We start from the raw sequence: 144,179 nt of genomic DNA, 5'->3' as shown, positions 1-144,179 counted from the left end.
TTTTGGAGGTATAGAACATAGAACAGTACGGCAGAAGACAGGCCCGTCTGCCCTCGATCGTTGTGCTGACCTTTTATCCCACGCAAAGGTAAAACTACCCTACGTAAGCTTCACTCCAATGTCATATATGTGCTTATCCAAGAGTCACTTAAATGTCCCTAATGTATTTGTCTCTACTACTACTGTTGACAATGCATTCCACACACCTGCCACACTCTCTGTAAATAACCTAAGTGGTATAACCCTTAAATCTCCCTTCAATCACTTTAAAATTATTCCCCCTTGTGAGAGCCATTTCTGACCTGGAAAACGTCTCTGAGTATTTCCTCAATCTCTGCTGCTTATCATCTTACCACCTCTTTCAAGTCAACTTTTCCCCTTAGTCATTCCAATAAGAAAAAAAGTCTCCCTGCATCTTTCTTCATAAGGCATTCCCTCCAGTCCAGGCAACATCTTGGTAAGTCTCCACTGAATATTCTCTAAACCTTCCACATATTTCTTATAATAAGGTGACCACAACTGAACACAATATTCCAAATGTGGTCGAACCGGGGCTTCACATTTCAGCAGCATAAACTCGTGGCTCTTAAAATCATTGCACCTGCTGACGAAGCCTCCAACCAGACGCCTTCTTCAACACCCAATCAACTTGGATGAAAAAATTGAGGGATCTCTGGACGCGGACACCGAGATCCCTCTGTTCCGCCACATTGCCAAGAATCGACATTCCAAAATAAATCAATTCACGCGTTTACAGGTCGAACTCCATCGGCCAATTATCAGCCGTGCTCGGCATTCTGTCAATGTCTCATTGCAACCGACAACAGTTTCCCAAATTGTCCACAACTCTACCAGACTTTGTGTTATCGACAAAATTACTGTCCCATCCTTCCACTTCTTCATCCAACTCATTGTGAAAAATCACAACGAGCAGAATTTCTGCAACAGATCGCTGCAGAATATCTCTGGTCACCGAGCTCCAGGTTGAATACTTTCCATCTACAAGCACTTTCTCTCTTCTGCGGGCCAGCCACATTTGTATCCAGATAGACAGATTTTCCTGCCTGCCATGCCTCCTTACGTTTTGAATAAGCTTACCTAGTGGAACATAATCAAACGCCTCCCAAAAATTCACAAATCCACTGCTTTATCATCATCAATGTGCTTTGACAAATCCTCAACGAATTCTCCTGTGAAGCATGACCTGTCCCTCACAAAGCCATGCAGACTATCTGTAATCACAATAGGCTTTTCAAAATTATGGTAATTCCACTCTCTCAGAATCATCTTCCAGAGTTTGTCCAGCACTGATGAAAGACTGATATGTGTAATTACTAGAGCTTTCCTTATTCCCTGTTTTTGAACAAGGAAATAACATGTGCGATATTCTAATCATCTGGTACAACTCCATGGCACAGTGATTATTCAACGATTATCATTAAATGCGCAGCAATCTCTTCTCTCACTTTCTGTAGTTACCAAGGGTACATCCCGTCTGGTCCAGGTGATTTATCTATTCATATGTCTTTCAAAATTTCCAGCACATCCTTTTTCTTAATAGAGATGTTTCGTGCAGATCAGCCTGTTTCACGCTGTCCTCACAAAAAACAAGATCCTCCGCAGTAGTGAATAATGAAGCAGCATAGTCATTAAGCACTTCCCCTATGACCTCCAAATCCAGGCACAAGTTCCTTCCACAATGCCTGATCGGCTATCACCTCACTCTGGTCATTTACTTGGTCTGCACATCAGTGTCGAATGCTTTGGGGTTTTCCTTAATTTTCACCTTTTTTCATGTGTTCTTCTAGCTCTCAGACATCAATTCATCAGGACCCTCGCGGCGACCTGATAACATTCTACACCCCTGTCTGATCATTGGTTCTGCATTCTTAAGAAATATTCCATCTTCCTCTTGACTAAATGTCCACATGTCAGATGACCGTTTTCAGATCTACGTCACGCAACAGCCCTCACAAAAGTCGCGGCCTATATTTGTCTCGAGGTGAGAATGAGCAGCAGAGGATTGCTGGGAAGGTGAGTAAATATGCCTAAAATACTAAACTCAGGCGTCGGGGCCTCCATTTGTCAAGAGGTGAGAGTGAGGAACGTTCTCTCCTTTCCAAGTAGCAGCAGAAGCCACAACGAGGTGCAGAGGACTGCTGGGTATATACTTTGGCATAGACTGAATCCCGAAGCAATATACATGTAGTGTCTCGTACCCGTCCTCCTCTCTAACCAAAAAATGGACTCTCGTATGTTGCTGAGGTAAAGCATTTCAGTTTATATTTCTTTTGCATCACGAGATCGATTAAAAGTTAGTTGATAACGACCATAGAGAAAAACGAGAAGTTATTTAACTCATAAATTTGCATACATTAACTAAATAAGTAGAAATGGCTGGGCACGTGATGTTCTGTAGCTGTATGATACGGGAATTGGTGAAACTCTTGTGAAAGTCCGTGACCACACTTGCGGAAAGTGTTGGTTGCTGGAAGAACTCCGGATCAGAATGGATGGTCATGAATCTGAACTTCAAACACTGTGGCACATCCAGGAAGGCGAGAGCTACCTGGACGCATCGTTTTAAGAGGCAGTCACAACCGGTAGATTAAGTCATTCAAACTCACTTAATGGTCAGGGACAACAGATTGAGACTGCAAGTGAGGCAGGCAGGATTCTGAGGTCAGGAGTGGAGGAGGCTCATCACTTGACCATGCCCATTAGTTATGAGAATGTTACCTGTCTGGATGGGGAAGAGGGCTGAGAACAGGATGAGCCAGCTGACCACAGCACCATTGTGCAGAAGGTCATTCAAGAGAGGGGAGAAAAAGGACAAATAGTTGTTATTGGGGATTCTGTAATTGGGGGTACAGATGCTATCCTTTGCGAGCCTGGTCAGGAGTCATCCATAGAGTGTTTCCTGCCTGGTGCCAGTGTGCAGAACATCTCCAACTGGTTTGAAAGAATATTGGAGCGAGAGGGGGAGGATCCACTTGATGGAGTCCACGTTGGCACTAACAAGATAGGCAAGACTAGGAAGGTGGACCTGTTTGGGGATTATCAAACACTGGGAAGGTAATTGAAGAACAGGTCCTCAAGGGTCATAATCTCTGGATTAATTCCAGAGCCACGTGTTAATTGGCATGGTGATACGAAAATTAGGGAAGTAAACACGTGGCTAAGAGACTGGTGTGCGAAAGAGGGATTCAATTTCATGAGATATTGACAACAGTTTTGGAACCGGAGGGATCTGTACTGATGCGATGGTCTCCACCTGAACCGATCTAGAACCAGTTCTGGCGAAAACAATAAATAGGGTTTTCACTAGGACATTACTGTAGAGAATCGGGGAGAAGTGAATGGGAAAGTAACAGGGAGTAAGGAGACAAGCAGAAAGATAGGAAGCAGGACAGCATTGTGCACGTTTTATGTTCAAGGCAGGCTACGAATGAAACAAAATAAAGGATAACTCAGGACATATGACTCGAGATGCTGGAAATCATGTAGATAAGAAAATTAGCACTATGGTGCTTTATCTGAATGCTCATCATATCCATAACAAAACATAAGAATTAATGGCACAAATCACCGTGAATGATTATGATGTGATAGGCATCACAGAGACGTGCTTGCAGTGAGTTCAGGACTGGCAATTAAACACTCAAGGATTTACAACCTATCGAAAAGAGTCGCTGGGTTTCTTTCTTAGTTAAGAATGAGATTAAAGCTATGGCACTGAATGACAGCGTCAGACGATGTGGAGTTTGTACGGGAGGAGTTGAGGAACCACAAAGGCAAAGAAAAAACCTAAATGGGAATTAAGTACAAACCTCCCAGCAGTGGTCAGTACCAGGTAAGCAAGATGCACCAGTAAATACATAGGGCATGTCAGAAAAGCATGGTCGCGGAGATTATGGGGGACTTTAATATGCAGGTGGACTGGGTGAATAATGTTGCTGGTGAATCCAAAGAAAATGAATTCACGGAATGCTTACAAGATGACGTTTTGAAACAGACTGCGATGGGGCCGACAAGGGAGCAGCCTATTTAAGACTTAGTTCTACTTAATGAACCAGACTTTATGAAAGATCTTAAAGTAAGGGAACACGCAAGAACCATCGATCATTTTGTGGTAGTGGTCAGTCTGCAGATTGAAAGGGACGGCAAAATTGGATGTAATGATGTTACAGTTAAATAAACGTAATTACAGGGGCATGACAGAGGAACTAAAGATGATCGACAGGAAGCAGAGCCCAGTGGGCAAGAGAGTAGAGCAACAATGGCAGGTCTTTCTAGGTATAATTGAAGAAACGGTACAGTGGTTCATCGTAAAGAAAAGAATGATTATCCAGACAGGGATTAGACAGCAATGGTTGATAAAGGAAGACAGGAAATGTGTCAAAGAAAAAGTGAGAGTCAATAAAGTGGCCAAGATCACGAGAAAATCAGTAGACTGGTAAAAGGATAATAACGAGACAAATAAGGAACCAGATATCAAATGTGAAGGTAAACTAGCCAGTAATATTAGAAATGATTGTGCATTTTTCTTTGAATAGGTGAGATAAAAACGAAAGGTAAAAGTAGAAATTGGGCCCCACCTAATTGATGTTGGAATGTAGTGCTGAGAGATAAGGAAATAGCTGACGATCTTAATAGGCACTCTGTGTAATTCTTCACAGTGGAAGACATAAATAATATCCCAACATTTAGAGTCAGTGAGCAGTGTTCTGTATTTAACCATTACAAAAGAGGTAGTGCTGGAAAAGCTAAAAGTCTAAAAATCGATAAATCTCCTGACCCTGATGGGCTACATCCTAGAGTCCTGAGAGAAGTATCTGAGGAAATAGAGGAGGTGCTGACTGTGATCTTTCAAACATCTCTGGAGTCATTCGAAAGTCCCAGATGATTGGAAAACCGCTGTTGCAACCCGCTTGTTCAAGAAAAGGTCAAGGAAAATGAAGGAAAAGAATGGAACATTATAGGCCTATTGACTAATCAGGGTTGTAAGTAAACTTCTAGCATCCCTCAATAAGGATGACATTTCTGAATTCTTAGAAGTCCAGTGTCGGATGAGAAATAGTCGGCATGGATTTGGTAAGAGGAGGGCGTGCCAGAAAAACCTGTTAGAATTCTTTGAACAGACACCAAGTAGGTTATACCGGGAAACCCAGTGGATGTTATCAGTTTGGATTTCCAAAAGGTTTTTGATAAGGTGCCTCACCGGAGGTTGCTGAGCAAGGTGAAGACCCATAGTGTTCGTGGTGAGCTAAAGGCATGAATTGGGGATTGGCTTTCTGACAGAAGGCAGAGAGTTGAGATCATTGATTTTTTTTCGCAATGGCAAGTGGTGACAAGTGGTGTCGCGTTGGGTTCAATGTTGGGGCCGCAGCTGTTCACTTTATATATTAATGATTAGAATGAACGGACTGGGGACATTCTGGCGAAGTTTGCCGTTGATACGAAGTTAGGAGGACAGGCAGGTAGTTCCGAGGAGGTGGGGAGGCTGCTGAAAGATTTAGACATTTCAGAATAGTGGTCCAGGAAATGGCTGATGAAACTACACGCGAGCAAGTGTGAGGTCTTGCACTTTGGAATAAAAAACAGGCGCACTCATGTAAAAAAAAATCAATGTGAACCTTTGGTGGACACACTCATAATACCAAAGTACAAAGGAAACTGGGAATTCAAGTCCCGTATTCTCCACTGGTTGGTTTGCAGGGTGAGTCAGTCATTAAGAAAGCCAATGTAATGTTGTAATTTATCTCAAGAAGGTTGAAATATAACAGCAGCGACGTGCTTCTGAGACATTATGAATTTCTGGTTAGGCCTCATTTAGAGTACTGTGCCCAATTTTGGGCTACACAGCTCAAGAAGGACATGCTGGCAATGGAGTGTGTCCAGCAAAGTTTCACATTGATGATCCCTGAAATGGTTGGCCGAACATGTGAAAAAAACGGCTGACTGTATTCATGAGAGTTTAGAAAGTTGAGGGCAATCCATTAGAAAGGGTGGACACTATGAAATTGTTTCCATTAGGCGGGAGGACTGGGACCCATGGACTCAGCCTGAAAATTATAGGGAGTGAATTTGGAATGGAAATGAAGAGACATTTCTTCAGCAAGAGACTGGTAGACCTATGGAATTCAGCGAAGTCCGGGATATTTGGTGAATTCAAAGCACAGATTCAAAAATTCTTGATCTCGCAAGGAATTAAGTGCTACGGGGAGACTGTGGTTGAGTAGAGTTGAAACGCCCATCAGTAAAAACTAAATGGCGGAGTGGACTTGATGGGACGAATGGCGTTGATTTCACTACCCAGTCTCATGGTTTTATGCACTCACCCCACTCCGGACACTTTCACATGCCACCGTAGGAAGTGCAAAACCTGTACCCACACCTACCCCTCACCTCTATCAAGGCCCTAAACGTTCCTTTCACGTCCGACGGATCTTTACCTGCACCACCACAAATGTCGTCTAGTGTATCTGAAGAACACAGTATGGTCTTTTCTACATCGAGGAGACAGGAGGGCAACTTGCAGATCGTTTCAGGAATTTTTCTGGGACAACCCCACACCAACCAATCCCACCACCCTTGCCTGAACACTTTAAGTTCCCATCCCACTGCACCAAGGGCAAGGGGTTTCCTTGGCATACGCCATCCCATAATTTAACCACATGAAGCCTCAAGGAATAGCTCATCATCTTCCGCCTGGAAACCTACCAGCACATGGGATGCATGTGGACTTCACCTGTTTCCTCTCCCCACCACCTTATCCCAGTTCCAAGCTTCCATCTTGACCTGTGCGTCATCTTTCACATCTAACCGCACCATCCCCCTCTCTGACCTGCCACCTTCTCTTTCACCTTTATCAACCTATTGCATTCTCAGCTACGTTCCCCCCAGCCTCCTAATTCCCATTTATCTCTCAGCCCCCTTGGTAGCAAGCCTTATTTCTAATGAAGATCTTATAGCTGAAATGTCGATTTTCTTGCTCCTCGGATGCTGACTGACCGGCTGTGCTTTTCCAGCACCACCCTCTCGATTCTAATCTCCAGCACCTGCAATCCTCGATTTGTCCGAGATGCCTGCATTTCTTGATGTTCAAGCTTCTTCTACCCTATCATCCCTCCTTGCATCAGTGGGACGTGCCTGTCCCCCTGCAGTATCAGCGAATGCTTCCCAGCAAGTTTCACATTTCTGTCTTGCATTTTACTGAGAATATCTGTTCAGAATTTATGCTCCACAGTTCATGCCTAATAGAATTTTAGCTCCCCGTCCCCAATTAAACACTTTCCCATGTTGTCTGCTTCTGTCCCTCTTTGTAATAATAGTAAAGGTTAGGGAATTTTGTTCACTGACACCGAAGTGATCTCGCACCGAGAGAGTTTACACCTGACGTGGTTCGCTGTGAAGTGCTAAATCCAATATGACCTTCCTTCGAGACGGCGTTCTACACATTGAGTCAGGAATCCTCCAGGCCACAACTGAAAAATTTGCTCCATCTATTTGCACTAAGGAGATTGCAATCAATCTCAGGGAAGTTGAAGACAACAACACTTGCCTCTGTTTCCGTGGGAGAGTCTGTAGAAAATTCCAAACAAAGTGACCGTTCCTTTCCTGTTTCTGACCTCCACCCATACTGACTTTGTAAACAAACCCACCAGGACAACTTCCCTTTCTTCATCTGTTATACTATCCCTGATGAGCAATGCCATTCCCCCACCTTTTAGTACCTCCATACCTTTTCCTTTTGAAATGTATAAAACCTGGAATATCGAATAACCATTCTTGTCCAGGAAATATCAAATTCTCCTTGATGCCTCCATCATCCATGCTCTAAGCTTAATGGCTCCACATTCATACTCTAAAATTATCCCGCTTATTCCTGATACCTCTTGCTTTGAAATAGACACATTTCAAACTATCACAATAGCTGCAATTTTGCTATGTCAAATATCTATCCCTCCTCACAGACGCCCTGCACGCTGTGTCCCCATCTTTTCATGATCTTCTCCTCCGTTTGACACATAACTCATTTTCCCCTCCCCTCCCAAACTACTTTAAATCCGACCGAAGAGGTTTCAAAAACTTCCCGCCCATACTATTGGTACCCATGCAGTTCAGGTGTAACCAGTGCTTCTTGCACAGTTCCCACCTTTCCCACAAAGAATCCAAAAGATGCATATGCCTGATATCCGCCCTCCTTCACCAGCCTTAAGACCACGTGTCCAGCTCGACTCAGTCTTTGTTCCTCGCCTCACTAGCACGTGACAACAGTAGCATTCATGAGATTCCTCCTCTGCTCGTCCTGCCTTTCATCTTCAAGCCGAACGCCCTGCATTCTCATTTCAGGCTCTCATTCCTTTCTATGCTTATGTCATTAATTCGCACGAGTGACGCTACAGCTTGCTGTTCTCCCTCACCCTTAAGAATCATTTCTCCTCGAATCGAGACATTTCTGACCCTGGCACCTGGGAGGCAAATACCCATTCAGAAGTCTTGATCGCGATCACAGAATTTCCTGCCCGTTCGTCTCACCATTGAGTCTCCTATCTCGAACACTTTCCTATTCTCCCCCTTCCCAAATATATGAGTTCACTTTTCGCGCAGTCTTCGTGTCCATTTCTGCCCCTGTTCAGCCTTCGCTGCGCTGACTCACAAGATAAGCATTTTCTATTCTAATTTACCATCCCGGCTGATCCCGGGCCGCGCTCTCTCCGCTCCCGCTGGTGAAATGGTGGCTGCAGATTCATGAGTAAATATTTTAGGATGCTGGGATACACAGGCAGGAGGATGTTTCAACAATAAAGTGGAGTTTAGGTACTCAGAGGGCATACAAAGATAGGGAGTAGTCAATGTGAGAGAGGAAGGTACATGGATAGGATAGATACAGATGTTTTAAGAGGTCACTGTGATAGGGCTTGAAATACACTGGAGGTGATGAGAAAGTTAGTGCGGAACGTCAGTGCTGGAGAAGGATATAGAACTACGAAGTTCTGTAAAGACGGGAGAATGTGACAGATATATGTACCGGCATATAAGCTGGTCGACATTACAGTAGATATGGGAGGAAGGTGCTGCAGCTGCTTGAGACATTTATAACGATATATAGGGGCTTAGATGCTGGAGTTGTTTCTCGAGCATGGAGAGATTTGAGTGCTGGTGGCGTCCGCAATGAAATTGTTGGATGAGCATGCTGGAGGAAGCTACAGAGGTTACAGTGATAAGGTGGTTTGGCCTAAGGGACTGGTGCAAGTTACAGAGATAAGGAAGGAAGTTGGAGCAGGAGTAATTTTGAGGGAGAGGAAAAGATGTAATCGCTGGAGGAGATGTTAACACTGAGAAAGGACTCTCACCATTGACGAGGGTTGCAGTGATAAAGAGGGAAAAGGGTAAGAGGAATGGTTAAGAGATAGAAGTGTTCTGCTGGGGAAGATTACACAGAATAGGAGGGCTGACAATAAGGGCTGATACAGAGTTAAGGAGGAAATTAAGAACTGGAGAAGATTACAGAGAATTAAAGCGATACATCTGCAGTAGATTACAGCCATGGGTAAGACTGCAATAGCTGCTCGATGTTCCAGGGAGAAGGAAGGTTTTCGGGGCTGGAGAAATTTCCCGAGACAGGGAGGGATATCAGGGCTGGAGGAGGTTACAGAAATAGGAAGGAGTGCAGAAATTCGAATGCACATGTAGGCTGGAGGAACTTATTGAAATATGAAGGGACGAAACCGACGAGATTACAGAGAAGGGAGGATTCGTAAGGGGCTGCAGGAGGGTTCAGAGAAGAGGATGTATGCAAGGGCAGGTGGATATTATGGAGATGGTGAGGATTGTAGAGGTTGGAGGTTACAGAGATAGTGCAGGATGTCTATGATGGTGGTGGGTACAGAGAAAGGAAGGGCGAAATATTTGATGGAGGTTACAGTGTTAAGGAGGGGTCAAGGTGTTGGAAGTGTTACATAAATAGGGATGTGTGTCTGGGTTAGGTGAATTGGTCATGCTAAATTGCCCGTAGTGTTATGTGAAGCGGTAAATGTAGGGGAATGGGTCTGGGTGGGTTGCGCTTCGGCGGGTCGGTGTGGAATTGTTGGGCTAAAGGGCCTGTTACCTCACTGTAAGTAATCGAATCGAATCTAATCTAAACAAACACTACAAAGTTAGGGAAGACTGTCGGAGTTGGAAGCGATTTTAGAAATCTGGACGATTACAGATGCCAGAGGAGGTTACAGAGTTGAGGAAGGGACGAATGGCTGGAGTTGCTACTGAGATAAGAATGTGTGCACATAATGGAGGACGAGACAAATATTGATTTGAATATTGTCCAGATGAGTTTGCAAAGACTGGGACGTGTGTGGGTTTGGAGATGTTCACAGTGATCAAGTGGGCGAGAATAGCTGATGCAGGTTACAAAGATTGTGAGTAGTTGGACAAGGTTATAGAGATTGGGAGAGTTGTCGTAGTTGGAGGATGTTGTAGGGACAGGGCTAGGGGCAGTAGCTGGAGCAGTCTGCAGAAATAAGGAGAGGTGCAGTAGCTGGAGAAGGTTACCGAGTTAGGTTGAGCTGCATAACATTGCAACGTTATACTAACAATTGCTTATGAGCTACTACCTAGCACTGTTCGGCCAACTACGTGAGTGGAGGTAGTGAGCGGACCGATTGCCCACTTACTCATTATGCTTCAGTTAACATTGAATTGTTAAATCTTTGTAACCAATATAAATGCACAGCTCTCTGAATCTCGTTGGAGTGACAAGCAATCATTACGTCGATCTGTCTCTCCCCGTGAGCTCACGAATAAATAGCCAATACTCAAGGTGTGTGTGGTGCAAGAGAGAGACAGAGAGAGAGAGAAAGAAAGAGAGAGAGAGACAGACAGACTCAACGAAGATTCCCTGCGGCTTGCAGACAGTTCAACCCGTTGTTATTCGGTTTGAATGCAGATTTGTTTGTTGATGATTGAATGTTTGTGTTCTGTTCCCAGGAGCTCGAGATGCAGGATTCTTTTGAATCTGATTTGCATTGTAGGAATTTAAGATGATTTCTTTGAAGATTAAAGATCCAGCATTGATTATGAAGTTAAATATTAACCCCTGTTTGTCTGCTGACTGCGCGACTGTCAATTTCTGACTCATCACTTTTATACTTACATTGAATCCAATGTTATTGAATTTCAAATCAGTTTAATATCGAGGAAGACGTCCTACAATCGCTTAAAAATGGTATCTCCTTCGATTCTGTACTAATTGACATCAGTATAGACTTAGTCTCAAATCTCCCATAATTTCATGCCAGTGCCAAAGATCATTTTCACCGCTCACACCCCTTTTACGTGTTGGACTAATTAAAGAATTGGCTAAAGGAAGTAACGCAGCAGCATTACATATGGTCCTCAGGTGCAGAATCTTCCTGTTCCAGGAAGAGAACAGATCTCTGCTCAATTTTAATTATAATCTAAACGTAACTTGAGGAAAATCACTTCAGATTTTAACATTTGCTCATTGAGTAAAGGAATTGCATGAACGTTATTTGACAGAGCTAAACTTTGAAAAACTGCAAGTATAAAAATAGATTCAAAATATCCTAAACATGATACTAGCAGATTTATTTTTTGTTTCAGACTCGTTTGTTTCCACTTATTTTACGTCATGTTGATTATGCTGTGACAGTCGTAGCTTTGTTCTATATCAATTTTCCTCCCTCAGTGAAAATTAAAGATTCAGTTCAACATTAATTTGTCGTAATCATGTAACAAAATTGATATCCTACTTTTAATAACTGTGTCTTCTCATTCCCCCATTACTTGTGAATTAGAAGGTATTTTTGTGACCATGCAAGTAGACCTGTGCTCTTTTAAGGCAGCCACAGTCATTTCAAGGTCGAGAGCAATTTAAATGAGCAATGACTGGTCGGGCCTCCAAAGGAACCTAATCTGGTATTTAAGTAAGGGATGAGAACCAAGTGATAAAGTTATTGAATCTTAGAGATGTACAGCATGAAAACAGACCCTTCGATTCAACTCGTCCAGATCTCCCAATCCAATCTACTCCCAACGACCATCACCCAACACATATCCCTCCAAATCATCCATCTTCATATACCAATCGAGATGCCTTTTAAATGTTGCAATAGTACTAGCCTCGACGATTTCCTCTGGCATTTCTTTCCATACATGTAAAAAAACTCTGCGAGAAAAAAAGTTACCTTTTATGTCTATTGTATGTCTTTCTCCTCTCACCCTAAACCTATTTCCTTTATTTCAGGACTCTCCCACCACAGACAGAAAATAAAAACGTTGTCTATTTATTCTATCCAAGCACCTCGTGATTTTATAAACCTCTACAATGTTATCCCTCAGCCTCGTACGCTACAGGGAAAACTACAGCCTCGCCTCTTCACCCTCTCCCTCTAGCTCATGTCCTCCATCCCTGGAAACTTTCTAAATAAATCTTTTCTGTACTCATTCAGATTTCACAACATCCTTCCGTTAGGCAAGTGACGAAATTTGCAAGCAATATTCAAAAATGGACTAACCAATGCCTTATACAGCCGCAATGTGACCCCTCAACTCTTCTACTCAGTACTCTGACCAATAAAGGGGAAAATACCAAACGCTTTCTTCACAACCCAATCTATCTCCGACTCCACTTTCAAGGAGCTATGAACCTGCACTCCAAGATCTCTTTGTTCAGCATCACTCCCCGGGACCTAACCATTAAGTGGATACGTCCTGCTAAGATTTGCTTTCCCAAAATTCAACACCACACATTTATCTAAATTAAATTCCTTCAGCCAATTCTCAGCTCATTTGACCATCACATAAAGGTCCCGTTGTAATCTGAGGTAACCTTCTTCACTGTCAACTACACTTCCAACTTTGGTGTTATCGGCGAACTTACGAATTATACCTCTTCTGCTCATATCCAAATCATTCATATGGATGACGAAAAGTAGTGGACCCAGCACCGATCCTTGTGGCATTCCACTGCTCACAGGCCTCCAGTTTGAAGAAGCATCCATCCAACACCGCCCTCTGTCTTCTACATTAAGCCAGCTCTGTACCCAAGTGGCTCGTTCTCGCTGTCATCCATGAGATTGTTGACCAGTCTCCCATGAGTAACCTTTTCGAGCGCCTTACTGAAGTCCAGATAGACCACACCCACCGCTCGGCCCACATCAATCATCTTTGTTACTTCTTCAAGAAACTCAATCGATTTTGTGAGATACGATTTCCGACGCATAACGCCATGTTGACTATCCCTAATCAGTCCTTGCCTTTCCAAATATATGTACATCCTGTCCCTCAGGACTCCCTCCAAAAACTTGCCCAACGACGTCAGTCTATAGTTCTGTGACTTAACCTTGCCACCCTTCTTAAACAGTGGCACTACGTTGACCAACATCCAGTATTCAGGCCGTCACCTGTGCTTATCAATGATACAAATATCTCAGCAAGGAGTACAGCAATCACTTCCTTAACTTCCCACAGATTTCGAGGTATACCTGATTGGGTCCTGGGCTTTTATCGACTTTTATGCATTTCACGTCATCCAGTACTTCCTCCGCTGTGATGTGGACTTTTTCCAAGACGTCACCATGTATTTCCCTACGATCTAATCCTTCCATGTCGTTTTCCACAGTAATCACGGAAGCAAAATATTCGTTTATTATCTCCACCATCTCCTGCATTTCCAAACAAACGTCGTGTTGCTGATAATTGAAGGACCCTAATCTCTCCTTAGTTACCCTTTTGTCCTTAAAGAATTTGTAAAACCCTGCCAAATCTATCTCATGTCCGCTTTTTGCCCTCCGGATTTCCCTCTTAAGTATACTACACTGCCGTAATATTCTTCTAAGGTTTATTAGATCTTTCTTATCTTTAATTGATATATGCTTCCGTATTTTCTTCCGTCATTTCCTCCACCTACCAGGCTTTCATTTCACCCTATCAGCAACATACTGTTTCTGGACTTATTATTTCATTTCTGAAGGCTTCCAATTTTCTAGCCGTCCCTCTACAAAGGAACATCTGCCCCCAATCAGCTTTCGAAAGTACTTGCCTAATACGATCGAAAGTTAGCATTCCTCCAGTTTAGAGCGTCAACTCTCAGATCTAGTCTATCCGGTTCCATCATTATTTGAAAATTAATATTAATCTTGCGCTGGCCCCTAAAATGCCCCCCCCCCCCCCGCCAACTGACACGTCAGTCATTTGTCCTACCATATTTCTCAAGATGCGTTCAAGTTTTGTATTTTATCTAGTAGGTGAATTCTCATATTGAATCAGAAAACGTTCTTGTGCATACTTCGCAATTTCTTCTCTAACTAAACCCTTTACACTGTGGCAGCCCCAGTCTATGTTTAGAAATTTAAATATCCCCCTTCCATACCCACCCTCTTATTGTTATACATAACTGAGATCTCCCTACAAATCTGCTTCTCAATTTCCCTTTTACTAGTTGGGGGCCTATAATATAACCCCGGTAAGGTGATCATTCCTTTCTTATTTCTCAGTTCAACTCAAATACCTTCCCTGGCTGTATTTCCAGAATATCATCCATAAGTGCAGCTGTAAAACGATCCTGAACCAAAAACGCCACTCCCTTGATTACTCACGGTGCTGCAGACTAGTATGTGTAGGAGTCGGAGTTAAAGCAGATGAGTGGATGGTTGAGGAGCTGGTATTGTAATTATAATGAATTTCAGAGTTGGAAGCTGTGCACATTTTACATGTATAACACTGAATAAATGAATTTGCAGTTTATATTGAAGACTTTTAAAATGTCGTTGTCACTTTTCAGCTTCCACCTCTGAATTACAGGTAATTATTATTTTATGTATATATATATTTTTAAAAATCAATTATATTTGCTCTGAATGAATAATTCAGTATTATTTGTTAGGATCGCTTGGTTTATCCCTTTTACACTTTGTCAGTGAAGAGTCTCATTGCCCCATGGTTAATTTGAAGCACAGCTGCACTAATTCATTGCTATGTAAAGAATGTAAAGGTACCTGACTGGCCAATTGAAGGAGCTTTGCATGTGATTGGGGAATAGAGGTATGTACAGCAGACGAAACTCCAAAAATGTGTGAGATGTTCACAGATGACTGTAAATGGCGAGATAAAAAAATATAAATGTGGCATTTGAAACAATGTAAGGTCACGAAGGGTGAGTATTATATAAACAGGATTAAGGCAACAACGCTGTAAAATAAAGAATTATATTCAACTCAGACTCCCGAGGTTATATCTGGCATAACAACTCTAAGTGAGGATGGGGATGACACTCATAGGGATGATGACGGGGATTTTATTCCAGGATAACATCTGAACACCTAACATCTCCTGATAGTTCCCAGCCCACACCCACTTTACAAATATTTCCTTTTTTTGAAAATGAAACTTCCAGCCTTCATTGCCGATATCATGGGGTGAGTGACCTGCGCCATCCGAAACTAGGGCCCATCCCCGGAATTACACTTATGTTAATGAAGCATTCCCCCGACAGCAAGAACAAACTGGCCCAGTTTGAACAAAATTATAAAGCATGATACAAATATCAACGCAGCAAAATTCCGGCAGTAGCCTGAATACGAATGCTTGTCTAATGAGACTGAAATAAGTGGCCATCTGTCCGACAGAAGAGGTCTGCAGTCCACAATTGAAAATAAACGGAAAGCTGATTCGCCTTTGTTTAACTCGCCTTTGCGATGTTTTTCCTCCTGGTCTCACCGAAATGATCGAGACAAACAATATATCTTAGTCCATGATATTCAGTCGCATATGAGGTGAGTGGTTTTCTATTGTGATGGTGAGGACCAGGCTGGAACGCGATGCAAGTTACAGGGAAAACAGATTATGTCCAGTGCCGTCGCGATCCTAAATGCCGTATTCCAGCCCTGACATGGTTGATTGTGAACATGGATATCCATTGGATGCGGAACCCACCTCATTTACTCACCTACCGACCACTTCTGAGCCACCCATTCCAGAGGGAACAGTGGAAATGCGGACAGGCAGGCCCCAGTATTACACCGTTGAATCTGGAAACAAAACGGTTGGCCTTTGCTTTAACTGTGGAAATGTGGCAACTGGAGATTGATGCGTCTTTAATGTTACCTTGGAGCTAACACATGCTTGCATTCGAGCAAAAGGAAAATTTGCTGATACACACTGACTCTTTAAGTTTTTGGTGTGACCCACGATTATGCAGACTTGTGGGAACACAGATGATGTTTAACCTCCACGGTGCAGTGTAATTGTAATCCTGTTTTATCTAATCAATCGAGCAATTATCAAGATGTTCGGCTCACACTGAGGTAACTGGCACAGTCTCCGAAGGAATGAGCAGACAGGTGCTGCTGTCAATCAGGCAGACTTACACCACAAACAACTGGTCCAATTTGGTCTCCAGCAAAACCTTGATAGAGACAGCATGTGTATAGGTATGCCAGACCTCGATAAGGTACAGAGAACACAGGGGAAGCCCCTGCTGAAGAGCACAAACTGTGGCCTCAATTATGGTACTTCCTCGATACTCAAACCAAAATGTTGGTGACCCCTACTGGACAAGTTTACGTTCCTTCTTTGCTGCTGCCTTTTTTAGCTGGTTATGTGAACTTTGTGCACACGTGGGCACGGAGGGAATGGTAAATACTGTATTACAAACTTGGTGTCACCGAGATTTTTAGAAAGCCGTTCGGAAAAGAGCTGAAGCGTTTCTAATTTGTAAACAAACGAGGCACATGTTGTAAGTGGGATTGCCCTGTGGTTGTTAACCATATCCTTCCCTGGGGGGCCTTTTTACGTGTCCACAACCTGCTTTTACGTAATCACCTCGTGCACATTATTATGAATATTGTATAATAATATGACTGTCAGTGTGGAGTTTGCACATTCTCCATGTGTCTGCGTGGGTTTCCTCCGGGTGCTCCGGTTTCGTCTCAGTCCAAAGATGTGCAGTTTAGACGAACTGCCGTGCCAAATTACCCATAGTGTTAGGTGCATTTGTCAGAGGGAAATGGGTCTGGGTGGTCTAATGTTCGGAGGGTCGGCGTGTTTGGGTCGAGGGGCCTGTTTCCGCACTGTAGGGAATATAGTATAAAAAGAAAGCAGATGCACAAAGGGGATGAATCAAAACTACACCAATGACTGATACAACTGCCACTATTGAGTTGGACAAGTGGAAGTACTGGCATAAGTTAACCAAAACTGTTCAAAGTTTTTGCTTACAGGTACGCCAAGCAAAAGGATTTGAAACGGGAATTGCGGCTGAGGTGGAAAGCCTCTTTGCTCGTCCGGCTGGTGACTCGTTCAGCAATCAATGTGAAGGGGAGGCTGCATGGATGTACGGGACACAGTGCATCAGAGAATGGCACTAAGAAGAAAGTCTATTGATTCCTGCTGCGTTACCTGCAAAGCAATGACCGCAGATATCTACTAAGGAAGAATTGCATTTTAATTCTTCTTTTGTATGACATATCTTAATGCACAGAAGATCAGTCACTCTGTCTCTTGGGTTTGTGCTCACAATCCTTTCCATTCTAAAGATAGGATTCTTTAAGGGCAGTTCATTTGTAATGAATCTGACACCGCTGTAGAGTGTTTACATCAGCTTGGTTCTGCTGCTGTCACGACTTTTCAATCCCTGCCACCTTCCTAAAAATGATCGGCGCCCCTTCCACTTCGGGGTGCAATACAATAGTGATAAGCGGGATATAGGATGGACACTTTTGAAGGCTGATTCTAGCCACGCTATAACCTATGAGGAACACACCCATCTCTGTTTCTCTAATATCATGACCACGACTACATACCTACCAAGCATTTGCATTAAAAGTAAATATCATTTCGGTTGGCGGTATGGGTTCAATAAATAACTTGACTCCATCCTCCCTTACCGAGTCTGATTTCTGATCTAGTATACATGACAGCATACTTATTCTCGCTGTTCCCAACAGGACTGCCATTAATTCCTCTTTCACCAATTTTGGATTGGAGTCCAAATTAATCAGTTATTCACTTTCAATGGCACTATTTTTCATTTGTGGCTACCACTGGCTGTCTGCGTCCTGTACTGGCAGCTGCTATCTAGGGTATGTAGTCCTTTTCCAGTACCACTCCCGAAATTCACCTTTTGATACTCTGATGCCTCGTAGGAAGAGAATTCTTACTACTTGTCATGATCTTTTAACTATTCTTTCCCCTCTTTATCCCAGTCTTCAACTTGAGGTTGAAGTTTGAAAGATTCCCACCACTCTTGAAGAGTTTGCAAATGCCACAACTTTGGCTTTTGGATTGCTAAATGCGGAGATCGTCTCTATCTGCGCCGTGGCCCTTCAGAATCATATCGCTCTCAACTCTGTTTTGCCAGAGAAATGGGGCACTTTATCATGTCCAAATGTTGAAGTGATATCCCTGACACTCGTCAAAACATGACAAACGTAGCAACAAATATTCACAAGTCGGATTCCTTTCTCCATGACGCTTGTCCACAATGTGATCTTTGGATTTGAGTAGGTCGTTTACTTGGCTTTCGTGTTCCCACACTTTTTCAGGTCTTGTGCTTCTCGTTGATATTTTTGTTCTGCTCTTGCTGGCCATTGTTTTCTTTGTGTCACTGCTGGTACCGACTTCAACTGTTTCTTCCTGGTTTGTACGTTTTTTGCTGTTTTGAATTTCCTGCGCCAGTTTTTGAATTCTCTAATTCTATTAGTTTTGATTCCTCTGCCTGTGATTTTTACCTGCACGACCATGAAGCTCCACCGCCTGACAACAATTTGGGTCCGGTTATGTCCGTCCTTTTTGCCAAATCTTCTGAACTGCCCCTCTGATTGGTTAAAAAATGAATTATGGGGAATTTGGTAGAACCCAAGCCGCCATTTTATCATATATTAAAGCCGGGAATACATTTTAATTTTCATATTACTGTCTGCTTGTGCGTTCCTAGGCTCAGTGAGGTGGCTGATCTTGCAGATGTTCTGGCACCTGATAGTGAATACTTTCCCAGCATGAGAATGAACTTCTTCCAACACTGTGATACAATGCAACGGATCTGGTGATTTGTCCAGTTTCATTAGTCAAACCCATTAATGGCTGTTCCATCGTATTTCAGTCTGCTCAAGAGCTTCATAGTCCATCTTGTTCACTGCTGTACCTCCATCCTCCTTTGTCCACTTTAAACAGATTTGAAGTGGTCATGTAACAAACTATTAAGTTCTACAGATTCATAAACGGGTTGTCCCCTTGGGTTCTCATGGGCGCTAATTGTTCCCTGGTTGTTCTGTTCCGCTTGACGTATGTGCAGAATACCTTGGCATTCTTGTGAACTTTGACTGCTTGCACTTGTCCATGCTCCTATGATCGTCAGTCGCCCCTGTGTGAATTTTCACTGGCATCGCCTCTGATATTTTTGAATCTCTAGAGAACAGAATTTCCACATTAGATAATCTTGACTGTATGAAGATAGACATGAAAGTGACTGTTGCATTTCGCTGAAATTTTGCAATTCTCTGCGAAAATAATGACGTAATCCGATATTCACTATTCCATATTTGCCCCGTCTTCACTTTCCTTTCAAATATCGATGGAAGCCTTTGGTCAACAAATTGTTTGTTGCTGGTTGAATTCTTCTTCCTTTTCTGTTCCAAATCAGAGCAATGGATGTCCTTTGCTGGGTCCGAAATGTCTTCAAATCCAGGATTTCCTCAAAACCTGGCATTTGTGTGAGCCACTTCCTTTGATCTAATGCAATCTTTAACTTTTATTGTTAAATATCGTTTAGAAATCTTACCATTTTGTTGTTTGCACTGATGTGGGTATATGTGTATTGTTCGTATTAGACTGTTTATTTTAAAAAGCCATTGTTTACCTGACATTAATTTTTGTAAATCCTTTCCATGTACTATTGCCATTTACCGAAGTCGATGTGCCTCACACAACATCATAGCTTGCATGACACGAGTTTATAACCGTAAATTCAAACAAAAAACAAATGTTTTGTTTTTAAAGTGTCTATTAAAAATCAATATGTTGTGATCGCTATTCCAAAAATGTATTTCAACCCAAAGGTTTTCAATTAGCTACTCTGAATGTGCAGCATCCAATTCCAAAATAGCCTGTTCTCTAAATAAGTGTCAACATCTTGTTAATTCAAAACAAAGCACCCACGCTCAAGAATTCCATTTCTCCCAGAACGAGCATTCGCTTGGATTAGCTCAGCTCAGCTGTAATTTTAAGCTGTCCGTTATTCGTGCAGTACCCACAAACCTGTTCATCTAATTTCCTGATTTATGACTTACTCAAAATTTGCATTGCATTTTTCAGTTTGATTTCTCACTTCAAACAATGGTTAATTCATTTTGTTGTTTCTCAGCAACACCTGAGTAGATTCTGTGGAATCGAGCAATGTGTGTTTTGGGTAGTTTAATGGAAGATTCAGGCGAGATGTTTGGCGAGGTCGGCGTTGACATTGACTTCATCTTATCACACCTTATTCTTTCTTCTCAAGCATCATTTTGTCATTTTCACCAGAAGTCCACATATGCAGATGGTGAAGTGAATCAAAATGAACATTTTTAACAATACTGTGCATTTCTACATACAGTTGGGACTGCTCGAAACTAGATGGGAACCTTACAGTAGGCTCGAAAATTGTTGCCACTGAGCTACAGTAACTTAATGAGATCATACCTCAAGTCGTGTGCACAGTTTAGTTTTCCTCACAGAGGAAAGGATATTGTAACATTGGAAGCAGCGCAGAGATGGTTCCCTCAACTGATTCCTGCAATGATGGCGTTCACCTATAAGGAAGAGATGATCAGGTTTATCCATTACCAATTCAAGGTTACTAGAGTGAAACATGGTCTTCGTTATCCCCATCAAACACCGAAAGGAGTTAGCAACAGATGCTAAATGTACAGGAAATGGAGGAATCCATTCCGCTTCTCCAGCCTGTTACAGGGAACAGCAGAAGTACATTCAGGCATTTACGCTATTATAACATAACAGGACGAAGCTATTGAGCCCCTCGAGCCCGAGTTACAGTTGCAGGAGGAGGACATTCAGCCACTTAAGCCAATAAAGACGGACCATAGGAGACAATGAAGCACCCGTATACTGTATCACGGCAACAGGAACAGCCCATTCAGCCTTCTCATGTCTGTAAAACAGGAACTGGAAGAGGCCGAACACTGACTGGAGATTGATACACTGGGACAACAGGAGGCCATTCAGCGCACCAAGCCTGTTGCACGGGAATTAGAGACGGCGAAAAATCTATGAGAATTTTTAGGGAAAGGTGAAGGTAAATCAGCTACGTGCCTATTGTATGGGAACCAATCACTCCCACAATTACATTTCAGGCATGCAGCATATGTCCGCTCAGTATCGCCAGCTGTGATGGATTGACAGGAGGAGACCGTTCATCCCCTGAAAACGTTACAAAGTAATTTTAAAAATGCATGAGCACTTGAAACTTATGCAATATAACAGGAGGCGAAGCAGATATTAGATCAACGACAGAGTGGAAACAGGCCTTTCGGCCCAATAAATCCACACCGACCCTTTGAAAAGAAACCCAACCTACCCATCTTCTCTCTGACTAATGCACCTTACACTACAGGTAATTTAGCACAGCCCATTCTCCTAACCTGCACATCTTCGGACTTTAGGAGAGAAACCCACGCAGACTCGGGGAGGATGTGCAAACTCCACGCGAGCAGTCGCTTGAGAGTCCAATCTTACATTGGACCCGGGTGTTGTAAGGCAGCAGTGCTGATCCCTTAGCCAACGGGCTCGTGTCTGCTAGTGAGGACATTCCTGCTATTTGGAGCATAATGCATGAACACCAGGCGGACATTCAACTTATCGAGTGTGTAAAACAGGAACAGAATGACGTCATTCAACCACTCATGCCTCTTGCACAGCAATCGAAGGAGATATGTTAAGGCCTTTTGCCTGTTACGCAGGAGTTCAAAGAGAAGTAAAATAAAGTGAAACTTGGGAGTAAAAGAAAGGGAAGGGCTTAGAATAATAATCTGCACTCATCAATAAAAAAGCGGTGAGCAATACGTGTGGATTTAAGCAAATTTGTCAGAATCTATTATTAATTAATTAATCAGAGGAAATCAGGTAAGTCAAATCACAATCCATCAGAGTAAGCATAGTTTATGAAGACTTTATTTGCTCAATTCTTTAAAATTGAGACAAGCAATATCGATAATGGGGATCTTAGAAATGAGAAGTGCCTGGCCTTGGAGAAAGTATTGTGTAAAATGGTACACACAATACTAAGCTGAAAAATAGCAGCACGTCGGTTTAACGAGGTATGTATTACCTTGGGAAATGTTGGTGAACCAACCAAATGCAGAGAAATGGAATACTTACGTCTCTTTTTTTTTGGCAATTTTTGGAATGCCATCGAGTTCAGTTCTCAGGCCCCCAATATTTGCCATCTATGGTATTTAATGGATGAGCGGATAGAAAACGCTACAGTTACGTTTTCAGCTGATACGGAAACAGGAGGAAAAGTAGTTTATTTCCCTGAAGATGTAAAAAAAAAATGCCAATGGACATGCATAGTTTAGATGAATGGGTCAAACTTTGATAGATAATATTTAACGTGGATAAGTATAGGGTTATCGATTTCGATCTGCGGAATACACAGGTAACTAGCTACGTAAATGCAGAGAAAGCCAGGGCGCTTATGTGCAGAAGGATCGGGGCGTTCTCTTGCCTATCACTAAATGTCACATGAAGCTCCAGCAGATAATGAGAAAATCAAGTGCAATTTCGACACTATCTTGTAAAAGAATCAAGTATGAATCGACGGAAGAAGGTCTTCATTTTTGCAAAGAATTAAACAAATCGAAACTGGAGTACTGTGCACATTTCTTTCGTACCATGACTGCAGGAAGGATGTAGTTGCAACGAAGGCAGTTCAGAAATGGTTCCCTAGATTGATACCAAAAATGAGGAGGTTGTCTTATGAAGAGAGATTGAGCAGTTCAGGTCTATACGTTCAGGAGTTTAGAATAATAAGAGGCGACTCATTGAGCTCTGTTGGATGTGATAGATGGCTGACAATATAGAGGTGGATTGGATATTTCCTCCTGGGCCAATCGACAAGAATAGATCACAGTTTTGGGATACAGTGGAGCAGTATGTAAAAAGGGATGACGAGAACGTACTTCTCGCAAAGGTTTGTGAATCTCTGTAATTCACTGTCCCAGAGTGCAGTGCACGCTGGGACACTAAGTAAATGAAGCGATATGGACAGTAGACTGGAAAGTGGAACTGAGACTGATATGACATCAGCCATGAGCATTTTAAATGTCGTAGCAGGGTCTAGAGGCTGAATTGTCGACGCATGTTACTTGTTCTTATTCAGCTCTTCGAATACATTACATTCTGTATCACGGGGGCACCACCCCCGTGTCAAGATTCTACTTAAACATTTGGATCAGTGGCTTTCCTTCCTTTTCTCCAAGAGCAGCCTCTTACACAGTTCATCCAGACCTGGCAATCATTCCATTTTGATGCCATCATAAACCCTCAACCCTGTTAGCATTTTGTTTCAATCTGTTCAGCAGCTTCAGTGTCCATCTTCTTGAATTTTCAACCTGTATCCCTCTTCTCCTTATTAAAATAGATGCGAAGCTCTCATGTAACAATCGATCAATGTCCTCCAGCTTCATATACAGATTGCCCCCTTGATTTCTAATGAGCCCTAACTGCTCCCTGGTTTCTTTCCGTTTGATGTATGAGACGAATATTTTGGGAACTCCCGAGCCTTACCTTCCAGCACTTCTCCACGTTCCTGTGATAGTTAATCCCCTCGGTGTGTATTTTATGACTTTCACTGCGATCACCTCTCCTTCTTTGAAACGTTACACAACACAAACTGCGTTCCTGCCTTCCGAGAATGCGCAGGAAAAAGAAACAATTATCATTCCCCAACGCAATTAATGAGACTATTACCCCTTTCTCTGAAAATCTATTCTGAAATACATGTGGCCCATCAGCCGTAAAAATGCTCAATCCAGGTATGATTTCAAATAATACCTGGTCACTGATAGGAATGATTTGTAAAAAATATATTTAGATACGCGAGTCACATTGTTCCATTGGTATTCCTTGGAGATATTATGGATCTTGCTCCATGAAGCCGGACAGAATGTAATTGTCTAGTTTTCCTGCAATTTCTCTGTTAATGGCAATGAATTATTCTGCCCATACACTCACTTTCACCTTTGTTCTTGACTGCATTTACTCTGACCAATATCTGGAAGCTTTTAGCAGTCTTTATGTTTCTATTTACTTTGCAATCTTCTTTCCTTTATGATTTGCTTATTAGCCTTTTGTTCCCTCTTTACTGGATCGTACGTTTCATTGCATCCATGGTTTCCCACAATATCTTCATTTTATCTCAGCTATTTTCTTTTGATCTCATGTCAGCTTTAACTTTTGGTAACCATCATTGAGTCACTTTTTGCTGCTTGTACTTTTGTGGAATAAATGTACATTGTACAGATTAGAGGGTTTCGATGGATATTACACATTATCAACCATCGAAAAAGTTTTTTCACTAACTTCTCCAATTCACTGAAGCCAACTTGCCCTCAAAACTTTATGGCTTGGATGATTCAGATCTAAAATCGGAATTTCAAAAAAAGTATTGTAATATGACAGCGTAAAAGAAAACCAATATGTTATTCTCACTTCACCCAAACCCTCCATTGCAGCAAGGTTTGCAATTAATTCCAAAACAGCATAATCTCTAACTCAGTGCTCAACATCCTGTGAATTCAAATCTTCTGAAATGTTATCAGGAAAATCATTTTCCCCTGCATTAGCATTCACATGGGTTAATGTGAATTTATGCTCGAACTTGAATTATTACTCCAATACCCAAAAGATTTGTACATCTAATTTACATCGTGCTGAAGCAGAACAGGACGAGGCTACTCAATCCCTTTGAGACTGATATACTCTTACAGAAGGGGGACAATCAGCCCCTCCAGCCTTCAACACTGTACCCAGAGTAGGCCATGCAACATCAATATTTTGTTACACAGGGAGAGATATTGTCCATTTAGTCTCAAGTCTGCAACAGAAGAAAACTGGAAGAGATTGGTACACGAGAATAACATGAGGCCCTTTAGCCCAATGAGCCTGCTGCATGGAAATTGGTAAATGTGACAAAACTATTTGAGAATTTTTACGGTGAAGGAAGAGGTAATTCAGCCATGTGTTCGTTTTATAGGAACAGCAATAGACCAATCACTCCCTCGATCCCTTTTCAGGAAATCTGGAAGAGACCATTCAGTAACCAGAGTCTTTGATGGAGGAATATTCGGAGACACTATAGCCCATCGAACTAGCACAGAGCAACAGGAAGATTCGATAAAACCTTGAAGCATTTAACATAGCATCAGGAGGAGAATCAGCCGGCCTTGAGTTTATTACTCAGGACTTTCCGCCGAAAGAGACTTGAATGCAGGTATCCCAGGCGGACATTCAGCACATCGAATGTGTAAACCTGGAATAGAGAGAGGACATACAGTCATTCTTGCCTTACATAGAAATTTGAGCAAATCTTTTAAAACCTTGTGCGTCTTACACAAAAGTTGGCAGGGACAAGGTATTTATAGATAGGGAAGTATGATCACTGGTGAACACAAAGAAGTGAGCAAACGATTGGGATTTAAGGCAGCTTGTTCGAATTCATTATTAATTTATTGATAACAGGATATTTGCGAACGTAAACCACGATTCATGAGATTCAACGGTTCATGAAGAATTTATTTACTCGAATTCCTTCAAGATAGGGGACTCCGTAGTGAGAGGAACTGACCGGCGTTTTTGTGGCAGCAGGTGGGACTTAAGGATGGTGTGTTGCCTTCCTGGTGCTAGGGTAAAAGACATCACAGACATAGTGCAGGAAATCCTCAGGGACGAAGGTGAAGAGCCAGAGGTGGTGGTACAGGTCGGCACAAATGATGTCGGGAAGAAGGGGAAGAACATACTACAGCGGGACTTTGGAGAACTAGGAAGAAGGCTGAAAAGGAGAACGTCCAGGGTGGTTATCTCCGGTTTGCTTCCAGAACCTCGGGGACATAAACAGGGACATAATGGACTTGAACATGTGGCTGGGGAAATGGTGCAGGAAGCAAGGATTTAAATTCTTGGATCACTTGAGTATGTTTTGTTGTAAGCATAAATTATATAAGAGAAACGGTTTGCACCTGAATAGGTTAGGGACCAGCATTCTGGCAGGCAGGTTTGCAACTGCAACACCGTTACGTTTAAACTAAGTAGCGGAGGGGGTTGGGGAGGGGACAAACTGGATGTTTAAGAAGGAAATTGAAGGGAATGTTACAACAAGGGAAGTCAAGAAAGACAACTGTATCAATGAGGCAGAAAACTCAGAAAGGGATCATGCTGTAAGGTTGAGTGAAATAGGAGTTGATGGGAAGGGTGAGGGTAGTAACAAATTAAAAAATACGATACATGAATGCACGAAACATTAGAAATAAGATGGATGAGCTTGAGGCATTTTTGGAAATTGGCAGATACGATATTGTGGGAATAACTGAGACGTGGCTTCAAGTGCACAGGGCCTGGGAAATGAACATTCAAGGCTACACGTGCTTTCCTCAGGACAGACTGACGGGCAGAGGGGGTGGGGTGGCCATGTTGGTAAGGAATGATATTCAGTCCCTTGCGTGGTGGGACCTAGAATCAGGGGATTCATAGTCAGTGTGGATAGAGCTGAGAAATTCTAAGGGTAAAAAGACCCTCTTGGGAGTTATCTACAGGCGCCCAAACAGTAGTCTGGATGTCGGATGTAAGTTGAATCAGGAGCTGAAATTGGCCTATCGCAATGATGTTACTGCAGTTGTTATGGGGGATTTCAACATTTAGGTAGACTGGGAGAATCAGGATGGTATTGGACCTCAAGAAAGAGACTTTGTGAAGTGCCTCCGAGATGCATATTTGGAACAGCTGGTGCTGGAGCCGACCAGGGAGAAGGCAATTCTGGATCTGGTATTGTGCAACGAACCAGAATTGATCAGGGACGTCGAAGTGAAGGAGCCATTGTGAAGTAGTGACCATAATACAATAAGCTTCAATCTCCAATTTGTGAGGGAGAGGGTACAATCAGAAGTGAAAATATTTCTGCTGAATAAAGGGAACTATGGAGCTATGAGGGAGGAGCTGGCCAAAGTTCAATGGTGCAATACCTTAGCAGGGATGACCGTGGAGGAACAATGGCGGATATTTCTGTGTATAATGCAGAAGATGCAGGATCAGTTCATTCTAAAAAGGAAGAAAGATCCTAGGAGGAGGCATGGAATGCCGTGACTGACGAGGGAAGTTAAGAAAAATATAAAGTTAAAAGAGAAAAAAGTATAACATAGCAAAGATAAGTGGGAAAACGGAGGACTGTGAAGCATTTAAAAAAAAAAACACAGGATTACTAAGAAGGAAATACGCAGAGGAAAAAATAAGGTACGAAGGTAAACTGGCCAAAAATCTAAAGGATTATAGTAAAAGCTTTTTTAGGTATGTGAAAGGCAAAAAAATGGTTAAGACTAAAATTGGGCCCTTGAAAACAGAAACGGGGAATATATTACGGGGAACGAAGAAATGGCAGAAGAATTGAATTGGTACTTCAGATCTGTGTTCACTGAGTAAGACACAAGCAATCTCCCTGAGGTAACAGTGGCTGAAGGACCTGCACTGAAGGGAATTCATATTTGCCAGGAATTTGGTGTTGGAGAGACTGTTAGATCTGAAGGTTGATAAATCCCCGGGGCCTGATGGTCTACATCCCAGGGTACTGAAGGAGGTGGCTTGAGAAAACGTGGATATGTTGGTGATTATTTTCCAGAGTTCGACAGATTCGGGATCAGTTCCTGCGGATTTGAGGGTGGCTAATGTTGTACCACCTTTTAAGAAAGGTGGGAGAGAGAAAGCAGGAAATTCTAGACCAATTAGTCTGACCTCAGTGGTGGGAAAGATGCTGAAGTCTATTATAAAGGATTAAATTACGACACATCTGGATCGTAGTAAAAGGATAGGTCAGAGCCAACAAAGATTTATGAAGGGGACATCATGCTTGACTAACCTGGATTTTTTTTAGAATGTAACTCTTAAGATGGACGAGGGAGATCCAGTAGATGTCATGTACCTGGACTTTCAGAAAGCATTTGATAAAGTCCCACATAGGAAGTTAGTGCGCAAACTTAGGGCGCATGGTATTGGAGGCAAAGTACTAACTTGGATTTAAAGTTGGTTGGCTGATAAGAAACAAAGAGTAGTGACAAACGGCTCCATTTCGGAATGGCACGCAGTGACCAGTGGGGTAGCGCAGGGATCAGTGCTGGGAACGCAGCTTTTTACAATATATATTAATCATATAGAAGATGGTATTAGTAATAACATTCGCAAATTTGCTGGTAATACTAAGCTGGGTGGCAGGGTGAAATTGTAATGAGGATGTTAGGAGATTACAGGGTGACCTGGACAAGTTAGGTGAGTGGTCAGATGCATGGCAGATGCAGTTTAATGTGGATAAATGTATGGTCATCCACTTTGGTGGCAAGAACAGGAAAGCGGATTACTACGTAAATGGAATTAATTTAGGAAAAGGGGCAGTACAGAGAGATCTGGGTGTTCTTGTACACCAGTCAATGAAGGCCAGCATGCAGGTACAGCAGGAAGTGAAGAAGGCTAATAGTATGCTGGCCTTCATAATAGGAGGGATTGAGTATAGAGGCAAATAGGTTCTTCTGCAGCTGTACAGGGCCCTGGTGAGACCACACCTGGAGTACTGTGTGCAGTTCTGGTATCCCAATTTGAGGAAAGACATTCTGGCTATTGAGGGAGTGCAGCGTAGTTTCACGATGTCAATTCCTGGAATGGCGGGACTACCTTACGCTGAAAGACTGGAGCGACTGGGCTTGTATACCCTTGAGTTTAGAAGACAGAGAGGGGATCTGATTGAGACATATAAGATTATTAAAGGATTGGACACTCTGTAGGCAGGAAACATGTTTCCGCTGATGGGTGAGTGCTGAACCAGAGGACACAACTTAAAAATACGCGTTCGACCATTTAGGACAGAGATGAGGAGAAACTTCTTCACCCAGAGAGTGATGGCTGTGTGGAATGCTCTGCCTCAGAGGGCAGTGGAGGCCCAGTCTCTGGATTCATTTAAGAAAGAGTTGGATAGAGCTCTTAAGGATGGTGGAATCAAGGGTTATGGAGATAAGGCAGGAACAGGATACTGATTAAGGATGATCAGCCATGATCATATTGAATGGTGGTGCAGGCTCGAAAGGCAGAATGGCCTACTCCTGCACCTATTGTCTCTTGTCTATTGTCCATTGTCTAAGATGCATCAAGCAAAGCAGAGAAATTGGATAATCGAAATGTAAAGTACCTGCGCTTCAAGAAGCATTGAATAAAGTTCTTCACAATTTCTACGCTTCAAAAAAAAAGAAGGCATTTGCTTTGGAGGAATAAATTTGCTTGGATAGAGGGTCGGTGAACAAAACAAATTGCAGAGAGATGGAACGGATGGATGGTTTTATGGTTTGGCAATTCTGCGCATACAGAGAGTTCTGATCGCCGTGCCAACTATTTTCCATCTATCGGACTACCTGTATGAGGTTTTAGAAAGTGTGACTGTCACATTTTCAGATGAAACTGAAAGAGGTGGAAGAATACGTTGACGTCTTGAAGATGTAAAATGTTTACTAATTAGCATGAATAGTTTAGGTGAGTGGGCAAATATTTGGCAGATACAATTGAAAATGGATAACTCTGCCGTAATCCATTTTGATCAGAGGAATACAAATGTAACTTGACATGTAAATGTGGTGAAATTTCAAAGAACATACATGCAGAGGGGTCTCGGTGTTCTCGTGTATATAACAGAAAACTCACCGTAAGGTACAGTTGGAATTAGTAAGTCAATTGCAATGTCAGCATTCATTTGTAAAATAATCATGTATAAAACAAGAGAAGAATTGCTGTAATTATGCAAGGTATTAGTGAGAGTGCAACAGGAGTAGATATGCATTTTTGTTGTCCTGAATGCAGGAAGGATATGTTTGCATTGGAGGCAGTTCAGAAGAGCTTCACTGGATTCCTTCCAGAATGAAGAGTTTGTCATATGAGGACAGATTGAGCAATTCGTACATTCTGAAGTTTAGAAGAATGAGAGGAGATCGCATTGAAGTCTGCAAGATGCTAAATGTCATTGATAATGTCGGTGTGGATTGGATATTTCCTCAATTGTGGCAAACTAGAACAAGATATAATAGTGTTAGGAAAAGGTGGAGCAGATTGTGCTTTTTATAAAAAGGGTCAGGAGAAATTACTTCTCTCTGTGTCACTCACTGCTGCAGCTTGCAATGGATGCTGGGACATTGTGTATATGAAGGTATATGGGGACTGATCCGGAAAGTGAAACGGAGGACGAGGTGACATCAACCATGTTTGCAGTAAATCGCACAGCAGGCTTGAAGTGCTGAAGTCGAGATTAGAGTAGTGCTGGAAAGGTACAGCAGGTCAGCAAACATCCGAGGAGCAGGAAAATCGACGTTTCCGGCAAAAGCCCTTTTGGTTTCCAGCATCTGCAGTCCTTCTTTTTACCTCGAAGGGCTGAAGTGCCGACTGATGGTCTTTGTTTTTCCTCAGCCCTTCGAATAGGCGACACAGGCATAGGGCGGGGGACTGGTAATCAGACAAGAAGCAGACTCTCGGGATAAATCAGTCTTCATCGGTTTGACAGAATACAACGAAAGGAGTCACAAATCGAACAGTGCTAGTCCGTCAACTATTGCAATCTACATCAATTAGCTGAAGGAATGGGACAAATGTACCGTAAATGTTCTGAGGAAAGGTAACCAAGGGCGAAACGTTATACGTGATTTTTCTTCATAGCTGCTGCCAGAGCTGCTGATATTCGCCAGCAAATTATGTTTATGTTGATGGTGTTGTGTGTACTGTAACCGCGTTTGATTATGACACGAATATAAGAAGGAGACTAAATTAAGAAGAGGAAGTGGAGAGTCCGCAGGTGAATTCACACAGATAACATCAATGGATAAGAATTTAGCAGGTGATACATGACGTTTCATGTGAGTGGTCTGTTTTGCTGGAACAATGTAAGGCAGTATGTTACTGATATGGAGAGAGAATACAGAACTTAGCCATACTGTGTGCATTAAAGGGTTCAATCTTACCCTTGCAGACTTCCTAAGTGTGCTTCATCGCCATGAAGGTCCGTTCCCTCATGTTCCCAATGGCCCATTGCTCTCAGTACACACTGGACATTTTCTTGTGTTTCATTGACGATGGGGATTGTTTAGTGGAAGATGTTTAGAGCTGTGTATCAAGTGGACAGACTTCATCGACAGGCCATTCTTTGTTTCTACTTGGACACCCGAAAACGATGGGACCGGCTGACTGATTCTGAACAAAGTAGCTGAATTGCTTCCATCACCAACATGATGTACTGTGCATGGTCCCACTGCAACATTAATGGAGTGCGAGTTCGTTCAGTTCCTCTGCCTCTCGCCATTGACAAACGGATCCCACAAAGTCATATACCTTTAGGGATACCGCTGTACTCGGTAAACAGGGGTACACCCGACAGTTCCCTCCTAATCGAGAAAACATTGTATTCATGTCGTTCACCATACATATCCTCCATCACCGAGTGGTGGTAATGATGTTAATATGCAGGGAGATGATGGATATGTCCCCCACTCCTGACTGGCAAGTTCTGGATCATAGAAGCTGAATGGAACTGTGACCTTGAGAGCCACAGGCAGCACCCTCCTCCCCCTAGCGTGAACCTGCAGGTCTTGTGGAAGGGGATGACACCGCTTTCTGAACAGCTCAGTGTTCAGTAAGTGTCCACTCACACTCTCCTGCTGCTTCAAGTATAGCTTAGGAAGCTATTCTGGGGAACCCGTTGGTTACTGTAGATTCCTTTCACACACACTCACTCCGTGGATTCAGAACTTTCCCGATCTGGAGCCTCTGCTCTGTTTGTTGTTCATGTTGCAGACCCAGATGCTAGAACTGCAATCCGCATGCACGGTCCACGGCTGGACTGCCAAATCCTCAGGTCTCATTGAATGACTGACGCAGCTCTCATAGCATAAATCCCAGAAAGGCATCCCTGCCACCTCCACCAACCTTTCAGTAAAAGGGGACAGTCAGAAACGCTTAAGCCACGATTTTGATGCTTGGTCTTTTAGAATAATTCATCGGGATAAGATGAGGCCATTCAGCCCATTCTATCCGATTACCACTTCAAGAGATGGAGAGCTGGAAGGTTAGCGCATTTTGCCATGTGAATCATTCAAAACAGAGAGAGTTGTTGGTGCAGTTTTTACGAGGTGTTACTGAGAGGACACGTGGACTACATTGTGTTGTTTATGTTTCTGTAACTGAGCAAGGATGGAACTCCATCAGATAGAGATTAACGGCTACTCATAATCCATGGCTTTCTGTATTACTTTCTGTGTCGGGCCTATTACAGGGCGTCAGGAAGAGGTCTTCAACATCTCACGCCTTTTACACAGGGACATCAGGAGGACATTCAGTTTCTCAGACCGGCCATACAGAAGCTCAACCAGTCAGTTTGCTGCATAATTACAGGGAGGCAAAAGGAAACACAAATACATCACTTTTGAGGATGTGTTGATGAAACAGATAAAAGGCTTTCAGTCAGTCGAACCAGTAATGAATTTGAAAAGGTCATTCAGTCCCTCGATCTCATTCCACAGGAGCAGCAAGAGAGCACACAGCTATTGGAGGCTGTTATCAGAAGCAGGGGAATGACATCCATTTTAACAAATCTGCTACACAGGAACAGGAGGCAGTCATTCAACTGTTTGAGACTGAGACAGGAGAATCTTGAGTCTGGTGAGCCCCAAGGATTGAGTTAACCAGACACATGAGGATGTGATTCTCTTCCCAACTAGTATGGTACACTGGAAGAGAAGGAGAATTGGTTTGATACAAACAGAAACGTTACGAATAAGTTACACGAGTGCGTCATTCAATTCTGTCCCACCATTCCATAAGATCATGGCTGATCTGAGTGTGAGTGCTCATTCCATTTTACAGCGATGCTCCTCTATTCAGCCTCTGGTTCAATTGGTGGTCATGTTACAGACCCAGACGCTCTAACGACAGTCCCCATGACTCATCGAGAATGGGTCACCAAATCCTCTGAACTTGCTGAATGTTCACAGCAGCTTTAAGCACAGCCTCCAGGTAACCATCCCCCGCATTTACGCAAATGTCTCAATACAGAATTAGGTCAACTCCAAATAAGAATCCTAGTCCGAATTACTGACAGTTGAGGACATTCCCCATGGTACTGAGTACATGATCCGAAGACAGTGACGAACGTTGGTGTTCAATGGGCAGGCAGAAAATAAGTTATAATGATGTGTCGAAAAGCTTTGAGAACACAAATTTCCAACATGGACCATCACGCAGCTCACCAAAAAGTGAAAACAAGCAAATGTTTTTTAAAAAATTGTTTCTGAGCTTCTTCACTGTGGAAACCAAAGCTTCAGGGGGAACAAAACCAAAGGCCATCGAAATATACATGTTAAATCTGGACAAGTGCTTAACCAGCAACAAGTCACAGAAATAGACACTGGAATGGGAATAATCATAGCAGTCAGACATTGGAGGATCTAATCATAGGAATGAGATTATAAAATGAAATGATTGCAACATTAGCAAAAATGGTTAATTATATCACATTCTTGGTCCAACTCCCAGAACCAGCACAAAGTACTGGGCGGACACGAACAATGCATTGATTTATAAAGCCAGACAAGGTATCTGTCCATCATTGGGAGCTGTGCACTGAATACTCGTGTACTGATCTGTAAACTTGGCACAATTAACCTGCCAGTATGTAGATCTGTGTACACCATCCCAATGCATTACTCGATAAGACTTTGTTAGATTACTGCCCAACATGGGCAAACGAGAAAACCATGCTCGAAGTGAGAGAATACACAGCTACTATCCATTTGCAACTCCATATCTCCATTGCGGCATGACAAAGCGTGTTCTGCGTGTGAAAATCACTGCTAGAGAGAGATAGCGGTGGAATCAGTTCAAATGCCAACAAATAAGAGACGTTTGGGAAATGGACAGAGAGGGGAAGGTTGGCAGACAGTGTCATGGAGGGATATATTCATAGGTTTCAGAATACGGAAATAAAGACTCTCGAATTCATGTTGCCACATAGGCTGGTATTTCCAGTAATGATTGGTTAATGGGATATTGTTGGGACAGATTTACAGAGTCAAAGAGATGTACAGCACGGAAACAGACCCTTCCGTCTAACTCAGCTATGTCAACAGGATATCCTTAAATAATCTCGACATATTTTTCAGCATTTGGCCCACGCCACTTTGAACTACTCCCATTCATATACACATCCAATTGTCATTTAAATGCTGTAATTGTCCAACTTACACCACCTCCTCTGGCAGCTCATTTCATACACGTGCCACCCTCTGAAAAGTTGCCCCTTTGGTTCCTGTTCAACCTTTTCCCTCAGATTTTAGGTCTATGTTCTCTAGTCGTGGGCAATAGATCTTGTATATTCACTTTGTCCATGATCTTCACCCTCCAAGGAAAATAGACCCAAGCTATTCAGTCTCCCCATGTAGCTCAAGACTTAGCAACATCCTTGTAAATATTTTCTGATTTCCTTCAAGTATCACAGCATCCTTCCCATAGCAGAGACACTAGACTTTAAAACAGTATTCCAAAAGTGGACAACTCCTGTTCTAAATGCACTGACGAATAAAGACAAGCATACTAAACGCTTTCTTCAGTATCCTGTCTACCTGCAACTGCACTTTCAACGAACTATGAACCTGCACTCCAAAGTCTCGTTCCTTGGCAAACGCAGGACTTCAACATTAAGTGTATAAGTCTAGGCCTGATTTCTGATTCCAAAATATAGCTCCTCACGTTTATCGAAATTAAGCTTCACCGGCCAGTCCATGACCCATGAGCCCATTAGATTATGATCCCTTTGTAATCTGAGGTATCTTGTTTGCTCTGCATTACATCTCCAATCGCGGTGTTATCTGAAAACTCACTAACTATTCCTCCTATGTTCACGTCCAAAACATTGAGATAAATGGCAAAATTCCGTGGACCCAGCATCGACTTTCGTCGCACACCACTGGCTGACCTCCAGGCATAAAGGCAACCGTCCACCACCACTCTCTGTCGACTACCTTCCAGCCAATTCTTTCATCCAAATGCTTACTTCTTCCCGCATTCCGTGTCACTTAACCTTGCTAATCACACGACCATGCGGAAACTTGTTGAACAGCTGAATGACGTGCATATAGATGACGTTCGCCGTTCTGAATCAATCAATGCTCTTTTCGACTTCTTCAAAAAAACTCAGTCAAGTTGGTAAGACAAGATTTCCTCCGCCCAAAGCCGCATTGACTATCCCTAAGCAGTCCCCTCCACCCAACTTACCCACAACTGACGTTTGGCTTCCCGGTGTGTTGTACCTTGGTTATTCCTTACTGTCTTTCAGATAGTACAGTCATCACGTTAGCCAACCTCCAGTCTTTCAGCACCTCAGCTGTGACGATCGATGATACAAATCAGTAACAAGAGGCCCAGAAATCACTTCCATAGCTTCCCATAGAAGTCTCCGGTATATCTAATCAGTTACCGTGGAATTACGCATTTAAGATCTCCAGTATGTCCTCCTCCATCACACAGGCATTTTTCAAGGTATCACTTTGTATTTATCCAAATTGTTTAGCTTCATTACGTTTCTACACAGTACATACTGATGCAAAATACTGGTTTAGTCCCTCAGTCCCAAGATTAGAGTGCTGATAGAAAAGCAAAACAGGTCACGCAGCCTCTGAGGAGCAGGGAAAAAAAACCGTCGATTTTCCTGCTCCTCGGGTGCTGGCTGACCTGCTGTGCTTTTCCAGAACTACTCTAATCTTGACCCTGATCTCCAGCATTTGCAGTAAACATTTCTGCCTCGTATAGTACCTCCCCCATTTCCAGCAGTTGTAATAATTGACGCAATTGCTGATCTGAAAGAGACCCTATTCTTTCCCTATTTACTCCTTAGTGGTTAAAATATTTTTGGAGTCCTTTTGCATTGTCCATAACCCTATTTGCCAAAACTATCTCACGTGCATTTTCCTCCCTCCCTATTCCCCTCTTAAGTATACACCTACATCGTTCCAATCTGCAATTAAGTATCTAACGACGATCTTCAGACCATATTCAGTTTTCAGAACAACCCATGTGCTTCACTCATGTTCATTCGGTAACAAGATGGCAATCCTTACCTCGTCTGGGCTACATGTGAGTCCAGACCCACAGCAATGTGGGTGACTCTTGCAATTAGTGATGGGCGATAAATGCAGGCCGGTGACACATTCATCCTGTCAATGGATGAAGAAAAATGTCTCGATTCTTGCTGTCTATACTTGCCATATGCTTTCCTCTTCCCCGTTACCAGACGTTCAGTTTGTCGAGACATACAGCATTCCTTACACCTACCAGTTCTGCTCTTCACCCTAACAAGAACATACTGTCTCTATGCTCTCATCATCTCTTTTTTGAAGGTTCACTACTTCTCAGCTGGACCATTATCTGCGAATATTTGTCCTAATCGACTTTTGAAACCCTTCTTAACCCTTGTCATCAAAATTGGCCTGCCTACTATTCAGAGCTTTAACTTCTATATCTCTATTTTAAAAATAATATATTTAAGAATGCTTGTCCCAAAGTGCCCCCACCCCCACTAAGATTTCAGTTATCTGCCCTGCCTTATTTTCGAAGTGTAAGTCAAGTTTAGCTCCTTCACTGTGCTGGAGAATATTGGACAAGCAGCTACAGCAGAGTCATGGGTGCAGCAGAGTCTTCGCCTCATTGAACTGAATCTAACATTAATTTCTCTTAGTCTTTATATCATTAAGTGTGACTGAAGGATCTTCTGCAAGAGGCCGAGCTAGTTTCCTGGTGCTACCTTATCGAACTCACCTCAATAACTAACTGCCCACACCACCACTCCCATCATGGACTTCAGCCCATTCAATGTCAGCCAGATTCGCCCACCCATCACGGTCGAGGTGCTCACCATCGTCCGGATGTCAATGATATTCCATGATCCCCAGCAATGGTACCACATTTAAAAGGCCAATACACATGCTCTTGAGCTTTCGCAGTTCAGAGCTGTCCTGCACAGCTAATCCTGAGAATGTCAGAGAAGGGGTAATTATGCCACAATTTTTTTAAGAGAGTGATGGAGCACCTGATGGATGCTCGAGTATAGAGGAGAGTATTCCCTTTCCAGACCGGCCCACACCAACAGACCCACCGAGCATGATCTGAGGTCACACTCAGCTCAGTGCAGTATCTTCAAACTGAAGGAAGCCCAGCAGTAAAGGACATACATAATTAATTGTCCTCACCCTGCCAGGACAATGTCACCGTATTCTCTGTGCCGCCTCACACTTACTGTATAAGGTTGACAACACATACAACAAGTCTCATTGTTGCATGCAGATCCTCCTCTCCATTTCTGTTCTGCCTGCACTATAGCACCCTCAATAATAACGCTGCCTGAACAAAACATTGTGGACTGTCTCCATTAAGACAGCTCAGCATTTGTATCGAATCACCAACTTACACCAGCACCAACAGCAGGGTCACCCACTCACTCGCTCTCTCTTTCTTCCATTCCAGGAGACAATTTCTGTAATAGGACAGAAAGGGCCAAACTAGGTGAAGAGGTGCCCATTATCCGTTCACTCAATCCTCTTCCTTCCGGTCATGTAGGATGGACTATGTTATGAGCCATAGAGGCCCGGGACGTCTCGTGTGTGATTCTGAAGCGTCAACGTTCCACCAACCGAGTAAAGAGTAATTCTCACTTTTAAAGCACGTTCAATACTGTTTCCCCCAGCACAAATTAGAAGCAATGGCCCTAATGCCATTTCACTTTTGAGTTGACACTGCACGAACGGAATATCTTCGGTTTCTCTGGGCAAGAGGATGGCATCACAGCTAAGCATCTCCTCCAACTCTTAGAAAGGGAGCACCGAGTTTCCCTCCCACAACTCCTTCTGTAAATTACTCAGACACTGAAACTAATCTGTGATATATATTTCCCTCCCCACTTTTCATTGTATCCCTACAGTGTGGAAACAAGCCCTTCTGTAGAACAAGTAGCAGCAGACACTCCAAACAGTACCCCATCCAATCATTCTCCGTTACTTTGCATTGTATCCTTCATGCTCATAAGCAACTCACCCTTGAACACTATGGCAATTTAACATGACCAATTCCCATAACATGCGCATCTTTGGATTGTGGGAAGAAACACACGCAAATACTGGGAGAAAGTGCCAACGCCACACAGACAGTCGGCCAAGGCTGGAATCGAACCCGTGTCCCTATCATTGAAAGGCAGCATTGCTAATGACCAATGCAAATGCAGCCCATTTGTCCTGACATTTTCAATAATCGGTGCTCATATACACACTGAACACTCGGCTCCTGCATCCACTTTGTAAGGGTACAGCCTGTTTTATATAGTCTTTCAATGTTATTCTTACACCAGTGTGTCCCTTCACACTGCGCTGCATTGATCCTCATCTACCATATACTTGAACTCCACATCAACTTGTCACTGATCTGTTGTTGTTTCACACTATCCAACGCAAACTTTACAATTCTTCCAGGTTTGGTATCTGCATCTATTGAAATTGCACAGGAGTCACATTTCACTCGGAACAACTGAAATCCGGATATACTGAAGTGCCTCATCCGGGATGCTGATTCTTCATCAGGTGGGTGTGGAGGATACAATTGTAAGACTCAGAATTTATGACAAAAGTTTACAATGTGATGTAACTGAAATTATAAATTGAAACATACCTTGATTGTTTCTTGAATTTTTCCTTTGTTCGAATACCACGATAGTTTCACTTCTCATTATGTGTAAATCATGAAACCTTTTTTTATAATTGCATTCTCAGGCGAACTGTAACAATTGGTGTTAGATTTACAATTTGTTGAAGATGTCAGCCCCTGTGTACTCTATCTGTGCCATCATGTTTAGACTGATTCATCCATTGCCGTAGCCTTTGCTCAGTTTCCCCAGTGAACACTGCCTCAGGACATCCCTGCCTGCAACATATAAGATCGACAACGTTGGCTGAGTCACATGCGAACCGGCCACATACATGGTGGGAGGTGTCCCCAAGTGTACTGGTGGAATATATGTCCACACTCTAGTACATCTTGCAGCGCCTACCGTGACAGGGTTGCATGGAGTTATCCCGAAAGTCGGTCAGATTGCTACGAACAATGATCTGTTTGAGGTTTGACAGTTGTTTAAAGGCAATCAGTGGAGATGTGGGGAAGGTCTTGGCGATGATCTCATCCTCATTGATAATGTGTTGCAGGTCACGAAGAACATGGCGTGGTTTTTTCAGCTCCTGAGAAGTACTGAACAAAGAAGGGTACCATGTCGGTTGCACATGTCTGTCTCCTGAGGATGTCATTACCGTTCCTTGCTGTGGCACGTCAGAACTGATAGTCAGAGTTGTGCATCGTACCCCGTACTTATGAGGGCATCCCAGAGTACTCCCAGCTACCTGATGCTGACTCCAAACGCACATAATCAGTGGATGTCTTCTTTTGCACAGGTGATTAAAATTGGGTAGTCACTTTTAAGAATACAGTATATTCATTTCAAAACCTATATAATGAAACATCAGCAACTTGTTTCTTTTTCAAAACTACATGTACAAATAGTAACATGTCTTCAATTTTAAAGTGAAGATTTTCTGTTTCAAGGAAAGGCTTTGGGTGCAACAGAAGCAATGATGCACTTGCATTTGTCAGGGAACTGTGCTGGAGTAATACAGTCTGGAGACCTCACATGGTCCAGCTTTGAGTGCTGGATAACATTATTGTATGTTTCAGCTCAGAGAGACAGGCGATGTAACTTGCCTGAGAAGGAATGGTCCATTACACGATCTCTCGTTCTCTATTATTCCTCACAATTAAGTGTGAAAACTGAAAACCCTTCTTTCATCTTTACCACTCATGGATGATTTTTTGGAATTTCCCCATTGGCTGACACAAAGGAAATTCGGCCAAATCCACCTGGTCCAGGAGGAACTCTCATTGCCATCAGATTGTCTGAACAGATTAACTTCCAGAAGCAGGATAATAGTTGTGCCATCTCGCATTGATTACCCTTTGTCATGAGTTTCGCTATTATTTGGAAAAGGTTCATTGACATTGACACTCTGTACAGGTGCGTGCCTGTGTATCTGTATCGGTGTGTAATAGCGTACAGACAGGAATGTTTGACAGAGACTACAACAAGTTTAGGCACAATCTTAGTTTCTGTTGGAACACGGTCAAAGAATTTTTGCTCCTTCGCCCTTTGGCCCTATGTTCCATTCAGCCCCATAAAGCTGCTAGAAAAGAGTAGCTGGTGACTACTTGCTGACTGTACCTGGTGCATAGCATTCGAGCAGACATTTTATCCATTAATTCTCTCCAAAACCGCTTGGTATGAGTTGGACAATTCTCGTGAAAAGCAGAGTATGGGTACAAAAGACCCCTCTCCTTTCTTTTTCCAGATAGTTCCCTCTGTGTAACTTGTGCTTCATCTATTGGCCATATTATAGACACAGATTCACTATCGATACAGTGATAGTTCACAAAATCCACCGATCTCTCTGACTGCAACATTTCTTAACAGAATTTTGAGGAAAATAATAAAAAGTAAATTTTCAATGAAATAAAATGAGTAGCTAAGACAGAGGAGTAGGCCATTCGTCCGGGCGTCAAATGTACTTGTTTTGGGAAATAAGGCAGGGCAGGTGAGTGAGGTGTTCAATGGGGAACTTTGTGAACAGTGATCTTAATTCTATTAGTTTTAAAATAGTTAAGTAAAATGATATTCTCGTCCACATGTTTGAGTTCTGAGTTGGCACAAGGTCGATATTGATGGTATTAGGAGAAACTGCCATAATTTGACTGAGGAGAAGTTTTGCGGGGAAAGGGACGGCTGGGAACTAGGAGGATTTAAAAAAAACAAGATAGTGAGAGGTCAGGGACGGCATGTTCCTGTTAATGTGCAAGATAATACTGGCTGGAATACGAACCACTGGTTATCTGGAATGTTGAGATTATGGACAAAAGAAACGAAGGAGGCATACGTCAGGTATAGACACCTGGGGTCAGTGAATTCCTTGGAGTACTGATGTTGTCAGAGTATAATTTTGTGTAAGATTAGGAGCGCGAGAAGATGACTTGAGATAGCTTTGATTGAATGGAAAGGAGAATTAAAAGAGATTCCACAAGTATGTTAATGGCAAAAGACTACCGAGAGAGATGACAGGGCCGCTAAAAACTCAAAGAACCATCTCTATAAGAATAAACAGATGAAGAACCGGGTTTAGTAGGTCTTCCAGGTTCGTCATTACATGTCTTCATCCGTGATGCTGAGATGAGCGAAGAGAGTACATGAAAAGTTGTTGGTGGATCGTATCAGGGAAAATCCTAAAGCTTTTCATAGGTATATAAGAAATTTAAAATAAAATGACTCGAGCATGGTTAGGGCCAATCAAGTACAGTATTTAGAGGAGATCGGGGAAGCGCTAAATGAATATTTTCGTCAGTATTCACAATGGAAAAAGGCAATGTTGTCGTGGAGATTACTGGGAAACAGGCTACTGGACCAGATGGGATCCAGTTTCACAAGGAGGAAGTGTTAGAAATTCCGGGAAGTGTGAACAGGTGTATGTGATAGCAAGGCCTGGTCTGTGGGGTAAGGATGTAGGACATAGGAGAGTTACGGCCCTAAAATTGTTGAATTCGGTATTGACCCTGGAGGGCTCCTTCCTTACATCTGAGAGCTCGTGGCAACATTTGCAGAACTTTCCCGCAGACTGCACAGAAACATCGGGAAACGAGTAGGCCGTTCATAGAATCCCGACTGTTTGGAAGGCCCCTTTGGCCCAGCCGCCCTTCCAGGAGAGACAACCACCCAAATGCACTGTACCCTATATTTACCCCTAACTAATGCAACTAACCTACACGTCCCTGAACACGATGGGCAATATATCCACTTCTCCTTATATGCACAACTTTGGATTGTGGGAGGAGACAGGAACACCCATTGGGGTCCTACGCGGAAATGGGAGAATGTGCAAATTCCACACAGACAGTTGCTCAAGGTTGGCATAGAGCCCGGGTCTCTGGTTCTGTGAAGCAGGAGTGGTAACCACTGGCCCACTGTGCCATCCCTCGTTGCATTAACCTTCCCCATTCTAGTTCAGGGCTGAATTTCTCATTTATGCACTTTTCACAAGAGGTGTACATATGTGTTAATGTGATGAAAACTCGGAAAAATATGGCAGATTAACTGCAGTATCCCATCAATCCAGCAAATATTCCTCCCCATTCAATAAAATGAAGACTGGATGCCTCTCTTTGCACATTACTCCTGCACTCACCCATCCCTTTCATGTTTGGAAATCTTTATTTCTATTCAGTGCTTTGGCTACCCCATTCTTACGTGGGATTGAATTCCACAGGTTCAGCTGTCTTTGAACGCAGACATTTATTCTCATCTCAATGCATAGGCCTGACTGTACCTTATAATGTGGCCCCCTGTTTTAGACCTAACAGCCAGGGGAAATTATCATCCCTGCTTCCAATCTGTCTTACCCTATCACAATATTATATGCGTCCGTATATTTTTCAAAACCCCATGGACGACAAAACCTGTCGACCCAAACTCTGCTCACACAACAAGCCTGTCAGCCCAGAAATCAATCTGGTCATCCTTCGCTGCATTGCTTGAGATTTGTCCTTGATTAGGGACAGAAACCAAAACTGCACAATATTCGAGATGAGGTCTCAGCAAGGGCCTGTGTCGCTGCAGTAAGACCCAAATCCTCGGCAAATGAAGGTCGACCCACCATTTCCTTTCCTAACTGCATTCTGTTCCTACATTATTAATTTCAGTCACTGGTTTACAAGGAGGTCTAGATCCTTTTCAATGTTACTGCTGCCCACTCAGTCGAGCTACGTATATTGGTCAGTGTGCCAGTGCCATTCGCTGTATTAATTGTGGCTTCAGAACTCACTGCCCTGCATGGACCTCGGAGGTTTGCACCGAAGGAAACATGAAAAATGAACGCAAGTCGCTTTACGTAGTATTTTTATTCCTGCCAATCCCTTTTCAAATAGTAGGTTGCCATTCAATTCATCCAAGCAGAACACAAAACCCCCCCATAGGGAGACGGTAACAGAGAGAGGCAGGTGCAAATGTGCTGGAAGAGTTGACAGAGATGTGAGGTGTGGAGGCTCTGTTGACGTGTCCACAGATAGGAACGCTTGCAGTGGATGGAGGAGGCGACAGAGGTCATAAGGTATTTAGAGAGATAGGGATGAGAGTAATGGGGAGGAGGTTTCATAGAAAAAAGTGCTGGGGTTGGAGGAAATAGGCAGGGAGGCAGGTTTGTCTGGAGTTTATTGAGAGCTGTGTGTATTCCAGAGATAGGAAGCATGTAGAGTCGAGGGAAGATTACAGAGACAGCGACGTGTATAGGGGCTGGGCGAACTTTCCAAAGTACAGAATCTGGTGAAGATAACAAAGGTAACCTTGCGTCTACGGTCAACAGGAGGTTCCAGAGATAGAGAGGGTTGGAGAGCGCCTGGAGAAATTTATAGATTGGGGGTGGGGGTATATATTGGCTGCTGGAGGGTACAGTTTAAGGGAGGTTAGCATGGTCTGGAGTAACTCACAGAGATAGAAAGGTGTGCAGAGGCTGAGAAGGTTACAGAGAGAGGAAGATGTGTATGGCCTGGAGGAGATTCCAGAGACACATATGTCGGGGCTGGAGGACGTTACAGAGATACGAAGATGTGCAGGGCCTGGAGGAGGTTACAGATATAGGGAGGTGTGAGGCGTTGGTGGAGTTTAAAGAATTACAGATATGTACAGGGTCTGATGCAGTTCACAGACATAGTGAGGCTGGAGGCGGATACTGAGACAGGGAAATGCACAGGGTTGGAGGATATTTTCAAAGTTGTACGAAGGGTTGGAGAGAGGGTTATGGATTTTGAGGGAGATAACAGAGATTGATAGGTGTGTAGGGAATGGAAATGCTAACAAAGTTAAGGAGGGTTACAGTATCTGAAGTATGTTATCAAGATAAGTGATGTGTCGGGGCTGTAGGAGGTTACAGAGAGACGTAGGGGTGAAGGGGCTGAAAGTGGTAGCAGAGATGGGCAGGGTTGTAGGGGCTGCAGGAGCTTAGATATATAGGGAGGGTTGCAAAAGCTGGAGGTAAGAGAGATAAGAAGAACTGAAGGAACTGGAGGATGTTACAGAGACCGGGATGGCTGTCGGGTCTGGTGGAAGTTTAAGAGATAGGGAGGGATGTAGGTTCTGGAAGAAGTTACAGAGATAGTGAGGGATGCAGTGACTAGGATTTTACAGAGGCAAGAAAACGAGTAGGTGCTGGAGGAGGTTACAGCGACTGGGTGGGCTGTGGTGCAGGAGGAGGTTACACAGTTGCTGACGGCCTTAGGGTCTGGAGGAGATCAGAGAGATAGGAAGGAGCTCAACTTTGGAAGATAGGGAGGGATGTAGGGCTGGAGAATAGAAAACTAGGGAGTGTGTAGGGGCGAGAAGAGGTTACAGTGATAGTGAGGGGGTTATGGCCTGAAGTAGGTGTGGGTAGTAGGGAGGGATGTCGGAGAAAGTAAAGAGTTTAAAGGCTGGAGGAGGTAATAGAGGTAGGGAAGGGTGCAGGGCCTGGAGGAGATTACAGAAATAGCGACGACTTTAGCGTTTGGAGGTGGTTGTATAGATGGGAGGGTTGAATAGTTTGGAGACAGTTCGAGAGTCAAGTAAGACAGTAGCACAATGGTAAGAGAATTCCGGAAGGGTCTAAATGTTGGACGAATTTACAATTATAGGTAGGACTGTGCTAGCTGATGAAGATTATGGAGATGCGGTTGGTTACTGAGACTTAGATGGATGTAGCAGCTGATGGCGATTGCAGAGAAAGATACAGATGGACAGGCAGATGGTTTAAGAGCAGAATTCCACAATGGCTTAACAGAGAATAACTTATAGAAATCTGCACAACGGACAAGTGACTGTGAGTAACTGAAGGACCGTCCAATAAAACAGACTCATATAGTCAGTGTCAAATAGCACAGGAGAGGCACTTCGATTGTCAGTGAAAAAAAATACAAGCCCTGAAGACCCTCCAAAATCCTCCTTCCTGCACCCAGGGGCTACTGTCAAAAGTGGGAGAGCTGTCAGAAAGACGATTAAAATAATAGTCTTTCTTCATGGTGTTTTATCAAACATGACTCAGAAAACTCCTTCTCACTCCCCTCCTTCAACCTCATGGTGTCATATGAAACACTGACAATGACGCCTCCTGCTCAATCCCCTGCTGAGTCACATGGTGTCAGATCAAATACAGACACGAAAATCTCCTGCTGACTACCCTCCGTAACCCTCATGGCGTCTGATCTAACATTGACAAGGAAAACCTCTTCTGATTACCCTCCCTTAGCCTCATAGTATCAGATCAAACAATGAGACTGAAACATCCTGTTGACTGCTTTCTCTCACCCTCAAGATGTCATATGAAACAATGACACGCAAACCTCCTGCTGACACCCCTCCTTCATCTGATGGATTAAATGTCGCTTCACATTGTCCGATACTTGGATGAAGCACTGAGAGTGACAATACTGGAGAATGTATACTGCGTGGGCCATTTCAAAACGATCAACAAGAAGGTCCGGGCAGCAGCTTTGTAGCTGTACGTAGTCATTTCCAAAAGGCCATCGCTGCTCGACTGTCTGCAGCGGGTCGGATGTGAACAACTAAGAGGGGAGAAACTAACTTGAATTCATCCTCACCAATTTACTGGCTAAAGACATATTGATTGATAACAATACTGGTAACATGGACTACCGCATACAGGCTTTCTGGAGACAAAGTTCCACTTTTACATTGTGAAAAATCTTTGTGTGACACTAGTACCGTGCTAAACCGGACACATTTTGAATAGATCTCGTAACTCACAACTGGTCTGTGTGAGGTGATTTGCGTCATTACAAACTGCAGCAGAATTACTATCCAGAACAACTTTTGTCATCACTGTCAGGCATGTAGTCCACTTAACCCTGAGCATAAAAGAGTATTATTCCTTGCTCAATGTAGAATACAGGAGGGCCTTCTCTAAGTGCACCTCAAATGAGGTGAAGTTACCAAACAGGACCACATATTGACAAGTTCGACAGATTGAACATCAAATCAGGCATTATCTCTGCAATATTGTCACATCCAGTCTTGGTGAATGGTTGTGGGCAACCAAACAGCTCACTGAAGGAGCTAGCTCCACAAATATCGCCTTACTCAATGACGGAAGAACCCAGCACAACAATAAAAAGGAGAATACTGAAATATTCATCATAATTTCCAGACAGAAGTGTCGATGTGATAATCCACTTTAATCTCCCCCAGTTTTCAGCCAATTAAATTTATCTCGTTTGGTATCTACAAACGGCTGGAGGGATTGTAATGCAAAAAACTGTGGTCCCTTATAACATTTCATTCAAGCTGGTCCTGCTGGGTTACTATTCTGGCATCTGCCTGACAATGTAGGAAAATTTCTTGGTGCGTTCTCTGCACATATAAAATATCAGACAATCAATGACGGCCCCTTTCGTCTAATCACGATTATTAATAACGCGATGAAAGGTGCCATCTACGATGGTTTCAAGCAGCACTTCCTCAACACCAAGTTGTGGACTCAAGCTCAGTTTGGGCTTTGTCGGTTCCATTCATTCACTGAGCTCAATGAAGCCTTGTTTTAAAATTGGACAGCAAGAAAACACATACCTGAATCCTAAAGGTGAAGCGAGAGCGATTGTTTTTAATATTGTAACAACTACATTGGATCAAATGCTACGTCCAGGATTAATAACAAAACTGGAGCAAATGGGAATCAGGGAAGAGTCTGCAGTGGTTGAAGTCAATACCTGGAACAAAGGAAGATGTTTGGGATTGGTGGAGAGCATCCACTCCATCTACTGGACAACTCTGTAGCAGTTCCCATGGGGAGGTGTTTCTGGGTAAACCTATCGCTCAGAAATAGATAGGAAAGCAACCAGACTCCAAAGGGATGATAGGTATGCTCTCTCGCTAGACGGAGACGAGATGCGGTAACTTAACTGGACAGTCATCATGAATCAACTAAGGGAGAGATTGAATAGGACAGTCCAGTACATTCACCTTAGTTAGTGCAGGAATGGACTCACACTGCTGGCAATTATCTGCATTACAAGCCAGCCGTCCAACTGATTGAGCTAACCAAGTTCTCACTCAGCTCCTTCGGGTAAATATTTTAATGTTATCCTGTTCAGATGTTTGGTTAGACACCTCTGGAGCAGGTAGACCTTGAAACAAGCTTTGTTGCTCAGAGAGAGAGACGCCATGAGTGAGTTATAACAGTGTTGTCTGTGCGAGGCTCAACAATTTCCAGCTGCATCATAAATGACTATCCCTACGCCTAAAGTCAAAAGTGGCGATTTTCTGCCATTGATGGGACAATGCTCAACAGCGCTTGTCATTATTTAGATAACGAAAGGCAACATGACTTAAAAATGTTCGTAGAAATAACAAGTACCATTTGTATTATACACATGCCAGACAACGATCACTTCTAATAATACAGACTTTAACTATCTTCCACTAACATTCAATGTCATCACCATCTCTGAACTCCCAACTCCTAATATCCCACGGATTACCATTGATCAGAAATGGACAGACCAAACAATTTCATTACAGATTCATTTGAAGCACTTATGCTGAAAGCTTCGCCCTCCTGTGCCTTGAATGTTGCCTGGTCTGCTGTGCCCTTCCAACACCACACTTATCCACATATATAAATTCATTGGCTACAAGTATATGACAGAGGATAAGAATCCTGCAGAAATAACTCTCCTCATGATTTTCTAAAGCATGCCCACAATCGATAAGACAAACACTGAATGTATATGTGATACAACATCCCATTTACCTGACTGAGGGCAGCTTCACCCGTCATCCACTGACACTCGGTAGGAGCAATGCCTGCTGTTTACATGGTGGTCTCCAGAAATCAATCAAGACTCCTTCCAAAGTATCTCTGAAACTACGACCATCAAGAAGGACAATGAGCGCAAAAACGTGTTTAAGTTTCGTTCCAAACCACCCAACATCCTATTTGGGAAATATATTTCTGTACCGTCAATACCATTGTTTCAAGTTACTTTCTTTTTGGTGTTAGAGGTCGAGCTAACGCTGTTCAATGTATCGACTCACTACCTTCTTAAGGGCAAAAAGGATGAGCAGGAAATTCCAGCCCAATTACATTCGAACAAAAAATCTTATAAAAACATGACCAATGCGGGACACTGATTTCTGTGTTTTGATACTGCAAGCTGTTATTTTTTTGTAGTGAGTACCTTGCTTGTTGTGAACAGCTGAACGGAAATGCTGTTTAAATAAATCTGTCAGCATTTCAGAGGCATGACCGACATACCTAAAATTACACAGATACTGACATTCACATTCCACATTCCTGAGCTGTCAGATGCACAGAAAGTTGGAAGTGTACTCGTTTCTGACTGTGAAATGTTGAAACAAACTGTGATATTATTGCCACGAAAATGATTGAGTGTGAATATTAACACATAATATTAGTACAGGGAACAATATGTTTATATTTTCAATGACCTTGCACTTAATAATACTTCGATCTTTGGTTTGGTAACGAGACTTATCATTTGAAAGCCACTTCATGAGATTAGTGCACTGTTTTCATCCTATTGTTGTCATAAAAATGAACTGATTAAACTGATGGATTTTGTGCTTTCTGGAAAATCAATAAGTAGGTATTATTCAAAAATGTCGGGGCTTCAGTTAAGAGACTTTGCTGTTAATGGTTAGAATAATACTGAAAATATTTACATGGACATTTCTGTCTTGAGGCACACATAAAAACGTTGGGTCAGGGTCATGCTGACCATTAATGTCTATGCACAATTCTGTTGGATACTGATGTTGCGGAGCTGACATGGACTGGAAACGTTTGTGAGGGATTCAATGTCAGGCGCCATGTGCCACAGGAGTCCATCACATTTATAACATGTTCATTCAGGTTCCGGTCCAAGGTGCAGAATTGCAGAGCCTGGGTCGCACACCAGATGTGATAAACTTGCAAAACATGCTTATTCTGGTGATGGTTACAAATGTGGGATGAGTTTGTATCAGCACTGAACCATATTCCAATCCACTGGCCTACTGTATGCATTTTCCGGGTGTTCAGGTATGTCGCTAACTACTCTGTTGTGAGGGATTGTGTCAATAACTCTCCAGCTACAGTTTAGAAGCTGTCTGGACAGATTTTGTAGATGGCCAGTGTTTCGGAGATTGCAGTGAGGCCGAGTGGCGCTGTGTCTGAATTGAAGTGTTTTGCATGCTATTTTCAACATATTTGCTGACTGCAAGATGTTCGCTCATCTGAACATGATTCAGCTGATTACTGTGATTGCTGAATTGTGTAATAGTTAGGTCTGTATTCTGGTAATTATTGTTGTCGTGGAAATTAAATCGACATGACTCAAGAATGAGCAAGAGCAAAGAAATGAGCTTTAATTTTTACCTCTGCAGAAGTGACTCCAGTACACAAATGCTAGATGCCTTCGTGTAAAGGAGTGCCTTAATATGGTACAGAAACTTGCTTCATTCTGTTTCTTATCACGCTCTCCAGGGCGAATCCTCTAGTCTTAGACATAACAGTTCTTTCGCTTTCGCTGAGTTCGACTATCGCAAGGTCGAGTTGAATGTTTACAGAATTTCAGCAAAGATAAGCTGACTACAGGCCTTCATCAAATTATTGTTGACCTTATACAGCATTAAGTTATAGAAAAAGCATTCTCTGCTTTAATTTCACAGTAAATGCATAATTAATTTCACATTAAATGGATAATTTTCCATTACAGTTTCCCCCTTTTTGTAATTTTATGACAACAAGGACAACTACAGCAACAATTTAAAAAACAAACACAGAGCCAGAATAACTATTCATCAGAAAATGTTTAGGAAACACCATGCCTTTCCTCAGATAGCACTTACCGGAAAAACAGCATTGTGGTAGAATCGTCACTTACTCTGGCGTGCCCTGTATACATCCCATGTCTACATGTCACACTCGTCAAAGTCATGGTAGGGTGGGGTCCACGCAATGCCCCTGCCCTTACGAATAGTCCTACCAGGGCGCTTGCTTAATTGGTGCCGGTTCTGTCTGATGTCTTCTCAGGCCCAGCTACACGCTTGCAATAGCTGGCGTGTATTACGTGGTTCTTTCTGCGACCTTAACTGCTGTCTGTTTTGTGAGGAGCACTTGAAACGGTTCCAGCCAACTCTTCGCCTTCCAGTTTTTCCTTCTGAAATCTTTCACCACTATCCAGTCTCCACGTTCTAGATCATGCAGCTTCCCACCTGCTGGTTGGGGTAATGTTGCTTCCATTTGATTCTGTATTTCAGATAAAAGTGTGGAGAGATTTACAGAGTAACACAACATCCTTTCAATTTATTTTTAAATGTAGCATTTTCTCTTTCCACTGACCCCCCGCTCTCTGGGTGGTAGGCCCAGTGTTTCTCATCATTATTCCCAAATAGTCACTGATTTGCTGTAAGATAATATTGATAAATGGTGTCCCATTGTCACTACTAAGCCTTTCGGAGATGTCCCATCTCGGAATTATCTCTGTTAGCAAAGCTTTGGCTAGTGCACTGGCATCCTGTTTCGACGTGCGAAACGCTTTCACACATTTAGGAAACATATCAACTATTACCAGACAATACCTTTTCCCTTCACTGCGCGTTAGTTCAATGAAATGCATATGTAAATATTCAAAAGGTTTTTCGGGTTGGAGGTGTTCTGCCTGACTCGTCTGTATTCCCCTCCCCACATTATTAGTTGCACAGATAAAACAACGCTCACATTATTTCTGGGAAATAATGAGTAAATCCCTTAGTGTCCCAGTGTGCCGAAATACTGTCATACATCCCCCCTTTTGGCAAATGGTCCTTACTGTATGTCATTTTGGCATAGAATGGAAATACCGATCGCAGTAGACAGGGTTTACCATTAGGACCACACCATACTCCTTCCCTCACACTGCATCCTGCTTTCGACCACTCACACTTTTCTTCTGGCGTGGCCTGTGACTGTAACTCCCCTACAACTGTTGTTGGGATATAACGTTTTGTCACACATATGTCAATCTGCACACTTAGCTGCTGCGGGGCTGCCGTTCTTGCTGCTGAGTCTGCCCTTGCATTGCCTTGGGAAACAAAATCATTACTTTTTGTGTGGGCTTCACATTTACACACAGCGATTAATTTAGGCAACAGGACTGCTTCCAGGAGATCAGAAATCAGACCACGGTGTGTGATGGGCTTTCCAGTGGAGGTTAAGAAGTCCCTGTGTTTCCGCAGGGTTCGAAAATCATGTACATCCCCGAATGCATATCTGCTCTCGGTGTTCATATTCACTGTCTTTCCCTCAGCCATTTTACAGGCCTCAGTTAAGGATAATCAGCTCCGCTGTTTGCGCTGACAGATGAGAAGGGAGAGATCATGGGAAGTCACTACAGCATCCCCAACACAGTTCTGTCCTGTCCCCTTGCTCCTGAATGCTGACCCGTCCACAAAAAACTCCATATCCGGATTCTGAAGTGGTGAATGCTGCAAATCTGGTCTGGGGCTGCAAATTTCATTAGTTACAGCGACATAATCATATGGGTCTCCGTCTCCTTCTGTGGGGAGAAAGGTTAAGGATGTAACATCGCTTTATTGTAATGTTAGGCATTTCCAATAACACACTACTATATCTGAGCCAACGTGCTGCCGACATATGTGCGGCCCTTTGCTCGGAAAACAGTAAGGATACTGCATGTGGGACCAGAAGGGTTAATTCACCATAGCTGACAATACCCCTGGACGCTCCAACAACCTTTTCAGCTGCGGCCACGGCTCGCAGGCATTTAGGCAATCCTGCCGCTATGGGGTCCAGTTTAGCTGAAAATTAAGCTATCGGCCACAATCATCCCCATCATCCTGCAACAGCACATATGTCATGCAGCCGCGCTTTTCATCTGCCGTTTGTACGAAAGGCTTGTTTGGGTTCGGAATTCCCAATGTAGATGTAGTTTGGAGCGCCCTTTTTAATTCAACAAAGGCACTCTCGGCCTCTGGGGTCCACTGCAACGGACTCTGGATCTGTAACACTTTGGCATGGGCTATGTCACTTTGGGGCGCCTGAAGGGTTGTGCAATGTGGGATAAACATTCTACAGTAGCAGCACGTGCCCAAAAAGGACAGCAATTGTTTCTTCGTGTGAGGCTTTGGAATTTGCTGGATTGCTTGAACTCTGTCTTGACCAATGGACCTGCCTTGTTCAGATATTAATTAAACTAAGAACTTGCACAAATTGTAGTTTTTGCGAGACTGTCTTTGTGCCCCTCCCTTGCGAGATGGCAGAGCAATGCAAGGGAATCCTTCTCACATTGTTCCTTTGTTGGTGCTGCTATCAAGCAATCATCTACTTACTGCAAAAGCGCTGATCCCTGGGTTAGAACAAGGTCTCCAGACTCCTGCGCAGAGCCCCATTATATATGGTGGGGGACTCACAGTAACCTTGACAAAGTAGCGTGAAGGTATATAATTTTCATTTGAATGAAAAAGCGAATCAGAATTGACTATCTGCGTGTACCAGTACACTAAAGAAGGCATTCGCTAAACCCATAACAGAAAACCATTTACTGTCCAGTGGCATTTGAGCCAATATAGTATAGGGGTTTGGAACATTTGGGGTGCGCGGGACAACAGCGCGATTGACTGCCTGCAGGTCTTGAATAAACCTCCATTCCTCCGGTTCACCGAAAATGTTTGCCTTTTTGACCGGACAAATTGAGTTTATTACCAGTGAGTTTTCATAGGGGATTATCACTCCAGCCTTTAGGAGGGTTTCAAAGACTAGAGTAATTCATTCTATGGCTTCGGGTTTTAACGGGTATTGTGCTCTGCAAGGACGATACTCAGACTTCGGGATTATCCTTATGGGCTCACAGTCCTGTATGAGCCCCACATCAAGTTTGCCCTTTGCCCACAACTCAGTAGGGGCCATTTTTAATCTTGTCTCCGAGACTTCTATCTGAGAGAAACGCCAGGCTATCCCCATAGGCTTCTCAGGGCTAGCGGGGGTTATTTGGACTGTCCTATCTGCCCGAGTTAGCCAATTAATTTCTTTTTATATGTTTGCGTATTTGCATGGAACCAGGTACCCACATTGTCCCGGAAGACCCAACCTTTCGTTCTTTGTGTTTTTAGCACCCATGGTCCCAATTCCTGCCACCTGTCACCAGAGCCTTCGCCAGTGACACGTGAGGAGCGGAGCCTTCCACATCAAAACATAGGGTCTGCTTGCTGTTACAGATACCTTAGATAAGTTCACACTGACTGCACATCTGTGATCACTCCAATTAAAATCGCACAATAATAATTGATCTGGTCTAATCAATCTCCTCAACCAATCCTTCTCATATGGTTTGTCAGGACCATCACGGTGTATGTGTGCTGTGCAGTGCAACATATCTGCAGCAAGAAAATCGGTGTTAGTAGGATGAACATGTTTGCTTGCTTCCAGGGAGAGTGAATCGCTCACTGAACTTATCGCTCTCTGGCTGAATCGCCATTCATAGACATGCATCAGGGGTCGTGGGTCATATTTTACAGCCTGCAATGGTAAATCTTTCCTTTGAATTACCTGCAAGCCCGTCGGAGTACTGAGCAAGTCCAGACCCAGTGTCCCTATGAGATCCCGACCCATCATATTTAAAGCAAAAAATTCCGATAACAAGAAGGAGAATTGGAATATTTCCTCGTTCGTAGTTTCGCACATTGGGGTGTGGAAAATCTCTCCCCCACCACGACTCCTGATATAGCATTACCTTCAGGAACCATTCAATAATCTTTATTTGTGTCGATTGTGTAAACTGGCTGAGTTTAAGGACTGAGTATGTTGCCCTGTATCTACCAAAAAGGTAAGTGATGTACCTTCCACATATAACACCGACTGATACGCATCATTGTGATATTGGACATACTGTAAACACTTTGCAATCTCAGCGCTCAACATCTAGGTGTGACATGTCTCAGTGCCCGTAAGATTAGTAGAAGAGATGAGCATAAGCGAGTCTTCGTTGCCAGGCATAAAGGGAAGAAGCTTACCTGGTCCTTGTAGGCTGCCCACCTCCAAATCAGCCTTCCCCTGTCAATCACCCTGCTGTCCAGCCTCCAGGGCCGATTGAGGCTGTCTGTGTGGGCACTGTCTCGCCCAGTGGTCCATTGCTCCTCAAACAAAGCACCCGACAGATCTACCTCTGCCAGTGCACCTTCCGCGACCTCCTTTTCTGCAGCACCTTCCTCCAACGGCTGGGTGACCAACTTTTTCGCTAGTTCATCCTTCATTCCAATGATGAAGCTGTTCCTCTGGTGTGCTTCATATGGTGTGATTTCTGCTGCCGTTATGTCTTCAGGTGGTTTTAGTGCACTATGCACATTTTGGACTTCAGTGAGGCGCGTAAGGTACTGGGACACTGTCTCATCTTGTTGTTTACACATTGCTATTTTGGTCATGTTCATTCGTACTGGGAATGCCTCCGTACAGGCGGTTGCCAGCGCTGCAACAAAAGCATTAACGTCTCTGTTTTCTCTTCTGCTTGCCGGTTGGCTACTGTGGCATGGACATTTCCGGCTGGCCAGTTATACTTCTCTTGGCCTTCATACTTCGATCTGTTGGGGGTACGAGATTCTACCGGTGATTCAGCAGACCCTGAAGTGGGGCCGCTGACTTGGAACCTTCACCAGGCGGATGACGTAGGGGAGGCTGTATGTCTCAGAGGGCGGTCATCAAGGTCAGGGTCTGAAACAGACTTCAGATGCTGTACAGCTTCGTTAGGTTGTTTTCCAGCACGTGTCTGCATGTGCACTGGTGTTTGTATGCATATTTGAGCTATCCTTTACTTAAAATTTCCATTCCCTGATAACAGCCTCAGCGTTGCACATATTATAAGCACTCCAATTCACAGATTCTATTTTCTCTTCCTTTTCTCACTTTCTCTCTTCCTACCTCGGCCTCAACATTTCCAGCTATCTTTTACTAAATCTTCCTCCTTCCGGAAAACCACATTCCGTGATCCACAATTGTAGCTGCTATACAGAATCTGGGGCGTAATTATTTACCATATATTGTATTTTTGGTTGGCCATTCCAAGGCCTGTGTGGACTCTCCCTTTGTTTGCTCTTGCCGGAGCCCAGTGTTTAGTATAACTGGAAAAGTGTTCAGCTCTCTTTCTCTCTTGCTCTCGTGATACCATAATCTTTTCTCTTTGACTTGCTTTTACCTCCGGAGGTCCACTCTCGCATTGGGCTCGTCTGGCTCAATGCCTTGGTTTTCTTAAACCAAGAAACCACGTACTTGGTAAGTCTTAGGCGATTCCAACTCAGCCAGTGGTAGTTCCAAGTCTAAAACCACACTTACACTTGCTGTCTCCTCAACACTCTTGAGACGGCAGGCCCCTTTCGTTGGGGTTTACTCTAATACCACACGAGAGTTCCCTGGACACTTTTCCTGCTGCAATTATTCTCTTAGAGTCAGTCACCATGTAGGATTACTTAACCCACGACTTTTACCCCGACATTATTTGATTCAAAACCCCGGCGCTATGGCGATCCACAGATTCACATCCTCTCACGCAAAAGGGCTAATTCAGCGATCGAGTTGTAGTAAAAGACCTTCAAGGCGCTGGCGCCTGCGCCTTCTGGGAATCTTCAGAATCTCACCCAATCGCGGGGTCCTGGGACGAACCCCCAAGTTTACTGTCGTGGAAATTAAATCGACTCGACTCAACTTTTAGCAAGAGCAAAGAAAGGAGCATTAAATGTTACCTCTGCAGAAATGCTAGATGCCTTCGTGGAAAGGAGTGCCTTAACATGGTACAGACATTTGCTTTATTCTGTTTCTTATCACGGTCTCAAGGGCGAATCCCCGAGTCTTAGATATTACAGTTCTTTAGGTTTCGCTTAGTTCGACTATCGCAAGGTCGAGTTGAATGTTCACAGAAGTCAAACAGGGATAAGCTGACTACAGGCCTTCATCAAAGTATTATTTAACTTATACAGCATTAAGTTAAAGAAAAGCATTCGCCTTTTTAATTTCACAGTAAATGGATAATTAATCTCCCAGTAAATGGATAATTTTCCATTACATTGTTCACTTCAAATGTTTTCAACTGAAAACAATGAAGTTTGGTTTTATTGTAAAATATGTGAGAAATGAAGTGATATTAACTGCTTATTGTGGAAAAGGGGGAATTGACCTGCTGCGTATTTCCCACATACTAATCAATCAACAGTCAGACATTACCTGCAAAGCAAAGATTATGTGAACAAAACATTGTCCCAGTCAACATCACCACCCTCTCTGTTACGTTCTGTCCCACTGACAGGACAGAAACAGGCAGAGGGGGATAGTCCTTTTATATATAGTCAAAGTAGAGTTCCAACATTGATACTGGATGCTGTGGCTGCCTCCTGCTCTGTAATGAGGGAGTCAATAAGTGGGAAACATATGGTTGAGAACATCGTCATTAATCAGCCTGCTTCATATACACCGCTCAATTTAATGTAGAGGTAGGAGTGGATCAGAAACACTCCTTTTGAGGAGGAAGGGTTAACTTCACATTTTGTAGAACTTGCACCATGTTATGGAACAACATGTATGCTGAATGGGGCAGACGTTATCGAGATCGAGCAACTAATGACGAGGTGGACATGAGGTGCAGTTGGCCATCATCAGCATCACGATAGTATTGTGTACAACTCATACAGTCTGCAAACACACGGCCCAACACATCTTGCAGTTCACAGTAATCATTGTCAGGGGTCCACCCTGTTTCAATGAAGGGCATTGTGAGTGCAGGAGGACATGCCGGGAACAGCGCCAATGAGACATATATATGAGGGGACAACCTGGAGAAACCGATATTTTCTTCAGCTGCAAAACAGGATGACTTGCATTCTAAACAGCATAAGTGGCAAGTGGTCCTGATCTATGTCTGCGGTCTAGCCACAAGTACCAATAAAAGATAATGGACAATGAAAAAAAATCATTGGAGGTAGAGTCTGCTCTCCAAAAATGATATACCCAGTCATGGGAGAGCGCAGCACATCAGGGAAAAATGAAGTTGATGCATTTGAAGCAATCTACAGCCTGAAGGGCTGAGCAGACAATCCATTTCGGCCTCCTTCGTCGGACCCAGCTTCAAAGATGTCAATCTTAAAACGATTAGATTCCCTTCGCACGATGTCACAAAATGACTGGAGACACTGGACAGTGTGATTTCACTCCAGACGTTGTCAAATCTCTCGCCTTGCTATCCCATTCCATAAGAGCACTGACATCCATTAACAATGTGATAAACTACCAAAGTATGCCATGTGAACATGAAGCAGGACACATCCATTGCAGCCAGTCACTGACACATCGTTGTCCGGTCTATTGTGTAAATATGAAGGCAGGTGTCAGTAATAATGTGATGAATCTGCAATAACCGGCTCAGTGGCGGTCAGTGAATGTCCTGTTATGCACGCTCATCTCCTAACCCAATTACAAGCAGAGTTCGAAAGACTGGAATTCGAAAGACTGGAATTCCAAAGTGGCAGTGAGGTTAATGACATTTAACATGTCGCACCATTTAACAGGCTGTGACAAAAGGAGCCTGAGTAAAATTACAGTAAATCGGAATCTGTGGAAGTAATATCCTGGCTGGAATTATCACCAGCAAAAAAAAATGTTGTAGTTCGTATCAGTAATTCGAACTCCAGGACACTCTGCCGATGTTCCTCAGAAAAGAGGGTGCCCAAGTCTCAACCATTTTCAGCTGCTGCAATGACCTTCTATCCATCGTAAGTTCAGACATGGGAATGTTCACTTGTTAGGAGAAAGTGAGGTCTGCAGATGCTGGAGATCAGAGATGGAAATGTGTTGCTTGAAAAGCGCAGCAGGTCAGGCAGCATCTGGGGAACAGGAGAATCGACGTTTCGGGCATTAGCCCTTCTTCAATGTTCACTTGTTATACCACTCCTGAAAGAGTCCATGTTCAAATGCAAGAAGATCTGGAACACATCCAGGTTTAGTCTGACAGTTGCCAAGTAATGTTTACGACGCACAAGTATTAGACGCATACGACAATAAAGAAACAAACCGCCCTTCTTTGATTTTCATAAGTATTTCCGCCAATGAATCCCCACCACAGTGGTTATCAGCATCCTGGGTGAGATTATTGATCGAAAAACAGGAACATCTTCGCCCAGTGTGGGAAAGCTTTGCCACGGCAGGAAAGAGAAAGCCCTCTTGGTGAAAGCTCAACTCAGAAAGAATCCAGGCCCATGACTGTAGGAAGGTCTGTAATTTTTTCCACCAGCTGTCCTCACCGCTCTCGGCTTCTGCTGACCTCTATCATGTACACCAGCCCTCACCGTTGATAGCTGTGGCTGATGTACATCACGTACACCAGGCCTCATGGCGGACTGCTCCTGCTGACCACATCAGGACGACCAGGCATCATAGCTGACTGCTGCTGACCGACATCGAGTACACGAAGTCTGAATGTTGACTGCTACTGCTGATCTGCATCAGAAACACGAGGCCTCACCACTGACTGCTGTTGCTCACTTACATAGTGCACAGAAGGTCTCACTACTGACTGCTGCTGCTGAACTACATCAGCCTAAGCAGGCCTCAACCGTGACTTCTGCTGATCGACAACAGGGACACCATGCCTCACTACCCACTCTCTCCCTAAAACCCTTCCACACTCTCTCTCTCTATGTCCTCCAACTCTCTCTTTTCCCCTTTCCACTCTCTATCTGTCGCCACTCCTCTCTCTGTCTCTACTCCCTCTCACTCTCTCTCCCTACTACCCTCCCACATCTCAGTACCCCCTCTTTTTCTCTCTCTTCCCTGTCTCTCTCGCCAATCTATCCACTCTCTGTCTCTGCCCCTTCCCACTCTCTGTCCTTATCGCTATCCCCTCCAAATGTCTCTCGCTCTCTGTCTGTCTTTCTCTAATCCCTCATTCTCTCTCTCTCTACCTCCCACTCTCGCTCCACCCCGTCCCATTCTCTATTCCATATACCACGTCCCACTGGCTCTCACCTCCCTTTTTTATCTCTCACCCTCGCAATCTGTCTCTTCCTTCCCACTCTGTCTCTCTACTCCCCTCCCACTCACTCTCTCTCCTCCGACTCTCTGTCTCCACACCAACTGTCTCTTTACTCCCCTCCCGCTCTCCCTCTCTGGGTCTCTACTACCCTTCCTTTCTCTCTCTTTCTCTCTAAACCTGAAGATCACTCTCTCCCTCTCTCACACACACCCACACACACTCTTTCTCTGTCTCTCTATCTTTTTCTACTCCGTCTCACTCACCCTCTCTCTCTCTCTCAGTCTCTCGCTTGGAAAATCCCTTCCATTCTCTCTCTGTCTGCTTCTCTGTCAGTCACACTTTCTATACCCTCGTTCCCCTCGCTCAAGACCCTCACACACTGTCCCTCCACCCACGAACCACACACTCTGTCTCCCGCCTCAATCTCTCTCTCTCTCTAACCTCACCGCACTCTCCCTCTTTCTCCCTACCCACTCTCTCTCTTGTCCCTCCACCTCTCACTCTACCCCACTTTCCTCTCTCTTTCCCCTTCCCCGCTCTCTGTCTAACCCCATTCCACTCAATCTCTATGACGCTGCCACTCTCTCTTAGTCCTCCCTCCTACTCTCTCTCTCTTGCCCCTCCACCTCTCCTCTCTCCATCCGTTTCCCACCCTCTTTCCCTTTGTCTCTCTCTCGTGCTACCTCCCTCCCATTCTCTTCCTCTCTCTCTCGCTGCCTCTCTCCTTGTCTCTCTCTCTACTTGCTCCCACTCAGTACCTCTCCACCACTCTCCCACATTTCCTCTCTCTCGCTATCCTCTCCACCCTCTCTAACCACTCCCACTCTCTCTTGCTACGTTCTTCCCAACTCTCTCTCGACACACTCCCACTGTCTCTACATACACTACACTCTCTCTCAACACCGCATCTCACTCCCTCTCTAATTCGCTCCCATGTTCACTGTCTCTACTCACCTCCCACTCCCTCTCTTTCTCTCCACACCCCAACCACTCTCTCTCTCGCTCTCTATCTTTGTATCTCTCTCTGCGCCCTCTCACTCTCTGTCTTGCGCTCTCTGCAAACCCCTTCCACTCTCATTCGCTGTCTGTCTGTCTGTCTGTCTCTGTCTGTCACTCTGGCAATCGTTCTCTCTCGACGCGCCTCCCCCTTCCTCTCTCTCTCCAATCCGATCTCACTCTCACTCTCTCTCTACCCCTCGCCCACTCTCTCTTAAAATACTATCACTTTACCTCTCTCTCCTCCATCCACACTCTCTTTCATCTCCCTTTCTGTCTCCCTCACTGCAATTCACTTTCTCCCTCTAAACTACTCCCTCTCTCCATCCCTTCTAATCTCACGCTATACCGTGCCAGTCTCTTTGTCCCTCTATATCTATCCTCCTCCCATTTACTCTCTCCACCGTCTTCCCACACTCTCTGCCTTCTCCCACACTCCCTCTCTCTCTACCACACTCCCGCACACTCTTCTTCTAACACGAAGTCTCTCTCCCACCTCCCTTTCTCACTCTCTCCAACTGCGTCCCATTCTTTCTCTGTCTGTCTCTCTACCCCTCTGCTCCCTCTTTACCCTCCTCCCATTCTCTTTCCTTACCCAACTCCCACTGTATCTCTATCTCCTCAGCTCTCTGTCTCTCTGTCTTCACCCCTCCCACTGTCTATTGCTCTCTGTTTCTCTCTGTCTGTCTGTCTGTTTCTCTCTATAACTCATCCCACCACCGCTCTCGCTACCCTCTTCCCACTCTCTCTATGTTCCTCTCACTGTCTCTCGCTAACCCCTCTGACTCTCTCTCCCTCCACCATCCTCTCACTCTCTCTTGCTCTCACTCTACTGGCTCCCTCTCCCTCATTACCCACCAATCTATCTTGCCCTCTCTCTCACACAACTTCCCCCTCTCTCCCTTATCCCTTCAACCCTCTCTCTCCGACCCCCTCCCACTCTCTCTCTACCACTATTACAATCGCTCTCTACCCCATTATTCTCTCTCCCTTCCCCACACTCGCTGTCTCTCTCTCCTCCGACAATGTCGCTCTACACTCTTCCTGATGTCTCTTTCTCCATACCCCGCTCCCAGCCCTTCTCTCTCTCTGATACTCTCCCTCGACTCCCTCCCTCTCTCTGTACACCCTCTCTCTCTCGCCCCCTCGTACTCTCTCTAACCTCCTCCCTTTCCCTCTTGAACCACCTCCCACTCTCTCTACCACCTTCCCACTCTCTCTGTACCCACCTTCCTTCTGTCACTTTTCCCCTCTCACTGTCTAGTTATCTCCCCTCCCAGTCTTTCTCTCTACTCCCTTTCCACTCTTTCCCACTCTCTCTACGCCCCCACAATCTACCTCTCCCTCTGTCTGTCTCTCTATCTCTAACATCATGCCGCTCTTTCTCGACTCCCACTCTCCCTCTTTCCCCTTCAACTCTCCCTCTCTCCCCCTCCCATTCTGTTTACCCACTCACACTATCTCTCACATCCCTAAAAACCACTCTCTCTATATGCCTCCCGCCATGGTCTCTCTCTACACCGTTCCACTCTCTCATGTATGCCCCCTTCCACACTCACTCCCATACCACTTTTCCTATTTCACAACCCCCAGATCTGTCTCTCTCACCCCTCCAACTCTGTCTCTCTATTCCCGTCCCACTCTCTCTCCTCCGCCATCTCACTCTCTACGGCCTCCCGCCTCCCACCCAATCTCTCCCTCTATGCCGTCCGTGTCTCTCTCCCCGACTCTCTCTGCCCACCCACTCTGTCTGTATACTCTCCTCCGGCATCCCTCTCTCTGTCTCTACCCCCTCCCTCTCTGTCTTTCTCTCGATACTTCAACCACGCCCTCTCTGTCTCTCTCTCCCCCTTTTTCTCCTCCCTCCAACTCTCTATCTGTCTCTCTGCGAACCATGTACACACTCTCTTCCTCTCTCTCGCATCCCTCTCTTTCTCTCTAACCCCATTCCACTCTCCCTCTCTCTGTCTTTGCTCCTCTCCCAATCTCTCTCACTGCATCACTACCAATCTCTCTCTCCTCCATTCCCACGCGCTCCCTTTCTTTCACCTTTCCATTCTGTCACTCTCTAACTTCCTCCCACTCGCGCCTCCACACCACTTTCACTCTCTCTATCCCTCCCACTCTCTCTTCACCTACCAAGCTCTCTCTATATACCTGCCGTCCATTCTCTCTGTCCTTCTCTCTACCCTCTTCCCATTCTCTCTCTACCCGACAGCCACATGCACCCCGCCTCCCACTCTCCCTCTCTCTACCCTAAACCCGCACTCACTTTCTCTAACACCTTCCATCTCTCCTTCTCTATACCCCCTTCCTCCTCTCTTTCTCTCACCTTCCCTTTCGCACCCTTTCCATCCACATCCCTTGTTCTCTTTGTCTGTCTCTCTCTGTTTGTCATTCACCTTCTCTCTGTCTTTCTCTGTAACTCATCCCACTTGCTCTCTCTCTACTCGCCTCACACTCTTTCTCTGCCCCTTCTCTCTCTCTTTCTCTCAACCCGCCTCCCATTCTCGCTCTCGACTGCCCTCCCACTTTCTCTCTCTCTGTCTCTCTCGCGAACACCTTCCCATTCTCCCCTTCTCTATACCCCCAACTGTCCCTCTCTATACACTCCCACTCTCCCTCTACCCCAATTGCACTCTCTCTCTTTCACGTCCCACTCACTCTCTCACTAACACAATCTCGCTCTCTCCCCTCCCAAACTCTCTAACACCCTCCACACTCTCTCGACCCTCTTCCTTATCTCTCTCCTTCCCCCCACTGCTTGCCTTTCTCGCCTTCCACGCTTTCTGTCTACCCTCTTCCCACTCACTCTCACTACCCTCCCAGAATCTGTCGCTCTTTCTGTACATCTCTCTGTCTAACACACTCTATCTCTCCCCCCTCTCTTCCTCCATCCACTCTCCCTCTCTGACCCTCCCACTCAGTCTACCACCTCCCACTCTGTTTCTCCTCCTCGCTCTCTCTCTCTCAGCCCCTCCACAAGGTTACTGTATACTGCCCACTCTCTCCCTCTATGGCCTCCTCCCACTCTCTCCCCTACCTCTTTCCCTGTCTCTCAACCTCCCAAAATCCCCCTCTCTCCACTCCCACTCTGCCTCTTTACAACTCTCCTACACTGTCAATCTCTACCCCTCCATCTCACTCACCCTGTCTCCTACCTCATTCACAATCTCTCTCTCTAGCCCCTCATTTTCTCTCTCCACACTCTTCTCCACGCCCCCCCCCACTCTGCCTCTATTCTCCCCTCCCGCTTTCTCTCTATCTCTCTCTACCCCCTCCCTCTCTCGGTCCTTCGCGTTCCACCTCCACCACTATCTCCCTCTCTATTTTTATTCGATCCTCCTCTCTCAGTGTGTGTCTCTCTCCATGCAAATCTGTCTCCACACCTTCTCTCTCCCACCGTCCTCCACTTCTCTGTAACACTATCCACTCCCCTTCTCTCTCTTTATTACTCCCCAATCTATCTCCCTGCCTCACTCTCAATCTCAATCTCAATTTCTCTATACCCCAGTTCCACACTCTCTCTCTTTCTTCCCCTTCCATGGTCTCTCTAAAATTCGCCCACTCTCTCTTTAACCCCCTCCCACTTCCGCTCTTTTTAATTCCCTCCTACTCTCTCTCTTCGCTTCCCCATCTCTCCCTCTCAATCTGCGTCACACACTTACTCTCTCTGTCTCTCTATCGGTACCTCCGTCCCACTCTCTCTTGCTCTCTATCTCTCTCCCGTTCTCTTTGTCTCTCTCCCCTCCATTCTGTCTCTCTCACCCCCTCCGTCTCTCTACCTACCCCTTCTCACTCTCTCTTTACACCCTCCCACCCTCTATGTACACCCCTCCATACTCTCTCTGTCTGTACCCCTTCTCACTCTCTCTGCCCCACTCCTACTCTCACTGTCTCTACTACCCTTTCACTCTCTCTCTTCCTCTGTACACTCCAACCAATCTCTCTCCCTCTCTGTCTCTCTCTCTACAACCTCCCATTGTTTCTCTCTGTCTCTCTGAAAACCCCATTCCACTCTCTCTTGCTGTTGGTCTCTCTCTTTGTCACTCTGTCAGTCACTCTCTACCATCCTCCCAATCTCTCCCTCTCTAAACTCTCCCATTCTCTTTCTTCAACCCCCACTCACTCTCGCTCTCCCTCGTCCCTCTCCCACTCTACCGCGCTCCCACATTCTCTCGCTGAACATTTTGCACTCTCTGATACTCTCTCTACCCTTCTCCGACTCGCTCTCGACCCCACCACTCTCACTCTACCCACACCAATTTCTCTCTGTCTCTCTGTGCACCCTTCCAAATGTCAAGCACTTTCTTCTCGCTTCCATTATCTCTCGACAAACCTCCCTCATTTTGTTTCCCTGTATGTATATCCCACCTTTTCTCTCTTTCTCCCATCCCGCACTCTCTCTCTACTGCCTCCCACACTTCCTCTCTGTCTTTTTCTACCCTGCTCCCCACGCTATTCCTCTGTCTCTTCCCCCTCCAACGCTCTCTGTTTCGGCATCCCCCTCTTTCTATCTGCCATCCTCCGATATCTCTGTCTACCCGGCCTTTCTTTATCCCCTCGCTCTCTCAGCTTGCCTCCCTACCCTCTCTCTCTGCAGTCCCCTGCCTCTCTCTCTTTACCACCCTCCCTTTTTCTCTCTACTCCTTCACTCTTCACAGCCCTCCTACTCTCTCTCTCTGCACGCACAACTCTCTCTCCATCCTCTCCCATTCTCCCTCAGGTCCATTCCCACTCCCTCCCTCTTCTCCAGTTCCCTCTCTCTCTTTGTCTTCGCCTCTACCCCTCATGCGCTCCATGCCAGACTGTCTCCCTGACTGTCTCTCTGCTGACCACTTCCACTCTCTCTGTCTGTCTCTCTCGCAATCGCTATTTCTACATCTTCATCCCACTCGCTCTCAAAATCCTGCCACTCTCTGCATTACCAACCGCTATTCAAGCCCTTTATCTCACTCGCCTCCCTCTCTGACTTTCAAAACCATCTGACTCTCCCGCTCTCTCATTACTCCTCCCAAATCGCTCACTCTCTGCCCCACTCCCTCTCTCAAACTCCCGCACTCTCTCTCTCTATAACGACCGCCTATTCTCTTGTTACTCTCTCTGTCTTGCCCTCGTCGTCTCACTGTCTCCATCCGCGTTCCGCTCTTTCTCTGTCTCGGTCTCGCTGCCTCCCTCCCACTCTCTCTTGGCTCTCTCTGTTTGTCTCTCTCCTCCTCCCACTCTCTCTCTGCATTCCATTCCACTCTCTGTCTACATCCTTCCACACTCGTAATACTCACCCACCATTCTCTCTCTACACCCTTCCCACTGTCTCTACCCCACTCCCATTCTACACTCACTTCCCTCCCACTCATTGTTTCTCTCTTTTAACCAACCACTCTCTCCCGCTCCCTCTCTCTGTCTCTCTCTCTCTGCAAACCTTTTCACTTGCTCTTGCTGCCTCTCTGTCTGTCGCTTTGCCAGTCACTCTCTCTCTGCTCTCCTCCCACTCTCTCCCTCTCTAAACCCTCTCATTCTCTTTCTCTCCACCCCCGCACACTCTTTCTCTTCCGCCTCCCTCTCTCCATACCTCTCTTCCACAATCTCCCTACCCGAATCTCACTCACTCTATCACGAAACCCTCTGAATCTCTCTTCATTCCACACCGACTCTCTCTCTCTCCCGCTTCGATCTCTCTCTACCCCTCTCCCACTCCCTCTCAAAACACTTCACACTCACCTAATCTCTCCACCCCCGTTTCTACTCCACTTCCACGCTCTCTCTAACCCCATGAATGTCTCCCTCTATCTTCACCACTTTCCCTATCTCTCTCTGTGCACCCCTGCTGACCTCATGCGCTCTCTTCCCGCTTCTACTCTCTCTCTACATCCCTCCCTCACTCTCTTTCTCTAAATGAATACCACTCTCTCTTCATCATTCCCCAAATTATTTCTACCTCTCAAACACGTTCTCTCTGTCTCTCTCTGTCTACCCTGCTCCCACTTTCTCTATCTCAATACACTTCCCACAAGCTCCCCTCTCTCTCTGCCTCATTCAAATTTCTGTCTCCCTGCAATTCGCTCTCCCTCGCCAACGCCTTACTCTTGCTCTCTCGAGCAGCCTTTCTCTCTCTCTCCCCTGCTCTCTCTATCTCCCGACTTCTATCTCGACCAACCTCACACTCTCTTCACCCAATCTCTCTCTCTCTACATACCTCCCACACTCTCTCTCTGCCGCCCGCACACTCTCTCTCAACACACTGTCTAGCCCACTCCTACACTCTTCCCCCTCACTCTCCACCACTCTCTCCCTCTCTCTATCGCATACTCATTCTCTTTATCAGTCTCTACTCTCCTCCCTCTCTCTCTGTTTTTTATCTCGACATCTCAACCACTCCCATCTTCTCTCTCTTTCTCGCTCTCTCTCTCTGCAAACACCTTCCACTCTCTGTCTGTCTGTCTCTCTGTCTGACATACTTTCTCTATCTTCATTCCACTCTCTCTCTCCCAAAGCCCTCACACACTCTCTATCTCCACTCCCTATTCACACCCTCTCACTCTCCTGACTTCTTCTCTTTCTATCTAACGTCATCCAACTCTCTCTATTGGTGATAGCCCTGAGTCTCTACGCCAAACCAGGGGTCGTTCCCCAGCTGATACCTAGCTTCGAATATAAAATATCTGAAAATGTTCTTTATACAGCTAGGCACAGTCACTGCTCCCAGAACCACAGCCGCCGTTTTCTCACTGCAATATTTACTTTCCCACTTCTGGCAACAAATGGCCACAAACCGATCAAAGGTGAAAGTGACGGTGAACCAGACAGAACAGTCAGTGGCTGCATAAAGCAGGACGGCGTGGATATTACACACAGGGAAGTCGAACAGGAAATAAAACTTCTCCCGGTAAGCAATGGGAATGTGTCTCAGTACAAGGTCGAGGATAATAACCAGTTGATCCGCCGCTGCCATGGCCCCAAAGTAACGTCGCACACATGGGGAGAATCCATAATCTTTATAAAGCAGGACATAGATCGTCATGACGTTAACTGAGAGGAAGGACAGCGAACATGTTCTACATCAGCCTGGAGTCAAAGTTACCAGTTTGATTGAGGACCCAGTGGGATTTTCATACATGTCACTGTATGTAGAGATTTATTGAAAGACTTGGAGCTAAAGTAACAAAGCGGAAGGTCTGATTTACTGAAAAAAAAGTGTCATAAAACACAAACCCTCTCGTTCCCCAGACGCACAGAGACACATCCATAAGAACAGATAATTTAGAGAACATTCACACACACTCGATCACTCGAGAGCAGACACAGGTAACTTCTTTCCGTCTCCGAATATGGAGACTGCCAACATTGTTGTCCTGAAGGATTATCTCCCAGTTCCTTAAGACAAAGGGAGTATGGAAATTTCTGTCTTGTAGTCTAAATTCTGATCGATCCTGTTTCGTGAATAAATGTAAATGCAGGGAAAACGTATTCACTCATTTAATTGCCAGAGGGGACCTCGGAACAGTGTCTCCTTCTCCCTGGAACGGGATATCTTCACTCGGGATCTTATCTTCTGTTCAAATTAGTGACGTCCGGCCATTCACAGGTAATGTCAGGGATAGAATATCCAGAGAAATTTGATTACAGAATGTTCTAGGGAATGTCGTGTATTGAATGTTCCGGAGAATGTCGGTTATGGAATGATCCGGGCAATGTTAAGTATAGAATGAGATGGAGTCACAAAAAAAAACTACATCACAGAGGCCCTTCTCCCCATCAAATTTGGTGAGACCCACTCAGCCTCATGGGAATTTCTCCCCAAACTCAATTCAAGTATCACTTCTTTATCTTTATCAGATAAAGATAATAGCTCAAAAAATGATGTAAGTTTATCTTTCATGAAAACACCGGTGTTATAACTTATTCAGTTATTTCCCCACAGCACCTTTCCAGTTCTGTCTAGCAGTCCCCGCTATAAGGTCTTCTGGATATTCAAATCCCAATATCGGTCATCCTGTAGTCATATCTCTCTAATGTCATTAAAGCAAATCAATTTCCCTCAATGTATGCATTGATTTCCTCAATCTGTTTTGAGAATAAAACGGACATTCAGACAGAGTGCCTTTCGTTCAATTTTTTAGCCCATTAGTTTTTTCTCCATTGTCGACTTTCTCCGTCGTATTGACTCGGTCAGGAAACAGTCAAACACTGTCATACACACACACAATCAGATCAGATGGGAAGGTTTCGTGAAGCCCCATCACCACTCCTGCGAATATCCTGTCCCACCGGCAGATCAGACCCATCACTGGTGGAGGAACCGTAGGATACATTCAGGGAAGGAGTTACCCTGGAATTTCCCAGCATTGATTCCAGAACTCGGGAAACCTCATCACAGATGGTCAGCAAAACACCCTGATCGTGTACACCCTCAGGGAAATGTCAATTTTCGTAGATGTTGAAAACAAATCAGAGGAAGCACTGATGGTGGCAATGACACATAACGTACTGTAGGTGTGGGGCTTCATTGTGTATTACCGAGGGTGTCTCCAAAGGCCCAGCACTGCCTGAGCAGTGATAGTCCTTAAATAAATAGCAACCAGAATCTTGGAAGAAATGGGGAACCAACAAGAGGGAAACATTCTCACCAAGCTTTCACAGATGGAACTTCCCGAAAAGGGTCTGTCGGAGAAGCCAGCATTCAGTCCTGGCAGAGGAAAATGTCTCAGCCTCATATTGAAGATATTACCCACTGTGGTTTTTGGCACGACCTCCTGCGAAGTAGGCCATACTTCTAAAGGACTGAACAAATGGAAATTAGACATCCTTGTGGCACTTCCATCAGCAGTTTCAACATCAATGTCTTTCCCTCCATTATAAAGTCAAAAGTGGGCTGTTCACTGATGCTGCCAAAGATCCAGCACCATTCAAAATAATACCTATCCTGAATTAGTCTTTTAAGCTCATCAAGAGTTTTAAACAGGAGCAAAATGAGGCAATTCAGCCATTCGAGAGTTACTCGGGAACTGGAGCAGATCGTTTAACGTCTCGTGACTGTTAGAAAAGAAATGAAAGGGAATATTCAGTCTTTCAATGCTGCTACACAGGAATACGGCGGGTGGCTGCTTACTGATCCTGGACCAGGGATAAATTGTATTAAAACTATCTTTATTAGTTTAAGCAAATTGATGACTGCAGTGGCACAGCGACGAGTGCAGGGACCTCAACTATTTGCAACCAATATCAACGGATTAGGCAACTGGAAAAAATGCCTTCTGACTGGGATAGGCAGGAAATTAAGTTATCAAGAAAAAGTGGAAACAGACAGTAATTTGGTAGCTGGAATATAACGTGAACAACCGTGAAGCTGTTTTTTTTTTCTTTCAGGAAAAGTAAACGTCTGTATATTACATGAATGGAGACAGATTTCAGGACTTAGTGAAACATTGTGCACTCAGACACGATCAGACATCGGTAGTGTTGCTCTATCTCCCATGATACTTCCAGTGGCACCATTGTCTTCACGTTGGCGAGTGGTGTGGGGGATAGTTTGAACTGTGTATCAAGGGGATGACATTTATCCAACACGTCAATCTTTCTTGCTACGTGAACACCTGACGACGATGTAAATGTTTGATAGTATTTGAATAAAGAGGCTGTGGCTGCTGCCACGACAGTCGGTATTCACCAACATGACGTAGAGTGCATGGTAAACCGGAAACATTAATGGAGTTAGACACAGAGGAGACAATCACAAGATTGAGAACAAGATCATCTTAAATGGTTCGTTATATAACATTTTCAAACCGCCAAAGTGAACTATTAATGCAGCGGATTGCAATTGGTCTGAGGACCCTCAAAGTGGAAAATGCCAATATAGACAAATGTCTGTGTGCCGTCTGCAACTTGGAAATTATTTGTCTTTGGTCATTATTCCTGGCACGGACTGTACACGTTAAAGGGTATTTCCACTGCAGTTGCATCCGAGCAACTCCGAGTGAGCTGAGATGAATTTTACTCTACGTTCTTGAAATTGTAATGTTTGTAATACAACCTTTCAAATTGAGAAACGATTGAACTGTCCAGAAGCAGACCCGATGTTGGTAGTAATATTTCAGGAACAACATCGCTATGTTTCGGATGAATCTGCCCTGTGCTTCCAAAGACACTATTTAAAAAATCAAACAGACGTGCAATGTGTCAAAGTAACTGATGTATTTTCACGAAACAGTAACTACCACTTGTGCAGAGGTATGGGAGGCTAGGAGATGGCGGTTTTGTGTACATCTTATCACGAAATGCACAGAAAGAGAGACGGTGAGAGAGGGGCCTTGACCCCAGTTTCAGTGTATTGACGCGAAAAACAACGAAGAAAATCTGTTTAGCACACAGTACCTCAGTGCACAGAGATGTTGACAGAGATACATGTAAACATCGATAAGTACACTAATACACACAACACATACAAACGCAGTTAGGCTCACAGTTATGGACTGTTGCAGGCGAACACAAACACATGAATACACCCACACACATTGATACAATCAAATAAACAAGAAAATGTACAGCTCAGAAAGAGGCCCTCCGGCGCTCCAAGCCTGAGCCAATCAAAATCCACTGTCTAAATCTGTTTTGCAATTCCTCAGCATCTGTATTCTTCTGCTCACTACCTACTCATGCATCTGTCCAGGCGCATCGTAGCTAAATCTACCGTGCCTGCATCTACTACCTCTGCCGGCAACGTGTTTCAGGCACCTACCACCCTCTGTGAAAAGTACTTGCCACGTGTATCCCCCTTAAACTTTTCACCTCTCACCTTGAAAGCGTGACATCTCATTACTGAATCCTTCACTCTGGGAAAAATATTTTCTCTATTTACCCTGTCCATACCCTTTCTGATTTTGTAGACTTCAAACAGGTACCACCTCAATCGCCTTTTTTCTGATGAAAACAAACCTATCCAACTCAACCTCTCTTCATTGCTAGCACCTTCCATACCAGGCAACAAACTTGTAAACCTTCGATGCATCCTCTGCAAAACATCCACATTCTTTTGGTATTGTGGCGACCAGAGCTGTACACAGTATTCTAAGTGTGACCGAACCAATGTCGCGTAGAATTTTAACATGATCTGCCAGCTGTTATACACAATGCCACGCCCGATGAAGGCAAACACCATATGCCTTATTGACCACTCTATCCACCTATGCTGCAACATTCAGTGTACAATGGACCATAATTCCCAGATCTCTTTGCTCATCAACTCTTCCCAAGGCTCTTCAATTTATTGTATAATTCGCTATGGGAATTATGTCTCCCAAGATGCAACACCTCAGATTGGCCTTGATTGAACTCCATCTGCCATTTCTCCTCCCAACTCTGCAGTCTATCTGTATTCTCCTATTTTCTTTGACAGTCCCCTGTGCTTTCTGCTCCTCCATCAATCTTCGTGTCATCTGCAAACCTGCTGATCATTCCAACAGTGTCTTCTTGCAGCTTATGTGTGTATATCAGAAGCAACAGTGGCCATGTGGCTCATCACTGGTCATCTCTCTCCTTTTCGAGAAACTATCGTCAACTACTACTCTCTGTCTGTGGTTGCTCAACCAGTTCTTTATCCACTGAGCTAGAACACTCTGCATACCATGTGACATCACTTTCTCTATTAGAGAACATAACCAAATATATTACTAAAGTCAACGTATGAAACATCTACAGCTCTTCCTTCATCTACCAACTCAGTCAAAGACCTCTATTAAATTGGTAAGGCAGCAACTCCCCCTCACAAAACCATGTTGCCTCTCACTGGTAAGCACATTCTTTTCCAAATATAAATAGATTTTATCACTCGGTACCTTCTCCAGCAACGTTCGTACGACTGACCGCAGGTTCACTGGTCTTTAGTTACCTGGGATATGCCTACTACTCTTCTTGAACAGGGAGACAATGTGAGACACCCTCCAGTACACTGGCACCTTACCTGTGTTTAAGGACGTTCCAAATATATCTGTTAGTGCCCGGTCCTATCCGGTCCTGGTGATTTGTCCACCTTAATAACCTATAGCCTATCCAACACAACTTCCCTACTTATGCCAATGTTACCAGAGCAATCAATCTTCTATCTCCAATCTCAAAATTCATCATGTCCCTCAACTCAGTTAACACTGATTCAAAGTAATCATTCAGAATCTCACACATTCTCTCAGGTTCGCCACACAGCCTTCCTTCATTATCCTTTGTTGGACCAATCCATTCCATAGGTACACATTGGCTTCTTATTTAAGGAAAAAAGGATTTAAGATTCTACTCAATTCTGCTCGCTGAAGCTACTTCATGACCCCTTTTAGCCCGCTTGATTCCTTATTTAAAACTGGTCCTACTCTTCCAATATTCCTCCAGGGCCCGTTCTCTTCTTAGCTGCCTCGAACTTACGTAGTTCCCTTTTCCACTTGGCTATTCGTACGATTTCTCCTGTTCACGAATCTTGCACTTACTGTCCTTTGCTTTCAAATGTATCTGCCTATCTTGCACTATATTTAAACTAAATCCTACATATCAAATGTGGACTTCCCTTCAAATACCTGTGTTCAATCCACATTTCCCAGCTCTTGCCTAATTTTGATATCATTAGCCTTGGCCCAGTTTAGTCATCTTCCCGAAAGATCACTCTCATTTTTGTCTACGAGTTCTAAACCTTACAGAATTGTGGTCACTGTTCCCAAAGAAATCCCCACCACAGCTTATACCAACTAGCCTTGCTCATTCCCTAACACCACGTCCAACAAGGTCCATTCACTCATCGGAGTATGACACACTTCTCTGGAAAACTCTCCAGAGAAATTCTATCTTACAAATTCTATCCAATCTAGACCCATGACACTAAGTGCATCCCAGTTAATATTGGGAAATGTAAAATTTCCCATCACAACCACCCTATACCTCTACAGCTTTCCATAACCTCTTTACCTATTTGGTCTTCTACCTCACGCTCACTGTCGGGAGGCGTGGAATACAGCCGCAACGATGTAACTGCATCCTTCCTATTTCTGAGATCCACCAAGAATGCCTCACTACTCAAGCCCTCCATAGTATCCTCCTTGAGCACAGCCATGAATTGATGCCTGACCAGCAATGCAACTCCTTTCCCCTTTTACTTCCCTCCCTATCCCGTCTGAAGCGTCTATATCCTGGAACATTTAATTGCCAATCATGTCCTTCCTTCAGCCACGTCTCTGTGATTGCTATAACGTCATACTCCCAGGCACGAATCCAAGTCCGAAGTTCATCTGCCATACCCACCATGCACCTTGGTGGATAGTATGGAGGGCTTGAGTAGTGAGGCATTCTTGGTGGATCTCAGAAATAGGAAGGATGCAGTTACATCGTTGCGGCTCTATTACACGCCTCCCGACAGTGAGCGTGAGGTAGAAGACCAAATAGGTAAAGAGGTTATGGAAAGCTGTCGAGGTATGGGGTGGTTGTGATGGGAAATTTTACATTTCCCAATATTAACTGGGATGCACTTAGTGTCATGGGTCTATATTAAAGTATATGTACTTCAGGCCATTTCTTTTGCGTTCATCTGCTCTATGCCTACTCTTCCCCCTATTAAAGCTATCTTCATGATTGTTACAATCTCCAGTTTCCACCTCGCTCTCGACTTGTATTTTCTTCTCGTTCAAGGTCCCCTACCACATTAGTTTAAAACCTCCCCAACAGCAGAAGCAAAACCGCCTCCTAGGCCATTCTTGCCACAGTGGTTCAGATATAGACTGTCCACTTTGTATCAGTGCAACCTTCTGCAGATCCAGTCCCAATGACCAACAAATCTGAACCCCTCCCTCTTACGCCATCCCTGAAGCCACGTGTTCATCCTGTCTATTTTTTCATTACTACGCTGGTTAGTACGTGGCACTGGTAATAATCCCGAGATCACGACCACTGCAGTTCTCTTCGTAATTTCTCTCCTAACTCCCTGAATTCTGCTTTCAGGACCTCATCTCATTTTTTACTGATATCGTTGGTGCCTGTTTGCACCAAGACAACTAGCTGTTCAACATCCCCTTTTAAAATTCTCTGTAACCGACCGGTGGCATCCCTGACCAGAGCACATGGGAGGCAACATACCATCCGGGAGTCCCGTTTTCGTCCCCAGAAACGCCTATCTACTCCCATTACAATGGAATCCCTTATGACTATGGACTTATGATACTTTTTCCCGCCTTTCTGAACAGCAGTGCCAACCATGTGCTATGATCTTGGCAACTGCTCCCTTTCCCTGCCCTCACCCAACAGGAGGAGAAAGTGAGGACTGCAGGTGCAAGAGATCAGTGCTGAAAAATGTGTTCCTGGAAAAGCGCAGCAGGTCAGGCAGCATCAAAAGAGCAGGAGAATCGACGTTTCAGGCATAAGCCCTTCCTCAGCCAACAGTATCCAAAAACGGTAAACCTGATTTGGAGGGAGATGACCGCAGGGGTCACCTGCACTACTTTAGTCCTGTTTTCTTTTCTGCCTTTCGTTCACCCATTCATTGTCTCGCTCAGCAATTCTAAACTGCAGTGTGACCAGTTCACTAAATCATGCATTTCAGACAAAAGTAATTATATTTTTCATTAACAGAAACGAATATTCAGTTGGAGAATGCAGTATAATAGGGTTCAGAAACCTTTCAGCATAAATCAACTGTACTGCAGACTAGATAGGGCGAAGGGCCTAAATCTGCTCCAATTTCTTACGCCCCTCCGAAATTATGGTATCCAGAGTTGTCTTTCGGTAAGTTCACTGGAGGCTGAATTGATAAGTATTTAATTGTCGAGTGTCAATGCAAATGTGGACAAGTGTGAGAGGGTGGATGGCTATATCTCTTTCTCATTGTTCTGGCCCTGTGCCTCAAACGTGTTGTGACTGGTATGAGGGGAAGGCACTTCAGAGAATAAGCGGCCTTCACATTTCAGACAAAGAAGGAATCTTCCATTCTCTTTTCGGTTGTGGTTTCTCTGCTGTTCCCATCTTCAAACACCAGTGAGACTGTGTTACTGAAAACTTTCAAGTTTGAGTTCCACAGAACAACATAATCCGTGCTTTTTGGGAAAAACAGGAAAAGGATTTTCAGCCGCAATCACATCACAATCAGAGAATACTGAATGGTGAGCAGGCTCGATGGTCCGAAAGGTCAGCTACTGCTCCTATCCCATGTTCTCCAATACCTAACCACGAAGCAGTTACAGAGTTTGGCGAAGATTCCATTCAGCCAGACAGTATCGTTCTGGTGAGATGGGAGGAGACCATTGTGCCCTCGAGGGTGTTATGCGGGTGTAAAATGATGCATTCTGCATTTTATGTAATTGCACAGCACAGGGTGAGGCTATCCAATGTTCTAGCCTGCTACACAGCAACAGGGAACACTGGGTAGATAATAAGAAATAAACTGCAGGGTGAAACGTTTACTTTCAGGTTGGGAAGCTATAAATTGGTAGAGTGCCTCAGGCACCCGTGTGAGATCATCAACTATTCACAACGTACACAAATGAATTGGATTAGGAGACTGTTTGGATTGGAGCTCAATTAACTCATTCACTAAGATAGTCGTTTAATTGGAGATGGAGGGTCTGCATTGGTATATAGACTGGGGAGATTAGTGTTGAACGTTCAGATTAGTGCTGAACAAACGTTCAGCAAAAAATAAATAATGTGGGTTATGGGATGTTTGAGCTATGATAGAAACATAACACAGCAGTGAACGCCATACATTGAGAGAGGTCACAGAATTCAGTGACTCAGAGGAATTCATGTGTTTCTGGCAAACGATTCACACACAGTTAATCTGCAAATGCAGCTCGTGATTTGCCAGGCATTTGGAATGATATTGCTTCATGCAAATGTTATAGGTATAATCATCGTGATGTTTTACTGCATTTGTACATGCCACTGTTCAGATCACATCTGATGTATGAGGTAGAGTTATGATTCCCTCAACTGAAAAAAAAAATCAATTGCTTCAGAGTCTTTTCACATATGTACACTTCATTCGTTCATAGAATTAAGGTCTTATGGGTGTCAAAGAGTCATGCACATGGAAACGGACACTTCAATCCATCTCGTCCGTGATGAACAGACGTCTCAATCTGATCTAATCCCATTTACCAGCATGTGGCCCATATCTCTCTTAACCGTTCCTATTCATATTCCTATCCAGATGCCTTTCAATTACCGTAATTGCACCAGCCTCCACGACTTCCTCTGGCAGCTCATTCCATGAACGCATCACACATTGCTGACAAAAAGTTACTCATCAGCAACCATCTAAACCTTTCCAATCTGCCCACTAGTTTTGGACTTCTCCATTCTAGTAAAAATGTCTATTCACTGTGTTCATGTCCGTCATGATTTCAAAAACCTCCACAAGTTCACAATACTTCAAGGCTGAGAATGAGAGATGTTCATATTGAAACATAGACGATATTAAATAGAATATATCATATGTGTAGCTGATGGATGTTTCCGCTTTTATAGGAAACTAAATCGAAGGATTGAATTTTATGGAAACAATGTACTTATTCATTTTGACACTGATATTATGAAGACATGCGTTGTCCAAAAATGGAAGTGAAATATCTTCAAAATATAAATCGTTCCTACCTGGAGTAGGGAACAGGGATGGTATCATACCGACCAGTGAATATTCAAACAGACCTCACATGACACAGTTGGTGGTTGGATAACATTACAGTATGTTTCATCTCAGAGATGGAGAGCATGTAACATATCTGTGGAGCACCTGCCTATTGCTCCCTCTCTTTCATTGTTCTTGCTCGCAGAAGCATACACGAGATGAAAACCCGTCAGTTAGCGTTTCCACTCGTGATGGATTCCTGTTGAACTTTCATTGGAATGTCTGCACTGCCTTCAGCAACAGGAATTCAGTCAAATGCCAGGAGGAAACGCCATTGCCAGCAGCTTTCCTGGGCAGAATAACTTCAGAGGCAAAATATCTTTCAGCACGATCTGATTTTCTTTTTGTCATGAGTTTAACAATTATTTGGACAAAGCTCTTTCAGCGTTGTCTTCTTCTGTTTGTGTTCAGCCCTATGTGTGTGTTTCTGTGTGCGTAAATCTGTGTCTGCATGTGATCCTGTGCATGTGTCTCAGCATTTATAGAAAGATAAATATTGATGTGCATATTTTCAATCAACAATGTATTTATCATCTATCTTTCCATCAAAGCTTCACTATCTTTACTTTAGTAACAGATTAGTTATGTTTGCAAATTTAGAACACCGCCTAACTTGTCCCGACCACTGAACGTAAAGTGGTCTGATATCTATATAACTGACCATATCACCAAGCTGGTAACAATTAAACTTCGTCAAAAGTGGGACTAGAAAAGGGCACAGTAACCCTCCAACATCGATCGAACTTCACAAAGAGTTACTTGAGTTGGTATTCTGTTTCCCAAAGGTTCTGGTGTTACGTGTTGAATTTATTCGAAGCGGTATTAGTGAGATATTTGACAGTGAAGTGAGTCAATGATAATGAACTATAGTTAAGAATGGGCAACTCTTTTTAAAAATCACACAACACCAGGTTAGAGTCAAACAGCTTTATTTGGAAGCACTAGCTTTCGGAGCGCCTCTCCTTCATGAACCACCTGATGAAGGAGCGGTGCTCTGAATGCTAGTGCTTCCAATTAAGCCTGTTGGACTATAACGTGGTGTTGTTTGATCTTTAACTTTGTACACCCCAGTCCAGCAACAGCATCTCAAAGTCATAACTCTTTTTTACAAATAGATCAGCTACGTTATTATTGTATATTGGAACAGGGGCAAAGGGTCAAATGACCCTCTCCTGCCACTCAGTCCGGTGTCCCAATGTTCATTTCTGCCCCAAAAATCTGCTACACAGGGACTGGTCGCGACCGCTTGGTTTTAATAACTGTTGTGCAGAAACAGAGGAGACAATTCAGACCATCAAGACTATCATTCACGGTTTGTATTGGTTTCGAAAATGTATTTGTGAAGCGAATGTGGTGCCAACGAGGATCATCCATCTCCTCTCTTTTTACAAAATTCCCCTCTCTCCATTTATTGGTCAGGTTCACTGTGAATACTGCACACATAATTTGCGCACAAAGTCCTCTGGTCTCCCGACAGCATCATTCAATATTAAGAATTTGAGGACGATTGCAACCACTGACTTTCCTGTAACTGGATTCCAGCCCGTAAGAAACTGGAGAAAGTCATTCAGCACCTCAGTCCTAATTTACACTTCAATAATAGCGTGGTTGATCTGCTCCAAACCTCAAATAATCTTTTAGGCCCAATTCCTGCAGCCCTCATTTCTTTAATGCTTTTAATGTTTATTGTGCTCCTCCTTCCAAACATCTATCTCCCCTAACTCTCTGGAATAGGGAAGTCACGACAGTCACTACCCTCTAGAAAAAAGGATTTATTCCCCTCACATACACAGTGGTCGAAAGACATTGACAAAAGATATGAACACTGGCCCTGATATCAAGGCAGGATTTGACTGAGGAATTTAATGTGATCCGTTGTAAACTTCCTACTGCTCCGGGTCATTCAGCGCACAAAGGGTGACGATTGCGGTTAACGGACGTCAATCATCTCTGTCACGGGATATCTCTACAGGAGCTCTTCAGCTTTGCTTCCACAGCACAACCATTTTCAGCTGCTCCATAAATATCTTTCCCACAGCATGAGATCGGAAGTATGGGTATTCCCTAAACATTATACAATGTTCAGAACAATGTATCTCCCCTCAGCTCTGAAGCACGCTTTGTCCAAGTGAAGCAAGGCCTGGACAACACTCGAGATTGTGCGGAGAATGTGTCACCAACATTTACGTAACAGTACTGCTATACACTGCTCCGAATCACCGTAATAAATTATTTCGTTCAACATCGCAAACTGATTTCAGAGTAATATGAAGAAGCCTTTCATCGTATCGAACCGAGTTGATAAGAAGTGGGACAACTCATTCAGTCCCACCTGCTCGTTGCAAAGGGAGGCAAAGAGCCCAGTCAGCACACACACGTCTTCACCAGGAACCAATCAAGTCGTTGTGGCTCTTCCATGGAACCAGGACGAGGCCATTCAGCCAATCGAGCCACCTGCGCAGCAATAAGAAGATTTCATTGATGTTTCACATGACAAAGCAATGAAGCAGAGACTGTACCGATAGACTTTGCCATATAGTTCCTCCTGGCTCTATTGCTAATGGTAAAGGCATGTTACGTTAACATAGTTTGTTGACAGAGAGGATGGAAAGTCAATGATACATGACAAGTCTGAAACAGGCATCTTCCTTCTCCGAGAAAGCAGACTGTATTCTTATGCAGGTCAGAAGATGGTAGGAATAGCTAACTCTTTCAGGAGTAAGGCATTGTGTGCTGACAGATTTGTGAACAGTGCAGAGCCGCACACCAAAAGCACATTGAAATGGTGAGAGTTCATTCAAGCCTGGAGCTCCCTCTTAACCAACATATGGGTTCCACACAGGTCCGTGAACTACCGGGAATCATGTACCATGTGGAAAATATATGCAATTTCTTACTCTTTGATGTATTTTTGAACATAATGAATTTCGGTCAATAAACCTCATGTTGCACTGCATTCACCTCTTACTCTCTCACAGTGCAACAGATTAAACACTCATTTCCTTCACACTCTTGTCATGGTACCATCATCGTCTTGTAAAGCTCATTTTCACTGTCTCTGTGGTAAGTTGAACATTCCTTATAAAAGAATGAAGACCATCATTAATAGACCTTGCTTTTGAGGCCTTTCCACATGGCAGTAGAGAGTCAGCACATTGTTGGGGATCTGAAGTCACTCTTGACCCAAACGAGACAACGAAGTTAGATTTATTTAGCAAAGGACACCAGAGAAACAGATAGGTTTTCAGGCAAAATGCTGGTGTTGTATTGTTGTTCTGAGTGACATTTGCATTTATAATTTGAATTTAAGTTTTGCCATCAGTTGTGGTAGGAATTGAAAGTGTTGTAAATGTAATAACATGCATTTCTGCAATACTGTTCAGCAACAATACTATTCTGCCATAGTGTCACTATTGTGAAGCTACTTTAGAGACAAGAAAAATAGTGTTATCTAAATATTTGTAACTGGTACTTTGGCCGGTGGAGAGCAAGACCCATAAAGTCTGATTTTACCAAGGCACAGGTAATGGTTTACTCAGGAACAAGACTGACACAGAGGTGGAACCTGGGGATACAATGACGCTGGTAAAGGACAGATGTCACAATGGAGAGAACATTGAGACATAAATCAGTTCAAGACAAAATGAAGCCCTCGAGATTATGAACGGTTTCGTTCTCAGATGTGTGTGAGAGGTCTGAAGTTGTTAGATAATGAGGGGAGTTGGTGATTAAGACTGATTACGTTCGTTTCAGGCTTTCGCAAATGGGAGTAAAATCGAAATAACATTGAAAGTCAATATAGTTCTTGAATTCATATAATGACCAAGAGCGAGAGAGGAAGAGAGAGAGCGAGACTTACCAGGTGCCCCAATAACAGTAAGAATGGAAAGTAACCCGCCTGAATAATCAGTAGTACACCTAATATCAAATATGATACATTTTCCTTCCATATCTCTGCAGATGCTGATCCCTGTTTGTATCGGAGTTGATGCATCTGCAGCTACAATGTAATAAATCACTGAAACAAGCCTCTTAATAATAGGTCAGTGACACAGTTAGAATCCTCGGAGAATGACATCAAACGCGGTCACTGAGCAAACAGTTCCAGTTCACAGCTTTCACTACAATATTTCCCGTTCGCAATAGTATCTTGATTGGATTGGATGTTGACATCACTGACTATCTCATCTCTCATCACCAATTGCACTGACGAAGTCGGTAAAGGGAGAATGATGGGTGCTTTATTTTCGCAGGTCAAATGATTTGGCTGTGTTCTCAATATACCATGTAATTTCTCTCTCAGCCCCACACCAAAAAAAAAGCACAGAAAATAAAGATATTTTTCTTTGCTGATTTCTCCTCCATTAAAACATGACAAGCAAAAGATTGCCACTGGACAGGCTTGCTCTAACCACAGAGAGGAAGTATGGATTTGTCCGGACTTCACTCTCATTGGTCGAGTAGGTCAAATCCTTTTGCAGGTTATTGACTTTAAACGGGCAGTATTTACATTTTTAACTTCAGTCTAAATCGAAATATGATATGAACAATGAACTTGCTCATTAAAAGATATGGATTAATGAGCCAAAGGCATAATGAGTACGATATAGGCCAACAGATAGAAACGAATGAGAGCAACAGCGACGGAGACAGGAGGAGAGTTCAGTCATAATCTCAGTTGCCAGTATTTGGCATTCACTCTCATGTACAGAATGAACTATAACGCACACACACGGAAACAGGTTGCTCTTGGGAGATGGAATATTGATCGAAAGTGTCAATAGGACAGGATAATTTTAAAAGTGATGTAGGGAATTATGTTTATATTTAACCTTTAATTACAAGGTATGCAACTTGATAAGAATGTTCGTATTGGACAGGATATTCAGATTTCAAAATAGACACGGGTACCATCATGTGTTGGAATGCAGGGATATTACAATCAATAACGGTGGAAATGTAGCTGATTCCAAGCTGGTGTAGAGATAATGAGCTGAGTGATCATCATCTGTGTTGTAATTATTCTAGAGCATGGATTAAGCTTTCAGAGCGAGAGAAGGTAAACCTGTCCAGTGAACGATAGAATGTTTAATCATCAATTTACTATCCATGAAGTGTTGTTTCATAAAATGCAGCTTCCTGAAAAATACCCTTTCGTGGATAATTTTGTGGATGATACAAAGTAAAGTTTTCCTTACTCAGATATTTGTAAGGGAGTGGAATGCCCTACCTGCCAATGTAATTAACTCAGTCAAATTAGGGAGAATTAAACAATCCTTGGATAAGCACATGGATGTTGATGGGATAGTGGAGAGGATGAGCTGAGAATAGTTCATGTGTACGCAACATCGAGAACCCAAGGACCTGTTCTGCGCTCTGTGTTCTATGTTTGGAAACCTGATGGTTGACAATGAAGAGCGAAGTGTTAGGTTTTGTTGGGGTGGGTGTATAAATGAATTATTCAGATGGCCTGATCACTGGCCAATGACATTTAACAATTACAAATGTGAGGAAATGAACTTCGGAAGTCCGAAGGCAACAGAGTGCTCAAAACTATGAAGAAGGCTATGTTTGCTCAGCGTTTTCTTTGGAGCAGGAAACGTTGAGAGGGAACCTGTTTGAAGGGCACAAGAACATTTGCGAAATGGACAGGGTGAAGACACAGCTGTTGAAGGGTAGAGAACAAGAGAGCACACTTTTGAAATAAACGTTAATCGGTTGAGTGAGGATTTTGGTATGGAGGGAAGTTGAGGCAGGTAACTTTACAAAATGTATGCAAACTTTGGATGAACACTTGGCCCGTCAGACAACCTAGGTCTCTTCTATAATGTATGAATATACGTGGTGGCTCTTATGATATCGCTGATATACTCTGAAGCTCAAGTCAATGGAAGTTGTTCGGAGGCAGCAGCAGTCAGAATGCTAGTACGCTCAAATAAATCTTTTAAGCTATAACCTGGAATTGTGTAATTTTTAACTTTGTCTTATTCCCCACTCACTGAGCAAATCTGTACCTCCCTCAACCAAACCCCCAGACTCTGGCCACCTCGTACATTTTGGTGAAGAACCAAAGGACTGCAGATCAGAACAAGAGAGGAACGTCGGATTTAGGAGCGGTAATTCAGCCCTTCGAATGTGTTCCAACGGAAACGTATATTTTTTTTAGTGTTGATCGATTCTTCCTGCACAGCTCTCTGGGGAAATACGTTCGACAGATTCAAAATCATCCAAGATAAGTGCTTTCTCCTGATCTCAAGTTTGAACCGAGGTCCGTTGGTACTATACATATTATCTTTCAGACCAGACTGTCTCAAAAGTGTGAACATCTTTCCCACGTCTACTTTTATAATCCGCTTCAGCATTTCATGCGCCTCAGTCATATCTCTCCCTCATTCGTGTGGACTCCAGCAAGTACAAGCCCAAGCTACTCAGCTACTCCCTCCACTGCAGCCCTTTGTTGGCTGGAATCAACCTGGTGAAACCCCTCTGAAATGCCTCCAGTGCCACCACAGCATTTCTCCAGTATGGAGACCAAAACTAGACGCAATTGTTCAGGTCTGGAAATGAAACATTATGTATTCGTAACAATGCTTCTTTCCATTTCTAATCCAATTCCCCTGCAATAAATCCGCGGGTTTCGTTTGTCTTTCCAATTAAGTGTTGCAATTGAACACCTGCTTTCTGCAATTAATGCAGAAAGACAACCAGATAAGCCATTGTTCACGTACTTTGACTCTGTTTTCCACTTAAATCATAACTTTTTTTTTGGACAAAATGGACAACGCCGTACTTAGCCTCGTCAACTCGTCTGCGAAGTTCGTCCCCACTCTACAAGTTTGTCAATATATATCTGGTTACTCTGTCTGCTCATCACTGCCTGTTTTCCAAAGTTTTTGAGTATCACTTTAGAGTTACCAACGTTGTTTTGTGTCTGGGGTCACAAATAGGCCAGACAAGGTAAGGATAGCAGTTCCCTTCCTGAAGGACTTTAATGAACTACTTGGGCTTTCCGTACAATCGATTCATGGTCATCAGTATCTTAATTCAAGATGTTTTCTTAAACTCCACCAGCTGCCTTGGATGGATTCAAACTCAAGTCCTCAGATCACAGTCTGGTCTCTCGATTAACAATTGAGAGTTAATATGACGAGCCCAGCGCCTACTCGAATCCTGCGCAATGCAACTACTTTGTGCAGTATGATATGTCCCAGTTTTGCTCTAACGTAATCGATAACATAATTGTTAAAAAGGGTAGAGGGGTTTGATTTCTAATCAATAACTTGTGCTGAATGTACATTAAAAGTTTGCACAGATATTGTTACCCAAATCCTGAATTCCTCGGCATCAAATGCCACCCTTTCTATCTACCACGGGGAATTACCGCTGCTACACTAATTGCTGTGTACATACCGCCACAAGAAAAGATTAAAGAAGCTCTGAATCTGCTGTACTCCACGACAAACACCTTGGAGATGGAATACCCCGAGATCCTGTTGATTGTAACTGGCAACTTCAAACAAGCCAATCTACGGAACGCCTTACCCAAGTACCACCAGAACAGTACCTGCGTCACCGGGGACTAGAACATTTTAGAGCACTGCTACACCACTGTAAATGATGCCAACAGCTGCATCTCCCGCCTTCATTTCGGGAACTGCGACCGGGCATTTGGACATCTATGATTTCTTCCCTCACCAACGTCATTAGTCTGGTCGTGCCTGTTTGCCCTAGTCACCTTTACCTTCTGCTCAATTTCTGATCTGCTGCCTTGGTTCCCAGCCTCCTGCATTATCAGTTTCAATCCACACACGGTGCTGTATCGAGCCCCTCCACCAGGATGTTGGTGCCCTTTCAGTTGAGGTACAACTCCTTTTATTACAAGTCCCTTCTGCCCCGGAAGAAATCCTAATGTTACAGTAATATGAACCGTTCCCCCTCCAACTACTGAGCCCCGTTTTAAGCGATACTATCCTTCCATATCTGCCTCAATTCCACGTCGCACAGGGTGTAATCTTGTGATTTAAATCACCAAGATATTGTTTTTAAACTCAGCACCCTGAACTCTCTTTAGAGAACCTTGTCACTCTACTCGCCTGTGTCATTGGTACCAAAGTGCACCACAGCTTGTGGCTGCTCTCCCTCCCCAATGGCATCTCCTGAGCATGCGCAGAAGCATCCTAGTCTTTGGCACCAGGAATCCTGCTTCTGAATAGGTGCAACATCTGCTTTATCAGCGCAGATGTTGCCAGCCTTACTGTGCTTTATCAACACAGGTTTACTGAGCTTTTCCAGTAATTTCTCATGTTGTCATCATATATGATAGTTTATTGAGACAAAGTCTGTGCCAACCAGTCTTGAAAAATTGAATTTTAATTCTTTTAAAATATCTAATTATTTGGTTATCCAAAAATGTCCAATTATTTATTTTTCAGTCCATTAACATCATCTTGTTCAATTTTGCAAACGATGATCGAAAGAGATCTTTTACATCTCTTTTCACTTCAATACAATTACAGAAGACTGTTCACAGACACGCATGCAGGCACACACAAAGAATTACTTTGTCGAAAAATACGAGTTAAGATATAAACAATTAGAAGTATAAATGGAATGAAAGAGTTAATTAATGGAAGGATGAGAGAATTTGGCCTTATTCATCCTGGACTAGAGAAGACGTAGATGTGAACTTAATGAGCTGCTCAAAACAATGAAAATAATGTAAGAGCATCAAAAATAAGATTCTGCCGCCGTCAGTTGGCATTACAGTAAATAGGATATTTAGGCATATCGGGAAGAAATGAATGACGAGAGAAAGTCTTAGAGCCAATCAAGCAAAGTTGTGGGAAATTTTGCGTGGAGTCTGAGGAGATAGGGAAAATGTGAAATGATTATTTTTCGACCATATAAACAATAGAGAAATTTAAAAAAAACAATATTGCTGAAGAGAAACAACTACCAGAGAAGACGGGTTTGACGTTCACAAGGAGGAGGAGTCAGCAATTCTGGAATGTGTGAACGTAAATAATTCACCAGGCCAGGGGGAATTTATGCTAGCATTCCCTCGGAACCCAGGGCGGAGACTTGCAGAACCATTGGCTTTGATGTTTATGTCATGATTGACTATAGGAATAGTGTCATGAGGCTGGAGGACAGCAAATGTCCTTTTGTTCAAGAAGGGTAGTATAGACAACCCTACTAATTATAGACCAGTGAGCCTTACTTCGTTTGTGGGGAAATTATTGGAAAAGTTTGTATAAGCGAGGATTAATAATTGTCGAGTTGGATCAAATAACAGACTATTTGATCCAACTTGCCCATGTCGACCAGATATCCCACCCCAATCTAGTCCCACCTGCCAGCAGCCGGACCTTATCCCTCCAAACCCTTTCTTTTCATATACACCTCCAGCTGCATTTTAAATGTTGCAATTGCTCTTGCCTCCACCACTTCCTCTGTCAGCGTATTCCATAGAAGTACCACACACTGAGCGAAAAATCTGCCCCTTAGTTCCCTTTTATGTGTCTCCCCTCTCACCATAAATGAATGCCCTCTCGTTCTGAACTACACCACCCTAGAGAAAAAAAACCTTATCTATTTATCCTATCCGTGCCCCTCATGATTTTATGAACCACTCTAAGGTCACCACTCAACCTCCGACCCTCCAGGGTAAGTAGGCCTAGCCTATTCAAACTGTCCCTGTCGCTCAAATCTTCCAACCGTGGCAAAATCGTTACAAATCTTTTCTAAACCCTTTCAAGTTTCAAAACATCTTTCCGATAGAGTGGAGACCAGATTTGCAAGCAATATTCCAACAGTGGCCTCTCCCAAGCCCTATGCAGCAGGCACATGACCTGTGAACTCCTGTACTTAATACTGTGAGCAATAAAGGAAAGCATGCCAAACGTTTTCTACCCTATCCTATCCATTTGCGACTCTATCTTCAAGGAGATTTGAGCCTGTACTCTATGGTCTCTTTGATCAGCAACACTCACTAGGACCTTGCCATTAAGTGTATAAGTCCTGCCAGGATTTTATTATGTTCTATATTCGTTGTTATGATACAGTTGGGGAGAAATGGTGAGGTGTCTGGAAGGAGTCAGTCCACAGTTCTGAATCCATGCAGTGTTATTAGTGATGTGGTCTCGTTGAGGGAGAGAGCGCGAGAGAGGAACGTGCTGCTTGCAGAAATGACAGTGATGGGGCATAGGCTTGTTCAAGGTAGATGATCGACAGATCGACACTGAGCATGGCACTCATCCACAAACTCTATCAACAAAAACATCGACCTGGACCCAATATACCAGCCACTACAGCGGACAGCTGAAACTGACAACCAGAAGCGGCAGGGACAGGCACTATAAATGCCGGAGGAAACACCACAGAAGCGCTTCACACGAGGCTCCCAAGCACTGAGGATGTGACCTAGACAAGGGACAAAACGTTTGCAACAAAAACTTCCAGCTCGGCGAACAGAACCACAGTAAGTTCAATAAGTTTGCACCAGAAAACTAGATCAGCTTGTGCAGAAGCTCCCTCTGTCAAACTCAACGAAAATGACACTGAATCTAATTATTGTTAGATTGAGCCAAATGAGTCGAAAACTATGCAAACGCAACAATCAAATTGTTCTTCTCTCCCTGCGTACCATACTAATTGGGCTTGAGTCATCTCCTCCTGTTCCTGGGTAGTAGAATATCCGGGGCTCATGAGCCTCCGGAATATCCTGCGGGACTATCTCGTAATCCTTAATAACTGCCGTCTGTTCCTCACTAGCAGGTTTGTCAAAATAAATGTCCACTTCCCGCTCCTGAATGGAAGACTAGAAACAACCAGACGTTCTCGTTCTGCTTCTGTCCATAGATATTGAGAGACTGTATGGCCTCTTCATATTCTTCAGAACATCTAATGATTGAAAACCTTTCTCCTGTATCTATAAATAATTGTCAACATCTGAATGATGTATTTTATGATTTTCTTTATTGAGCGATTGACCAGCAAGCTAACCTAGCACAATGGCTCAATGATTAGCGCTGCTATCTCACTGCACAAGGGGCTTGGGTTCAGGTCCAGCCTCGGGTGACCGGCTGCGTGGAGGCTGCATAATCCCATCGTGCCTGCATGGATTTCCTCCCACAATCCAGGAACATGCTAGTCAGGTGAATTTGCCCTGCAGGATTTCCCATAGTATAAGGTGCATTAGTCTAGGTGGGTTACTCTTTGTAACGTCTGTGTGAACTTGTTGGGCCTCACGGCCTCAATTGACTGGTTGCGTTTTTGGAACTTAATTCAGGAGTTGAATGACCTCCTCCTGTCCCTCTGTAACACGCTGAATGGCCTCCTCCTCTCCCTTAATAACTGGTATAAAACATTTAATGGCTTGGCAACGCTTGCACTATCAGCAGTCATTCACTTATCGCTCACAGAAACACAAACAAAACGGTGTACTCCAGGTTTCCTTTCAATTCGATCTCCTCCAGCTGGAGTAACAGTTATCTAAATGCCAATATTACAGCTCCCTCACTCTTCAAGTGGCAATCGGCTAATGAGGACTGAATGGGTTCTTCGGATTCCTCTGTAACAGGCATATGGGAACTGAACTATATCCTCCTATCTCTGAACCATTGTCTCAATGTTCTGAATGATGTTCTTTGATCACGGAGCAATGACGAAGGGAGCAAAATTACACAAAATTGATGAACAATAAATGCACTTATCCTGGATTTTGCTCTCGAGAAATGTACCCACCAGTCATTGTAGGTAGCTGGTTTGCTGTTTTATCCCTGTCTCCTTTTGTAATCAGTGTGGAACAAATTTAACACTCCCGTTTTCTGGCACTACTCCCACATATACTGAAGAAAGATTAAAAAGATTGAAAGATGTGTGGTTCATCTATGAGCGAACATCATACATTCCATCCATAGAAGAATACAGCGCAGTACAGGCCCTTCGGCCCTCGATGTTGCGTCGATCCAAGCCCACCTAACCTACACGAGCCCACTATCCTCCATATGCCTATCCAATGCCCGCTTAAATGCCCATAATGAGGGAGAGTACAATACTGCTACTGACAGGACATTCCATGAACTCACGACTCGCTGAGTAAAGAATCTACCCCTAACATCTGTCCTATACCTACCCCCCCCCCCCCCACTCCATTAATTTAAAGCTATGCCCCCTTGTAATAGCTGACTCCATACGTGGAAAAAGATTCTCACTGTCGACCCTATCTAAACCCCTAATCATCTTGTACACCTCTATCAAGTCACCCCTAAACCTTCTTTTCTCCAATGAAACCAACCGCAAGTGCCTCAGCCTTTCCTCATACGATCTTTCTACCATACCAGGCAACATCCTGGTAAACCTCCTCTGCACCCGTTCCAGTGCCTCCACATCCTTCCTATAGTATGGCGACCAAGACTGCACACAATACTCCAGATGCGGCCGCACCAGAGTCTTATACAACTGCAACATGACCTCAGTACTCCGGAACTCAATTCCTCTACCAATAAAAGCCAGTACGCCATATGCCTTCTTCACCGCACTATTTACCTGGGTGGCAACTTTCAAAGATCTGTGCACATGGACACCAAGATCCCTCTGCGCATCCACACTACCAAGTATCCGACCATTAGCCCAGTACCCCATCTTTTTATTACTCTTACCAAAGTGAATCACCTCACACTTAGCTACATTGAACTCCATTTGCCACCTTTCTGCCCAGTTCTACAGCTTATCTATATCCCACTGTAACCTGGCACAACCTTCCCCACTGTCTACAACTCCTCCGGCTTTCGTATCATCCGCAAACTTGCTCACCCAACCTTCTAACCCCTCCTCCAGGGCATTTATAAAAATGACAAACAGCAATGGTCCCAAAACAGATCCTTGCGGAACACTGCTAGTGACGGCACTCCAAGATGAAACTTTGCCATCAACTACTACCCTCTGTCTTCTTCCAGCCAGCCAACTCCTAATCCAAACCTCCAACTCACCCTCAATGCCATACCTCCGTATTTTTTGCAGTAGTCTACCATGGGGAACCTTATCAAACGCCTTACTAAAATCCATATGCACCACATCTACCGCTTTCCCCTCGTCCACCTCCTTAGTCACCTTCTCAAAGAATTCAATAAGGTTTGTGAGGCACGACCTGCCCTTCACAAAACCATGCTGACTATCCTTAATCACATTATTCCTATCCAGATGTTCATCAATCCTATCCCTTACAATTCTCTCTAAGATTTTGCCCACAACAGAAGTGAGACTCACCGGCCTATAGTTACTAGGGTTATCCCTACTCCCCTTCTTGAACAAGGGAACCACATTTGGGAGCCTCCAATCTTCTGGCACTACTCCTGTCGACAAAGAGGACATAAAAATCAAGGCCAATGGCTCTGCAATCTCCTCCCTTGCTTCCCAGAGAATCCTAGGATAAATGCCATTAGGCCAAGGGGACTTATCTATTTTCACCCTTTCCAGATTTTCCAACACCTCTTCTCTACGTACCTCAAAGCCATCCATTCTACTTAATTGTGACTCAGTACTCACATTGACAACAATGTCCTATTCCTGATTGAATACTGACGAAAAGTATTCATTCAGTGTCTCCCCAATCTCTTCAGCCTCCACACGCAACTTCCCACTACTATCCTTGACTGGACCTATTCCTACCCTAGTCATTCTTTTATTCCTGACATACCTATAGAAAGCCTTAGGGTTTTCCCTAATCCTACAAACTAAGGACCTTTCATGTCCTCTCCTTGCTGCTCTTAGTTCTCTCTTCAGGTCCTTCCTGGCTACCTTATAACTCTCAATCGCCCCAAATGAACCTTCACGCCTCATCTTTACATAGGCCGCCCTCTTCCATTTAACAAGGGATTCCAATTCCTTATTAAACCACGGCTCCCTCACACGACCCTTTCCTCCCTGCCTGACGGGTACATACTTATCAAGGACTCTCAATAGTTGCTCCTTGAACAAGCTCCACATATCAATTATGCCCTTGCCTTGAAGCGTACTTTTCCAAGCCACACATCCTAAGTCATGCCTCACCGCATCTTAATTTCCCTGCCCGCAGCTATAACTCTTGCCCTGTAGTGCACACTTATCCCTCTCCATCACTAGAGTAAAAGTCACCGAATTGTGGTCACTGTCCCCAAACTGCTCACCTACCTCTAATTCTAACACCTGGCCTGGTTCATTACCCAGAACCAAATCCAGTATGGCCTCATCTCGTGTTGGCCTATCTACATATTGTGTCAGGAAACCCTCCTGCACACATTGGACAAACACTGACCCATCTAACGAACTTGAGCTATAGCTTTCCCAATCAAAATCAGGAAAGTTAAAGTCCCCCATAACAACCACCCTATTACTTTCAATCTTCTCTTGAATCATCCTCGCAATCCTTTCTTCTACGTTTCTAGGACTATTAGGAGGCTTGTAAAAAAACTCCTAACAGGGTGAGCTCACCTTTCCTATTCCTAACCTCAGCCCAAACTACCTCAGATGGCGAGTCGTCTTCCATCGTCCTTTCCACAGCTGTAATACTATCTTTGACAAGCAATGCTACACCTCCCCCTCTTTTACCCCCACCTCTGACCCCACTAAAACATTTAAACCCTGGAACCTGCAACAGCCAATCCTGCCCCTGTTCTACCCATGTCTCCGTAATAGCCACAACATCGAAGTCCCAGGTACCAACCCACGCTGCAAGTTCACCTATCTTATTTCGTATACTTCTTGCATTGAAGTATACACACTTCAAGCCACTTTCCTGTTTACAGGCACCCTCCTTGGAAATTGATGCCATGTTCCTAACCTCCCTACACTCCAGGTCCTGCACCCTAAAGCTACAGTCTGGGTTCCCATGCCCCTGCAGAGTTAGTTTAACCCCCCCCCCCCCCAAGAGCACTAATAAACCTCCCGCCAAGGATACTGGTGCCCCTCAGGTTCAGATGCAGACCATCCTGTTTATAGAGGTCCCACCTTCCCCAGAAATAACCCCAGTTATCCAAATACCTGAATCCCTCCCTCCTGCACCATCCCTGTAGCCACGCATTTAACTGTTCTCTCTCCCTATTCCTCGACTCTCTATCACGTGGCACGGGTAACAAACCAGAGACAACAACTCTGTTCGTTCTTACTTTGAGCTTCCAACCTAGCTCCCTGAAAGCCTGCCTAACATCCTCAGCCCTCCTCCTACCTATGTCATTGGTGGCAATGTGGACCACGACTTCGGGCTGCTCCCCCTCCCCCTTTCGGACCCGGAAAACACGATCAGAGACATCACGTACCCTTGCACCTGGGAGGCAACATATCAAACGTGAGTCTCTCTCATTCCCACAAAACCTCCTATCTGTGCCCCGAACTATCGAGTCCCCAATTAGTATTGCTCTGCTCTTCTCCACCCTTCCCTTCTGAGTAACGGGGACCGGCTCCATGCCAGAGGCCTGAGCCCCGTTACTTGCCCCTGGTAAGTCGTCCCCCCCCCCCCACAAGTATCCAAAACGGTATACTTGTTCTTTGGAGTTACTACTTCGCTAAAGCTCCGATCTATGACCCCCTCTGCCTCCCGAATGATCCTACGTTCATCCACCTCCAGCTGCAGTTCCCTAACACGGTCTTGGAGGAGCTGGAGATGGGTGCACTTCCTGCAAGTGTAATCAGCAGGGACGTCCATGGCATCCCTCACCTCAAATATGTTGCAAGAGGAACATTGCACTGCCTTCACTGCCATCCCTCTGAAAGTAACCTTTTATATAAAAAATAACTGGGTCTAAAGAATACAACAAGCAAATTGCAGCACTTACCTACTTACCACAACGGGTCTTATTATTTAGTTTAGAGGAGGAGGGCGGATGGGAGACACTACCTCTGTAGTGCCTCGGGTTCTTCTCCTGAGCGCTTTTAAATGAAAAAAAAACCTACCCGGCTGCCCCTCTGGTCTTCGTCACTTCCCCCTGCTGCTCCCGCTCTTTCTGTAAAGGGAGAAAAAAAAACACCGCTGCCCGCTACGGTAAGTAATTTTAAAACAAACTGTCTTAACTTAGCTGCTGCTCGCACTCAATCCAAAGCGAATTGTTCTCTTTCATTGTAATATGAAAGTGATATGAGGAGCGTGTTAACTGAACCTGTTTGCTCTGTGGCTATGATTAATGTCCGTCTCCATGGATTGTCATTATCACAGTGGAAATTTCCATATTTCACAGCTAAGTGGGCTCAATTCAATATGTTGTCCAATAATACATGGGGAAGCATTATCGATAGCACGAACAGAAATCAGCAGCTGCAGGGAGAGGGGGAGGAGAGATCAGAATCTGAGAATATTAGACTGGAACGTTCCAACGACATACATGGGCACATCTAGGAATGTGTGGTATCTTTCTACGTATTATGATCGATTTTCATTATCACGGAGGATCAAGTATACACTTTACATTATTCAATATCATTATTATCCAATACAGGCAATCGCTGGCAAATCTTACTTTTCAGTTGCTTTTTCTGTAAAACATGTTTAATTCTATTCATTTCATTCTTATTTATTCCACCGTTCCTGACAATATTCAGATGGGTGTAGTAGAGAGGAGGCCATAATTGATTTGGTGCTTGGCAACGAACCATGCGAGTTGTCAATCTTTCAGTAGAACAGCATTTCGACGATAGTGATCACAACAACCTGACCTTTGCTGTACTCACGGGGAGGGATAGGTTCAGAGTGTATGGGAAAGCGTTTAATAGAGGAATCGAGGATTACAATGCTATTCTGCAGGAACTGGAGTTCCGAACCTCGGAACGGATATTGTCAAGGAAACGCACGACAGAAGTTTGAAGATTTATTTTGAAGCATTTGCTGATGGTGCTGGACAGGTTTGTTCCAGTGAGGCAAAGATGGCATGGTATGTTGAAAGAACTGCAGTTGGCAAAGGATGTGGAACACCAATTCAGGAGGAAGGAGGAAGCTTCCTTAGGTTTGAGGAGACAAGGGTCAGACAGGGCTTTCGAGGATTGCAAAGTAGCCACGAAGGAACTGAAGAATGGACTTAGGAGATCTCGAAGAGGGCATGAACATGTTTCGTCGGGTAGGATTAAGGAAAATCCTGAGGCAGTCTACACCTACATGAGGGACAGGTGGATGGTCAGAGTGGACCGAAAAGGAATAGTGGTGGTAAATTGTGCCAGGTGGCGTAGGAAGTATTTTGCTTCAGTATTCAGTATTGAAAGGGACCTTGATGTTTCTGAGGACAGCGTGAAACAAACTGATAGGGTAAAGCAGATTGATGTGAGGAAGAAGGATGTGCTGAACATTTTGAAAAAATAACCACATGGATAGATAAACCGCCAGGGCCATACGGGATAGTTCCTCAGTTACTAGAGGAAGTGAGGGAAGAGATTGTTGCGCCTTTGAAAGTGATCTTTGCATCTTGACTGCCCAGTGGAATAGTTCCAGAAGTTGGAATAGTTGGAGATTGGCAAATACTATTCTTTTCTTCATAAAAGGGGATAGGGCTATTCATAGGAATTACATGTCAGTCAGTAAGCGAGTTATGAGAAGATTTGTAGATTAGGTTGTGGTTTGGATGTACGTTTGCTCGCTTCACTGAATCGTTCATTTTCAGATGTTTTGTCACCATATTCGGCGACATCATTAGTCATCCACCGATGAAACGCTGGTGTTATCTCCTGCTTTCTCTTTAAATGTTTCGTTCTCCTTTGGTTGGTGATGTCGTTTCCGGTGTTTTTTTTCTCAGAGGGTGGAAAGTGGCATCAAAATCGATGTGTTTGTTGATACAGTTCCGGTTGCAATGCTGTGCTTCCAGAAATTCTCGTGCGTTTCTATGTTTGGCTTGTCCTAGCTGTGTTGTCCCAGTAAAATGTGTGTCCTTCCTCATCTGTATGCAAAGATAGTAGTGATAGGGGGTCATGTCGTTTTGTGGCCGGTTGATGTCTATATCTCTTGCTGGTGAGATTTCTGCCTGTTTGTGCAAAGTAGTGTTTGTTCCAGCCCTGCAAGGTATTTGTAAATGAAGTTTTCGTTTTGCTTGTTCTCAGTACGGGGATTTTAAACTCATTAACTACTATTTATTGTGTTGATCTGTTTGTGAGCTACCATGATGCCAAGGATGTGTAAACCTTTGAAAGGCTTCAGAGGAGATTTACTAGGATATTGCCTGATATGGTAGGAAGGTATTACGAGGAAAGGCTGAAGGTCTTGAGGTTGTTTTCATTAGCGAGAAGAAGCTTGAAAAGTGATTTAATTGAGACATATATGAACAGCAGAGGATGGACAGTGGTAGTATTTTCGCTGAATGGTGATGGTTATCACGAGGGGACATAGCTTACAATTGAAGTGTGATAGATATAAGAAAGGTGACAGAAGACGTTTCATGACTCAGAGAGTAACAGGGGCGTGGACCAATCTGCCTGCAACACGTCAGATTTAAGGGCACTTAAATGGTCATTGGATTGGCATATGAATGAAAATGGAATATCGTAGTTTAGACAGGCTTCAGATTGGTCAAATCCGACGGCGCACCATCGAGGCTGAAGGGCCCGTAATGCATTTTAATGTTCTATGATCTGTGTTCTATGACTCGATATTCCATGACTCGTTTCCGACCTCATACAAAAATCCCATCCATTCTTATGGGCAGTGATCTATCTTGTGTCTGCCAATGTCTTTATTTCAATATTCTAGGGCATGTTTTCACATCCATCCATGCAACGTAATGAAAGTGGGACAAACAATTACTCATTGACTTTACATGTTTATGTGCACTTGGTGTGACCTCTTTCTGTCTATGTGACTAGTCCAGGACAAATTGTTAGTGATTGTCTTTCCTTGCCAATTGAATGTATCCACCGTCCCCACCTCAGCTCCATTGATGTAGGTAGGGGTGTGTCCTCCTTCCTGAAGTTGATGATTCGCTTTTTTCTTTTAATGACATTCATGGAGAGATTATTTGGCCAGCGAGTGAAGACACTTCAAAGAAAGTGATAACTATTTCACATAGTTCTGTATTTGCTCACCCATCAAGTGGAAGTCCACTCCCACAAGTGGTTTATCATGACCATCCCATGGAGTTCTCGTTGGCCAACCACAAGCTATCTCTGATGTTGACAGTCCCGTCCACGAATATGGAGTCATTCGCATGTGTGATATTGCCAAGGGCAATACTTTGAGCTAGTTTAATCCGTTTATTGAACTAATTATGTAATCTCTCTTTGAAAATGCCTTTGGCCTGTTCCACAGTCCCTGCTGCCTGCGGGTTAGACAAACAGTGCAGTTGTTGTTTAATTAATACTGAGTCACATCACTGAGCGTTGATTCGAGCCACAAAATGTAGTCCATTTTCTGTGCTTTTCATTTTTGTTAAACCAAAGTGGGGCTTAACTTTCATTACCAGTTGTGCCTTACAATTAATGCTAGGGAAGGTGTCAATTCATTTGTTAAATACATTGACCATTACTAAACAGTATTTGTAGCATTGTAGCTTAGGTAATTCAATAAAATCAAGCTACAAACAGGCAAAAGTCCCATCTGGCTTAACCATGTTATTTTTCAGACGAATAAGGCTAATTTTGAGCTGAAGTATTCAAGTCCGAGTTCCACCAGGGATTTAGAAATAACTATAGCATTCTTTCCTTGCCGAGATGAATTTAAGAATGCAAGGAATCAATAAGCACTGGTTACACAGAATTAGGAGTACAAAATTGACCTACCAGTGTTGGAGGTCTCGTGTCGAGGAGTGCGAGCATTCCATCGACTTGCAAAGTACATGCTCAGAGTTGAAAGCGCCCCTCTGTAAATTTTGAATCGCAGTTACATCTAACATGCCCTTTGACCCCACAATTGTGTGTGATTTGGAGCCTGATTCCCGTTCGATTGAACAACGACAATGGCTGACGCAGACGCCCCGTTTCCAGCTGATTCTAGATGGCCATTTCATAATTGTAACAGAGTGTCCCCCTTTATGTCACCTGTGCATTTAATAACAGCCAATCGAGGAGGAAGCAGAATATCATCCAGGAAATGTTTAACCGAAAGAGCAGTTTCAATTGGAGTATCTGTATTAGTAAGTAACGCTTGTTGCTACCAGAGTCGGCCAAAACCATGGGTAGCACCGGTTGCCTGCCTGGAATTGTTGTAAAGTGGCAATATTACCAATGGCTCGAATACAAGCAAAAAGCTTGGCTTTCTGTACCAAGACAGGGATCTGAAAAACAGCCGACTCCTGAACAGCAGTGTCTGCGACAATAGCATAACCTGGCTGCCAGACACCGTCCGGGGAAACAGAGGAACATCAATCAGCATAAAATATGAGGGCAAGATTCTAAAATTGGAGGACTGTCAAATCGGGGCGAGATACAGCGTAAGGAAATGATTCCTCAGCTCAAGATCATGCAGAGCGTCAGTGAAATCGTCAGGGGATTCCTCAAGGAATGTAGCAGCATTTAAAGTGGAGCAGGAATGAAACAAGAGTTACGGGTTCTGTAACATCGCGACCTCGTGGAGGCTCAGGCAAGCTTGCGTCAGGTTCTGGATCTGCTGAGAGGTTAGGAAGACCACAACAGAGTGTGAGGTGCATGGCTGTACGGGCTAGTGGAAGGTCAAAGTAGAAGTCGCCTACACTAAAACATTCCTGAAAAAATGCTTATGCCCGTCGATTCTCCTGCTCCTTGGATGCTGCCTGACCTGCTGCTCTTTTCCACCAACACATTTTTCAGCTCTGATCTCCAGCATCTTTCTCCTGCACTAAAAAGTGAAAAGCGGAAAGAATTTCGATGCAGGGAGGTAGTCCACCGGCAACTGGATCAAATTTGGGTGAATAATATACCAATGTCGCCATGCTGCTGCGTTAGGTCCCTGTGGCACATTACTTGCACATTAACATAAAACTGAAAAGGTCTGTCAGGGCTCTCCCTCGCGCCGGGGCTGTAGCCAAGACGTTCTTGAGAAAAAAACTGCTTGAGAACTGCTTCGCCGAATCAGACAGCTGAAAATAAAATCTTCTAGGAGAAAGTGATTTTCCAGCAACACATTTTCAGCTGAAAATAAAAGGCAAATTTCAAAGAGGAATATGGAGTATGTTCTTCAGTGTGAGTTGTAACGTTTGAATGTCACTGCTTGCAAAGGTTGACGAGTTCCAAAACGGCCTATATCTGTTACCGAGAGCTAGGGGGTGTGGTTTACTATATGTCACTAATACATTTCTGTGGAAGGGAACAGGCCATAGCACTGATCAATTCACGTTTTTCCTGTTTCCTTGTTCGCCTTCCGTACGCCCCTTAGTACTCAGAGGTTAACATCTCCCAGATTCTGGGAGTTCCATCTGCTGCACGTTAGTGTATCCCCCAGCACAAGCATTATTCCTGTAATTGGCCGATAAGGTATCTGTCCATTCGATATCTGCTGTATCCTTCCATTCTTTAATTGAGAATGTCAATTTTATTTCCCATAATTCTCTCCCCAATTCGGTTCACTGCATGTTGGGAAGAGGTTACATCACATGTCCCTCGCTCCCTGATCTATAGAAAGGGCACAGGACAGTCATTTCATATATGGTTACAACCTGTTCAGAATGGCACTTACAAGGGAAAGGGGTCTCCATCTCTTTCAATAACTGTATATCATTCAACGTCATCCACACTACTTGATTAATTGTATGAGATTTCAAAAACTTCATTTCCAAAATTGCAATTCTCACGAAGTGCAGGTACAACGAGAAAATTGTATCTTCTGGAATTAAAAATTAGCTTATGTGTTAAAACAGTATTGACAATATAGAAAATAGAACAGTACAGCACAGAACAGGCCGAACATTGATCTTCATGTAAGTTAAATCAAATGTACGAACCCTCACATTTCTGTAAACATATGCATATCCAGCAGTCTCTTAAATATCCCCAATGACCTCGCTTCCACAACTGCTGCTGGCAACGCATTCCATGCTCTCATAACTCTCTGCATAAAGAACCCGCCTCTGACATCGCCTCTATAATCTCCGCCAAACAGCTTAAAACTATGACCCCTCATGTTAACAATTTCAGCCCTGGGAAAATGTCTCTGGCTATCAACTCTATCTATGCTCGCATTATTTGTACACCTCAGTTAGGCCCCCTCTCTTCCTTCTATTTTCCAATGAAAAAAGTCCGAGCTCAGTCAAATTCTCTTCGTAAGATACGCCCTCCATTCCAGGCAGCATCCTGGTAAACCTCCTCTGAAGCCTCTCCAAAGCATCCACATCTTTCCTATAATAGGTCGACCAGAACTGGACACAGCATTCCAAGTGCGGTCGAACAATAGTTCTGTAGAGCTGCTTAAAGATCTCACGCATCTTAAACTCAATCCCCCTGTTAATGAAAGCCAAAACATCATAGGCTTTCTTAACAACCCTGTCCAGTTGGGTGGCAATTTTAAGTGATCTATGTACCTGCACAACAATATCCCGCTGTTCCTCCACACTTTCAGGTTCGCCGTCCAAAACGCATCACTTCGCATTTGTCCATGTTGAACTCCATCTGCCACCTCTCAGCCCATCTCTGCATCCTGTCAATGTCACGCTGCAGCCTACAAAAGTCGCCTACACTGTCAACGACACCTCCAACCTTTGTGTCGTCTGCAAACTTGCTAACCCATCCTTCAATCTCCTCATCCAAGTTATTAATAAAAATTACAAAGTGTAGAGGCCCAAGAACAGAGCCCTGTGGAACACCAGCCAACATTGACTTCCAGGCAGAATACTTTCCTTCCACTACCACTCGCTGTCTTCTGTCGAACAGCCAATTCTGTACCCAGATAGCTAAATAACCCTGTATCCCATTCCTCCTGACCTTCTGAACAAGCCTACCATGGGGAACCTTATCAATTGTCTTACTGATGGCCATATACGCCATATCCACCGCTCGAACCTCATCAGCATGTCTAGGAGCATCCTCAAAGAACTCCATAAGACTTGTGAGGCATGACCTGCCTCTCACAAAGCCGTGCTGACTGCCTTCAATTAAGCCATGTTCTTCCAGATGGTCATAAATCATATCCCTCAATCCTTTCGAACACCCTGCAAACGACAGACATGAGACTGACTGGTCTGTAATTGCCGGATATTTCCCTATTTCCTTTCTTGAAGAGAGGAATTACATTTGCCTCCCTTGAGTCCTCAGGTATGACTCTGGTGGAGAGCGAGAATGCAAAGGTCTTCGAAAGCGGCGAAGCAATCACATTTCTCGCTTCCCAAAGCAGCCGAGGACATGACTGGTCTGGCCCTGGCGACTTGTCAATCCTAATGTTTGTCAAAATTTTCAACACATCAGTTTCCTCAATCTCTATCCATTCCAACATGCTCACCTACTCCTCAATAGTTTCATTCAATACAAGGTCCTTTTCTTTACTAACGAAGAAGCAAAAAAAAAACATTTAGGGCTTCCCCTACCTCCTCAGACTCTATACAAATGTTCCCTGTGCCATTCCTGATCGACCCTACTCTTTCTTTGATCATTCTCTTATTCCTCACATACGTGGAAAATGCCTTTGGATTCTCCTAATCCTTCCTGCTAAACCTTGTCTGTGCTCCCTCCTGGCTCTCATCAGACAATGTTGAGCTCCTTCCTCGCCTCCCTGTTATCCTCTAGACCTGTGCAAGACCCTTGCTTCCTCCACCTTACGTAAGCTGCCTTCTTTCTTTTGACGAGAAGCTCCTCCGCTCTTGTAATCCATGGTTCTTTGATCTTACCCCTTCTTGCCTGTCTCAGAGGAACACATTTATGCATCACTCCCAACAACTGTTCCTTAAACCGTCTCCACATGTCTATAGTGCCCTTTCAATGAAGCAATTGTTCCCAGTGCATGCTTCCCAACTCACGTCTGATAGCATCATAGTTTTCTATTCCGCAATTAAATATCTTCCCATTGTGCCTGCTTCTCTCCTTCTCCATAGCTGTGTAGAATATGAGGCAGTTGTGGTCACTATCACCAAAATGCTCTCCCACCACGAGATTTGACACTTGCCCCGGCTCATTGCCGAGCACCAAATCCAAAATGGCCTCTCCCCTCGTCGGCCTGTCAACGTACTGAGTTAGGAAACCCTCCTGAGCACACTTTACAAAAGCAGCTCCTTTCAAATCATCTGCTCCAAGGGCGTTCCAATCAAAATTGGGAAAGTTAAAGTCACCCATTAAAGCAACCTTACTACATTCACACTTTTCCAAAATCTGCCGACATATGCTTTCTTCAATCTCCCTATTGCTATTGGTGGGGCCTGTAGTAAAGCCCTAATGAGGTGACTGCTCCCTTACTGTTCCTAATTTCCACACATACTGATTCTGTAGGCATACCCTCCTCGACAATGGTAACTTCTGTAGCTGTGATACCTTCTCTGATTAGCAGTGCTACACCCCCTCCTCTTTGCACCCCTCTCCCTATTCATTTTAAATGTTCTAAACCAGGAACATCCAGCAACCATTCCTGCCCCAGGGAAATCCATGTCTCTGTTATGGCCACAACGTCATAGCACCAGGTACTGATCCATGCTCTAAGCTCATCACTTTTATTCCTGATACTCTTTTCATTAAAGCAAACACACTTTAACCGATCTATTGGTTCATTCCCAGGAAATTCATTCCCTCTGGCTGCGCTACTTCTTGCTATTGCCTCATCTCCATCAACTCTCACCACTGATATATAGCTCAGGTTCCCACCCTCAATGCCATACTCGTTTAAACCCTCCTGAACAACTCGATCATAACTTCCACCCAGAAAATTGGTCCGTTTTCAGTTCAGGTGCAACCCGTCCTTCATGTACAGGTCCCACCTTCCCGAGAAGGCATCCCAATTATCTACATATCTGAAGCCCTCCCTCCGACACAGCTGCACAGCCATGTGTTAAGATGCGCCCGCTCCATCTTCCTCGCCTCGTAAATTTGCAAATTTACTTTGGCCAGAAAATGAAATTCCAATGTGACTAATTTAGATTCGAAGAGATAGGTTTACCCAATCTTTGCAACCTAATTTTGTTTTTTTTTTCATTAATGAACAGTTCCTGGCAGAAATAGGTTTCAATCAGTCCAGAAATTACCTGAAATGGGATTGACATTTACCATGCAAAATCTAAGCTAATAAAAAGTACAGACAACAGTTTAAAATCCCCATGGCTTTACAACATGAAGACCTAAATGAAAACATTCCAAGATCTCGAGTGTTAGGGCATAAAGAAAACAAGTATTGCACAAGACTACATGTCACCACGAATGAACAAATCATAACAGAATACAAGGTGTTAACACTCAGTCCAGTGAAAGCAAAATCAAGTAGACTCTCGCTTTCCCTCTCTCCTTCTCTCTCGGTTCCTTTTTACATTTCAGCGTTTAGTTGTGAAAATTTCTGCCAATTGTTGTATGCGATCGCAACTCAACGTGCTATCATTTGGAAATGGCTGTCAGTTCTTCATGTGCATCTCACACATTTACTGACAAAATCATATTTTTCGAATCAATTCCCCATTACATACACAGACCAACACAATCTTTCAAAACTGACAATTGACGTCCTTTAATTCCTATATAACAATATACCAAGTTGTCCAATTCACACAAAGAATTTTACAAATTGTTCAATCTTTTAGAGGGGCCTGCAACCCGATAAACGTTTTCCTGATCAGTTATTTTCTCAAAGAATTCCCCTTCCGAATTACATAGAGCGTCTGTTCCATTGTACCTCATGAAGCATACCGATTCAATGTTTGATATGTATGTCAAATTAATATCAACTTTATCACTTAGATAAAGGATATATGTATGTTATTATAATGGTATTAAGAGTCGGAGGAAAAGAAATGAAGCTATGTTTTCAATACGATTGTTCATTTATTTTTCTTAAGGGGGAGATGTTACGAATTCAAAACATGTATGTTCAGATAAAACAGAAAAGGTTTTTCTGAATTTTGAGATAAACTTAAAGTACAGGCTCAGCTGCACGAAAGGAAAGGCTTAGAAACGAGCTGATCCAAAATAGGTACATCCAACAGTTAGTTGTTGAAGGGATACATGCATTCTCGTTCCTGTTTTGACAAGAATTTGAAATAACGAGTTTTGAGAACATTTGCAACTCAGGTTGAGGTTTCGGATGTAGGTTTGCTCGCTGAGCTTGAAGGTTCATTTCCAGACGTTTCAGCAACCTACTGGAGTGAGCCTCCGCATGAAGCACTGTTAGCAAAGTTCGCTTTTTGTTTCTGTGTTGAAGTTTCCTTGTGTTGGTGAGAAATGACCCACCGGCCTTACATACAGATAAGAAAGGACACCACTTCGACAGGGACATTATAATAGCGTGAATATCATAACCTCTTTATCTGCTGCTCTTGTAATGTCTGTAACCGTGACTTTCTCAAGGATATCGTTTACAACGATTTGGCCCTTCCTCATTAACCTAACCGTTTTGTATATTCAAGAGCAGCGTTTTAGGCTCCACTGTACTTTCCATTTCCACTCCAACAAGATTCACTCTCATATTCTGTTTTCGTACATTTGACTTCCCACGACTTCCCACTACTTCTCCTAATCTATAAACATTCCCTTACCATATCAGAATTTCTCGTTTCCCCAACTTCTCCCCTCGCAGACTGAAACTGAAGTCCGAAGCCAAACTTTCATTTCGGAACCAATTCTTTGTCGTGAGCCATTTCAGCTGCTGATCTTGTATTTTTAACTCTGTACTCTTCCATATGACTTCTCATTATTTCAGGATGCAAATTTTTCAACTTTTCCGAAATAATTATCTCAGTAAGAGCATTCTCGGTTTGCTCTACTTTAACGCCCTTCTCCACCTCTCAATAATACTTTGTTTGATTCCTTCAAATTCAATGTAGGAATGACCAGAATCCCTCCTTTGATTTCCTAAGCTTTGTCTACAGGCTTCAGGCAGAAGTTCATATGCATTTTAGATGGATTTCTTTACCACCTCTTAACCCCCGATACCTCCTATGACAATGATACAAATACTTCACGAGCTCTATCGGCAAATTTTGTCCGAATCCACAAAAGGCTCGTGGCAAATTGTCACTGTATTTGTTTAGCCTCCTTTTGAAATGAGAGGGAAAAAGACTCTACGTGCTTCTTATCAAATTTAGACAATGTTTTAATACACTTAAGCAGATCCACATCAGACCGTTGTCTATCACAGGTTTGCTCATCCTCATACTCTTCCTCACTAAGCTTACCTTCAGCCTTCCTCTCCATACAGTTAAGCTGATTTTCCTGACGAACAGTCAATTTAAGATGTTAAAACTCTCTCCTTTTCTCTTTCTTCCCTCTGTCTTTCTTTTCATTCTGCCATCGAAATATATTTTTTTTCTCTTTCCAAACAGTTTTAATCAACATTTAAACTATTTGATTTGTTTTCCGCTTTCTTTTCTTTTGCCTTAACCTTCAGCTCATTCATTCTCAATTGAAGATTAGTCATCTGCAAACATTCCGTTTGTCTTCCCAGCAAATTTAAATGCTGAGCTACAACTGTAATTAATCTCCGTTTCTTACGAACGAAAATAACTCTAACTTCAGGTTAACCGCCAATCCCAGCAGCTTTTCCTCATTCATCTTTTGGAAAACCCTCAAAGTCAGTTCTTCCATCTCGAAAAATAAACTCTTAGTGTCTGAGAGGGAAATTAATACACCAAGTAATATTTATATCAACCCTTTTTCAGCAGCTGGAACAAAGGTTACTCACACTCGCTGTCTTTAAATCCAGAAATCCCAATCCCAAATCTGAACTCGAGAAGGAGTCCCACAACCAGCTTCAAATATGTTATGGATCAATGTAGAACCCCTCAAAAGATTCCTGGAAGGTCGACCAGACCCTAATATTTTCTCGCTGTTTTAGGCAGGTTTAAGATGCATATACCCGGAGTGATCCAGCTGACCCAACCACCCAGTTTCAAGCAAATTAGAATTTACGTCACGCAAGAACAAAACACAGCCTACTTTAGTAAAATATAAATATTTGAAAATCAAATCGAGACTACGGCAACTTAATGATGATGTCCCAAATACTTGTAACATCTCCATAAAAAAACCTTGCGAAAAAGTTAAAATTTTGCAAAGGTGCTCACAGAAGATGTCAGTGAGGGAGAGAAAGGGGGTGTGGAGAGAGATAGAGGGAGAGAGGGAGGGGAGAGAGAGTGTGTGAGACAGAAAGAGAGAGAGAGAGAGAGACATGTTGATTACCATGAAGCTGTTTCTTTCACCAATATCCAACAAAAGCTGACGGCTAATTAAAACCAAACCAAACCAAACTAAATCAAAATAAACCCGAACTGGGAGAAATCGCCAATCTTCTTTCAATGTACATGTGTATTACAGGAAAGATATAAAAACATTCTCGAGATACAAACCCACAACTTTCGCAACATCTGACTTTATGAACCGTCTGGTAATAATACCACGGCCAGTAGAACCTTCTAAGAGAGGCAGCATCGTCACAGATTCCATCACCTTCTTGCAGCATCAATGCAGCTCCACTCCCTGCATCGTTTGCATCGATTCTAAATTTGAAAGGTTTAAAAAAATTAGTACAGCTAAAACTTTTGCAGTTCTGGTTTGGAAATTCTCAAATGTCTCCTGGCGTGGTACTGTCCACCAAACGTTTGTGTTCTTCCGTTGGAAAACCCTCAGTGGGACCACCATGTTGCCGAAGTTTGATACAAACTGTCCACGAAATAACTTCAGTTCCAAAATTCGAAGCAACTATTTCTTCGGGTATGGTCGTAAAAATGCCTCGATGCCCTTCTTATTCACCTTCCTTGGGGTTAACATTCCACGTCCAATATGATATCACCAGAACGTCACCTATGCCTTTGCAAATTCAATGGTGTTTAACTTTTTTCAACTTATTTGCTTTCTGTAATCATTATCAGCTCTGCCAAAAGTACCATGTGATCTTTTTATGAATTTGTGAAAGATCACGCCATTGTCTAGTTGAATAGCAAAACTCTTTAATCCTGCTGGAACTCTGGTAATGAGTCCTTGAGATGTGGCTGGAGTGTTCTTCTTTACAAAAGGCAACATTTTGAAATGATGTAGCCCATTTGGGATGACAAGCAAAATCCTCAAAATTTGTGAGGATTAAACCTGTAAGGGTGTTTTTTTTTTATTGGAACAGCATTCCCAACTTTATACCTCCGAGCATAGTATTAGTCCTTCCTATTCTATTTCTGTATATATCACTATGGTGCTACAATAAAACTTCCAAGTGGTTTCTTTGCTTTTTAGACAAGTAGATCACCAAACAATCCCACTCCTGAAGTACTGCATCATTATTTAACATATTTTGAGGCATATCAAATTCCATACCATCTGGATTTGATTTCTCACTCTGCGGACTGTAACTAACATCTGTTTATGCATTCGCTTTTCTCTATTATAGCAAGGTTTTGTTATATTAGCAAGACATGCCCGAGACAGTGGTGGATGTAGTTTGCTCGCTGAGGTGGAAGGTCCATATTCAGATGATTTTAAACCATACTAGTTAACATTTTCTGTGAGCTTCCAGATGATGCCCAGGACAGTGTTCGATCCAACAACTTTTCGAGGTCATTTACTTTGTTTGGAACAACTAAACCTGGCTTTGCATGGACGTCTTATCACTACGAACAGTACTTTGACGCCATCTCCACGGGAAAATATCTGAAATTTGGAGTTTTATCCCTCTCGCCTGGTTAAATTTATGATGTGCCCTATTCTGGTACTTTGTAGCGAATCGATCTCCCTAAATTAAGATACATAAAGTGTGGATTTGTATCTGAAATCTCCGACTTCTTTCATATCAATGTTTCATTAATTCGTTCCAATGGCACTCTCACTTAATGTCGAAATATGAATTGAAAAGGAGCACACTGAGCAGATTTGTTTTGGACATCCCAAGTAGCAAATAATACGAACAGGATGCATTTATCCCAATCATTTTGGTAATCCTGATACTGCACTCTTACTAAGGTCTTCAGGATCTAATACGATCTTTCCAAGGGTTCATGACATTTAGGAGTGTACGCACTTGATTTGAAGTTCTGTATGTCTCAACTATCCATGATTTCCTTTAATTTTCGAGCAGTAAAATTGGTTTCACTCAATCTCACTGGGAATTGCATGCTTGCTAATGAAAGCTACTATGTCTTGCAACATCGTCTTTGCTTTGATACTCTGTTACGGAATTGCCTTCTGAAATCTGGCAGACACATCCATTATCGTCAGCAAATTTGGTTATGACGAATATCTTTTTTGGAAAATAGCCTAAACAATCTATCATATCCCTTTTCAAAGGTTCTTCGAATGCGGTAATTGGCAACAAAGGTGCTGGTTTTATTACTGCCTGTGTGTAAGGTACTATTTGGCACATATTACATAAAAGGCAAAATTCAATCACATACTTATCAAGTCCAGACCAATTGAAGCGCTTTTGTGACTAGGCTGACTCTACAACACACCAAGATGACCTCCGACTGGTTATTTATGTGCTATTCATATTAGACCCTGTTTGTATCCTCTCGGCAACACAATCTGTTGCATTTCCACAGTTTTCGTTCGACAATAACTTTCGGTATTAGCATTTTCCTTGAAGATACTCGCATTCGGAATTAAATTCTGAATTCCGATCTGAGTATTCACCAATATTACATATATTTTGCTGTCAGTCCATTAGCATTTCAGGACTAAACACCGATTATGACCTGCTACCTGTTCAGGAATTTCCTGCATCATTACATCAGACTACACTTCCTCCCAGCCTGCCTTCTTTAGAAACGCTATGCCTCATTCCCAAATCCTCCACCTCCACTGCATCTGATCCCAGGAGGACCAGTTCGACCACAGAATGCACCATATTGCATCCTTCTTCAAAGACAGCAATTTGGACTCTACATGGTGAAGATACCATCTAGCGCATAATTTCCAATTCCTGCACGTTCGCCCTTGAATCCTATCCATCAACTGCAACAAGGGCAGAGACGCCCTCCTCCCCGGTTATCACCTTCCACCCCACAAACCTCCATGTACTCAGCATCCTCCGCCATTTCTGTGACATGCAAACTGACCCCCTCAACAGAGAAATATCTCCCTTGTACCCCGTCCGGTCTCAAAAAGACCACACCCTCTGTGACTGCCTTGTCAGGTCCACGCCCCCCACAATACCACTCTCAACTCCCAGCACATTGACCTGCCACCACAGGACTTGGGAAATCCGCGGGCACACCTCCTCCTGACAATCATCGAAGGCCGCAAATCAGTCTTTCACATCTATCAGCGTTTTACTTGCCCTCATACACATGTCATTTTCTGTATACACTGATCTCGATATGGTCCACTCCAATGGGGAGACAAGAAGCTTACTTGCAGGGCGCATCAGAAAATATCACCTGGACACCGGTACCGACAACCCCAACGTCCCATGGCCAAGTACTTCAACACCTCTTCCGACTCCGTGAAGGAAATGCAGGTCTTGTGACTCCAACATCCCCACTCCCTAACCAAACGATTCTTGGAGCAAGAACGCCACATGTTCCGCCTTGAGACCCTCCAACCTCACGGGATCAACGTGGATTTCACCAGTTTCCTCAATTCCTCTCCCACACCTTTTCGTAGTTTCAAGCATCCAACTCAGCACCGCCCTCATGTCTCGTCTTACCTGACCATCTTGCTTGCCAAAAGTCCACTCCACCCTCCGCTGCAACATATCACCAGTACCACCACTTCGATCTGTTTCTCGTACTCTCAGCTATCTTGCCCCCATCCCCACCGTCTCCCATTTATCGCTCAGCCCCCTCACCTGACAGCCTCATTCCTCATGGAGTGTTTTTGCCGGAATCATCGATTATCCTCCTCCTCCGATGTTGGCTGCCCTGCTGTGCGTTTCCAGCACCACACTCTCGACTTTTGTTATTTCACAGTCTGGGAAATTTCCAGGATATTTTTCTTTTAACTCATCAAGTCACTGATCTTCCTTTGGCTTATCCACCACAAGTGGCGTCATTCGCTCCTCCTATCCTGCTAGGTAGTTTTCAACAACAACCTGTATTCCAGAATAGACATTCTGTCAATCATTCGCACGGTTACTTCACTCGTCTTGATTTGCCTTTCCGTCTTGATCTTGCAAAGGGGTACGTTAAACTCAGATAAACTCAGTAATAGGTGAACACACATGTTCCTTGCTCAGTGCAGTTTTGTCCTGTGGGAGGGCAGCATGAAAGTATTCAGTGTAACAGGGCTTGCTACACCCCATCATATCATTCACTTTGCTGTCTGTCAGTGTGAGGTATACATCGAACATTTGCGGGGGAAAATAATGTGTTGAAATATGGTTCATGCCTGTAGGGAGGATGTAAAATGCAAAATAGAAAGCTTTTGTTTAAAACTTGGACAAATTATTAAGCATTTTCTTTGTCCAGAGGCGTTTGTGGAATCGTAAGGTTAATTTGATAGTAGAGTAACCAATGATAAAGACACATTTTACGTTGCTAGTTATTGCTGTAAGATTGCTGGAAGATTGTATCAGGAACATGAGGAAGTAATGCTGTGAATTTATCTCGGTCCCAGTTTCCTCAACTGAATGTTTTAATATCACTTTGGAGTTTCTCCTTTACACAAAAAAATGCACACTGAATCTCTCACACAAACTGAAAACACACGCAAACACAAACGCACACAGTCACTGAATCAAACATAAAGCCATTTCATTTCTGCACAAACAAATTCAATCATGGAGTCACTATTTGTCGAGTCACTATTTATCAAGTCACTCATACATATACTCTATCATAACTACCCCCAATCCCGGCACACATACACACATATGCAACCTTGCACCCTCACCATCATACACAGTCAGTCAAATTGCACACACCTTTTTACCATTCGCAGCAGTTTCTCACGTAAATATAATCAATGATAATCTCACCTAAACTCACGGACACACAGAACCGTTCACATAAACATGCTTTCTTACTCTCGCAAATTCTCTCAAATGCACACACACACACACACACACACACACACACACAGACACACACACAGACACAAACACACAATCTGCACAGTGAATCATTCCAGGGGTTGTTGTTTTCATTGCAAATTTTATGCAACAGACCATTTGATCGGTTTTGGGACTGTATGGCATTTGACAATTGTCTGCATGTCAGATTAAACCTGTCAGATTCCATATTAAAACACCTAGAAATGTATTTTTAAATTATATCCCTCAGTTACATTGACGGTTTTGCCATCGCAGGTTGTGATTTGATTTGATTCACGTCAGGCCGTTCTCCCCTCAACCCCAACCCCAGGACATTGCGTGAATGTTTTCTCTTCATCACAAACAGAAAACTCGCATTTCTCCCATGCCTATATTCGTGGAATTCTGTGTTTCATATTGATTGGCCATGAAGTGTCATGTGGTCTTGCTGCGACTGTTTAACTGAGACAATATCAGGAATCCTGTGAACCTCTTCCATTCTCAGATCTGAATAGAAAGCATCGGCCTTTACCCTCGGAAAGTCTGCTCTTCTTCTCTTCCCTGTATGTCATCTGCCGCACTGAAAATATTACCTGTTTCACGGAGTTAATGCAGATCAAATATCCCCCGAAAGTGTCTGCTTCCAACACTCCCAGGACAGGGACAGCATTGTATGACATACAGCGTAAAGTTTCCTTTACATGTGGTGTCAGAACAGTACGGACGTTTCCTTTACAAATATGGAAAAGGAAGAAAGAGTGGGGAATTCATAATCCATGTCCTTGCATCATTAGGTCACTCTCAATATCATATCCATTCTGCCCCTTCACTCCAGAAGTCTGCACTCTCTTTCTCCAGTAAAAAGTAAGAGAACATGTTATCACTGCTGCCAACTAACAACATCAGGACATGTACAAGACTGAATCTGAAGCTTCCCCTAAATTGCTCGAAATTTAAACACACAGAACAGTCAGATAAATTATTCAGTTGCAGAGCAAAATTGTCTTTATTGTATCACCATCAAACACTTCCAGGACAGAGACAGCACAGGGTTACATACAGGGGAAAAAACTGTATCTGTAATGTTCTCATCAACACTCTCAGGACTGAGACAGTGCAGCGTAAGTTATAGAGTACTAAGAACAAAGAATATAACAGCACAGGAACATGCCCTTCGGCCCTCCAGTCCTTCGCCGATCCAGATCCTCTATCTAAACCTGCCACCTATTTTCTAAAGCTGTTAAACAGATATGGACAGCTTCACTGACAGTCGTGCACGCCCCCTTCACCTTCTCTCATACTCTCTCACAGTCACGCTCACAGTCCCACTATCATATCAATCCCGCATTGTCACACTCACTCCCTGTGTCTCACTCGCTCAGAGGCACACTCGCTCCCTCATTGTCACTTCCTCACATCTCTCTCACCCCCTCAGTTTCACACTAACCGACTCACACTCATCCCACACTGTCACAATCAGTCCCTCACAGACTCATTTAATAGTCTTGGTCAAACCCCAAGTCTCACTCATGCTCACTCAGACTCGCTCACGTCCTCACTGTCAGACTCACTCCTCACAGTCGGTCTCTGATTGCCACACTCTGTCCCTCACATTCTCACTGAGTGCCCCTCTATCAAGCTCGCTTATCTCACTGTCTCACTTACTCCCTAATATCATTGTCTTACTCTTTCTGTCTCTAACACACTCAACCCTTCCCTGACAGGCTGACTCCCTCAGACTCACTCGCTCACAGTTCCATTCGCTCTACAGCTAACACATTCACTTCCATACGGTACCCATATTATCATAGTCACACTTCGACAGTCAAAATCATTGTCTCACACGCAATGACCTTCTGCCACACTCACTCCCTCAGCTACACTTACTCTCTCATTATCCCTACCACTCAGTCATGGTGACTCTCGCAATTCTACGTTGACTTCTGCACACTCACTTCTCATCATCTCATTCACGACATCACAGGTGTTCTCCTGCTGTGGTACTCACGCCCCACAGTCTCACCCACTCCCTCACAGTCTCACTCACTGCTTGCTTTTCTCACTCTCTCCCTGAAAGCCTCACTTATTCCCTCACAGTAGAACTCGCTACCTCCCTGTCACTCTCACTCCCCTCATGATGCATGCACTCCCAGCTGTCACACTCACTCCAGCACACGCGGAGACATTCCCTCACAGTCTACCTGTTCTCCCTCCACAGTTTCACGCATCCCGAATAGTCTCACCTGCTCCCACGTAGTATCACTCACATCTGCACACTCTTACTTACTCTCACAATCTAACATATCCCCCCACCGTCTCACGTTATCCATTACAGTTTCACGGTTTCCCTTACTGTCACACACACTCCTTCACGATTACACACTACCCTTCACTGTCACACACACTCCATAATTTTCACAGTCACTTCCTGACACTGTCGTACACTTTCAAACTTTACACCTCCGTCATATTCTTTCTCGCTCCCTCAGTTTTTCGCACTCACTCGCAGTCTAATTGTCCCTTTCACTCAATCACTGTTCCTCTCACTTTGTCACTGTCGCATTCAGTGGCTCACACTTACCCCTCACTGTCGCTCTCACTCCTTCACTGTTTCTCTCACTTTGACCCTTTCAGACTCACTCCCCTACTGTCACACTGACTCCCTCTCACTCAGTCACTCACAACCTCAATAGCTCCCTCACGATTTCACTCGATCGTTCAATGTGTCATTCAATCACTCTCAGGCATACTCCATCAGTGTCTCACTCACTTTCTCCTAATTTGATTTACTTCTTCTCAGTCTCACTGACAGTCACTCAGTTTCATTCACACCATAACTGTCAGACACACCCCTTCAATATCAGACGGACCCCGTCACAGTCACACCGACCGACACATTTAGTCTCTCACTGCCTTACCCATACCCGCACTATCACGTTCACTCAACCATTGCCAGGTTCACTCCATCACTGTCACGCTGAATGCCTCATTCTCGCTCCCTCACTGTCAACTCAACTCCTCACTTCCACTCGCACTCTTACACTGTCTGATTCAATCCCTCATTATCACTCTTATACTCTCACACACATTTACTCACAGTCTCATTCACATGCCACTCTCACATTCACTTCCCCAACATCACAGTCAATCCCCTACTGCTACCCTCACTCCAACATTGTCACCAGCACTCAGAGAGCATAGAACAGTGAACATTAAAGCGCAGTACAGATACTTTGTCCTTGATGTTGCGCAGACCCGTGAAAACAGCCTAAAATCCATTTAACCTACATTATTCCTTTTTTCACCATGTGTCTATCCAATAGCGAAAGTGAGAACTGCTGATGGTGGAGAGGAGAGTTGATAGCTTGGTGCTGGAAACACACAGCAGTTCAAACAACAGCCGAGGAGCAGGAATCTGATGAAGGGTTTTTGCCCAGAATGTTGATTTTCCTGCTTCTTTGATGTTGCCTGACCTGCTCTACGCTTCTTGCACTACACCTTCGACTCATATGTATATCCAATGACCATTTAAATGCCCTTATTGTTTGCGAGTCTTGCAGACAGCCCTGACCATATCCCTTATACTCTCCGAGTAAAGAAACTACTTCTGACATCTGTCCTAAATGTATCACCCCTCAATTAAAACCTATGGCATCTCGTGTTCGCCATCATGATCCGAGAAAATAGGCTCGCATTGTCCACCCTATCGAACATTCTGATTATCTTTTTGGTTCAGTTAGGTCACCTCTCAACCTTTGTCTCTCTAACGAAAACAGCCCAAAGTCCCTCGGCCTTTCCCTGAAAGACCTTTTCTCTACGCCCGGGAACATCTAATAATTCCTCTCTGAACACTTTCCAAAGCTTCCACATATTTCCTACAATGTATTGATCAGAACTGTATGCAATACTCCAAGTGCGGCCAGACCAGAGATTTTTACAGCTGCAGCTTGACCTCATAGCTGCGAAACACAATCATTTTACTCATAAATGCGAACACACGGTATGCCTTTGGAATAACTGGATGGACCTGGATGGCAGCTTTCAGGGATCTACATACATTGACACTGAGATCTCTCTGTTCATCAGCACTACCATAAATCTTATCATTTTCTCAGGATTCTGCATTCCTGTTACTCTTTCCAAAGTCGATCACGTCATACTTATCCGCACGAAACTCCATTTGCCACGTCTTAGCGCAGCTACGCAGCTGATCGACGTCCCTTCGTATCCTGCAGCATCCTTTACCGCTTTCCACCACTCTACCAACCTTGCTGTCATTGGCAAATTTATTAACCCATCCTTCTAAGCTCTCAACCAGGTAATTTATAAAAATAACAAGCAGCAGTGGCCGCAAAACGGATCCACTGGTGACTGAACTCCAGGAAGTGCATTTCCCATCCACCACCGCTCTCTATCTTCTTTCAGCTCGCCAATTCCTGATCCAGGACACTAAAATACCCTCACTCTCATGTTTCGCTAATTTTTGCAAACGCCCAACGTGGGGCAACTTACCAAGCACCTTACTGAAATCAATATGCACCACATGAACAGCTTTGCCCTCATCCACCTGTTTTGTCGCCGACTCAAATAACTCATTGAGGCTTGTTAAGCATGAAATGCCCTTCAGAAAACCGTGTTGACAATCTCTACTAAAATTACTACTTTCTATATAAGTGCAAATCCTATCCCTTAACCTTATCAAATACCTTATCTTCAACAGAAGTAAGGCTCACTGCTTTCTAATTGCCAACATTTTCCATACTCCCATTCTTGAACCAGGGAACAACGTTTGCTGTACCCTGTTTCTAACACTATTCTGTAGAAAATGACGACATAAACAGAAAAATCCGAAGACTCTTCAATGTCTTCTGTGGCTTGCCAGATAATCATAGATTAAATTCCATCTGGCCCAGGAGACATACATATTTTCACACTTTTCAGAATTGCTAACACGTCCTCCGAGTGACCTCAATCCCATGTAGTCTAGTAGCCTCTATCCCAGTATTTTACTCAACAAATTGTCTTTTTCCATGTGGATACTGACAAAAAGCATTCATTTAGCACTTCTACTATTTCCTCTGACTCCATGCAAAATTTCCCACTGCTATCCTTGATTGGCAGTAATCTTATACGAGTCATACGTTTATTCCTGAAATGCCTATAGTAAGCCTGATGGCTTTCCTTGACCTATCCGCCAAGAACCTTTCATGTCTCCTCATGGATCTTCTTACTTTCCACCTTTAATTTCTAACCTGTAGCTCTCAACCCGCCCGAACTGGGCCTCCACATCTCATCCTATCATAAGCTTTCTGCTTCTTCTTGACAAGAACATCAACTTCTTTAGTAAACCACGTGTCCATGACCTCACTCCCTCAGTAACACTCACGCCCTCACTGTCTCATTTAATCTGTCATTTTGATCCTGTCTATCTCGCACTCACTCAAAGTCTCATTCACACGGCACTCTGATATTCACTTCCCCACGCTCACAAACACGCCCCCAGTTACACATTCGTTCCCTCAGTCTCAATCATTCATTCGCAGTCTCACTATCCCTCACGGTAATGCTGACTACGTCACACTCATTCCCTTACAGTCACTGTCATACCGACACTTTCCTGTCACACACGATCCTTCCCAGTCTCACTCAATTCCACTTTATCATAACGACTCCTCACGATCCTACTCATTACCTCACAGTCACTCCGACTCCCTTACACACTCATTCCCTCACGGTCATACTAACACACCCACAGTCACACATCAGTGCTGAGAGCCTCACTCACAGCCTCATAGCCACATTGACACCTTCACAGCCTTCCTCATTGTCCAGCCGAGTCCTTCACTTTCGAGCTAACGCCCCGTCAAACTGACTCCCTCACACTCACTCCGTCACTGTTTTGCATAACAATGGCGGGTGAACCCATTCCCACTCTGTTCCTCCAGCAACGGCCTGTGCATTCATTCTCGTTGTCTTTTCTCCACACCGGCCTGTGAACTAATCACCATTCTGTTTCCCGAGGCACAGACCAGAGTACCATCCCTACTCTTCTCCTAAAGTAACAAACGGTATTCCCATGGAATCGGTTCCATTCGCAACGACCTGTTATTCCACCCAAGCTCTTTTGCCCTAGTAACAGACTATGCAATCACCTCCCTTCACATCCAAGCACTGACAGTGCATTCACGCCCAATGTGTTCCCTCGCAAAGGTATTTGTCTCAAAATCCATACTGTTAGTCATGAAAAGAACTCAACATCTGCATCAGTTGTGTTCCACTCGCGGAAGACCATGTTCTCACACCTATTTGCGCCCCTATCAACTGAAGGTGAAAGATGATTCGAGGATTCGTGGTTTGAAGAAAGTCACAGTGAAAAAGGTAGATAAAATTGGGGGGAGGATGGAGAGAGAGAGAGAGCACGTGAGAGAGGGAGAAAGGGAGAATGGGAGAGACCTATATGGTGTGGGAGGGATGGATGAATTCAGGTGAAGGCATATCCTAGTGGGTGACCCAGAAGTGAATTTAAACGCATTTCTGAGCTCTCCCCCCGACTCCTCCGCTTCTGTGAGGACCAGGACTTGGGGCCCGGTCTGTCGCTTTCCGGCTCAACTTGTCCAATGCAACGACAAACAACAGTATAGTTCACTCTGCTGCTTGGTATCTTTAATGAACAATTTCTTAATTATAAATGGATGCCATTGATACAGTCTTTGTAATGGTGCCTTTTCTCAATGGCTTCTGAGTTGCGAGAAACATCGAAATGTGCCCTGTGGGTTTCGGTTGGGGAAAAATAGCATTACTTTCAGTCTGCTACCATAGCGAGTGGTTGTTTCATTGTTGTAACATTCGAATAAAATGAGAAAATAGTGAATACATTGACGAAAGAATGATTCAGATTGATTGATGTATTTGGGTAAATGGATATTTCAGCACATTCTTCAGCTTTTGTCTGAACCTCGTCTGGGTAACGGCATAAATCACGGTGTTTGTGCAGCAACTGAGGAGCTGCAGCATGAAGGACAATTCCTGCATAAAGGGAGGTAGATTCATAGAGTCATAGCCCAACCACCACATCCGGTTCCATGTAGAATATACAATTAACGTTGACCATAACAGGGTAAAATTGGCGGAGATAACAAATAGTAAAATAATGGATTTTTTTTCGATTTCGCATTTCTGTGTCACATTGAACGTCTTCACTGGTGTGAGCCCGGAGTCTTCTGCGGGCTCTGCTGGTCCCTATAATGTGTCTGACTGTGAAAGCATTGAGTAACAGGATCAGGAGAAATGGGAGAGTTGGATTGATAATGTGGTGGAGGATCTCGACTGTGACCCAGACGCGGGAGTTATAAACAGTGACTGTTACTTCACAAAACCAAGGGGAGTTGTACAGCCAATACTGAGCTGTGAGCATAAAATACCAGAAAATGTTATTCAAACAACTTAACACTGTCACTGTTCCCAGAACCACAGTTGCCGTTTTCTCGCTGCAGTATTTAATTTTCAGCTTTTGGCAACAAATGGCCACAAACCGATCAAAGGTGAAAGTAACGGTGAAGCAGACAGAACAGTCAGTGGCTGCATAAAGCAAGACGGCGTGGATATTACACATGAGAATGTACCATAGGAAACCAAAGTGTTCAGTATAAAAAATGGAAATGTCTCTCAATATCAGGTCGAGGATAATGATCAGAATATCCCACACTGCCATGGCCCCCAGGTAACGACTGACACATGGAGACAATCCACAATCTTTCCAAAGCAGGACAAAGATCGTCACTGCGTTAACTGTGAGGAAGGAAAACAAACAAATTACACATCAAACTGGAGGCAAAGTATACCGTTTGATGAAGGAAACCGCGAGGTTTTCAAATGTATCACTGCATTCCCAGAATATTTGAAATAATTGGAGCTGAAATAACAAATAGTATGTTCTGGATTACTTCCAGAAATACGAAAAAAACATAAGAAGTCTTCCCTCCAAATCACATAGAGCCACATCTTTAAGAAAAAATGGTTTCCAGAACATTCGATCACTTGGGAGCAGATACCACTTTCTTTCCAGCTCCTAATACGTAGGAAGAAAACATTGGCATTGTGAAGGATTCTCTCCCAGCTCCTTGAAGACAAGAGGGGAATGGAAATTTCTGTCTTTTAGTCTCAATTGTGGTCTATCCTCTGTCGTGAAGAAATGTAAACCGAGGGAAAACGTATTCATGCTTTCAAATGCCTGAGGGGACTTCTACCTGGAACTTGATCTCTTCCCTCTTCATCGTATCTTTTGTTCAAATTACTGACGTCCGATCGTAAACAAATAATTTCAGTTCTAGCATGCTTCAAGAATTCTCATTTACGGAATGTTCTGCAGAATGTCAGTTGTAATTTTTCCAGTAAATGTCAGTTTCAAATGTTCTGGAGATCTTCGGTTGTAGAATGTTCTGCGAAATGCTGGTGAGGGAATGTTCTGGGGAATGCCGGATCGAGAATGTTGCAGGTAATGTCAATTATGGAATGTATAAGGGAATACCGGTTGGAGACTTTTCAGGAGTATATCGGTTTCAGAATGTTCCAGGTAATTTCATGTGATAATGTTCTGAGAAATGGAGGTTTTGGAATGTCGGTCATAGAATGTTCCAGGAATGCCGGTTGGAGAATGTTCCAGGGAAAGTCTGTTATGGTATATTCAAGTGAGGCCCGCTATGGAATGTCCTGGTGAAGTTCGGTTGTACAATGTTCTTGGAAATATCAGTTATGGATTATTCCGTTTGGAGAATGTCCTGGGAATGACTGTCATAGAATATTTCAGAGTACGTCTAATACAGAATATTCTGGGGAATGTAGGTTACAGAATAATCTGAAGAACGTTGCTAATAGAATGATCCAGAAATTATAAATTCAGAAATGTGTCGGAGAGTCTCAGATGCAAAATGTTGGGGGGAATGTCGGGGATACAATGGTCCAGTGAATGGAAGGGACAGAATGAGCCAAAGGATGTCAGTTACTGAAAGATTAGGAGAATGCCGTTAAAGAATCATCTAAAGAACGTGAGTAAAAGAACATTCCACAGAATGTCGGTAAGGGAATGTTCTGGACAATGCCATTGACAGAAAGTTCCAGGGAACGTCGTTGTGGAATGTGTTAGATTCATAAATATCCACTTCGCAAAGGGTCTTTTGTCCATGAAGTTTGGTGAGGTCAACGCCGCTTCGCCGAAAGAAATCTGCTGAAACACGACTCAACTGGTACTCTGTACTCCAACCATACAGAGTAAGGCAATGCTTTGATCATTTGATGTCAGATCCGTTTTTGTGATCATACAATGTTACCTCGAAATCAGAGATCTTCCCCACCTCCTGTTCAGTTTTGAGTAAACACTCGCAGGTGTAAAATGTCCTGGATATTATGTTCCCTGTAGACATGTTTCTCTAATGTCATTTAATACAATGTATGCATTGAGTGACTCAATCATTTCAGAGAAGAGAGCAAACACTCCGATACACTGCTTTTCATTCAGCTTTATGAACTATTATTACCTGCTCCATTGTCATTTTTATTCTTAATTTTGTCTGTTCAGAAAACAGTCTGACGTCATCGAACTCACCGGATCAGACCAAATGAGTAATGCGTCATGAAACACCATCGCCATTCCTGGGTTTCTTCTATCCCACTGGGAGGACAGTCCCACCACAATTAGTGGCACCGGGCAGACAGTACAGAAAGTAATTATCTTGCAATTTCCCACCATTGATTCCAGAACACAAGAAATTTCATGGTAACCGGTCAAAGATGGTCCAAAAAATATCCTGATGATGGACAACTACTGCATTCTGCACCATCTCTCAGCGATATCTCAGTTTTCCTTGATTTTGAAAACAAATCTGAGGAAGCATTGAGGGTGGCATGAACATAGAAAGTAAACCTTGTGTGTTATTTCATGTCTCTTACCGAGTGGGTCTCCTTAGGTCCACGCCTGAGAGAGCACGGTAACGCCTCTAATACAACACATCCAGACTATGGGAAGTGACATTTCGGGTAATATCCCTTCATCTGGAATAGGGGCAGGAAGCCTCCAGGGTGGAGAGATAAATGGGGTAGGATGGGGGTTGGGGCAGGGAAGAAAGTCGCAAAGCGTACAATGGGTGAATGGGGTGGGGATGGAGATGATAGGTCATAGATGAAGGTGGGAGAAGGTAGCAAGGACTACAATAGGTGAATGAGGTGTGGATCGAAATGATAGGTCAGAGGGAAGGGTGGAGTGGATACTTGGGAAGAGATTGGAAGGTAGAACAGGTCATGTGAACTGTGCTGAGCTGGAAGGTTGGAACTGAGGTAAGGTGGGGGAGGGGAAATGAGGGAATTTGTGAAGTATACATTGATGCCCTGGGATTGAAGTATTCCGAGACAGAAGATGAGCCGTTCTTCCTGCAGGCGTCGGGTGGTGGGGGTGAGGCGGTGGAGGAAGACCAGGACCTGCATGTCCTCGGCAGAGTGGGAAAGGGACTTATCATGTTGGGCCACGTGGCGGTGGGATTGATGAGTGCTACTGGCCCGGAGATGTTCCATGAAACGCTCTGCGAGGAGGCGTCCAGTCACCCCAATGTAGAGGAGACCGCATCAGGATCAACACATACAATAAATGACATTGGTGCATGTGCAGGTAACATGTTGATGTGTGTGGAAGGCTCCTTTGGGGCCTTAGATGGCAATGAGGAAGAAGGTACGGACACAAGTTTGCAATGTCTGCGGTGGCAGGGGAAGGTGCCTGGATGGGACGGCGGGTTGTTGGGTGGCGTGGACCTGACCAGGTAGTCACGGAGGGAACGGTCTTTGCGGAAGGCGGAAAGGGGTGAGGAGGTCAATATATCCCTGGTGCTGCGGTCCGTTTGGAGGTGGCGGAAATGTCACGAGACGATACGGTTAATGCGAAAGTTGGTTGGGTGGAAAGTGAGGACGGGGGTTCTCTCCTTGTTACGGTTGAAGGGGTGGGGTTTGAGGGCGGTGTGCGGGATGTGGATGAGATGCATTGGAGGGCATCTTCAACCACGTGTGAATGGAAATTGCGATGTCGAAACAAGGCCATCTGAAGTGTTCTGTGGTGGCACTGGTCCCCATGAGAGCAGATACAGTGGAAGCGAAAGAATTGGGAATACGGGATGGCATTTTTCAAAGAGCTAAATTGGGAAGAGGTAGAATCCAGGTCGCTGTGGGAGTCGGTGGGTTTGTAAAAAAAAAGTCAGTGTCAATCGGTCGTCATTATTGGAGATGGAGAGGTCCAGAAATGAGAGAAAGGCGTCAGCAAAGGTCTCGGTGAATTTAAGGTCTGGGTGGAATCTGTTGGTGAAATTGATGAATTGCTCTACCTCCTCGCGCGAGCACGAGGTGGTGCCGATGCAGTCATCACTGTAGAGGAGTAAGATATGGGGAGTGGTGCCAATGCGACTACTGAAGATGGACTGTTCTACGTAGCCAACAAAGAGACAGGCATAGCTTGGCCCAAACGGGTGTCCATGGCTATCCCTTGGGTCTGGAGGAAGTGGGAGGATTTGAAGCAGAAGTTATTAAGAGTGAGGACCAGTATGGCAAACGAATGAGAGTGCCAGTGAAAGGGTACTGCTGGGGACGTCGGGAGAGGAAGAAACGGAGGGCTCACAGGCCCTAGTCATGGCGGATGGAGGTGTAGAGGGATTGGATGTCTTTGGTGAAGATGATGCATTGGGATGGGGAAACGGGAGTCTTGGAGGAGCAGGAGGGCATGGGTGATGCTTCGAAAGTATGTGGGGAGTTCTTGGACTCAGGGGGATAGGACAGCATCGAGGTAGGTGTAGATGAGTAAGGTGGGGCAGAAGCAGGATGAGAGAATGGGTTGTCCAGGGTGGTCAGGCTTGTGGATCTTGGGAAGGCGGTAGAATCGGGTGGTGCGCCGTTCCCGGACTACGAGGTTGGAAACTGTGGGTGGGAGATCCCCTGAAGTGATGAGGTTCTGTATGGTCTGGGAGATGAGGTTTGGTCATGGTTGTGGGGTCTTGGTCGGGGGGTGTTCGGAGCAGTTGTCTATGAGTTGTAATCTGGCTTCCCCAGTGTAGAGGTCAGTGCGCCCAATTACCACCGCACCCACTTTATCTGCTGTTTTGAAGATGAGGTAGGGATTGGAGCCGAGGGAGTCGAGGGTATCTCGTTGTGAGGGTGAGAGGTCGTAATGGGGAGGTGGGTAGACAGATTAAGGCGGTTAATGTCTCGACGGGAATTGAAAATGAGGAAATAGAGGGCGGGTACTAGACCAGCGTGGGAGGAGGGAGTGTGGAGCAGGTGGATGGAGTATTTTGGAGGCGAGTGAAAGTGTCCTCAGAAAGTAGGTGTGAGTCCTGATATAAATATTAAGCTCACAAGCGGAGGCAGTGGAAGAATTGTTCGACGTCACGATGCATATTAAATTCATTGATGCATGGCCGGACCGGAATAAATGTAAGGTCTTTGCTGAGGGCTGATCTTTCGTCCTCAGTGAGCAAATAAAGTGGTTACAGTGTAAGTTTAGTACACTGACCACTACCGAACTGAAGCCCGTCGCCAATTCGTAGACATCTCCTCCTGCTGTCCTCTCGACCATGATCCCATCCCCCATCACGAAACCATCATTTCGCAGACTATAAAGAAGCAAATCACCTCAGGATATCTGCCACCCATCGCTTCTAACCGCGAAGTCTGGGAACCCCGCAACGCCCGATCCTTCCTCTTTCCCAAGATCCACAATCCTGACAAACCCAGCCCACCCATTGTCTCAGCCTACTTCTGCCCCACCGCACTCATCTCCACTTAACTCAATACTGTCCTAAACCCCGTAGTCCCCACATACGTTCGAGAGACCACTTACGCCATCCACATCGTCCAAGACTTCCATATGGTCCTCAGCTATGGCTGTCTCTTTGTCGGTTACGCAGAACGGTCCATCTTCCGTGTTTCACTGGCACCACTCACCACCTCTTCCTCCGCTACATTGATGACTGCATCAGCGCCACATGGTGCTGCCGCGAGGTTGCTGAGCAATTCATCAACTTAACCAACGCATTCCATTCCCTTAAACTCACCTGGACCATCCCTGGCACATCCCTCCCCTTCCTGGACCTCCCCGTCTCCATTAATGACGACCGACTTGACACTAAAATTTTTTTACAAGCCCACCGACTCCCACAGCTACCTGGATTACATCTCTTCCTACCCTACCTCCTGAAAAATTGCCATCTAATATTCCCAATTCCCTGCCTCCATCGGATCTGCTCCCAGGAGGACCAGTGCCACCACAGAACACTCCAGATGGCCTTCTTTCGACATCGTAATTTCCATTCACACGTGGTTGAAGATGCCCTCCAATGCATCTCATCCACATTCCGCACCTCCGCCCTCAAACTCCACCCCTCCAATCGTAACAAGGACAGAACGCCTAGGTCCTCACATTCCACCTAACCAACTTTCGCATTAACCATATCATCCACCAACATTTCCGCCACACCCAAACGGACCCCACCACCAGAGGTATATTTCCCTCCCCACCCCTTTCCGCAAAGACGATCCCAAAGTGGCTACCAGGTCAGGTCCACGCCCCCAACAACTCACGCTCTCGTCCTGGCACCTTACTACACCTCCGCAGGACTTGCAAACTCAACGCCCACACCTCCGCACCCACCACTATCCAAATCCATCAAGGTTTAACCTGCAAATTCACCAATGACATGTATTGTATCCGTTGCTCCCGATGCGGTCTCCTCTACATTGTGGAGACTAGACGACTCCTTGCAGAGCGTTTCAGGGGACAACTCCCGGTTGACACGCACCAATCAACCCCAACGCCCCGTGGCCCAATATTTCAAATCCCCCTCCCACTCTGCCGAGACATGCAGGTCCTGTGCCCCCTCCACCGCAGCTTCCTCACCACCCGACACTTGGAGGAAGAACGCCTTATCTTCCACCTCGGAACACTTCAAATCCAGGGTATCAATGTGGAATTCACCAGTTTCCTCATTTCCCCTCCCCCACCTTACCTCATTTCCAACCTTCCAGCTCAGCAGTGTCCTCATGACCTGCCCCAACTGCCAATCTCCCTCCAACCTATGTACTCCATCCTCCCCTCTGACCTATAAACTCCATCCTCAACCCCATTCACCTATTGCACACTTTGCTGCCTTCCTCCACCCACCTCTCTGACGTATCACGTCCATCACCATCCCTACTCACCCATTGTACTCTTTGCTACCTTCTACCCAGCCCTCCCACACCCTCACAATTTATCGCTCCACTGTGGAGGCTTCCTGCCACTATTCCTGATGAGGGGCTTTTGTTCGAAATGTCGATTTTTCTGCTCCTCAGATGCTTCCTGACATGCTGTGCTTTTCCAGCCCCTCTCTGATCTAAGCTCTGGTTTCCAGCATCTGCAGTCCTCAATTTTTCCTAGACTATGGGAAGTGATGACTAAACCAACAAGAGGGAAGCAATCTCACCTATTTACTTGTCACCATTGTACCTGTCCCAAACAGTATCTTTTGGGGCACGCACCACGCAGTCCTGACAGTGGGAAGATCTCGGCTTCATATGAAAGATTAGTCTTTGTTAGTTTGATATAAGTAATTGATTACAGTGACGTGGTGTCCTGTGCAGTGTCCTCAATTGTTTTTATCCAATATCAAAGGTGCTCAGAAATGTAAAAAATGTGTTCGATCTAAATTGACGCTAAGACAGATAGGACTCTAAGTTACCCCGGAGATGGAGAGCCTCTGAATGGATGATCAATGGACAATCTGGTAGCTGGACTATGACACGGATAAATGTAAACCCGTAAATGTTTCATGACGAACAGAATGCAATTACTGAAATGGAGAGTATCATAAGATCTAGTGGCACAGTGTGTACTGGAGTGTTCACTCTGTCCCGTAAAACGTGTGGGAACTGTTGCTCCATCTCCCTCATGGTCCACGCCATGACATTCCTAGTATTCCCAAGGCTCTCACTACGCATGGAATATTTCGGGTGGTAAGCGGTGGAGATTGGTGAGAGTGATGGTGTTTTGAGCCACGGACCATTGGGGTAATCTATATACAGGAAACTATCATTCTTTTCTTTGTGGAGACACGAAGACGATGGGAATAGCTGATTGCTACCGACTGAAAAAGTTGTGGCTGCTGGCACAACCGTAGGTATTTACCAACGGGATGAATACTGACACACTGCAAAATTAATGAATAGCAAGAGTGCGTTCAACCATCAGAGTAATAAAGACATGCCAACTCGGCTCAAATGACTAGCTTCTAAAATACTCAAGGTAAAATAATAACATCAGCCCAGACACCATAAAACTAGATGAGATAACTGTTAAACATTGAACACTCTGCAGATATCGAGCGAGTATAATGCTCAGTCCATCAGAGTAATCTGTCTCGGCTGGAGCAAGGTGCAGACTACTTCAATGCATTGAGGTATAAACCTGGACTAAAACACAGCACACCAAGCTGCGTAGACCACTCCAAGCAAATGAACTATAAACATGGACGAGGTACCTGTCCAGTTTGGGGAGCTGAGCAGCGAAGACAGTGAACTGATCTGTAAACAGCAGAAGTTACCAACCCAGTATATAATGCTTTACCGACGCCCTCCGCCCCTCTCACACCCAACCGCATTGCTCGGTGACACTGTTTGTTCATTGCACTGCCTGAGAAAAATTGCAGCATATTCTGGAAATGACAGGATGTGCCGCTCGCATTCATTTCCAGCTTCATATCTTGATTGTGCTATGACAAAGGGGGCTGTGCTGTGACAATATCTGGCAGAGAGAGATGTGGGGAGAATCAGTTAAAAAAGTAACAAAGAACAAAGCCTTAGACTATCCAGATCTTCCATCGAGACATGTCGCTTATATTCTCAGGATCTTTCTCACAATGATCCCTATATATCTCGCTTGAACATCATAGAACTCATTCGACAGCACCTTCCCCATCAGCCGAACATAGGGAATCTTATCAAACGCCTTACGGAGGTCCATCTGTTGCCATTTTCTCTTCAATCAACGTTTTCACTTCCTCAAAGAATTCTATTATTTTAGGAACACATGAATGTTCCAGCAGGAAAAACATGTTTACTATCAGTGATAAGCCCATTTTCATCTAAATGGGAATAGGTAATATCCCTCAGTATCTTCTCCAGCGTTTCGCTTAGAGAAGTTTGTGCAATAGACAAAAAGGGTTAGGTTCAGAGAAAATGTCAAAGACGGATTCACTTCCATGTTTAACAATAACAAACTGAAACTATTCCAGTAGCATTTTCAACTCAGAACACCATTTCCTGCAGTTTGAGGGTAATGGCATTTTGTGTGAGTTCTGATGTCGTGGAGAGTTTGTTCTGCAGCTTTTTAAACGGAAAGTGTGGTTAGCACAGTCTTTCATTAATTTGGCTCGTTGTCATTTTCATTGACTGTGACAGAGGCTTCATCTGCATGAGGCCGATCTAGTTTTCTGGCGCTATCTTTCGATCTCATATCAATAGCTACCTATCCATCCTCATGGCGGCCCGCAGCTTTAATGCTAGCCGGACTCTCCCACCACGCATGGCTGTCAGTAGTCGCTATTGTCCGGATTCATCGGATATTCTCTGATTGCTTGTGATGGTGCCTTGTTTGAAAGCACAATTGACGACAGTTGAACTTTCATTTCAAACTTGCCCTGCACGTTTTACTCGAACAGGGCAGAAAAGTGACAGTTACATCTCAGTTTGTCGACAGCAGTACTCAGGCCCCGGTGGATGAGCTAGTACACAGGAGGAACTTTCTTTTCCCAGAGGAGGCCATACCACCAGCAACACCAAGCAAGATCTGTGTTCACTTGCCAGCTCAGAGCAATATCTGCAGTTTGAAGAAATGTCCAGAAAAACAGGACAAGCAACAATAACCTTCCACGCTCTGTCACAATATACTCTCTGCTCCCTTATATTTACTGCACATCTGTTATTCCAGTAACCCCCGAAAAAAGCCTAATGCTCCATTACCTTCACTACTGCCTGAAGCACCTTCACTCTATCGCGTGCAGAATAACCTGAAAGTTTAAAGAATGTTCCACAGAATATCAATGATAGAATGTTCTGGAGAATGCCACTGTCTGGATGATGTTGACTATAAAATGTTTCAGATAATGTTCCAAACAATTCCCACGTTCATGAAAATTTAAATCTCACAGTGAGAAGAGTTTTGCTTTGTTTTTTCGATTCACATGCGATTAACGTGCACCATGAGGTTATTCAGCCCTTCAAACTTATTTCACCATTCAGTGAGATCGGGGCTAATCGAATTGTGTCTCAAGATACATGTTACAGGAACTTTCAGTCAATCAACACTCCAGATTCCAATCATTCACCAAACGAAATGAGAGCACTTTTCATGTCGGTTTTTTATTCAAGCATGTTTTCTTCACCAATTTCTGACGAAGGTAAAACTCTCCAAGTAGTGCATTCCATCAGCTTTATATTTTTATACAATGGTTAGCACACTTAATGCACACCAGCCAAAAAATGCTCACTTATTTCAGATTTATTCGGATTCAATCATAATTCACATTTCTGTTTATTTTAAGGTTTCTTCCTTATTACATTCAGCTCATTATAATTGTCTCATTGTAAAACAATTTATAGCAGAACTGTTTTGCACTGAGCTATTATCCTGAACCGTTCCCTTTTTTGTAGCATCTCCAAAAGTTTCTATTGTCTTTTGCATTTGACTATTTCTGTCTATCACGGTTGCATAATCTCCCACTCAATTGGCTGGACGGCCATTTTGTGATGCTGAGGGAGACTAAGAGCGTCGGTTCAATTCCCCCACTGACAGATGTCACCGCGAGGGCTAGGTTTCTCAATCTGACCGCTCCTCTGTAGTGCTGATCCTCAGTTTGATCCTTTATTTCTCTCTCGCTCCCTCTCTAATGAGAGAGGACCCCATGGTCCTCTGTGTACATTTTGGATTTATTCGATAACCGCTATAATTTTACAATTTTCTCTGCATTAGCATTTTTTTTCGATTGTATTCCTGGTGTTCTGATCATCCACAGTTCTGATCATTGTAGACCAGGCATTTTCCCAAACTGCATATTGCTTCCTATTCCCTGATAATACTTAACACTACATCAACCGATCTGCCTATGGGCAAACATATTCAATGTCTCTCCCTCCAATGCTCTCTGGGAAAGAGATTTCGAAAGTCTCACAGCATTCTGAGAAAAGACGATGAATCTTCTCATTTGTTTAATAAATTGAAGATTTCCTTTTTTAAAGTTACTTTGATTATACCCGCTAACTGTACTTCAAATCAACATTGTAGGGAGAGAATACTGCTACAGCTGTATGCACTCTGACTAAGAACACATCTGGAAGGTTCTGTTTGAAGGCTCATTTTGTTGTCTTTCCTGATAAAGGATGTAATTAGCTCGAGCGGAGTTCATAGATGTTTCACTTCTTTTATTACTTGAATGGAAGTTTTATATTATGAAGGCAAAAACGATTCCCCTTTGAATGAGAGGTGATCTTACTGAGCCATCAACCATTTTCAGGTAAATGAATCAAGTAGAAACCCAGTGGGTGCTTGCATTGTCAAAACTTGTTGTCATTTTCCTTGAATCGCGACAGCGTGGACTTAGTCAATTCTGTCCATCGAGACCTCATCGACTCTCCGAAAAAATTCCCATCTCGGTTCATGCCTCGACTGTGTCTTGTATTTTTCAGAAATATCACCTCTCAATCATTTCAGCTACATTGAATAATCGCCTAACCATCGCAGACTTTTTTTGATCAGTCAACATCTTTATCTGCAGGAACCAGTCCAATGAAGCAAGATATTTACTGGATGCACCAGCATATTAACTTTCCGTTTTATACATAGGATCACCCCGATCACTTTGAACTGCATTTTGTTTTGGGAATCCGCTCCATTAAATAATAGCCTTGTGTTTTTTCTCTGTGACCAATCATTTTAAGTATTCACTGATTTTACCTATGTTCTCTTTCAGATTCCTTACGTCCGAGCGCTGGCCAAAACAATTTCTACTACTTTAAATTCTTCAGTTTGTGATTGAATACTTTCTATGACAGCCTCTGTGATAAACAAGAGGTTCATCTTCTTTTCTTTGAACAGAAACAACCATTTTTGGGAGTTATGAAAACTCCCCTTATGTCTGTACAATTGAACATCAAATGACTTCCACCACATCGATTTTCACATTCGGCTTTATAACACACATCAGACAAAAAGCTGCAATCTGGACGCCAGGTCCTTGTCAATTACTCTTTTGGGGATTCCAATTATGGTTAATCATATGATCACCTGAGAGTGACTCCGTCCGCCCAAGTTCTCGATTTCAATCACATTCCAGTGAGAAGCATCCAACATGATCTCCTTTTCCCTCTATCAAGTGATCGGCAGCTCTAACTGAGATGGACATGATCTTCAGGTGTGAATTACGCATCTCCTGTGATTCACTCCACAACCTTTCCTTCCTTACCGGAATTATCGAGGTCCCCTTGTCCACATTTTCCACTGTGCTTGAAACCAGAAATAATCACTATCCGTTAATTCCACTACCTCCAGCAGGACCGCGCCATCAATCACAGCTGTCAACACTACTCCCTGCTGCCACTACCTCCTATTATCTGCATTTCACAGAGGCCATTCCCTCTGTGACAATCTCCATCACTCCCAATACTTCCACATTCCTGCATGGCACCTTCCCATGAAATTGCATAAGCTAGCGCATGTCCCTTCATCTTTTCACTCCTCACTGTCCAAGACACCAAACACACATTCTGGGTGAATAAGAATTTCAATTGTACTCTTGCAAACTAGCCTATTGCCGTTGCTGTACACAACTGAGCCTCCTTCACATTGGCAAAACCAAACAGAGCCTGATTTGAGGACTACTTCCACTCTGTAGGAATAACCTTGACCTTCTCACTGCTTCCCGTTTCAGTAAGTGACATTCCTCTCATGCTAAAATTTCTTTCCTGGGCTGCTGTATGAAGGTGACATGGATTTAATTTCCACCTCACTAGCAAAATCCTAGCAATTGTCAAAACCATTGAGAATAAAATACATTAATTTAAAGCAAGACCTGCATTTCAGCCGGAACTGAGATACTGCTGCAAGATCTGTTTTAGATTCCTGCTGCACCCGACCATGCCTTTCAAACTGAACGTTTCTCAGTGCATCATATGGGGTGCATGGTGATCTCTTTTAAAGCAAGAGTTGATGAGGTCTGCTTCCTGATCAGTAACGCCTAGTGCTCAAACGTGGAGCACCTCGTTATTTACTCTTCCTCGGACCCAGAACATGCCATCCTCCCGACGACCCATGCGAGTTGACATCCACCATTCTGACAGCAGTCTGTACCACACACCATGTGGAATTGCAAAATAAAATATGAGCCACTACAATGCACTTTATTAGGAATAAGAGGGACGTAGCCAATTATCTAAAAGGAAAAAGAAAATCAGAAATCTGGAGCGTAAAGTGACTTTGGAGTCTTTGTCAAAGATTCTCTTTAGGTAAACTTGCTGGTTGGCATCGTAATTCGGAAGACAGGAATAATCGTATCACTCATTTCGATCGCACTTGAATACAAACGCAATGACGTGCTTCTGTGGATTTACAAGGCTCTGGTAAGAAAACATTTGGAGTAGTGTGAGCAATTTTGGGCTCCATAAAGCAAGAAGGATGTGCTAGCCATGGAGCGGGTACCGGGAGAATTCATGAGAATGATCCCACCATAAAAGGCTTAACATATGAGAAGCATCTGAAGATTCTGAGACTCCACTCAATGGAGATTAGATGGATGAGGAGGGATGTCATTGAAACATAGAGAATGTTGAAAGGCTCGATCAGGGCGGATGTTGGGAACATGTTTCGATTGGTAAGATTGACTGGGACCGAATCGCACAGGCTTCGAGTAAAGGGAAAACTCTTTAGAAACGAGACATGGAAAAACATCATCAGTGAATTTGTGGAATGAACTACCATTCTGTGGAGGTCAGGTCATTGAAAATTTGTAAATCAAAGATAGCTAAGTTTTTTTTTGTTGAAAGGGTATCAACGGTTAGAGGGAGAAAGCAGGAAAATAGAATTAAGAACCTTTCAGAATCGAACAGCGAGGCGCTGGAAAAAAAAAACATCGATCAGGGAGAATAATAGGAGCAGGAGAGTTGATGTTTCGGAGATGAATACTTCTTCAGCAATGTGAAGGGCCTATATCCGAAACATTGACTCTCCTCCTTCTCAGATGTAAAGCGACCAACTGTACTTTGCCAGCGCCACGCTTTTCGATTCTGACTTTACAGTATCTGCCGTATTCAATTTCTCCGATTTGCTGAAAGACTTATCAGCCATAATTGAGCGGCCGATGAGCGCAATTTTTGCGCCTATGGACTTACGGTCTTAAACGGACTTGAGATGGAATATCCCGATATTTTAATCATCCTAGGTGTCGACTTCAAACAGGTCAATCACAAGAGGGCACTACCAAAATACCACCAGCACGTCTCGTCTCCCAGAAGGAGGCTGAACATCCTTGAGCTTTGATACACGACTGTGAAAAGTTTCTATTGCTCCAAACCCTGTCGTCTCCTTGGAAAATCAGATTGCAATGCTGTGTTTCTCCTCCCTGCTTACACGCAAAGTTTAAATTTGAGGATCCACTGCTGAAACTGGTACAGTGCTGGTCTAAGGCAGTGGAATAGTTTCTGCATGATGGCTTGGAAGCTTCAGATTGGTCCATAAGACCATAAGAAAATAAGACATAGAAACAGAAATTTGTCAATTCAGCCCATCTAGTCCACTCCGCCATTCAATCCTGTCTGACAAGTCTCTCAGCTCCATTGTCCCGATTTCTCGCCATAAACCTCATTGCCTTGATAATCAAGAACCAGACTATCTCAGTCTTCAGTCTCCCCAACGACCTGGCTTCCACAAACTTCCATGGCAATGACTTTCATCGATTCACCAATCCCTGACTGAAGAGGTTTATCCCTATCTCCATTATAAAATGTCCCATCTTTATTCTGGACGCTGTCCTCTCGTATCCTAGTTTCTCCTACCAATGGAAAATTCTTCTCAATAGCCAATCTCTCCAGGTTACTCAGTGTTCTGTATGTTTCAGTTAGAGACCTCTATTACTTCGTGTCTTATAGCCATAGAGATGTACAGCATGGAAACAGAACCTTCGGCCCAACCCGTCCATGCCGACCAGATATCCCAATTCAATCTTGTCACACTTGCCAGCATCCAGCCAATATCCCTCCAAACCATTCCTATTCAAATAACCATCTAAATGCCTCTTAAATGTCGCAATTGTACCAGCCTCCAAAACCTCCTCTGGTAGCTCTTTCCATACACGCACCACCCTCTGAATGAAAATGTGACCCCTGAGGACTCTTTTATATTTTTCCCCTCTCATCCTAAACCCATGCCCTCTAGTTCTGGACTCATCAATCCCAGAGAAATGACTTTGCCTATTTATCCGAACCATGCCCCTCATAATTTGTAAACCTCTATAAGTTCACCCTCAGCCTCAGACATACCAAGCGACAACAGGCCCAGCCTGTTCAGCCTCTCCCTATAGCTTAATTCCTCCAAACCTGGTAACATCCTTGTAAATCTCTTCTGAACCCTTTCAAGTTTCTCAAGATCTTTCCGATAGAAAGGAGACCAGAATTGCACACAATATTTCAACAGTGGCCTAACAAATGTCCTGAACAGCCGCAACATGACCTCCCAACTCCTGTACTCAATACTCTGACCAATAACGGAAAGCATACCAAACGCCTTCTTCACTATCCTATCTACCTGAGACAGCACTTTCAAGGAGCTATGAACCTGCACTCCAAAGTCTCTTTGTTCAGCAACACTCGCTAGGACGTTACGATTAAGTGTATATGTCCTGCTAAGATTTGCTTTCCCAAAATGCAGCACCTCGCATTTATTTCAATTAAACTCCATCTGCCACTTCTCAGCCCATCGTCCCATCTAGTCCAGATCCTGTTGTATTCTGAAGTAATCCTCTTCGCTATCCACTACACCACAAATTTTGATGTCGTCTGCAAGCCTACTAACTGTACCTCTTATTCTCAAATCATTTATGTAAATGGAAAAAAGAAGAGGACACAGCACTGATCCTTGTGGCACTTCACTGGTCATAGGCTTCTAGCCTGAAAAACAGCACTCCAACACCACCCTCTGTCTTCTCCCTTTGAGCCCGTTCTGTATCCAAATGGCTAGCTCTCTCTGTATTCCATGAGATCTGACCTTGATAATCAATCTCCCATTGGGAACCTTGTCGAACGCCTTACTGAAGTCCACATAGGTCACATCTACTGATCCACTCTCATCAATTCTCTTTGTTACTTCATGAATAAACTCAATCCAGTTTGTGAGACATGATTTTCCACACAGAAAGTCATGTTGATTACCCTTAATCAGTCCTTGCCTTTCCAAATACATGCACATCCTGTCCTTCACGATTCCCTCCAACAACCTGCCCACCACCGAGGGCAGGCTCACCGGTCGAGAGTTCCCTGGCTTGTCTTTACCGCACTTCTTAAACAGTGGTACCACGTTTGCCAACCTCCAATCTTCCGGCACCGCACCTGTGACTACCGATTATATAAATATCCCAGCAAGAGTCCCAGCAATGACTTCTCTGGCTTCCCACAGCGTTCTCGGGTAAACCTGATCAGGTCCTGGGGACTTATCCACCTTTACCCATTTCAAAACATCTGGCACTGCCTACTCTGTAATCTGGACATTTTGTACGATGTCACCATCTATTTCCCTCCAGTCTATATCTTCCAAATCCTTTTCCACAGTAAATACTGATCCAATATATTCTTGTTGTTTCTCCCTCATTATCTGCGGCTCGACACAAAGGCCGCCTTGCAGATCAATGAGGGGCCATATTCTCACCCTAGTCACCCTTTTGTCCTTAATATATCTATTAAAACTCTTTGGATTCACCTTAATTTTATTTGCCAAAGTTATCTCATGTCCCTTTGATACCCTCCTGATTTCCTCGTAAGTATACTGCAACTTCCTTTATAATCTTCTAAGGATTCATTCGATCTATCCTGATTTTGCCTGACATATCCTTCCAGGGGGAAGTGACGATGACCAGAGGGGCAGCCGAGACCCGGAAGCAGTTAGTGTAAGCTTACCTGGGTAGGTTTTTTTCCCCCTTTAAAAGCGCGAAGGAGAGGAACCCGAGGCACTACACGGGTAGTGCCTCCCACCCGCACTCCTCCTCTAACCTAATAATAACACCTGTTGTGGTAAGTAGGTAAGTGCTGAATTTTGCTTATTGTATTCTTTGGACCCAGTTTTTTTTTAAAATAAAAGTTAGCTTTAGAGGGATGGCAGTGAAGGCAGTGCAATGTTCCTCCTGCAACATGTATGAGGTGAGGGATGCCATCGACGTCCCTGCCGATTACACTTGCAGGAAGTGCACCCATCTCCAGCTCCTCCAAGACCGTGTTAGGGAACTGGAGCTGGAGTTGGATGAACTTAGGATCATTCGGGAGGCAGAGGGGGGTCATAGATCAGAGTTATAGGGAAGTAGTAACTCCAAAGATGGCAGATAGATGGGTGACAGTGACGGGGACTGGGAGGAAGCAGCCAGTGCAGGGACCCCCTGCGGCCGTTCCCCTCAAGAAAAAGTATACCGTTTTGGATACTTGTGGGGGGGATGACTTACCAGGGGTAAGTAACGGGGCTCAGGTCTCTGGCACGGAGCCTGTCCCCGTTACTCAGAAGGGAAGGGTGAAGAAGAGCAGAGCAGTAGTAATTGGGGACTCGATAGTTAGGGGCACAGATAGGCGGTTTTGTGGGAACGAGAGAGACTCACGTTTGGTATGTTGCCTCCCAGGTGCAAGGGTACGTGATGTCTCTGATCGTGTTTTCCGGGTCCTGGAGGGGGAGGGTGAGCAGCCCGAAGTCGTGGTCCATATTGGCACCAACGACATATGTAGGAGGAGTGCCGAGGATGTTAGGCAGGCTTTCAGGGAGCTAGGTTGGAAGCTCAGAGTTAGAACGAACAGAGTTGTTGTCTCTGGTTTGTTACCCGTGCCACGTGATAGAGATTCGAGGAATAGGGAAAGAGAACACTTAAATGCGTGGCTACAGGGATGGTGCAGGAGGGAGGGATTCCGGTTTTTGGATAACTGTGGTTCTTTCTGGGGACGGTGGGACCTCTATAAACAGGATGGCCTACACCTGAACCTGAGGGGCACCAGTATCCTTGGGGGGAGGTTTGCTAGTGCTCTTGGGGGGGGGGGGGGGTTTAAAATAACTCTGCAGGGGCATGGGAACCCAGATTGTAGCTTCAGGGTGCAGGGCCTGGAGTGTAGGGAGGTTAGTAACATGGCATCAATTTCCAAGGAGGGTGTCTGTAAACAGGAAAGTGGCTTGAAGTGTGTATACTTCAATGCAAGAAGTATACGAAATAAGGTAGGTGAACATGCAGCGTGGGTTGGTACCTGGGACTTCGATGTTGTGGCTATTACGGAGACATGGCTAGAACAGGGACAGGATTGGCTGTTGCAGGTTCCAGGATTTAAATGTTTTAGTAGGGTCAGAGGTGGGGGTAAAAGAGGGGGAGGTGTGGCATTGCTTGTCAAAGATAGTATTACAGTGGTGGAAAGGACGATGGATGAGGACTTGCCATCTGAGGTCGTTTGGGCTGAGGTTAGGAATAGGAAAGGTGAGGTCACCCTGTTAGGAGTCTTTTACAGGCCTCCTAATAGTCCTAGAATCATTGAAGAAAGGATAGGGAAGGTGATTCAGGAGATGAGTGACAGTACTAGGGTGGTTGTTATGGGGGACTTTAACTTTCCTGATAATGATTGGGAAAGCTATAGCTCAAGTTCGTTAGATGGGTCAGTGTTTATTCAATGTGTGCAGGAGAGTTTCCTGACACAATATGTAGACAGGCCAACAAGAGGTGAGGCCATACTGGATTTGGTTCTGGGTAACGAACCAGGCGAGGTGTTAGAATTAGAGGTAGGTGAGCACTTTGGGGATAGTGACCATAATTCGGTGATTTTTACTCTCGTGATGGAGAGGGATAAGTGTGTACTACAGGGCAAGAGTTTTAGCTGGGGTCAGGGAAATTATGATGCGGTGAGGCATGACTTAGGATGTGTGGCTTGGAAAAGTAGACTCCAAGACAAGAGTGTAAATGATATGTGGAGCTTGTTCAAGGAGCAACTATTGAGTGTCCTTGATAATTATGTACCTGTCAGGCAGGGAGTAAAGGGTCGTGCGAGGGAGCCGTGGTTTAATAAGGAATTGGAATCCCTTGTTAAATGGAAGAGGGCGGCCTATCTCAAGATGAGACGTGAAGGTTCAAATGGGGCGATTGAGAGTTATAGGGTAGCCAGGAAGGACCTGAAGAGAGAGCTAAGAGCAGCAAGGAGGGGACATGAAAGGTCCTTAGTCGGTAGGATTAGGGAAAACCCTAAGGCTTTCTATCGGCATGTTAGGAATAAAAGAATGACGAGGGTAGGAATAGGTCCAGTGGGAAGTAGTGGGAAGTTGCGTGTGGAGGCGGAAGAGATTGGGGAGACACTGAATGAATACCTTTCTTCAGTATTTACTCAGGAACAGGGCATTGTCGTCGATGTGAATACTGAGTCACAAATAAGTAGAATGGATGGCTTTGAGGTATGTAGAGAAGAGGTGTTGGAAATCCTGGAAAAGGTGAAAATAGATAAGTCCCCTGGGCCTGATGGCATTTATCCTAGGATTCTCTGGGAAGCAAGGGAGGAGATTGCAGAGCCATTGGCCTTGATTTTTATGTCCTCTTTGTCTACAGGAGTAGTGCCAGAAGACTGGAGGCTAGCAAATGTGGTTCCCTTGTTCAAAAAGGGGAGTAGGGATAACCCTAGTAACTATAGGCCGGTGAGTCTCACTTCTGTTGTGGGCAAAGTCTTCGAGAGATTTGTAAGGGATAGGATTTATGCACATCTGGATAGGAATAATGTGATCAAGGATAGTCAGCATGGTTTTGTGAAGGGCAGGTCGTGCCTCACAAACCTTATTGAATTCTTTGAAAAGGTGACGAAGGAGGTTGATGAGGGGAAAGCGGTAGATGTGGTATATATGGATTTTAGTAAGGCGTTTGATAAGGTTCCCCATGGTAGGCTACTGCAGAAAATACGGAGATATGGCATTGAGGGTGAGTTGGAGGTTTGGATTAGGAATTGGCTGGATGGAAGAAGACAGAGGGTAGTAGTTGATGGCAAAGTTTCTTCATGGAGTGCCGTCACTAGCGGTGTTCCGCAAGGATCTGTTTTGGGACCATTGCTGTTTGTCATTTTTATAAATGACCTGGAAGAGGGGTTAGAAGGTTGGGTGAGCAAGTTTGCGGATGATACGAAAGTCGGAGGAGTTGTTGACAGTGAGGAAGGATGTGGCAGGTTACAGCAGGATATAGAGAAGCTGCAGAGCTGGGCAGAAAGGTGGCAGATGGAATTCAATGTAGCTAAGTGTGAGGTGATTCACTTTGGGAAGAATAACAAAAAGATGGGGTACTAGGCTAATGGTCGGATACTTGTTAGTGTGGATGAGCAGAGGGATCATCTGAAAGTTGCCACCCAGGTAAATAGTGCGGTGAGGAAGGCATATGGCGTATTGGCTTTTATTGGTAGAGGAATTGAGTTCCGGATTCCTGAGGTCATGATGCAGTTATATAAGACGCTGGTGCGGCCGCATCTGGAATATTGTGTGCAGTTTTGGTCGCCATACTATAGGAAGGATGTGGAGGCACTGGAACGGGTGCAGAGGAGGTTTACCAGGATGTTGCCTGGTATGCAAAGAAGATCGTATGAGGAAAGACTGAGACACTTGGGGCTGTTTTCATTAGAGAAAAGAAGGTTTAGGGGTGACCTGATTGAGGTGTACAAGATGATTAGGGGGTTAGATAGGGTTGACAGTGTGAACCTTTTCCCGCGTATGGAGTCGGGTATTACAAGGGGGCATAGCTTTAAATTAAGGGGGGGTAGATATAGGACTGAAGTTAGGGGTAGGTTCTTCACTCAGCGAGTCGTAAGTTCATGGAATGCCCTGCCAGTAGCAGTGGTGGACTCTCCCTCTTTATGGGCATTTAAGCGGGCATTGGATAGGTATATGGAGGATAGTGGGTTAGTATAGGTTAGGTGGACTTGGATCGGCGCAACATCGAGGGCCAAAGGGCCTGTACTGCGCTGTATTCTTCTATGTTCTATGTTCTATGTTCTATAACCATACCCTCAATTTCTAATACTTCAAAATACCATTGAGTATAAATCCTGTATCCTTAACAAACGTTCCTAATTTGTTAAGCTTTTCATTACTGGGTTCATTCTCGTGAAGCTCCTGTGAAGACGCCCCAGTGCCAACAAATTGTTCTTGCGGCATGGGTCCCAAAACTGCACACAATGTTCTAATTGTCGTCAGACCAGACTTACTCAGCCTCAGACGTACATCCCTTCTTTTATGCGCAATTCCTCTCAAACTAAATGTAATAATTGCATTTATCAACCTAAACAACGACTTATTCGGCAAGTGTACCTCGAACAAATCCTGGAAAATAACTCAAGTCTCGATGCATTTCAGACTTCGGAAATTTTTCTGTATTTAGAAACGAGTCCATGCCTCTCTTCTTCTTACAAAAGTTCACGACCTCACACTTCTCTCCTATCCTGTTCAAATCCTTCTGCACCATCCCCGACCCCACAATACGAACTGCCACTCTACTTATTTTTGTCTCATCTGCAGACTTAACCTGAACGCACAGTTCCTTCATGTAGATCGCTAATGCAGACAGTAAAAGATTTTGGTCCCGAACCTGAGCTTTGTGGGCCAACACCTGTCTCCAACAGCCGTGCTGAGAACGTACTTTTCCTCCTCACTCCTCAGATTTCTGTCAGACAGCCAACCCTGTGTTCAGATATTTTTCCTACTCTCTCGTCTCCTGTGCAGCATCTTGTCAAAGGTCTTCTTTATGTCCACGTATTTAACATGCATGGACCCGCGTTTGTTTGATTGCTCCTTACTTCCTCAAAGAATTCTTGCGGATTCTTAAGGCAGCATTGCCTCTGAACGAAACTTTACTGACTCTGCTCTATTTTACCATCCACAGCCTAGTAATGGTAAAATCTTATCGTACACGATGGCTTCCAAGCTGTAATCCATGACCGAAGTTCGGCTAAACGGTCTATAATTTTCAGTCTTTTGCGTTAGTCCGTTTTGAAACACGTGTGTTGCATTAGCATTTCTTTCATTGCCCTCAGACTCTCTCTCATCCTCATGTTCCTGAAAGATCACCATTAGGGTGTCCACTATCTCTTTGGCTATCTTCCTTAGACCTCTGAGATGTAAATTATCTGTTACAGCTAATTAATCCATCTTCAGGCCATTCAGTTTTTCGCAGCATTTTCTCCTTGACCAGCACTCTCAACTCTGCCCCCTCACCCTCTTGAATTTTTGGAAAACAGATATTCAATCATTAGTGTCTTATCTGAAGGAATATACCGCCATCCTCAGCAAATGTGTAGAGATTGCCAAAGAGGGCAATCAGTATATGCACCAGCCGGAAACCATGGTTGATCCAGGAACTACGCAAGGCCAAATGTGTTTCTTCAATGCTGACGACTCGCACCTTCAGAAGAAATCCAGATACGACCTAAACAAGGCCAATAAAGATGCCAAAACGCAACACTGGACTACGTTTAAGAATCAAGTTAACCGCGTGGACATCTGTCGCTTTCAACATGGCTAAAAAAAAAGAAGCCGAACACAATTCTAACACCATACATCCCCTTCTCCCAGTGGGCGCATATTATGAGAGAACCCCAGCAGTGTGGAAACAAGCCATTTGGCTTAGCAAGTCCACACCGACCCTGCAAAGAGTAACCTACCTGGATCCATTCCCTGACGCTATTCCACTCCACAAACCCCTCACTAATGCACCTAACCATTACGTTCATGAACAGTATGGGAAATTTATTATGTCCAATTCACCTAAACTGCACATAATTGGATTAGTGGGAGAAAACCGGAGCACCCAGAGAAAACCCACACAGACACAGACAGATTGCGAAAAGGCCTCGCAGACAGTTGCCCGAGCTGGAATGGAACATAGATTCCTGCCTCAATGAGGTAGCAGTGCTAACCACTGAATCATTGCATTGCCTGCTTGGTTGACACAGCAGGTCATTGCAAATTTGTCGCCTGCCCGAAAGCTATAATGCACTTACTTTCTCAGTGAACACCACATATATCCGACCAGCCTCTTTGTGAGTGAACTCAAGGAAAGCGACTGGCCCAAAAGGATTCTCCGTCACTGTATGGATCAGCTGGTGGGAGTATTCGCTCACATCTTTAACCTGTACTTGCTACAATCTGAAGTCCCCACCTGCTTCAAGGAGGCCAACATTACCCAGGTATCACACAAAACAAATGCAACGTGTCGTAATGACTACAATACTGTGGCTGTCACCTTCATAATTCTGCCTCCCAGCCTGACTTGATCTCTTGCAATTTGTCGACCGACCCAATAGGTTCACGTTACATACCATCTTTCTAGCTCTACACTACTCACTGGAATATCTGAACATCCATATGACCTACATCAGGCTTCTACATTGTGACCACAGAACCGCCTTACACCACTATGTTTCTAACTAAGCTATTCTCATCGATCTAAGACCCAGGTTGTAGCTATTCCATCTGCAACTGGAATCCTCAGTTCTTGACCCACGGACCATAAACAGTGAAACAAGAGAAAAACTTCCTCCACGATAATCCTCCATGCCGGCGCCTCTCAGCATTATGCACTCAGCCCCTTATTATAGTCCATGAATGTGGCCAAGCTCCGTTCGACCTTCATCTACAAGTGATTTTAAGGCTGGATATCAAACAATACTGAGACAGAAGGAAACAAATGGTGTGCTTTGTGATGTTATGCAAATCTAACAATCATTACCTCAGTGTCACCTAAACGAAAGGGCGAATCATCAATTTCAGGACGCAGGGAGTCGAACGCACCACAACCTGCACCAATGCAGCTGAGGTGGAGACAATCGATGGAGTCAAATGCCGAGGAAATGCAATCATTAACATTATATCGTAGACGTTCCATGTCAACTCGACAGCGAACAGTTGCTTTATTCCTGATGAAGGGCTTTTGCCCGAAACGTCGATTTTGCCTGTCCTCGGATGCTGCCTGAATTGCTGTGCTCTTCCAGCACCACTGATCCAGAATCTGGTTTCCAGCATCTGCAGTCATTGTTTTTACCTAGCTAACAGTTCGCAACGAATGGACATAAAAAAGCTTAAGTCAATGAATATTCGTTTGGCAGCCACTTTGATTAGTGTTAGTCAGCAGTGACAAATTAGCCCTCTGCAGTTGCCTCTCTGGTATGTCATCTTACGCATTTCAAACTCTCTGATCATTGAGATACAAGCTTGTGGGCACCCCTGTCCTTCATAATGTTTTTCCCAGACTTCCTTATCTTTCTTTTTGAGGTTTCCACAAAGAATGCTATATTTAAGTAGCATTTGCCAGGTGCACTTGCACCATTTTAACTGTCAATGAATGCATTCTTCCCCACTAGTTCAGGAAACCTTTTACTTTTCTCAAGAACTTGAGTTTTGTTCAGTCCCAAAAATGTTACGTGGTTACATCTCATGTTTTTGTTTTAGCAAACAAATTGTGTCTCAGTGTGTTCTTTCAAACCACATTCCAATTTCTGCTAACCGCTATGTTCATTCCTTTTTGTTTTGATGAGGGAGGGGATAATCATCGTCCTTTCTATCTGAAACTCATTTGAATCTGTTGGTCTACAGCATTTAAAGGTTTTTGGAACCATAACTACTTCGCAATTCAAGATTCTCTGAATAACATTGACTAAAGCCTACTTTTAACATTGCACCAGACTGATTAACTAATTTTGGAGAAACGGCTGATTAGTTTGATATGTTCTTTTGTTTATCTTGCGCGTCAAAAACTGCTGCTGCTCTTGAGGTTACAGAGGTACTATTGCTGTACTTGTGACGTTTCTACGCGCCCTATCTGCTGTCAGGTATATTCTGCTGCAGTCAGTAATGTTGTGCAGCGCAGTCTGGATTTGTCCAAGCCGAGACTGAGGGGTATTTCACTGACAGATGTGATGACGTGCTTGTGAATTCGAACAGAAAGGCTTTGCCAAATGCAATAACATTATGCTTCAGTATGCAGAGGAATGATGGATGGATGGGAGGTTTGTGTCAGTCCGGATACATTACGTGGAATATTGACTCAGAATTGCATCTTCAGTTTTGAGGTTAGGAGTGTCATCAGCAGGTTATTGGTGATATTTAGACTGCATTTCATAGCTCCAGGTTCAAGTAGTAGATGGGATAAGCCAGTAAAATATATTCTGGAGGTGTTATTTGTTAAAATTATTAATGGTCAGGATATGATTTCTGGAATCAGCTCATGGTTAAAAGGTTCATCACATCTGGAACTCATCTCAGCCGCAGATGTTGCTGAGGCATGGGATGGAGTCTGGGAAGGAAATCGAGTTTGCAACCAAAACAGAAGATAGTGACCTTCAGACTACAAATATTTAAATAACTAGAGCAGGGATGCAATGAATCATGATTCAAAGATAAAATGTTAACGGTCAACACATAGAGCCACGAGGGATAGTGTCAGAAGCAAAGAGGGAGAGTGTGGAAGAACAATTTAACAGATGTGGTTAGTAGTGGTTTGTAGAGTGAATAAGTGGACTCGAAGTTTCAACAAGAATAGCAGTGGAAACAAGTGTAAAGTAAATTTATAAAAAAAGTAATCCAGTTTAAAATGGTTAATAGAAATAATAATGGGCAATGAGACTTACCAGGGACACCAACGATAGCCAGGATAGGATAATAAAAATGTTGAACAATTAGAAGTGAAATATTGATCCGTTGTGATAATGGCCATTGGTTATAATATGTCGAAAGATACCAAACAGCCTCAGATAAACCTTTGGCAATTGTTAGACTATTGCAATCGATTGTTCTCAGACTTTGATCCATTTTCTGTAGATTCAGATTTCTTGTTCTCAGACTCTGAACTCTCCTCTCCCTTTCGCTGCAGCTGTTGATGGAGTCCGTCATGGCCCCACTCTGACTGTGGGATCACTCATTAGAACATAGAACATAGAACATAGAAGAATACAGCGCAGTACAGGCCCTTCGGCCCTCGATGTTGCGCCGATCCAAGCCCACCTAACCTACACTAGCCCACTATCCTCCATATGCCTATCCAATGCCCGCTTATATGCCCATAATGAGGGAGAGTCCACCACTGCTACTGGCAGGGCATTTCATGAACTCACGACTCGCTGAGTAAAGAACCTACCCCTAACATCTGTCCTATACCTACCCCCCCCCCCTTAATTTAAAGCTATGCCCCCTTGCAATAGCTGACTCCATACGAGGAAAAAGATTCTCACTGTCGACCCTATCTAAACCCCGAATCATCTTAGACACCTCTATCAAGTCACCCCTAAACCTTCTTTTCTCCAATGAAAACAACCCCAAGTGCCTCAGCCTTTCCTCATACGATCTTTCTACCATACCAGGCAACATCCTGGAAAACCTCCTCTGCACCCGTTCCAGTGCCTCCACATCCTTCCTATAGTATGGTGAGCAAAACTGCACACAATACTCCAGATGTGGCCGCACCAGAGTCTTATACAACTGCAACATGACCTCAGTACTCCGGAACTCAATTCCTCTACCAATAAAAGCCAGTACGCCATATTCCTTCTTCACCGCACTATTTACCTGGGTGGCAACTTTCAAAGATTTGTGTACATGGACACCAAGATCCCTCTGCTCATCCACACTACCAAGTATCCGACCGTTAGCCCAGTACCCTATCTTTTTATTACTCTTACCAAAGTGAATCACCTCACACTTAGCTACATTGAACTCCATTTGCCACCTTTCTGCCCAGTTCTGCAGCTTATCTATATCCCGCTGTAACCTGCCACGTCCTT

The sequence above is a fragment of the Chiloscyllium plagiosum genome, unplaced genomic scaffold (assembly GCF_037043375.1).
Source record: "Chiloscyllium plagiosum isolate Xiang-an unplaced genomic scaffold, Cpla_swu_hap1 HiC_scaffold_37, whole genome shotgun sequence".
NCBI lineage: Eukaryota > Metazoa > Chordata > Chondrichthyes > Orectolobiformes > Hemiscylliidae > Chiloscyllium > Chiloscyllium plagiosum.
Note: the sequence above shows the minus strand (reverse complement) of the source record.